Source organism: Acartia tonsa, chromosome 13 (genome assembly GCF_053477335.1).
Source record: "Acartia tonsa isolate MP-2025a chromosome 13, ASM5347733v1, whole genome shotgun sequence".
NCBI classification, from domain to species: domain Eukaryota; kingdom Metazoa; phylum Arthropoda; class Copepoda; order Calanoida; family Acartiidae; genus Acartia; species Acartia tonsa.
Window position 1 is genome coordinate 23,222,865 of NC_137272.1, and position 144,179 is coordinate 23,367,043.

The following is a 144,179-nucleotide window of genomic DNA, read 5'->3' on the forward strand; positions in this document are numbered from 1 at the left end:
CTGGAATAGACAAGATCCAATGATGCACAGGGAAAGCTTCACTGAAGAAAACGCGTATTATAAGCCTTTATCGCGCATTTATGTGAACTGCACTTTACCCGAAAAATAACCCTTTAAACATGTAAACTTGTTGTAAATGAAATATTCCTATATTTTGTATGTGTTTGTCCGTCTGTGTTATGGATGTGTTGGGGTTTTCAAACCTCTACAAAACAAGCAATAATCATTTATTTTTTATTTTTGTCCTCTTAAGAGGGTGGTGGTATTCTCCCCACAAAAAGTTAATAACTATCCCAGGACCTATAAGAAGCTTACTTTATATTATAACCATATCGGTTTAGCGGTTTACGATATCCTTCAATACAAACAGACAGACAGATTCATAGACACCATGTTACTTTTTATAAGGATTTTAAACTTCCTATAATTCTTATAATGGGTCTATTACAACATACGTCTAATATTGTTATGTCGCTTAAGTTTAAACCACGATTCGATCCTTTGGCATCCCATTTTTCAATATCAGAGTCTATATCGCACAGTAAGTCCAACAACAATAAAAATAAAATAATTCAGAAAGAACTAAACCATCTTTGATACTTAAAATTTTAATAACACAGTGGGACAAACACTAAAAAGTATTTTCAGAGAATACTAATAAAATACCAAATTTAAAGTATTGTTATATTTTTTCAATTAAGAATTTTTGAAAACAATTAAATGGCCCTACTGTGATTTGTATGTAGATTAGAATAAACGGGATACTTCCTTGTAATAACTCTTATATCAACATTCAGTGGCGTGCGAACCGAAGGGGGCATTTGGGGCAATCGCCCCCCCCTAGCGACCAAAACGCCCCCCCCTAGCCACCGCCCCCCCTGCCCCCCCCCCTAAATGTTGAAAAATTCCCCATTTTGCCCCCCCCTGGTCAACAAAAATGCCCCTTTTTGCCCCCTACCCTACAAAAAGCAAAACTATCCCAGTTTCCAAAAAAAAGATCAAGAAATACTCAAAAAAAAAATTTTGGCGCTTCGCGCCAAACAGACAGTTACTATTCAGTTAACCTTACCAAATTTTTTAATTAGTGTAGAAATTAGGTTATAATCTTTTTTCACTGAACATAACAAACCAGGTAATAGGAAGTATTTTATTTTGTATAATATAAACTTTTTACCAAAGAAATTTTGTACATACCCAATGATGATAGATTACAATTAGTGGATGAAATGTATGGAAACTCAACTTAATTAACCAACCAATCAAAATTCCATTCCCATATAAACAACCCCTTAAATAGTGGATGTAAATATTCATTTATTTCCCTGGTATCTCATTTATATCCCTGGTATGATTTTAGAAGATTTTAAATTTTTTTTGGAAGATTTTATAATTTTTATTAATTACTAAAAGAAAGAAAATAATCTCCTTTTTTCAGTTAGCCGGGAATTAAATGAAAATTAAAAACCAAAATTAAACCACATTTTAGCATAAAAAATGAGTTTTTTGTTTAAATGAGAATGATATTCCTGTCCAGTTGTTTGTTTAGGAATGAATATTTCTTACCCTCGTGAATAAATGATGACCTATCGGTCCATCATTTATTCCCTTGGGTAAGAAATATTCATTCCTAAACAAAAAACTGGACAGGAATACCCCATTTATTTCCCGGAGGTAGTCATTTATTTCCCGGAGGTAGTCATTTTTAGAAGATTTTTAATTTTAATTTGGAAGATTTTAGAATTTTAATTAATTATTAAAAGAAACTTGATATATCAGGGATATAAATGATCATAGCCGGAAAATAAATGAAAATTAAAAACCAAAACTAAACCACATTTTAGCATAAAAAATGAGTTTTTTGTTCAAATGAGAATGATATTCCTGTCCAGTTTTTTGTTTAGGAATGAATATTTCTTACCCTCGTGAATAAATGATGACCTATCGGTACATCATTTATTCCCTCGGGTAAGAAATATTCATTCCTAAACAAAAAACTGGACAGGAATACCCCATTTAAGTCCCCAAAGTTGTTGAGCCAAGGAATAAGAAAATTTTATATGAAATATTGGGGACTAGTGTAATAAATAGCCAAAAAAAACCTCCCTCCCTTCATATTTGAAGAAAAAAATTTGTGCTTCGCGCCCTTCCAAATGGTTTCTGCTTTTTATCACATTGTATTTTGTTTTTATTTCTATAAAAACATGTGTAAACAACAAATATTTAATCAAAAAGTTATTTTATAGAAAAAAGAAACAGCGTTGATATTTATCTAAGCCTTTTTCTCAACACTGTATGTCTGTCTAAATGAATAACTATATATGATGTCATATTATTTTCAGGATAAGTTTATCATTTTTTTGTTTGCATACCCTTTCAAAAAGACATGTTTTTTTTTTATGGCAATTTTCATTAAAAACCCTTAAAACTAACTACACTCTATATTCCTAACTTGATAAAATACGCCACTCTTGTTGTCTTTAATTGATTTTAGTTCAAAGGGGGAGTAAATATTTTTAGGTGCGCTTCACGCACCACCCTTATAAATCCTTGGAAACACCACTTAATAAAAAATTAACAGAGTTTTAAAGTGTTATTTAAAGAGGGTAGGATATGTTGATATAACTTTTTGGCTTCTCTATAATTCACTATGGCTGTCAGTACATAATGCTAAGGGGGAAATGTGATTTTTTCAACTGCAATTAAAGATAGAAGGCTACAACTTAATGTTAACATTCCCATCATTATAGAGTATAATTAACTATTAAAAATTCATGGAGGTTGGACTGCTTTTCAGGACGTTTTTGGCTATTTAGTATCTTTTAAATTTCGGGTATAGTCCCTTTTGTGACATTGCCTCTTAAGGTGCATTTCGTCGTATTTTCACAGTAGCTTTTCACCTATTTATAGCTCCTGCGGTGCCAATTGCCTAACCCTGCGGGGGAATCACCTGACCTAACTTAACCTAGAATAACCTATTAAAAGCTACTATGAATATACAACGAAATGCCCCTTAAGAGGCGTTGCCACAAAAGAGACTATACCCCAAAGTTTTCCATATGTCTAAGAGATTTTTATATCTGTAGATGAAAGGACAAGTAATTTTTTTTATTTTTTACATAGTTCTTTATATCTTTGGTTTTTATGGTACGATAAATTTTTTTGTGGATTATAAGATTTTTAAAAAATAAAATTTCTCGCTGATTCGAGCATCCAGTATGTAATTTACTTTGACTGTCATCACAGGAAAAAGGATTTGTGACTTTTTCTACCTAAAATATATATTTATTTCAACAGATGCTCTTTAAATCTACTTTTCTGTATTCTTATTAATGATTTTTTGTGCTTTGCTACTTAAAGATGTTTTCATTCTTGTTGTCATACAATAAAGAAATATTTAAAATCAGTTTTACATATTAGGTTAAGTTTTAGTAAATTATTTCCAAAATGAGTGTTATTATCTTCCCCCCCCCCCCAATTTTTTTTTTAATGGGGTTATTCATCTTTCCTGCTGAGATTTTATAACATCCCCTTCCACCCATAAAAAATATTTTGTGGTGGGGGGGGGGGAGGGGGAGGTTAAATTATCTTTTGTACTTTTTTTTCGAAGATGCTTTCTAGCTCCCTTCCCTTCGGTCATTGCAGGGTGGGGAGAAGGGATGGGGGGGGAAGAGATGGGGGATATAAATGGGAAATAGGGATGGGGGAAGGGATGGGGAAGAAGGGATAAGAACTAGAAGGCCCATAATCAAATAATCCCACCCCCTAAAAGCTCTTATTTAAAATTAGTATATATAATCAAAATGCCCCCCCCTAAAGCAAAGTGCCCCCCCGGGGCACTTTGATTTAGGGGGGGGCAAAATTTTACAAAATCTTCAAAATGCCCCCCCCTAGACAAAGTGCTTCGCACGCCACTGTCAACATTGTTAGGAGCAAAGCTTCTTATGATATATATTTTGTCCTTATGTCCTAAGTTCATAAGTAGATTTCTTTTATTTTAGGGTAAACTAATTTGTAACGAAATTATTTTATACTTTATCTCGTATTCTTTCGAATACGGTGGGTAGGAACCGGTTATCATCCATATGAAAAAACTATGTCTAGCATCGTATTATATCCAGCTTTCTACGAATATAAAAATGTACAATTATAAGATGAAAACCAGTTTTTTTAGCCCGTGCCTTCGGCACCTTGGGGCTAAAAATCTGGTTGTATAATATCAGGGACATCTAGGGATAAGACAATGGACGATAAATTGATGTACATCCCAATTATGATAAATAATAATCATCATACTTTACATTAAAACTATTGGCTAAAAAGTTTGTACATTTTTAGTTTGAACCAACCAAACAAGATTTGATAAAAGTACTTCCGTCAAATGAGAGAGATTCTTTTTAAAACTTTGGATACCACAGTTATATAGTCCCCTCCTTCTCTCTATTTGTCTAATATTATTTTAAAGAAATTATCCACGGAATAAAATGTTGAGTATCCATCCATATCCAAGGGAAGTGTGTTAAAAATTGAAACTTATTATTATGTATTAAAAAATACAGACGGAGAGTTGTTTTCGTGATTTAGCAAATAGATATCTTATTCTATTGGATGTTAAATAGGTGGATACTGTGAGAGAATTCCACATGCCCTGATAAAATGTTTCTCCAGCTGACAAATTATAACAATACCCTCCCCTGCTTATAACATTATCCCATCACCTTCCCAGACTATGGAGGAACGTATTGACCAATATCTGAGAACTATATTAGCAATCTAAATTGACAACAAAATTACCACGTATTCTATATCCATTCTTATTATTAATAGTTATCAATTTTATAAGAACTGGCAGTTTTGATTTGATTTTCATGTAGCCAGACAAAGATAGAACAATGGAAGATAAATTATTCTGTATACTACATCTTTTGGACCACCACTACTTCCATATACCTCCCCCAATCTTTAGAATACGTAAAAATAAGAAAAGGGGTAATTTTTGTGTGTTTGTGTTTTTATTTAGGTCAGGTAGGCTAGGTTACATTGGGCAAAGGGTAATCCCGTAGAGTTTGTGCACCTCAGGTAAGGCCCAACCAGGATTATAAAATTAGCTAGAAAAAACTACACTTCTCTCTCTAATCTTATTTTTAAAAATATTAGGTGGGGATTTTATGCTCGATAGACATTTTGAGGGAAAGAATCTTTTTTTAGGCTGTATAAAAAATATTTAGCCAGTAAAGTATCAACACTTTAAAAAAAGGTATCAGCCTTGATTTGATTGATATACTTAAGCATCTGTTTCACACAGGGAGGGAGAGGGCAATGGTAGTTGAATCAATCTACAAAATATTTATTCCCCCAAAGGCAAGATGATACACAAATGAATTGTTGAGAAAATTAAGTTTCTGCCATTGTCCTATCTCTTATTTTTTTTAAAGCAAAGCTTCTCCTCAATTTCCTTCTTCTGTCAGTTTATTTAAACTTTTATTGTGAAAACAATGTTTTCTCGGCTTCTATTTGAGATAAAATACATTTTTTTTAAATCAAAATTTCCTTTGCTAATAAGCACTCAGTAAATAATTTATTTGGTCCGTTGGTTCTTCGGTAATGCTTTGACGGACATTAGTTTTAAATTCAGGTTCGGCTTCTCTAATTTATTACGTATATGTTAAGTTTGATTATAGAAATTTTTATTCATTGAATTGTAAAAATCGACCAAAAAAATATTAACACACAACCATATTGATAAGCTTCTTTTTATTGATGTTGTCAACCTTGATGTTAAAGGGGGTAAGCAATCATTAAACTTGAAAACCTTATAAGAAATTTAAACACATAATATATTATCTTACAAATTAACAAAAACTTTAATTTTAGGTCTTTTAAGATTGATTAACTGACTTCCTTATAAGATAATTTATGTTTGAGAGATAGAATAGATAACTTATCTGTAAAGGAAGATAGTTTCTAATATAGGCCTTACAGACAAAGGTTTTCCAATAAATGGGCTGTTTACTCTATATATTTTTGTGTATGGTAAGGATAAATAGTAATTTTCCTTGAAAATAGCCTAAATACTGAAAAATATGGAACGATCCGTCAATTTTGTGATTGCTAGCATAAGTAATTACAGAGGATAGGAAAGCAATTGGGGACATTGAATAATGCACGTAGTCTATTTTAAAAGGTCAATTTCTTTGAAATTAAAATCATAAAAAGGAACTTTTATTCAGTGATTCTAACTTTTTAAAGTCCTGTATGTTCTTTTTTATACATTTTTGTTTATCTTTAACTGTCTATCTCACTTTCTTTCTCTTTCTCTAATTTTTTTCCTTTATTTATCTACTGATATTTCAATTTTTTCCTTTTTGTTACTTTTTTTAACATGTTAAATGCAATAGAATTATAATTTTAATAAAGTAACCAAATAATCAAAATATAAAATCTAGATTCCCAATTACCTAAAATGAACCAATAGGAAAACATTGTAGGAACAATCCGATTACCTTATAGGATAGAAAGTGAACACAGTTTGGCACGAAAAATCAGTTTTTATTTCCTTTCTTTCTTACAATAAGTCAGCGTTTAATTTTTAATTTTCTTTTTAAAAGTTTTTTTTCGGAAACTTATGTCAAAGGATGTCCAAGCTTTTTAATTTTGATTTTTTTGAAGGGGGGGGGGGGAAGCAGTTTGTAAAATGAGAGGTTTAAATGTACTTTGTGGGTGACTAAGGTAACCTACAATTTGTTTGGGGAGGATGAACACCTCTTTGCCCCTTCGCCTCTTCTTGGACGTCCCTAATTACATCTATTATGCCTGATTAGCCCTCTAGGGTAATAAATCTATTAATCAAATAGTTAAAATGTTAAACCGCAATTTATTTTTTTCTCGTGGTCAAAAAATCCGCAGAAATCCACACTTTATGGTTAAAAATACGTCTTAACAATCCTGATATTTGTTTGATGTAATTAATTAGACATTTTAAAGAGCGAAGCTTTTATACATTTGAGTCAATCCATACGTATATTTAAGCTCTTACGTTGATTTATGCATGTTTTAATTACCCTTTTGTTTTTTAACTTTGCATGATGACTCCTGTAACAGTTAGGTTCAATATAGAAAGCGTAGCAATTTTAAAATCATAACAACATAGAAAGTTCATTTAAAACATGCAGATTTAAACTTTTTGTATGATAAAATTATGCTATTTATCTGATTAATGAAATAATGATTCTTAGGACAATAAGGTACAAATTATATGCGAACAAAGTTTTTTCATTAGATTTTTAGTCCCTGTTTACAAAAGTATCATGCATTATATATTAACTTTTCAGCTATGAAATCAATCAAAAACAGTATAAATTATGGTAGGAAATAGGATTTTATCTGGTTTCAGAGTAAAAAAGGAATCTTTTTTTCTACTGAGCAGAATTAATTTGTTAAAATAAAATAAAATGAAATGATTTGGAAATATAAAATTATAAAGAAAGAAATTAACAAGAAAATATTGGATAAAAAAGATAACAAATGATAAAAATCACAAAAATTGGAAAAAAGCAACAATTTCTTTTTGGAATGTTTCCAAAAATATCATCAAAAAGATAGTAATTAGCTAAGATTAAAAGTAAAAATATCAGCATAGACTAACCATCTAATATAGCTTGGAAATAAAGAAGATAGAACGGCGGTTTCCCTTTAAGTGCCTAGTTGACCACAGAAACCCCCATCCTACTTTTAAAATAAATTGAAGTGAAAATAAGGGATGGGTTTAGTTTTAAACTTAAGGTAAGGTTAGGTTAGGTTATATTAGTTACAGGGTGCCCCTGCAGGGTTAGGGCCACCGTAAAGTTTATGCATAGGATAAAAACTATCTATAAACCAAAAGGGGAGAGGGGATCTTCTTTAATCGCTAGGAAATTATGGGCAAGACAATCTACTCAGCAGAAATTATAGGTAGATGGCTGAATATTTTATGATTATCACCATAACAAATAAGTATCTCTTCTATACCTTACTTTGTCTGTAGATTCAATGGTAATGCCATCTGGAACATCTTAAAGATAGGCGACTGAAATTATTAGTTTAAAAATTGACTTTTACTTTCTTTTTTTATAAATCAATTTATGGATTAATTCTAGATCATCCAATCTATACTTGTGATTAATCAATGTAAATCTAAAATAATTTGAAATAACAATTACGATTATCTATGATATAAAACAAAAGCTAATGAAAGCAGAACCTATTTTAGTAGCAAAGCTTTATTAAAAGGTTTATATGCTGGTCTGTTTGTCTGTAAATCCCTGTTATTGAGAGAAAACGTCATGTTCACTTTCTCTCTCTCTCTCTCTCTCTCTCTCCCTTTTGGATTAAATCTACCCATCCTCCGTACCCCCCTCCCCTTATTCTTATTTTTCTCTTTCTTTCTATAGTTGCTTTTCCAGAAGGGCTTCGAAACCGATGGAATGGATAAGCCGGTTCTCAGCAAAAATAAAAACTTATGTATAGCATCGAATTACAGTCAATTTTCAAACTGGTTATAATCTTATAATTTTTCTTTTTAATACACGCGAAAAGTTGTACATAATACAATGCAATATTTATACAAGTATTATCTTTGTTTCTTTTTCTAAAATTTTCATCTTTACTTTTTATTGTGTGTAATTGTATGTTTTTAATTGAATATTATTGCAATGGGTGCAAAGAAAGTCTCTGTCTTATTTACACTTTACTTCACTATTTTTACTAGGTTTCGCTTCTTACACACAAAATCATCCTTGTTTACATTTAAAAAGAAAAGCAATTATATATTTAATTTTCATTATTTTACTTAAAAAGAAAGGAAATTAAACAATAATTAAAAAGGAATTTATATTGGAGAAATTTTTATTAATTGTCCATAGCTAATCATGTCATAAGTAGCGCAGCGATAAAAGCCTTTTAATAACATTTATTATCTTTTTTATTATAGAAACCCGCCAATAAACAATAATAATATGACGACAAATAAAAGGTATTTTTTTGAACAAATCAGACGAGGCGGTACATCCCTAATTATGATACTCAAAACTACCATTTCTGTAAATTACAATTAACGGTTGAAACGTTAAAACCTATCAAAATTCAATAAAAGGTCCCAAAGTTGTTTAGCCAACGTTATAATAAAATTTGGAGACTAGTGTAATAAATAGCCCAATATCGTCTCTCTCCCTTGGGTGCTTTCCCAAAAAGTGCCTGTCAAGCACTGATATGTACCTCCTTATTTTATAAATAAATTGTAAATAAGTGGTAGGGTAGCTAGTAGACCATTCATGGGGAATCTGACCCCGCAGGGCGTATATCTGCAGGGATACACAGTACTCAGTATAACCTAACCTAATCTAGAGTATTAATCAAACAATCAAAAATCTACCCTTTCGAATATTTTCAATTTATTTAACAAATTAATGTATGATAAGAATAAAATAATCACTCTCTATCTGTATTATTGTATTATGCTACATTTATGAATTGGTGAAAGGATTTACCAACCATTGCCTTCAAATTGATTAATATCCACTGAATTCGAGCCGGTTCTTAATGAAAAATGATGCATACCATCGTATTACAGACAATATTTCTTTACGAAAGTTAATATGAAAAAGCATAATATTAAAAACAGTTTTGTTAGACCGGTCCTTCAACCACTTGGGCCTAACAAAACTGGAATTATTCTTATAAGTTATCGGTTTTCTATCCGCGGAAAGCTGTCTTGTCTATAAACCGATGTGATTAGGTTTAAACTATACCTCATTCTAATCTATATAAACAATTTAGAATTAAAGTTATTGGTGCTTTCCCTCAAGTGACTATAGACCCCCCTCCCCCACCCAAATCTATGTTATTGTATCATACCACTGTGGGCTAGAATTGAATCAAGACAAAAGTAAGTGCCGAGCCCTGAGACCTTTGTATGGTGAAAATAGACATAAAACCATAATGATTCCAGGTAAAACCAAAATATTTCAGCGGGGGCTTTTTGAGAAAATTAGATTTGAAAATTTCAAGTTAAATTTTCACCCCCTAGGAGTTGCCGCATAATCAAGACAAGAAAAGCAAATATTATTTATTTTACATTTTGAACAACTTTTCTTTTATAAAGTTCTTCAAAAAACCACTCCTGAAGGGAGTTAATAAATGGCCATTTTTATCACTTGCTTTGCAAAGGTCACGAAAATTCAGCCTAAAATAAATCATATATAGAGAGGTTTTAAGAAGGACTTTATGAAAGCAAAGTTGTTCAAAATTCAAAATAAATAAAAATTGTTTTTCTTGTCATGATTATGCGGCAACTCCTAGGGGGTGAAAATTGAACTTGAAATTTTCAAATCTAATTTTCTCAAAAAGCCCCCGCTGAAATATTTTGGTTTTACCTGGAATCATCATGGTTTTATGTCTATTTTCCCCATACATAGGTCTCAGGGCTCGGCACTTACTTTTGTCTTGATTCAATTATAGCCCACAGTGATACATGTTTCCCTGTATCACTTATCACCATTAATGTTCAACAATATATCGGGTGTGGCTTAAATTGTACAGGGTATTTAGGGGTAACTCTATAAATGATTAAGTGGTCAAATTTAAGATGAAAATATTTTCTCAGCTATATTTCCGTAAATACAGATGCATTAGTTTTTTATTTGAACGCTCTAAACCCAATACCATGTAATGAAACTTAGGGTATAAGAAAATGGATGATAAAATTATAGACACACCAAATAATGATGACTTAATTACCCAGTGTTTTAGATTAAGACTATTGGTAAAAAAGTTAGTTAGATCTCATTGTTTTTTAGACAGCCAATCAAAGAACTTATTCATAGACGTTGGGGAACAGTATAATTGACAGTTTATTTTAGATCAAATGGTATGTAATTCTATGCTAAAAAAGAGTAAGTCATTATATGTCAGACGTACGGACATACCCTAGTTATAGATTAGCTCCAAAACCCTGTTTTATTTGATTTAGGATAAAATAGCCCTTTACTACCCTATTGATCTAGTATTATGATGTGAGCGTTAGAACCATTTAGTCATATTATTTAGATCTATTTATCACAGATAGAGAGATAGGATAGAGGAAAATAGAATTGTCTTCGTATTATAGAAACAAACAATTTTCCATTTGTATATCCTTCTATATACAGTAGTAGGTTTTTTTGTTAGTTTGTTGAACCATTGAGTATTACATAGGTCATAGCTTTAGGCTGCTTTCTGTCCTAAATCTAAGCCCTTTTTTAGGGGGGTGGGGGAGAATTGGCTAAATTATTTTCCAATGTCCCATCCCTTTATAATTGTAAATATAATAACACAAGGCCTGATCATATCGACTTGCATTTGAAAGCAGGGATAAAGGGACAAGTGAATGAGCTAGAGGTATTGATTCATGATATTTTTCCTTCAACCTTATAATATACTAGTAGATGCGTCCCTATATAGTATCTAAAGGCTCTGTATTCGATTGAAATACTAAAATTAAAAAATAAGAAATTATGGAGTTATGTGAAGTTTTCCAAAAATGGAGAAATTAATTTGTTCACCGTTGCTAAAATAAAAAGTAAATTGATGTCTGTCTGAAGATTTTGATCTAGGTAACCACTGAATCAATTTGGCATTTAGAGTACATAACGACATGTCCTGTGGTGGTTTTAAGTAGGGTTGAGCCGGATATCCGGCCTTTTTCAATATCCGGTCGGATACCGGATATTAAAACTATCCGGTTACATGATATCCGGCTGATTTTTGAAGCCGGATATCCGGTTATCTGGCCGGAAATCCGATAATTTGCCGGATATCGAACGTTGGCCAGGTATCCGGCCGGAGCCTTATATCTGGCATTAGAAATCAAAAAAGTATTAGGCCCAACCCTAGTTTTAAGCTATCTTTTTTTTTGGGGGGGGGGGGGGAAGGGTCTAGGACACCTAACCCCCTCTAGAAGCTTGATCCACATGTACATAAAAATATTATAGACTAACAAAGCAGGCAGGTTAATATATGTGCGTCCAGTAAGATCTTTAAACAATAAGTTACCTTGCTTAATCCTTAATTCCTGAATTCAAAGAGAAAGATACATATAATGATAACCATTATATTAATCGTGTAAACATTATTTTCAAAGTCATAATAAATACCTATAACTGTAAGTACAACAATGATATAATAGCTATACTGAAAAATAATGTATAGTTACTCGGAGCTAACAAAACTGATTTTATAGTCTTATATTTTTTATAACCGCGGAAGGCTGTATATTATATAATAAGATAAATAACTAATTTCTTATCTTAATCGATTTTAATCCTGTATTTTTAAACCTATTTCGTTTTATTAAACAAACATCTAAAAAGAAAATAAAAGCAAAGCTTTGAAAAATAGGATGGATATACGTACGTTACTAATATGACTGCATATATGTGATATAATCTTTCTAATTCAAACGGCTGTAATTTTTTTATTTTTGAAGTTAGAATAAAAATTTTTTTGCAGAAACTGTTAATCTTTATGTAAATTTTATATTTAAAATATCAAAATATAAATTTCAGCAGCCGTAGCTGTACTTGGCAGCTGCCAGCCGCCGCAGTCGGCGGTCGGCGGGAAAACGGCGGCGGATCTTTATGAAATTTTAATACGTTATGTAGACATGCCAGAAAAGCTTAAGTTTAAAATTTGAAGTCTCTAAGTCAAAAATTGCGGCCACAGGAGCCATTTAAAGATTTCTGGAGACCTGGAGGATCAGGACCTGCAGGATCATACCTGGAACCTGAAATTGACTTGAACACCTGTATTTAATATGAGGATGTACTACTAGAGGATATTTTAGTACTTTGGTAAGATAAAATGCTTTTTTTAAGTCAAAAAAATATTTTTGCTCTTTACCTGGATGACTCTTGAGATACACACAGAAAATGAGATAGAAAAAACCGGATGGGGGGGGGGGGTGTTCAACGCCCCCCCCGCCCCGCCCCCCGACCGTTTAGGGTTAAGTTTACATTTAAACAAATATTATATGATTTAAATGATTATAATGTATGCACGGCATACGCACATAAACACACTCACACACAAAAAAAAACACATAAACTAAGCAGCCAACTCACACGTTCGCACTCAAATAGACCGATCCCTACTTTGATAGCTTTATTAATCAATCCATTCTTAGTGTTACATTTAACATTAGGCTATATGACTTTATTGTTAAGGTATAACACACTGCGTCATGATTAAGATACCTATAATACAAAATAGAACGATATCCTCCTGTCTTTCCGTCTGTCTGAAGCTTAAGATCTCAGAAACCACTAAACTGATTTGGCTCAACTTTTCAAGGAATATAACTACTGGTCCTGTGATGTTTTTAAGCTCTTTTCTTAGAGTTGAGACACCCCCAACTCCCTCAAAAAAGTAAAAATTTATAATTCAATATGTTTTTGGTTTGTTAAACAGCTTTTTAAGTAAACTGAAGGAATTGGTCACAAGATTTCTTTCTAAACACAAGAATAAAGTTATAAACTGAATGAATTTTGGTAATGTTTGAACCATAACTGTAGCAGGGTTTATATATGTGAAGCGATTGTTTTTATCACCTTTTAGGATAAAGAAAAAGTGACAATAACGTCAGAATAAAAAAACTTTTGTAAATGATTTTCCAACTGATAGGGATAACTTTGATTGAACAAGATTTGATGTTTTTAACTATCAAATAAAAATGGACAATGATGTAATGATAAATTGAAATAAAAATATTGCTGCAGGATGCCCTAGCTAATTAGGTATAGCTTTAGATATCCATTATTTGACATTAAAACTATGGATAGAATTAAATAAAATTTGACAATGACGTCATGATAAAATGAACAGAACATGGCTAGAGGATGTCCCAGCTCTGGATTGTGCAGGGATCTAAAGGGATAAGACAATGTTATGTACATCTCTATTGATGGCAAACAAATAAACAATTCTGTAGATCAAAACTATTGGTTGAAAAGTTTGAATACATTGGTTTGGAACAAACCAATGAAAATTCATTGGCAGTAACCAAAGTTTTTGAGCCACCAAATAAGATAAAGAAGTTATAAAACTTTGTGTATCAATGTAATTTTGAGTCAATTGACCCCTCCCTCCCTCACTGGATTTGTGATAGCTTTGGTTTTATAGTGATCCATCATAGATAGATATATCTTGGGCGATTGTGCTCCCTCAATACTACAAAAGTTCTAAATAGCGCAGCTATAAAAAAAAACTGAAAAAAAACAATAGTATATCATTATTATACAATAGATGGACAATACTAATAAAAAAGTTCTCGACTGGTATTGTCAATAAATCACTGAATATGATAATGAATTAAATTAATATTAGCTTTTATCAAGATTGCTACTTTTGAGCGGAATTATTTCTGTTAAAATGAAAATGATTTCAATTCAAGAAAATTCTTCAAATTCTATATAAACAAGGATGACAACATACATAAAAGCGAAGCTCTGAAACAGTATGACAGATGAACATTAACTCTTGTTAAGTGTCAGAAGTGAATATACAAAATATTGATATATAAGTGTTGACTAAATTATACGTAAATTTGTTGCAAAACTTCTAAATACAGAATTATGTTTAATGACATACTGACATTTTTAGGACTTGATTATAGAGATGCTTAGCTCAAAATATTGTATTTTATTGTAATAGTCAGTAATCCAAAAATCAGATCAAACGGATAATTTTATCACATAAAAAATTGTTGTTAAAAATTTTTAAAAATCAACATGTTTAAAATGGACGTACGGACATTCTGGTAAGGATTATAGAGTTGCTACGCTTTCTAATTCGAACCTAACTACTACGAAATAGATAGGACAATTCTATCCGTTACGGACGGACGGACGGACCGACAGACGGACTGACCGACCCTAATTATAGAAAAGCTTCGGTTTTAAAAAGTAACTGGGTGTATGTATGTCTCGTATAAGGGTGCACTGGTCGTTCTACTGACTGTTTTCAGAGAATTTAGAATTAACCCAGGACAAAAATTTGCCAAGAGATAAGGCCTTAAAAGATAAAAAAAATAACACTGGCCTCTCACCCCTGCCTCCCCACTCCCAAAAAGCAAAAAATAATGGAGTAATAACTTACGATGTTGAGGACTAACACTTTTTTGGTTCTTTCAAAATAAATAATTTCGCAACCGAAAAATGTAGCCATCCTTGTCTACAATTAAATACAAATTATTAGCCATCTAAAAGCCCATTTCTATTCTATAGTTTCAACGGTGATTTTTAAAATGTCAAAAATTGCCTTTTGTTTCAACTATTCTTAGATCATTTGAATGCAGTTATTTTAAACATTTTATATCTACATTATATAGCTTGGTAATGTACTTATAACAAGCATAAAAATACAAAAAGTGGAGCTTAATACTAGCACCCCTACAAAATATTGAAACACAAATCAGATGTATAACGAAATACTAGCGAAAGATTTTTCTTAGGAGGGTAGTAATACCTTTTCTCGTATTCATTCGAATCCGGTGGATAAGAACCTGTTCTCATCTATGTATACGAAAAAACTATGTCTAGCATCGTATTATATCCAGCTTTCTACGAATATAAAAATGTACAATCAAAAGATAAAAACAGTTTTTTTAGCCCGTGCCTTCGGCACCTCGGGGCTAAAAACTGGTTTTAATCTTATAATTGTACATTCTATATCCGCGGAAAGCTGTTTATAATACGATGCGAGAAATAACTATTCCCAAAATAGTAATAAACCTTCCCAGGACCTATGAGAAGCTACACCATAAATGAGAACCATATCGGTTCAGTGGTTAGCGAGATCCTATGGTACACACAGACAGACAACAGACAGAGATCCTGTTACTTTTGTAAAGAAAGTCTAGATAATCAATACCATAATTGGACCATTAAAAAAACAGTGAAGGAACAATGCTTTAAGTATTGAAGCCTAAACAAAAATTTGATACTCCTAGGTTGTAAAGTTGTAAACTTGAAAGATATAAAATATGGACATACTAACATATCTATACGTTATCTAAGTTATGCTACGCAAAGAACATAATACTTAATCATCCTAGAAATCACTATTGCACAACTAATAATAGAGAAATACATAGGCGTCCAAGGGGGGGGGGGGGTAATGGGGCGATTACCCCCCCCAAACGATTTTGGGGGTGCCGTAGGCACCCCCAAAATTTTTTTCATTTTACCCCCCCCATTCAAAATTTACCCCTACCCTGGGGGTGCCGTAGGCACCCCCAACCATTTAGGAGAGGGTATTTACCCCCCCAAACAATTTTGGGGGGGGTAAATACCCCCCCAAAATAAAAAATCTCTAATAAAAAAAATTTTTGCGCGCTTCGCGCGCATTTTTAATACTATATATTTAATAAAATTTAAATTACCCCCCCCAAAAATTTTACCCCGGGGGTAAATTTTGGGGGGGGTAAACTAAATTTACCCCTGCCAACAGATTTCAGGGGGGGTAATTACCCCCCCCCCCAAGCAAATTTTACCCCCGGGGTAAAAATTTTGGGGGGGGTAAAAAAAAATTTGCGGCGCGCTTCGCGCGCCATTTTACCCCCCCACCCCTAAAAAAATTTTACCCCCCCCCAAAATAAAAAGCTTGGACGCCCCTGGAGAAATAACTGAGAAAGAAAAGAAAAATTGGTTTTATAGCGTTATAAAATATTTCAATGTTTTATATGGATGTACGGACTTTCTGGTTATCATTACAGAGTTCTTACGCTCTTTTCATAATATATTTAATCCTTTATGCAAAGTTTAAAATCGATAGGATAATTCAAACATGTTAAATCAACTATCAAAACGAACAAATGTTTCTTGGGTGTAGAAACGCTTTGCTCTTGAAAATATGTAGATTTATCTGAAGTGAATCTAAATGTGCGTCCCCTTGCAAGAATATTAATGAACATATTTTATTTTTAAATCTATGCAATCTCGATTAATCATTTATAGATATATTTAAATAGGCGCGTGCGGTATAGGGGAGGGGGTGTTAGGGATGTCAACACCTCTCTTTAACCCTTAACAGTCGGGCCCTATGCCGCACCTTAATCGGTCGGGGGGGGGGGGGGGGGGGATTCAACGCCCCCCCCCCCTATTATCTCAGTTCCTAATAGAGCTAGAGGGCTAATTTTTTTTGTGCAAGTCCCCTGCTTGATAATGAATTTCCGACCTTAAGTAAGTCAAAGTCAATCTTTGCTTCCTTCACCCTTTTATTTAACAACCTTTGTTTTTAGGTCCTTTTTTACTTAAAAATTTCAAACAGCTGTAATTTTTTTTTATTTTTGAAGCTAGAAGAATTGTTTTTTTGCAGAAAATGTTTATCTTTATGTAAATTTTATAATTGAAATATCAAAATATAAATTTCAGCGACCACAGTTGTACTTGGCAGCTGCCAGCCGCTGCAGTCGGCGGTTGGCGGGAAAACGGCGGTGGATCTTTATGAAATTTTAATACGTTATGTAGACATATAAGAAAAGTTTAAGTTGGGGGTTGGAGGTGATCATATCTAATAAAAAAACAACATGTCTCCAACTTTTTCACCGAAAGAAAACCTTTATAAGTTAGTATAATATTTTTGAGTACCTCTGTGGTATTCGGCAACCGTGAGCCATGCCTATGGCAACCCTGACCTGGGTTCGGGGAAGGGCTGAGGGCCCTCCCCCGAGTCCTGGGGAAGGGGTCTGCCGACCCCCTCCCTATGCCTAAAATTAATGATAGATTCTGACAGCCTTATTATGGTTAAGCTGTATTGTTAATTCCCCCCACCCTTTCCAGGGATGGGGGATCATTATTGCCCAAACTGACTATTGTATATGTATTATATTGATTCTGTTTATGATTACTTATTCCTATCTGTGTATTTATTGTTTGTTGTATATAACTTTAGTAAACCTTAGACCCTGAATAAAGGAACAACTGAATAGACTCTGTTTATTATTTAGTGATTGCCAGAGAAGCGTAGCTTCTCTATAGTATAGGTGTCCACGTCTGTTCGCACTGCCGTAGTCATTTGAACTCTGGTGTCTGCCATTTAACCTAGGCGGATACCACAACTTTTGGTGACAGCTGTGTGAGATTACGGCAAACCACAAGTGTAGAGCAGACGCGCAGCTGAGGCTAAGGTACTCCCAGCAGTGAAACTGGCAAAACTGACACAAGCAACCTGAATTACCCACCCTGGATAGCAAGGTCTAACTCTGTATCCGGCAGTTGTGGAAGCGAAACCTAGCGAAAGACCACTAAGTGTGGCGGAACCCGAGCTGCAGAGAGTAGCGAAATCGGACGAGAGACTGCGGAGAGCAGCGAAACTTGACGGAGAACCGCGAGAAGCGCCAACATCTAACGGAGAATTGAGCGCTCAAGGGCTGAAACAGGCCTGCGGACGGGCTGAAACAGGCCAAATAAGTGCAAACGGCTGAAAATAGGCCAACATTTACTGCAAGAGATAGCAGGATCCGAACCAGCGGCGCTGCAGGAAGGGACATTCCCTGCCGCCACCAGCCGGATTCGGATACACGGCGCTGCAGGACGGGACATTCCCTGCCGCCGACAGGCTGAAACAAGCCAAATAGCTGCGAGCTGCGAGCGAAAATACGAGTGTAGTGTACCAAGCAGAAGAAAAACTACGTTAACTCCAAGTATCCTGAGAGGCTACAGCGCAGCCACCCATCTAGAAAACAGATATTATATCACATTTTAGGGATTACCACCCTAGTGTGAAAGCTGAACAATAGATTTATGAGCAAGGCTTGGTAAACAAATTTGTTGTGTATTGTGATAAAGCCAAAAAATAGAACAGGCTTGGTAAGCAAATTTGTTGTGTATTGTGATAAAGCCAAAAATAGAACCTAGATGTAATATAACAATGCATTGATAAACAATCTAACCCCCCAAGCCTTCAGCACAACAAATACACCCCTTATCCCAACGGAAGGGGAGGGGCCCACCATCAATTGAAGCAAATACAATTGAGGTGACATAACAATAAGCTCAGGATTAAGGAAAAGGCACAATTACCTCACCACCCAGTTACTTCAAACCTACAGCACCCCCCTCCCCATAGGGGGGAACGGACGGTTTTACCCTATCCCCTCACGCGCTCCCCCTCCTATCCACACTTGAATAAGTCCGCCCACGGTGTGGAGATAGCGACCGGGAGAACAGAGCGCCATTTACGGGTCGCGCAGCAGAGCTTGGGACGCACAAAAAAATTCAACGGACGAATAAGACAAAGCGGACCAATGAGAGAGCGGATTGAGGGATAGGTGCGCGTTTTACCTGTGTGCGCAAATCTGATGGCGCGTAGGCGCATTGCAAGGAAAGGATATTTCACGCACACACACACACACCGGAGCGGAGCTACTCCATAGCATCCAACAGAGATATTTTTAGAAAAAAAAGACTTGCAAGCTCCTCCCTCCTATCTATAGTGTGATAAGGAAAACCAAATCAGTTCCTGACAGCAGTTCAGACCCTCAACAACTATCTACACCTACCAGCCTACTCTACAACTCAGAAACTAGTGACAAGTACTCTAGGTACACCTAATTTAAATCTTTGTAGTTAAACTACCAACCTAGTGATAAACAGTGTTGGCTGCTAGGCTAGAAAGCCTCAAGTGTAAACCACTTATAGTATTGACTTAAAACTTCGTGTCCCGCCGCTGAACCTTTGACCCGATGGAGCAGCCAAAAGCGCAAGGAGGCGACCAGCTCCAAGGATGGCTCCAGGATGATCCCCAGCCGGCTCCAGCCGAGTACCGCAAGCTGATGCTGAGTAACCTGCCGGAGTATCGAGGACCGCCCAAGCAATCCTGGAATTCCCACATCCGGAGATTAGAAATGTCATGGGCGGCTTACGGTGTGCCCCCCCATGTCACACTAAATCGCCGCAACGCCCTTTTACTATCCCTGGCGGGGCAAGCGGCGGAGATGGCCTCTCATCTGTTTGGCGAGGCAGGCCAAGCCTTGACATACGAACAAGTCAAGGCCGAGTGTGAAATGTTATTTCGTCCAGCCTATGAATCTCAGACCCTGAAGCAAGCCTTCAGAGATTATAGGCAGCACTCGACAGAACCTATACAAGCATACATATCCACAAAGTGTGCATTGTATAGGGAGGCCTATAGCCACGAGGACCTTGAATTATTGATAGACGAATTAAATCGTGGCATTCGTAACGCTAATGTGAAACGTGAAATGATGGGTCATGAGATCGCCTCGGTACCTGAGTACACGAGGCGAGCCATGTTTACCGTCACCATGATCACCAAGCAGCTGAAGGAGGGTGTGTGCCTAGTGGACGCCACCGACGGGCTCACGGGATCAGCCAGCGTCCAGTTGCCCCAATATGATGAGTCGGAGCCAATGGAGATTGGCGCCTTGGCTCCGGGTCTCCACCAGATGGGGAAGGTTGCCCCAGATGACAAGATTCCAGGCCGCTGCTATCGCTGCCATGGGAAAGGCCACCGAGTCCGAGACTGTCCTACGCCTATGGAGGTCAGCCTAGAAGAGAGACGCACCCAACCACGCCGTGACCATCCTGCCAAATGTGACCGTTGCCATTACGCAGGCCATACGGCGGCCGAGTGCAAGGCTGACTGGGACCAGGTAGCCGGCCGGAGACGCGTCGCTGACAAGGGCGCTCCCTCGGGAAAGCCCAGCAGAGTAGCCAACATGGAAGGGAGCGCGCCCCCAGCAACACTCCAGCAAGCATCTGCTCCCAATGCAGCGGGCCGAGCCGAAGGAATGCCGCAGTTTGGAACCATCCCAGCTAGGATCAACATGCTGGGAGGAGCGGCTGAACCCAACCGGGTTGGCCGGGGCTTCAGCCTCAACCACTTGGGACCGGAGTTCATGCAGCCCACCAACATTGCAGACCCAGAAGTCCTGAGGCCTCAACCCTTCAGCCTCAACATGATGGGGCCTGCCAGACCGAGTCTACCCAGCAAGAGTGGAGGGGCGCTACCCAGCGCCACTGAGACGGTGTACGGGGAGGCCCTGGCGGCCGCTGAGCGAGAGAGGCAAGAGGCGCTAGCCAGCGCATCAGAGTCGATGTATGGGGCGCCACCCGGCGCCGCCACCTGGGAAGGACGAGAGGTGCGCCCCCGCACCCCCAAGCTGATGTCTGGGGCGGCAACCGCCGCCGCCACCTGTGATGACTGGGGGGTGCTATCCAGCGCCCCCACCCTGGTGCCTGGGGTGACAACCGTCGCCGCCACCAAGATACCTGGATCCTGGAACGAGCCAGCAGCCCCAGAGGGAGGGGTGACATCCGTCACCCCCAGTCAGCCCGCGCCACCAGCCAGCAGGGAGGGTCCAGCTATCCATCAGCCAGCGCCACCAGCCCGCAGGGAGAGCCCAGCCATACACCATCCAGCGCCCCCTGCCAGCAGAGGAAACCCAGCTGCCCACCATTCCCAACTGAGCCAGGATAAGTTAAATTTGACAAATGTATTGTATCCGAAGTATTGTAACCCTCCAGCCTTGCCTGTGCCTCCCGCACCAGAGGCTGGGGAGATTGAAATTTGGGATTATAAGGACTTGCCTGTGCCACATGCACCTGAGTTCCTAGGGCAGGGGAGGGATGTAATACAGGGCGAGCCTGTGCCACACGCACTCCAGCCCCATGCCACTGGGCATGCCATGGACAAGGGAAGGGACCCCTTGGGGCTAGGGGAGCCGACACCGAGGCAGGCGCCAGTCGCCTGTCAGTCTGTCATTGGGTAGGGTATCGGGATGCCCCAGGCACCCAAAGATAACGCTCAATGGAAATTTATATCTAGCCAGGAGCAGCCTAGCAGTGTCCAGCCCCAAGAAGCAGCTGTGGCCCAAGCCGAGGATCCCCAGACGCGTGCGCGAGGTCGATGGCTGTCTGGTAGATTTTCACACTGGTGGATGGTCCTGTGGGGCCTACTGCTCGCAGCTGTGTGGCCTACAACTAGCTATGTCCTGGTAGGGTGGGACTGTGCCAACCCCACCCATGTCACAGCCTACAACAAGGAGAAGATGTGTAGCAAGGAGCCGCTACACCAGGAGGTGCCCTTGGGCCATGAGATACATGTCCTGCAGCAAGTCAAGATGAGGGAAACAACGGGATATAGCTGTCAACTCACCGTGTCCCAGTGGACATTTAGGTGTGGAGTATGGGGCCACCTCAAGGTGACCTCGGTCCCCACCCTCATGCGGCCAACCAAGATTGATCCAGAAACGTGCCGAGACCTGGCCAGGAACCGAGTCTACACTCTGCCAGGCAAGACCCAGCCATTGACAGTTCAGCTGAACCATCCCCTGTTCTTCACCCTCGATATAGTGGGCGCCTTGGTCAACAGCCCCGAGGGGGTGGGTTGTGAAGGGGAGGACGTCCATTTCGAGGGCCAGCTGTACCGCAATGAATTAGTGCTCCAGGAGCGACGGCTGCTGGTCAAGGAAGAGACCTATGTAGTTGAGAATGGACGGGTGGAGTCCCAGTCTGACCACCTGACCCTAGAGTGTCCCCATTCCGAGCTGTCCTGCATCACTGGAGAGGCCACCTACGTGTGGGACCACCTGGGGAGAGATTGCCCCTTGAGGCTGATCCGCAGCCTCCAGCCTAGCCTGGTAATGGATGCGTTTCTGGTTGACCATCAAGCCCAATTCTTCATCAACATGACTACCCCCACCTCAATAGTGAACTGCGACTTTGAGTCCCATGCCACCAACCACCCAGCATTGTTCGTGGCAGCCGACCCGGCCGCGGCAGCGCTGCCCAGAGTATCGGCCAGGGACGTGGATGTCCCCCTGCAGGCCCAGATACATGCAGGTTACATCGGATTCACCCTGGAAACTCGAATGAGAAGCACTGCAGCAGAAGAAGTAGCGGCCAATTGCTGGAAGCTCCAGCAACTAGACCCGGCCCATCCGGTGCGTGTCCAGGGGAGCACGTTCTCTGTGTTGAGGGGAGATGTATTGCTCCAGCTTACCTGCCAACGCAATAAATATGTTGTCAGGGAGAGCAATGAATGTTGGGACAAGGTGCCGGTGGAGCCCACAGGATTTGTAGATGCCGTGACAAAGGTGTATAGCGGCCACGCCACCAAAATTCCCTGCTCCTCCACCTACCCCCTAACTGTACACGCTGAGGAAGGATGGATAGAGCTAACCCCCGCACCTAAGAAGAGGCCACCCCCGCTGGATACACCCAAGCAGCTGCTGACAGAGCCCTTGGATGACTTCAGTTCGGGAGGCTTGTATTCGCAGGCTGAGCTGAGCGACTGGCAGCAGCTGCTAGCGTTCCCAGCGTATAAGGCCGCCATGCTGACCGGCCTGTCGTATGGCTCATGCGTTCAGCAAGGTAGCTGTTCAGCCACCGGAGACCATGGGATCGTGTCCTACGATATTGACCGACTGGCGGAGGAAGGAGAAGCAACCCTGGATGTCTGGGCTGGGTTCAGACAGGCTATTCACGAGTGGGGAGATGGCGCAGCCATACTGTGTCTGCTGTTGTTAATCCTCAAGCTGCTGGGAGACTTAACCATCATTTCCCTGGCAGCCGCACAAGGAGGTGTACGGGCCGCCATGAACGCGATGTCACAAGTATTCCTGTACCACCCAACCTTGTATCGCAAGGCCTTGGCCAGAGCCAGGCTCACCCATGCCAAGTCCCGGGACTTTTCAGTAGACTGGGATGCCATTCCTATCGGCCGGGAAGCAGCCGAGGAAATGGTATCCATGCAATCAGCCGATAGTGGGAATGACCGCCCAGGCAGGCCTGGGCCACACTCTGGAAAGCCCCGCGGTCCCTCGGGAGGCCAGGCTGTCGCCCAGACGGTCAACCTGGTAGCCAGTGCCCCAGCCACTGCCAACAACAACCAGAATGCCCCGTTACCGACCAGCCCCGCAGCGGCTGTGCCCCACGCCAACCTGACACCTGCTGGCGCCGAGCTACGTGTCCAACAAAAGCCAGCCTCTACCTTCTATCCCACGTTGGGGGCCCATCAGCCCTGAAAATCACCACTAGGATTCCATTGAATCATTATCGCTTGTATATAAATAAGCCCTAAGGAGCGGGCCGAAGGCCTCAACCACTGTCGGAAGTCTGGCAGAGAAACCCCCTCCCAGCCTTCCAAAGGGAGAGTTGTGGTATTCGGCAATCGTGAGCCATGCCTATGGCAACCCTGACCTGGGTTCGGGGAAGGGCCGAGGGCCCTCCCCCGAGTCCTGGGGAAGGGGTCTGCCGACCCCCTCCCTATGCCTAAAATTAATGATAGATTCTGACAGCCTTATTATGGTTAAGCTGTATTGTTAATTCCCCCCACCCTTTCCCATCATATATTGTATAAAATTTCGCACAAAATATCTTTTAATGTTGTTTACTATTGTGTACGATTCGTACATGATAAACAGCGGTTTCAAAACAAAAAAAAATAAATTTTGTTTTATACGAATCCAAAGTTTTTAGTTTTGATAGCAAGCAACAGTTTGGCCTTCAGAATTTGTTTCCTTATTGTTATTGCCCAAACTGACTATTGTATATGTATTATATTGATTCTGTTTATGATTACTTATTCCTATCTGTGTATTTACTGTTTGTTGTATATAACTTTAGTAAACCTTAGACCCTGAATAAAGGAACAACTGAATAGACTCTGTTTATTATTTAGTGATTGCTAGAGAAGCGTAGCTTCTCTATAGTATAGGTGTCCACGTCTGTTCGCACTGCCGTAGTCATTTGAACTCTGGTGTCTGCCATTTAACCTAGGCGGATACCACACCTCAACCTACTCCATAACAATGTTTGATCGGTTCTTCCGTTCGTAATAGAGGGTGATTCTTTAGTATGTAATCCCCTATAGGGTATTTGTTAATACTAAAAACATATTTGATAAAAGCTTTCTACATTAAATAACAGCAAAGAAAATCAGGTTTACCTCTTACCATTTCCTACATCGACAGACGGATAGATATTTGCAATAAGAGAAGCTTCGCAACAAACAAAAGTAGGAAATAATCAAAAATTCTTAAAACATGGAGTAGAACTAATTTTCTTTATAGAAATGTGCATATACGGTTTTATTATGTAAAGTTAAGGGTGTCCAATCACGTTTGGATAAAACACAATTTTAAAGAATCGCCTAATTATAATAAAGAAGAGATTAAAAATATAATCAAAACGACAAATAATTACTTAGATTAGACGACAAAAACTTAATATTCAGGAAGGGAGGAACATTGGAATATGAATTTTACTAGTACCCAAATAGTTTAATCAACTTTTAATTCAGAATGTTTGGCTTTAACTATCAGTGTCTAAACTTTCATTTCGATCTGAAGAAGAAGTATTGAATATTTTCTATAGAGTTATGCATTAATTTATCATCAATGGTATTATCCCTGATAAAACCTGATTATAATAAATGCACAATTGACTTTAACAATAAATGTAAATTTTGTTATTCAAAGTGAAAGTCATTGCACACTAAAGTAAAAAATTCAAAAATAAAAAACAAGAATGATAACATTAAAAATTAGTGTACAAACAGATCTATAGTAAAGATGTATATACAGACAACTACCTCCCTTAATTTTTAATGGCCTTTTTAGTCTGCTTCTAAATTATTTTCTGCTACTTGGCTGTGTTAATATAATCGACACAATTGGTTGATTTTCAATGACCCAATAGAAAGGTTGCACAAGTGTAATAAACAGCCCATTGCCCCCTCTCTCTCTGGTATACAAATTTCAATTTTGTATTATAGTTGCAAAGTTTTCTAATTCAATTGGTCAAAGGATACTTAAATTAATATACACAAGGATGACAATAAAGCAAAGCTCTAAAAAGTCAAACAAAGGACGACCAACATCAACACTTGTGAAGTGTCAGAACTTAATCATCAGATTATTGTCTAAAAAGTTAAAAATCAGCATGATTTAAATGGAAGTACGGACTTTTTTACTCGTTTCCAACTGTTATAGGAATAAAATATTAAAGTTTGAAATCGATGGGATAATTTTAACATGCTTAAATGAACAATAAGAGCTAAATGTTTTTTTTTCAATTAAATATTTTCCGCGCTAAGCATTCGGACATTACAACTCTTGTTTTAATACAAAAGGCACAAAAACTCCAACTTTAATTGATTACTGGATAATCAACTACTCTCAACACATAGAAATCTTTTGTCCAGTGGTTTCCCAATAAAATTATACAATTATTTGGTCCTCCAGATATCATTGCAACCTTTGTACACGTTGTTCTTTATTTGTCCAGAGGTTTCCCAATAAAATTATACAATTATTTGGTCCTCCAGATACCATTACAACTTTTTACACTTGGTACTTTGTTTGTCCAGTGTTTTCCAAATAAAATTATACAATTATTTGGTCCTCTAGATATCATTGCAACTTTTGTACACTTTGTACTTTGTTTGTTCAGAGGTTTCCCAATTAAATTATACAATTATTTGGTCCACCAGATACCATTGTATTTTTTGTATACTTTGTACTTTGTTTGTCCAGTGGTTTTCCGATAAAATTATACAATTATTTGGTCCTCCAGATATCATTGCAATCTTTGTACACGTTGTACTTTGTTTGTCCTGTGGTTTTCCAATAAAATTATACAATTATTTGGTCCTCCAGATATCATTGCAACCTTTGTACACGTTGTACTTAATTTGTCCAGTGGTTTCTCGATATAATTATATAATTATTTGGTCTTCTAGATATCATTGCAACTTTAGTATACTTTGTACTTTGTATGTCCAGTGGTTTCCAAATAAAATTATACAATTATTTGGTCTACTAGATATCATTAAAACCTTTGTATGTAATTTAGTATGTCTTATTTTCTAGTTTAGCCGAAGTATTAGCCTGCGTATTTGTCTGTATGTTGACAGTATTTTCTACTGTCATTTGACTGTTTGTTTGGTTGTATTTTTAACTTCTTTTGACTTTTTGGACACCGTAATTACTGCCTTCTTTGATGTTTTTTTGCCTATCATCTTCCAGTTTAAATTAATACTAGTCGTTGCGTCCCTCGCATCTATGGTCTCATTAATAGATTGTGAAAAGATGAGCAAAAAAATAGCTGAAAACCATACCAAGACAAACTTCAAGAAGCAGTATTAATCTTTGAAATGAATAATGACAACCAAATAATTTGTACAATTATACAACTTTGCATGTCATGTTTCTCTTAGAAACAACACACACTCTTAAATATAAAATTAACATATTTTGCCCTATTTTTACCGAAAAAAAGCGTTATTTAAAAAAAATTATATTCCTTATACTTAGATAATTATAAATAATGCTCCTCTTTATCTATGATTACTGTATAATGTTATTGTTTTTTGACAGATTTTGTTGCTTCGCCAATTAAAGATAAAAATTGTAATATTTTCATAAAATTATTTGTTTCTTTTTTACAGTTCTTAAAATATTTCTCATACCATTAAGAAACCATGTAGCTATGTAACACTTTTTACATATTTTATGTTTTAAAGGCTTACCAAGTGAATACTGTTGTCGTTTTTGTAGCTGTCTATATAGTGGCCTAGCAAAATGGGGATAGATGTAACTGCTTTTCGCATATCTAGCTGTCTATAGTGCCCTATCAAAATGGAGATAGATGTCACTGCTTTTTACCTACCTAGCTGTCTATAGTGCCCTATCAAAATGGAGATAGATGTAACTGCTTTTTACCTACCTAGCTGTCTATAGTACCCTATCAAAATGGGGATAGATGTCACTGCTTTTTACCTACCTAGCTGTCTATAGTGCCCTAGCAAAATGGGGATAGATGTCACTGCTTTTTACCTACCTAGCTGTCTATAGTGCCCTAGCAAAATGGGGATAAATGTAACTGCTTTTTACCTACCCCTAGCTATCTATAGTCAACTAGCAAAATGGGGATAGATGTAACTGCTTTTGGCCTACCTATTCTATTGACGCCAGGAAATACCCTATACCCCCATCTCTTTTCTAGGGGGTTTCTTTCCCCCTTTACTTTTTTCCCCCTCAATATGACGTCAATAGAATATTTAGGTCAAAAGCTGTGACATCTATCCCCATTTTCCTAGGGCACTAAACACAGCTACAACGGTTTTTTTTATTAGAGTAGCTATTCTATATTTACAGATGTACGTCCAATGAGCATCTTTACACTTGGCAAATCGGTCTGCATAGGTATAGATGATATTTCCAAGGTGTTTTTCTCTTCTGCTATTTAAGATATTCAAGATTGAGCACTTACTCTACAACTTACTATGTCCGTATTTCTGTCTGTTTTGCTATGTTTTACATGAAATTCTGTTTGGGAGCCATTGAAGATATTTGTTTCAAATTAAAGTTAAAGATTATAAGATGTAGGCTAACAAAATAGGTATTAATTTTGTGATTTTTATTTCCATATTCGAGTAAAATTGTCTATGTTACGATGCTATACATGATTTTTCAGTATTGACAAGAACCGGTTATAATCCAGCATATATTGATCGGTTTTAAATTCATACTTCTAAAAGATTTTCTAGTGAAGAAAATCTACTCTTTAACTTTACTCTTTAACATCTTCACCGTTTGGCTATTCTTCATAATAATCCGACGCCACAGCTAGCTCTGCAAGACAAAGACAGCTGCCACTCTGAAAATAGAACATGCAACATACTTGAATCAAAGATATTATGATGACAACAAAAGTATTGTATTCGAGTCTCATGGAGGCAGGGATAGTACCATGTAATATTAATAAATCTCTCAATAATTAGTATGAAATTCTACCTTTAATACCTTGTAAATGTTACTTGTAAGATAGGGGTGTAAATCCATGTCATTGTCCCCTCCCTCCCTGTTTTTATAATCTCTGTGTAAATTTAATACTATGCATCAATAAACAACAACAATTTTATAGTTTCCCATTAAGATTTGCCATATGGATTTATATTTATGATTAGTAAAATAGTTCTGCCTGTTTGTATCAAAAGATCTTAGTAACCGCAAAACTTTTAGATTCAAATTTTCTGGTAATCAGAATTAAGGTTCTGGGATGGTTTTAACCTTTTTTTGAGAGAGAATGTGTTATCTCTACCATAATTGTCTTAAAGTGTTACTTTTAACAGGACGAAAATTGGTTGGCCTAAAAAATTTTTTCAGGTACAACTTACCTTTGAATATTTTTTGGCGGGTAGCTTCAAATGTTTTATTTGAAGTTTTAAGGATAATGACAGCAATTCATTTAAATATGTACTAAATCAAATTTCAAAGAGTTAAAGCTCTTCTCTAAGAAAATGATCAAATTTAGGGAAACTTTATTGCCATGTGGCATGAAATAAAAGTTGTTATGACTGAAATATCACGAACATACCATTTTTACATTTGTTCTTGTCGTCTAAAAGGCACTACATAATAGTTATTTCTCGCATCGTATTATAAACTGCTTTCTGTGGACATAAAATGTACAACTAAAAGATTAAAACCAGTTTTTTATCCCCGAGATGCCGAAGAAAACTGGATATATCCTTATAATAAAGTAACAGGATGTTTGTGTGTTTGCGTGTTTGTGTGTTTGTGTGTTTGTCTGTACCGAAGGATCTCGCTAACCGCTGAACCGATCGGGTTCTCCTTAACAGGGTATCTTCTCATAGGTCCCGGGAAGGTTTATAACTATTTTCTTGGGGGGTGGGAAACCCCCAACCCCCCAAAAAAATGAAAAATCCCCCCCAAAAATTTTTTTTAACAAAAATGAAAATTGTGGGGGGGGGGGTGGGGGGCACCCCCTCCTCCCAACAAAAAAAAATTGTCGTCCCCCCCCCCAATTTTTTTTTACTTTTTCTTTTAAAATCTAAAATAAGAAATTGAATTATTATATTTGACTCTCTCCTCCTCAAGTGCCCCTAGAGGCCTCTAGGGGCGTAGCCGCTAGTTGAATATAAAACGATGATAGACATATTTTTTTCGTATGGCTTAGAATTTATTCGTGTGGTTCTAATCCACTGGATATTAATCGGTTTCGAATGAATTACAAACGACATAACAGTAAAGAATTTTTCGGAGAAATAGCAAATAAATAAATCGTTCCCCAACCCCAAAAATATTCTATTTACATTAATTATGAAAAAATTATTCACTTTTACTGCATAATATATGTACATAAAAACATTATTTTGTAATTGTGTGAAAAATATAAATATGATATAAAGTAGCAGGTGGACCCCAAAATAGGTCAACAATTTTCAGGGAAGATTGTTGATAGTCCAACGAAGATTCTAAGCTACATGATTCTCTGTCATAATTTTAAAGGAAAGCTTCGCTTCTGTAATTAAATTGTTCCTTGTTGAAATTGAAAATTTGAATTCAAGTGTGAGAAAATCTCAGGGAATAAAAGATTACCACTCTAAAAACTAATTATACTTGAGACAATTTTGTATCGTTTAGAAAATTAACTTCAGCCTTAAAAAAAAACAGAAGAAAAAGAGTTATAGGCATATTAGAATAGTCAATCATATAAGCAATATATCTTGTGTGGTTTTATTAAGAATTGGTCTCAGAAAGGTTATATAAAACCCGCATGGATATCATAGGTATAGCATTGTTAGAGCTACACAGGGGGACTAGAAATATTTTTTGACCAAAAATATGTATTAATGAAAGAACCAAATTAAGGGCTTTAAGACAAAAGAGCAAGCTTACCTATTATCATTACTAATTTTTCTGTAGGCGATTGTTATTGAACCAGTGAAGAAATAATCTTCCTTTTTGGTAAGGTTTTTTTGTAATTAAATGATTTACCTACAATAACCTCACGTGGGTTGAGTTAATGCTACAGGCACTGGTCCTCTACTCGTTATCTTCAACATACTTAACGTCCTAGGTTTGCAGACCGGTGTAACGCGTTTATGCACCCATTAACACACATCAGACAACCAACTGTATGATTGCACGATCCTTGTCTTTTAGTACCGACTGTACAATGTACATGATAGATAGATGTGCTCGTTTATGGGTCAAGACATCCCCCCTACTCTTACTAATGATGCCTATTTTGATGTCTCTAGTACGTTGTGGTTCAGACTCATCCCAATAGCAAGTTGACACGTTACCAATTAGGCTTATGCCGTGGGATAGTTGAATGACTATATTCCTGTGTAAAATGTTCTAAAGCAACAAAGTTACAATCCTTTGTTTTCAATCAAGTCACGAATTCAGGGATAGGTCAATGTTAGGGAAAATAAAGGAGATTACATAAAGATATACCTATTCATAATAGCGTATATACCCCAAGCATTTAGGGGCTCCATATTCTAATGAGATAAGAATGAGACAGAAAAATAGTCTAAAACCATCTCAAGACTCCAATCTAAAACTAAAATAGCCTAAAACTTTCTAGGACCTATGAAGCCTTCCCGTGATAGAGAACCCTTTTGGTTCAGTTGTTATTGAAGTCATAAACTTTAGACAAAAAATCTTACTAAGTTTGACAGAATACAATAGTTTGTACACTCAAAATGCCAACCTAGAGTAGCAGCCTAATTAGAAGCATGTCTGCTTTCTGTCGGTGCGGTTTCGGGTTCGAATCTTGTTCACACTACTAAATACAGAGGATATTAAAAATAGTACTTCTAGTTGGTAAGTAAGGCGAATAACAATAATAGTGAGATAATGGAAAATGCTTGAGCAGTAAGCAGGCGCAACTCATTATCATGCACTTTGCACAATTCAAAGGTGGGACTTCCAGAAAGAGCAACACATTCAGTTTAAATAGAAGATGACCTGTACTACTACTCAAATTTATTGCCAGCGGCAACGCCCCTAGAGGCCACTAATTTTATTAATTTATTATTCTTTAGATTCCCATTCCCTATATTTTATGGGGAAATAAAATAAGTTTACACTTTGTAAAGTAATAAAATGCAAGTAAAACTAAAGTGTTTGTAATGCTTTTTAGATATTTTATTTGTCTCTTATCACTATAATTCTCTGCATCTCTCACTGTCTGAAGTCGAAACCCCCATTTTAAGTTTATTTTTAAAGATAAAACATAAAAAAGAGGGGTGATTTCTCTTGTGGGCTAGTGGTACACTCCTCTAAAATAATGGTTAGCAAGATCCTTCGGCACAAACAGACAGACAAATATATATCCTGTTACTTTTATATAAGGATTAATTATAAATTAATGGAATATATTAAAGTTGTTATTTTTAAAATCTTCCTTTAAGTACATTATTATTCTAAAATTAGTATTAGAAATTTGTATCTTGTACACGATTTGCACAAACTTTACTAAAAAGATAATAATATAAATAATGACAAAAAGACTTTAAAGATCTTTGGAAGCACAGCAAAAAGCTAACAACTTTAAAAAAAAGGATAAGTCCATTTTTTTGTAGGGATTTTAAATAGATCATTGAGAAGAGAGACGTACATTTGACAATATCTATAAAAAAAATTGAGTTGCGCATTGCAAGACATACAGACTAATTATACTTGTAAAGTAGCTTCGATTAAAACATTTTGATTTTTATATGAGTTTTAAATAAGTTAAGTAACGTTTATAAATTATTCATTATTGCATATTTTGATATGATTGATTATTTTATGTTATAGAAGAGCTACTGTATAATTAGGACTTGTCAGTGTGTCCATTCTACCAAAATTTAATCAAGTCCATCCATAGTTTTATAGTGATGCACTTTTTATAGACATAATTAATAACTCTCTTTGTTTGAAGCACAGCTACTTTTAATTCAATCTTAACATCTCATTTCTTGTTAATTTTTCTCAAATATGCCTGTAGGCATAATTGTCCTTGTTAAACGTTAAATGCAAGATTTGTTGATGATATTAAAAATATGCACATGATAAAATGATAATTTTTAATTAGTTTCCAAATTGATCAATTCAATCAAAATATTTCAAAATATGTCTCATAGTTGATTTATTATCTGACTTAGGCAAATTTTTAATTGCATACAAATATTTACAAATGTGGGCAAAAACTAAATGTAGACATTTTTCAGTAAACTCGGGATAAAGAGAGACAACTGACCAATTTGATTGCACGACCTTTTTCAGAAAGTATATAACATTCCCCAGTCTCTTTTTATTGATTTCATAATGGACAATTTGAAATATTTGTAATGTCTCTTATATGACTAATTGCGGTCAAGACTCGAACTTATAACCTCTACCCATGCGGGCTCCTCATCTTTTACAATAATACTCATGGAGGGAGCGGTCATTGTACTATAACTACACTAGTTACAAAAGATTGATAACATGTTCATTCGTTCGATTAAATTTTGATTATTTGTTGGTCCGAACTATTAGTGTCTAAACTTATCAATAAATTATTTTTGTCTACAAAAATGGTTATTTTGTTTATCATCATTGGGACAAAGAATATTTTATCACCTATTTTCTCATCCCTATACTGCTCCTTTTACTTTATTTTTACTTTACGTTATGACCACCAGACAAACGAATTGGTACACAGGTCTTGAAGAGTAGCTACGCTAAAATACAAATATATCTTACTAAATTTGATATTAAAGAATGTTTATAATCTGCATAATCATGCCTATAGATGGCAGTTAGCATGCGTCCATTTAATGTAAGTCAAAGAGGATTATTTTTGGGTATTTGTGGATTTATAGGATCATTTCAGTCTTAAGTAAGGCTAAATAAAAAATACAAACTCAACTAAAGACGTTAAAGTTGTGGATACTGCCTTGGTCCAAAACAGTTGCAACGCATTGCCTTGCACAGTTATGACTTCTAGACAAAAAAGTCATGCAATTAGAGGCTTGCTTGCATTAGTTTGATTTGCCTTAAAAGACGTTCTATTAAGAACTGGCCCTAAGGTAGAGAAATTAATTTGAAATTTTCATGATTGATTTCTATTTCATTTTCTAATCTTGTTTTTAGAAGGAAAGAACTTTATATAAAATCTAAAATCGACTCTTCCTAGATATGCAAAAAGAATTCGTTACATTGTGTTACACTATGGGTTAAAATACAAGAGCATTAAATCTTTTTATTTCTTTTTAAGTATCCCTAAAGACGGTGTCATAAAGAAAGAACGGGGGGGGGGGAGGAGGGTAGCATAAATTTATGAATAAATTTGATTAGACTCATGTGTCTTTTGTAATTACATTTTTGCTGTAAATATTATGTCCTTAAAAATGCGTAGTGAAATATGTGTATTGATTACAAATAGTTTTATTTTAGCATGCAAAGTATTTTTTGCATGTATTGGTTCATGTTAAATAAACAGGGCGACCAAATACTGGACAATTTTTATGTGATTCATAAATATAAATGAACTTATTTTTAATGGTGCTGTATCTCAAAGTATCTAGAAAGTATAAAAGACCCCTCACCCCATATTTCTAACCCCTGCGGAGAGCCTATATAACCTGAAATAACCTAGCCTAAGGCAAAATTCAAACATAAAAAACTCTCAATTTAATTTTTTCAATTTATTTCAATATAAAGAATACGTGGTTTCCATTCTCGACAAGGTACTTTGAGGAATAAGTAAAAGAATGAATTATACATTTACGATTACATATATAAAAAAAACAGAATATTAAAATATCTAATTTTAGGATATGCTATAACTACCAGGTGCACGTCATAAAAATCCATCTTTTAAGGGTTTCGTTTTCCACTTCTCCTCTCATCCTTCCTCTCTATACGTATTTGAATGACGTAACACATGTCACTTTCCGCATATCCGTGATTTTATACGTGAAAACAAACACAAAAACTCAAGAGGTAAAAAAAGATGAAAAACATAAGGGACACCCTGTAAATAATTAATATGCACAACAGAACTTGTTAACATAAGTTACACAGATAGAGGGATAACAATAACATCATTTATAAATCTACATACCTTTTATCCCACTAGCATACACCTTTCATCTACCAAAAGTGACAAATTCAAAGATTTTTGAGGAAAATATTTTGACCATTGTATTTTGCCAGTTTCCCTGATAAGTACAGTAAATATTTAGGTCAGTACAAGACTAAAACAATTAAAAGGCAAGATTTGAATGCTTATGTACATGTACAAGACCTATTTTTAAAAAATACAAATAAAATCATTAATAGTTCTATTCCAATAACAAACACAAATAGTGATATAGGCTTCTAAAATAATTTTTTTTTTTCTCGAGAGTTGGTGGCAAGGGAAATATCTTAAAACCAACAAAGGACTAGTAGGTTTATTCCCTAATAGACAATGCTAGTGGTTCAGCGGTTTACAAGATCTTAAGCTTATATGGATCGACGGACAGACATCGTTCTAATTTTCATGATATTTTTGGACTTTAGATTTTCATAATAAGGAACTTAACATTTTTTAAAGTTTTGAATATGTAAAAGAACAAATTGATAAAAAAAATGTCGTACTTATAAAGCCTCCCTGAAAAGTATATAATAGTTAGAACAAACATTTTTACTGTCTGGAGGCAAACAGACAGACGTAAATGAGGACATCCTTTTACTTACATAATATAACAGAACAAAATTTAGGACTCTTAAAATTATTTAAAATAGTAACTAATAAATCTAGCTGTTTTAGAGATCTTAACAAACATCATGGAAAGATAGACACGCTGTTACTTATATAACATTGCATAACAAAATTAGGTAGCCTAAAAACTGTTGAAAAACGCCACCTCATGACATATGAAAGTATTTTTAGCAAAAAGTGTTCAAATAAACCGGCATTTCAATATTTGCAAATCTAATTTTCCAACACAGTCTGATTATTTTTTTAAAATTCTACGCACCTAGAGGTTTCAAGGGGTACTTGATGTAGGGTTGGGGGAGGGGGGGGGAAGAAGTGCCCCCCAACCCCATTTTTAGATTTAGTTTTAAAAGAAAAGTAAAAAAATGAAGGTTTGATTTTTCTCAGGCGGATTGTGGTACCCTATCCCCAAAAATAGTTATAAGCACATAAACATAGTTACTTTTATATAAGGATAACTGTCAAATAAATAAGAGTAAAACATATTGCTAAACTGACTTTTTCTTTATTATGTTGTCGATGGACACTTTTGAAGTACATGTTTTTTATTGTTATATTGTATGTGTATATGTAAATAGTTTTTTTTAGCAATAACAATTTAAATATTCGCTAATTTACGAGCGAGATACTCCACCCCTCACCTTAAATGAGAGCATAAGAATCGAAGCAGTGTTTAGTTATGCCAAGTCCATTCAATCTCTAATGGTAGCCTAGAGTTTCTTGAGTCTGGTAAGTATTAAAGCTAATCACAAACGGTTTATTAGGGACCCCTTAAAAATAAGGGTATCTTGAGCCTTACTTTAGTTTAGGGGAGATAGTCTACCCTTAAATTTAGTAATGTCAAGCTTAGGTAAAGATTTTGATAGGAATACTTTAGCCTTACATAAACCTATCATATCAATATAAGGTACTCTAAGTTGTCTTCCTTTGCCGGTTGTAGATAAAGTATATCTGACATGAAAAATATATCTTCTAACCGGTTTATGATAATAACAATAATAAAAGGAAAATCTCATTATTCGCTATTTTTTTAAGTGCAACTACAAATCCTAGCGATTTTAAAAGACTAAAAATGATAAAAAGATTTTAGAATAAAATAAGCATAATATTTGAATTGTAAACCTATATATTTAATTACATCCAAGAAAAGCCACAAGGCAAATAAATTAAAGAGTAACTGCACTGTTGATCAACAATTTTTTGGCTGGAAATCCATAGTTTGAAAATTATAGGACAATTCTAACATGCTTAAATAAATCAATTTATTGCATCATATTATAGACAGCTTTCCACGGTTATTTAGAATGAAAACATATACAAATAAAACCAGTTTTGTGGGCCCTGAGGTGCCTAAGGCCCATGGTAAAAAAATTAGCATTAATTTTATGATTTTTTTTTTAATAATTGTGGAAATTTGATTGTTATACCAAGCTAAACATTATTTTTCAGTATTGCATAGAGCTGGTTCTAATCCAGCGGATATAAATTGGTTTGGAAGCCATACTGGAATAGGTATATATCGCATTGTATTATAGACAGCTTTCCGCGGTAATTTAGAATGAAAAAATATACAAATAAAACCAGTTTTGTGGGCCCTGAGGTGCCTAAGGCCCATGCTAAAAAATTTAACATTAATTTTATGATTTTTATTTTAATAATTGTGGAAATTTGACTGTAATACCAAGCTAAACATTATTTTTCAGTATTGCATAGAGCCAGTTCTAATCCAGCGGATATAAATCGATTTGGAAGCCATACTGGAATAGGTATTTATAGGTATTATAGACAGCTTTCCGCAGTTATTTAGAATAAAAAAATATTCAAATAAAACCAATTTTGTTTGCCCTGAGGTGCCTAAGACCCATGCTAAAAAATTAAACATTATTTTATGATTTCTATTTTAATAATTGGAAATTTGACTGTAAAACGAAGCTAAACATGATTTTTCAGTATTGCTTAGAGCCAGTTCTAATCCATCTGATATAAATCAGTTTGAAGCTATACTGGAATATATATTTATCGCATTGTATTATAGACAGCTTTCCACAGTTATTTATAATGAAAAAATATACAAATAAAACCAGTTTTGTGGGCCCTGATGTGCCTAAGGCCCGTGGTAAAAAAATTAACATTAATTTTATGATTTTTATTTTAATAATCATGGAAATTTGACTGTAATATGAAGCTAAACATGATTTTTCAGTATTGCTTAGAGCCAGTTCTAATCCATTGGATATAAATCAGTTTGAAGCCATACTGGAATAGTTATTTATTGCATTGTATTATAGACAGCTGTCTGCGGACATTAAAATGGAAAATCATAAGATTAAAACCAGTTTTGTAATAAAGGCCTGTGATAAAAAAAAACTGACATTATTATTTATGATTTTTATTTTAGTAATCGTGGGAAAGTGTGGAAATTTGACTGTAATACGAAGCTAAACATGATTTTTCAGTAAGGCTTAGAACCGGTTCTTATCCAGCGGAAATAAATTGGTTTGGAAGTCATACTGGAATAGTTATTTATTGCATTGTATTATAGACAGCTTTCCACGGATATTAAAATGAAAAATTATACAATTAAAACCAGTTTTGTGGGCTCCAAATGGCCGAAGGCCTGTGCTAAAAAAACTGACATTATTCTTTAGGATTTTTATTTTAGTAATTGTGGGAAAATGTCTGTAATACAATGCTATACATGACTTTTTCAATATGGCTTAGAACAGGTTCTTATCCAGCGGATATAAATCGGTTTGGAAGCCTTACTGGAATAGTTATTTATCACATCGTATTATAGACAGCTGTCCGCAGATATTAAAATAGAAATACAAGAGTTAAAAACTTAAAAACGAAGTGAAAAACGTTATTCTATAGCCATTAAATTACTAACAATATTTGTTAAAAAGTATCATTAAATTGGATGGTTTGTAACGTAAAAACAACGTAAAAAATTCATTAAAATAACGGTTATTCTATAGCCATTATATTGCTAACAATATTTGTTAAAAAGTATTGTTAAATTGGACGGGTTTAACGTAAACATGATGTAAAAAACTATTTTAAAAAACCGTTATACTATAGTTATTAAATTACTAAAAATATTTTTATAAAAAGTATCGTTAAATTGGACGGTTTTAACGTAAAGACAATGTAAAAAAGGATTAAAAAGACGTTATTCTATAGCCATTAAATTACTAATAAGATTTGTTGAAAAGTATTGTTAAATTGGACGATTTTTAACATAAAAACAACGTGTAAAACGATTCTAAAGCCATTAAATTACTTACAATATTTGTGCCAAATTGTCTGTAATATGATGCATTTCAGTATGGCAGAGAACCAATTATAATCTAGCGGATATAGCCATATAGGTTTATAAAACTTTGGGTACCAAATGTAATTTACAGTCCAATGTTTACCATGGTTATGAAACTTTGGGTACTGAGTGTAATTTACAGTCCAATGTTTACAAATGGTTATAAAATGGGTACCAAATGTAATTTACAAACCAATTTTTACTAATGGTTATAAAAGTTTGGGTACCAATTAGTCCTGATTTAATTTTGTTTGCCTTATTTATTATAGGTTTATTAATAGAGAGAAAATTGCCTGTAATATGATGCTTTTCAGTATGACTGAGAACTGATTGTAATCTAGCGGATATTTATCCGTTGCAAAGCTGTACTGAAAAAATAAAAGATCCCTCATTCATGGAAATATTTACAAGGTAGAACATGTTGTATAGTTAGGTTGCTAATATGGACCTCATTTATTGGTAAGGGGTAAGGGGTTGGGGGCAGACCCACATGGCAGGATTTATGCTAGTTTTCATTTACTAGGTTTAAATTTCGGATCAATTACTTTTTTCCTGTAACAAAATTTACATTAACTTTTCGTGCAAAAAAAAACCACTAAAATTAAAGAAAGGAGTCTGATTTTTTTTGTGTAGATTCCTTAGGCAAATAAGAATCGCAGTTCTATTATGCTTTGTGCCCGATTTTTACGTTTAAACCCCTATAGTTATGTAATCTTTGTCCGTAGGTTTTTTGTTTAAATTTCGGATCAATTATTTTTTTCCTTTCACAAAATTAACGTTAACTTTTCGTGCAAAAAAAAAACACTTAAAATAAAGATAGGAGTCTGAAATTTTTTGTGTAGATTCTTTAGACAAATGACAATCGCAGTTTTTTCATGCTTCATGATTGATTTTTACGTTTAAATCCCTTTAATTTTGCAATCTTTGTCCGTAGGCACTACATTTAAAAAAGTCTTTTTTTATACTATTAAATAAAAAATGTTGATTGTCTTTGAGTGTCGTTAACTCGTTGGCCTTTCAATGTAGATCGATGAAATTTTAAACATAGCTAGTTAAAGTAGTTGGTAGTCTCTGTATGAAATTTCATTAATATCACATGAATACAAAAAAACTTATTACAATCGTATAAAACGACACTAAAAACCATAAACCCCAAATGAAAATAAAAAAAACATTTTTAAATAAATTATTTAAGACTGTTCACGTTATCGTCAGCTAAGGGGTTAATATGAGCCCACTTATTGAAACCATTTTTAAGATTTTTCATGAAAGCGAAAGTGTTCCCCATTTTCAGGCCATAAAGGGGGAGAGGGAAATGGCCACAAACCGGTTTCAACATATCCAACACAATATAGAATTAATCTATACTCAATCCCTTTGCCAGCCCCACCTCCACATCTACCCTTTTCAAACAATTCCCCCCCAATGACTAGCCGCCATAACACTCACCATTCCCCTCCCCCCCCCCGTCCCTTAGTATTCTTTCAATTGGGGTTATATAAGAAAAGTTTCATTAGACTTAGAGGCGTTAAAAATTATCATGAGGCTGTATATTCTATTTTAAGTTTTCTACATTTTTTCCCTTAATCTTAATCTTGTTTTTACTAATTAAGAGATTTTTTAGCTGATTAGTAAAAACTCTTCCTATCTTTTAAGTAAAAGATTTAGGAATCCCTATCATAAACCCCTTTCCCTTTATGATGCCCCAGCCTTATAAATCCTCCCTTTTCATATAATTCTCCACCTAGGTTTACCTAAGGATGTCGTTAATTTATTAAAAAAAAATAATGAATAAAATTGTTTCTTAGCTTAACAATTTGATATATTTTTTTAACAAAAAATTTTGTGAATGAAATTAAACTTTAATACAATAGAAAAAAATCTTATAGATTCACATAGAGCTAAAAGCATACTCTTTGTAATAAGTTTTAAATATAACTCTTTGTAGAATTTAATTTTCACGTCGCCATAGTTGTTCATTCAATTTAACAAAAAAGGATCAAAGATTCAGCACTTTTTCCATTTCAAATATTTGATTATGAGTCATGTGATTTATCTATATTTCATGTAGTGCCTGTATACCAAGCAAAGAAATCACTCTGTACAAAAAAAAATTTTAAATCTTTCTTTATAAATCTTACATCTTTAAAGTTTAGAAAAGTATCCGCAATTATGTATAACAAATATAGGATGTATGTCTGTGTGTTTCATGGGAATTAAATAGAAACTTTGAAGCTATTTAAGGCCATAATATTTTTTTTTAATTCAAGCTAAAAGAACGATTTGCTGTTTTTAAAAATAACCAAAAAAATAATAAGGAAGTACAGCAGTACTACAGTATAATTAACCAATAGATATAATAGAACTAGATGGTCAATCGGGATCCATAATTTGTGAGACTTAACCCTTAACAGTTGGGCCCCTTGCCGCACCTTTATCAATAGTTCAATGCCCACCCCCCATTATCTCAGCTACTATTAAAGCTAGAGGGCTAAAAAAATTGTGCATGTCCCCTGTTTGATAATGAATTTTCGCTTCCTCCACACTTTTATTCAACAACCTTTGTTTTTACATCCTTTTTTACTTAGGGGGGGGGAGGGGATCACCAAAAAAAACATAAAAAAAAACTTTGGACAAAATACAGCTTTTTGGGAGATATATTTTTCATCCCCTCCATTTTATTTTATTGGGGGGAGGGTTTCCTGAACCCCATAAAACATCCCCCCAAACCTGTAGTAGTACATCCTCATCCTTATACTAAAGTAACAGGAAGTTTGTGTGTCTGTCTGTGTATCTGTACCGAAGGATCTCGCTAACCGCTGAACCGATTGGGTTCTCCTTAACAAGGTAGCTTCTCATAAGTCCCGGGAAGGTTTATAACTATTTTCTTGGGGGGTGGGATAACCCCAACGCCCCCAAAAATGAAAAATACCCCCCCCCACAATTTTTTTTTTTAATTTTTTAACTAAAATTAAAAATGATGATGGGGGGGCACCCCTAGATATACCACACTTTTCTGGGATCTTGCTGTGTCAAGTATCAACTGTTGGGAATATCAAAGGATAACTTCATGCAAAATTTGAGCCGGATCCGGCCAAAACCGGCCGTGAATTTTATGAAAAACCGGTTTTTTCCGGTTTCTAGTGGGTATCTGTAAATCGATTCAGCTGGAGCAAAACCGGTTGGAGGTACAAAAAATTTTACATCACATGAAATTTAGCCAATGCAATTGCCTACAAAAATGTACTTCATCATCAACTTGATTGAACAACTCTTTCCCCTCCTAAATGTCCATTAAAACCTCGGAAACGGCAAAAATCGCCAAAAATCACGCCTTCGGCGGCAAATAACGGCTAAACGGTCAGCCGGAGGCGAATGAAACATAAATAAAGAAATGTCCGCCTCAAAAAGTTGTTCAACATCATAGAGATGCTTGAAGTCTCTAAAACGACTCCTTCCCCTCCTTTAAGGGGAAAAACTGAAAAAACGTGATTTTCAAAAGTATGCCCACTTCGGGGGTGTGGGGGGCACTGAACCCGTCACCCCAGGGTCACCAAATATAAAGTCTAGGCGGCCCACAATGCTGAATTTTCACCAAGTGAAAGTCTTGTGTCATTATCTCTTATGAGAAAAAAGTTATTAATTAATTAAAATTTCAAATTGTGATTTTTTGATGGATTTCTTTGATGAAATGATTGGCCGGCCAATTTTTAGGCCATTTTTTGCGGTTTTTGGGCCGTCACGCCCAAACGGTTTGAGATAATCTCACAGGACCTTTTGCCCAACCTAAGTCTGGTTATTTGTGAGGTCTAGGAAAAAAAATCAGACTTACGCAAAAGATTATAATTATAATCTTTACACAGAAAAATGGCACGAGGTGAGGGTTTGAGGGGCCAAAATGAGCCGACCAGCGATTTTAGACGGCGTGCAGCGACGTCGTGCTTCATCCAATCCGGGATTTTTTTTTCTTAGACCTTACAAATAACCAGGCTTAGTTTTGTAGGCAATTGCATTGGCTAAATTTCACGTGAAGTAAAATTTGTTGTACCTCCAACCGGTTTTGCTCCAGCTGAATCGATTTACAGATACCCACTAAAAACCAGGAAAAAACCGGTTTTCATAAAATTCACGGCCGGTTTTGGCCGGATCCGGCTCAAATTTTGCATGGAGTCATCCTTTGATATTCCCAACAGTTGATACTTGACACAGCAAGATCCCAGAAAAGTGTGGTATATCTAGGCAAACCCCCCCAAAAAAAAATTTTTCTACCCAACAAAATTTTTTTTTACTTTTTCTTATAATATCTAAAATAAGATATTGGGTAATCAAATTTGACTCCCCCTCCTCAAGTGCCCCTAGAGGCCTCTAGGGGCATAGCCGCTAGTAAGAAATATAGGTATACAAGTCAATTTCAGGTTCCATGTATAATTCTGAAGGTCCTGATCCTCCAGGCATAGATGTCCAAAGAGGGGGTGAAGTGGGGATTAACCCCCTCAAACAATTTGAGGAGGGATAAATACCCCCCCCCCTAAAATAAAAAATCTCTAACAAAAAAATTTTTGTCGCGCTTCCAGTGCATTTTTAGTACTAAATATTTAATAAAATTTAAATTACCCCCCAAAAAATTTTACCCCAGGAGTAAATTTTGGGGGGGGGGTAAACAAAATTTACCCCTGCAAACAGATTTCAGTTGGGGTAATTACCCCCCCCAAGCAAATTTTACCCCCAGGGTAAAAATTTTAAGGAAGTTAAAAAAAAATTTGCGGCACGCTTCGCACGCCATTTTTTCCCCCTTTGACAAGAAAACTCTTTTTAGTGAGTGTGGAAGGTCACCCCTTTCCAAAAAAAAAATTAATTTGAAATTGAAGACAAAACATTTTTTAAGAGGGTCACCCCATCCCCAGAAAAATTAAAAGTGGAAGAAAAAAATATTTGTACCGGGGGGTGTGGGAAGTCACCCCATTTCATGGAAGAAAAATTTCAAAATGGAAGATAAAAAAATTTTAGATAAAATTTTTTTACGGGGGTGTGAGAGGTCACCTCACCCCAAAAAAAATTCAAAAATAAAAGAAAAATTGAAAAAATTGAAAATGGGAACCCAGTATTAGTGTCGGACTGATTATGACGTAACAAAAAAAATTAGCCAATGAGGCCACTATGAATTTTACCATTGGTCAATAATATCCTCTCATTGGCTAATTTTTTTTGTTACGTCATAATCAGTCCGACACTATTACTGGGTTCGAAAATGGAAGTTAATTTTTTTTTAATTTAAGGGGGTTTGGGAGGGTACTCAACCCCCAAAAAATATAAAATAAAAGAAAAGTATTTTTTTAAAAATTTAAGGTGGTTGAAGTTGAAAAATTAACAAAGGGGTTTGTCTTATAGGAACCGCTTTATATGTATAACAGAATTTGATGCCAGATAGACCATCTAGATCTTAAATATCTATTCATTGGTTGTCAAAGGTGTTTTAAAACAAGTTAGAGAAGAAAGAAAAATTACCTGCTTTCTCATACCTTTAAGAATACCTTAATTTATTTAGGTGTCCCTAACTTTTAATGTAAGCCTACCTTAAAGTTTTACTAAAAACCTTACATAAGTTTCCTAAGTAACCTTCATCAACCCCCCCCCCCCCCTTCCCCTCTCTTCTCTCCTCTACCTGCTTTCTTTCCAATTAAGTACCCTTTAGCTATACCTAACTCTTTATGTAAAGCTAGTCTAATCCCCTCCCCCTTTTCAATGCCCCTAACTCATATATCAACCCTTTTGATCCACTTCTCCAAGCCTTACTTATGAAAAATAAAGGTTACCTTAATTAATTTTAAAATAATAAGAATTAAAATTCTTTCATATGCAGACAATTTGATGTCGACTTTGTGTGGATTATTTTTAATTTTACTACAATAGAAAAAAATTATAAGGCAAGATCTTATAGAAATAAAAGCTACTCTTTGTAACAAACATATCAAATTTGATAATATGTGACTCTTTGTAGATTTTAATTTCAACATCTATATTAAGAGATATAAGTTTTCCGGAATTGTAATGTAGGGAGTAGATTTGAAATCTGCATCAAATTTTAAGGATTTTTTATAAAATTCGTTTTTTGTATAATTCTTTATCTAAAAGCGGAAATACAAATTAAGTTAATTAATTTTGGCATCTGTGATTGGTGGATTTAAAAAATCTGCGCTTTGATTGGATGTCGTACATCATTCAACCAATTAGAGCGCAGGTAGTTTAAAATCCACCTATCCTATTGGTCAAAATTAATTAACTTAAAATGTATTTTCGCTTTTAGATAAAGAATTTTACAAAAAACGAATTTTATAAAAAATCCTTAAAATTTGATGCAGATTTCAAATCTACTCCCTACATTAAAATTCCGGAAAACTTATATCTCTTAATCTATATAGATGTTCATTCATTTTAACAAAAAAATACATAGATTCAACACTTGCTTATTTCTAATATTCGATTATGTGTCATGTGTTTTACCTATATTTCACATGGTGCCTATACCAAGGTAAGAAATCACTATATAACAAGGATGACAACATCCATAAAAGCGAAGCTCTGAAATGGAAGGACAAACAAACTTTAACACTTGTAGATTGTCAGAACTTAATTAGCAGAATATTAATGCATCAGTACAAAGAATATTGTAAGTAAATTTGTTGCAAACTGCCTAAATGGATGATACTGTTTAAGGACATACTAACATTTTTGGGACTTGTTTATAGAGATGCTTTACTTATAACATTTTACCTTGTTGCATAAGAAATCAGTTTTCAAAAAAATCTGAAGAATCGGATAATTTTAATATACAAAAATTTGTTGTCAAAAAAGTTAAAAATCGACATGTTTCAAATGGACGTACGGACATTCTGGTATTGATTATAGAGTTTCTAAATTGTACCTAACTACTACAGGAATCATCATGCAAAGTTTGGAATCAATAGGACAATTCTAACCTGTTTAAACTAACGAAAAGAGCTAACTCTCTGTGACGAACGTACGGACGGACCGACCCTAATTATAGAAAAGCTTCGATTTTAAAAAACGTTTTTTAACCTAACTTAAAAATCTAACATCTTTAAATATTAGAGGGGTTGTAGCTATCATGTATAACAAAAACAGGATGTGTGTCTGTGTGTGTGGGACTTCTTAAAAACTAATGAAGGCTATAATATTTTTTTTTTAATTTTTAAGCTAAAAGAACAATTAGCTGTTTTAGATAATAACTTTTGAAAAAATATTCTACAGAGAAAGTACAAAAGTATAGTATAATGAACCAATAGATATAGTAGATCTAGATGGTAAATCGGGCCCAACTTAATAAGGAATTTCCAAAGAGTTATCTTTATCCCAAAAAAAGTTAACTATTTAAAGATGATTTCTTATATATGTTATGTTGTATGCTTTACATCATGTGAGGGAAGAAATTTTTTAACCATATGATTAACCTAAGCAAAGGCTTATCCTAAGAAAGACTATTTATAGCTGATTCATTTTGCGAAAGATATGAAAGGATAATTGCTCTTTCTAACCAAATTCTGTTTACTTTCTAACCAATATATGGCAGTTTGATCCTCCCCTGTATTCCTATTGGCTGAATTTGGGAGTATGTATCTATATTATACCTTTTAATAATTCTTACTTGATAATTTCTTTATTGGTGTTCCTTTATTTCTTCAAAACTTGAATGACAGCTTTAAATGACTTATTTGCTTCGCCTATCTATTATTAAGTGTTGATTTAGGGAAAAGAACACTGAAAACTTTTTTTACTATGCTAAGAAAATTGCTATTAAAACATCACATGTTTTATTTTAATAGAGAAAGAGGGGACAATGGGCTATTTATTACTAGCTTATACCAATAACGAAATTAATTTTTTTTAAATCACAAACATGGTTTTCAGCTTTATTACATTTGTCCCCAACATTTCAAAATAACAATTTCTTATTTGTTGGAATAACAACATTTTGAAAATTTGATTGGTTGTTTCATTAAGTTGAGTGTTCAAACGTTTCAACACTCAATTTTAATTTACAGTAGGTGTATTTTTGTGTATCATCATTGGGGCTGTACATTAGTCTACTGGCTTTTGTCTTATCCCTGCTAACTTTATACCTGAGCTTGATCTTTAAATCATTTCAATGGTGCACGGGGTGGTTTAGCGCACCATTAAAATGATTTAAAGATCCAGCTCTGATTTATTTCATTTGTCACCAACATTTTAAAATAATGTTTTCTTATTCGTTGGCTTAATAACTTTTGGGACTAGTAAAATTTGATTGGTTGTTTCATTAAGTTGATTGTTAAAACGTTTCAACCATAAATTTTAATTTACAGTAGGGGTATTTTTGTGTATCATCATTGGGGTTGCACATCAATTTATTGGCTTTTGTCTTATCCCTTTGGATGCCTGTTTTTTTAACCTTTCTTTGTGAATCTAATAACTTTTAAGTTTGAGGGGTAGCTGCTATTTTAAATAACAAAAAAAGGATGTTTGTCTGTGAGCTGGGACATCCAAATGGGGGGGAGGGGATGTAAACCCCCCCTCCCCACCTTCCCCCCAATAAATTTAGGTGTTTTTAAATATGGCTACGGCATATAACTAGGAGTTGAAAAAAACCTTTTGAACTGTACTCTAAGGTTTTTTGAAAAGATTTTTTAATTCCGACCATAAACAAAAAAGTTAGCATTTTGGGAGTTTGTGACCCACCTCCCATTTTCTGTGGGGGGGGGGGGGGGTGGAAAATATTCCTCCCAAAAAGTTGTATTTTGTCCTAAAATTTTTTTTAAAAAATTTTTTAAGCTAAAAGAACAATTAATTTGCTGTTTTTAAAAATAACCAATTAAATTCTATTTGTTTGGCTTTAAGATTGCTTTTTTTTATGTAAAGTTGTACTTGTCATGAAAACCGTACATTAATTTGTAAGTACTTCTTGTCAACCCCCCTTCCCCTCTCCTAACATTTCTTCTTTTTGAATTTTTACCTGCTTTCTCTCCATTTAAGAACACTTTAAGTATACCTATTTCTTTATGTAAGCCTTCCTTAAAGTTATACTTACATTAATTTCTAAGTAACCCTTGTCTACCCCCCTTCCTTTCTTTATTGTCTACCTGCTTTCTCTCCAATTAAGAACCCTTTTAGTATACCCTATCTTTTTATGTAAGCCTCTCCTAGCGTTTCTTCATTTTGATTTTTTTTGGTTAAATAATGAAGTTAATTTAGAAAGTTTATGCTGAAGTTTTTTATGCATGGAAACTTTAGGCAGCTTTGAGAACCTGTTTTCCTTGAATTTTTGAAATTTTGAAAATTGTGTATTGCAGTTAAGAAATTTTGTTTTGGCTTATTTATAAAAACGTTTCCTAGTTTTATATGTATGGCTAAGCTTAACTAAAGTGTTTGTAGCCTTTCTCAATGTAAAATTTAGGTAAGCCTTATAAAGTAAATTAAAATTAAAATAAAAATCATAAAATTAATGTTTTATGGACCAAAGATTTTTCAAGTTTACCAAAGTAAAAAAAAATGATTTAAGAAAGATCATGAAATAATAGTATTATACTCATTGTAATAAATTTTTTTATATGTCTCTTTGTAAAATTTAATCTTAATAATCTTTTTTGTTGTTTATACATTTTAACCAAAAAGGTTTTTTAAATGTTTAGCATCTGCCCATTTGATTATAATTCATGATTCGGACAATGCTAAGCAAATTGCGAATAAAAAAAATTATCCTTTACAAAATATTTTGAAGCAATTCTTATAAATCTACTATCTTTAGAGGGGTTTATGTATCTTTAGAGCCGAAAGATAGAATGTATGTCTGTGTGTGTCTGGACTAAGAACTGCGCATGAAAACAGTTTGTTTTATTTTAAAAAGTTTTTTTAAAGCAAGAATAACAGTTTCCTTTTTTTACAAATATAACAAATATAAGAAGCTTCCATGAAAAGAAACCGATTTATTCCAGAAGCTAGCGAGATATTTTAGACACCCTTTATTATATCTCTTTTTAATGGCCATTAAATTTTTTACACTTTACTTTATTTTTAAATTTTGGCGTATATTAATGAACATCTATGAACATATCTTTCATTTGTAAGTAGAGGAAATCAGGGATCTAAAGGGATAAGACAATAGTAGATAGATTGATATTCCGTCCAAATTGAATTTGGGGATGCCTAGGCAAAATTTTTGCATTTTAATTTTTACACCCCTCCCCCCCCCCCCCAACATAAAAAAGCTTGGACGTCATTGTCCTGTACAATTAGTTATTGAAACGGTTGGATATTAAGATTAATAAACATACCACTTAAAATTTTGAAAAAAGTCCCAACAGTTATTAAGCTATTGAATAAGAAAACGTTATAATAAAACTTTGGGGACTAATGTAATATTTTAGAAAGCCCAATGACCCCTCCCTTCCTGGATTGAATGAGAATGTGTACTTGCTTTCTACCTGACTTAACTAGATAAGATACCTTTTATATTTTAAGTATACCTAAGTAATTTTATGTAACCCTAATTAAATAATTAAGAAATAAAATTAAAAAAAATATGAAAGACAAGTCTTAATTAGAGCAAAGTTTTTTTTGTCTACATAAATAGAAAAAAAGAAATATTATAGATAACTAAAAGTGTACTCATTGTAATAAATTTTGAATTATGCCTCTTTAAATGTAGAATGAAATGATCACATATATTTTGTTGTTCATTCGTTTTAACGAAAAAAATAATTTGCAAATGTTTAGGACACCTGCCCATTTCCAATATTTGAATATGATTTGTGTTTTTTATATATATTGGGGGAGGTTAATTTACCATATTTTCTATTAAAAAAATCACCCTATACAAATATTTTTAAGTAACCATTCTTTATAATTAGAAAAATCAAAAATATCTTTAAAGAGGCCTTAGATGGTTACTTGCTATTATTTATAACACAGATAGGATGTATGTGGCGGAATTTACAAGGAACCGTGCTCAAAAACTTAAAAAAGATAGGAATATTTTTCCAAAATTTTAGTTAGAAAAACAATTGGCTGTTTTAAGACATAACCCAAAAGGTACTCGTATATCATCAAACCTGCTTTTTCTTGACATAGCTTAATGTAACTAAGAACAAAATAGGAACCCCTAGTAAACTTTATAAGGTACCTTAAACCTTTCCTAAGTCTTACTTGACATTACTACATTTAGGAATACTTAACAATAACTAAGAAACTCCAAAGGTATACTTAACTAAAAGCTTACATAAGCCTGACATAAGAAAATACCATTAGGGACACTTATCTTCGTTTGTGATTCTCACTATTGTCGATATATCACCAAAGCATTTGTTAAGTAGTAAATTCTATTTCATTCGATTAGATGTTTAATATTTCAAAACGCACTGAAAATTAAGTTAGGTTTAGTTTAGCCTAGCTATGTTAGAGCTAAGTGGATACTACCTAAACTTATGCCAGTACCAGGGGTCTTAGAGGACACGACAATGAAATATAAATTGATAAATTGTACGTATACACTCAATTATAAACACTACTGGTTAAAGATACAATATAAGTCTCCAACTGAATAGGAGATATGTATATAATTTACACCCCAATTTCCCCATTTCTTCCTGGTCAGTACTTATGTATACAAGCTACTATTTATTGAAATATATTTGTTGACTATTATTTCCACAAAGTTTATCACAATATCAATATTAACCACAAGTTTTTATTACCAAAGAATTAATCTATTATAAATCTTAAATTACTTTGCTCTCATTTACTAAGTATATTTGCGATAACTTTTATTTAATGAAATCTTCCAATTTTTAACATGTATAAAACGGCCTGCTTAATTGCTTCAAGATCCATGTCAGATAAAATAAAATAAAATAAATGTCTATAAACGAGCTCAAGTTTTCCAAGGAATATTTGTTGAAAACTCATAGTGCTCCAATAATCCATAATAAACTCTCATTGTCCAGAACGATAAGACCCATTATTTTACTTTATTAAAAATAAATTCCTTTTTTTAATTTCATGTTGCTATTTACCTTATATCAATGTATTTAATTTCTAATCATAAAAAAGAAAATTTAGATTTATAATATAATAAATTTAAGAAAACTCTGTTTTAAAAGAATTCGATTGTGGCGACACTTTGTGTGTTCAAATATTAAACTAAAATTGTAATCATCATCATTAACCCTTGGGTGATGGTAATGTAAAGAAAAAAATATAATTTAAAAAATCTTTTTAAAATCATTTAGATAATTAAATATTTACTTTTTTTTAGATAGTAATGCCGGGTGAGGAAAATAGATTTATTGAGAAATAGATATGCATATAGAAAACTAGCCAATAGGGAGATAATTATATCGAGCCAACTCTAGTATGTTTATAATGACGCAGTTTTAACAACAACTACTTTACTTGATATCTCATAAGATACCATTTTTAATTGAATCAACAAGGATTGAAACTACGAGAACAAGTAGCGAAACACATAAAAAATTATAAATATACGAACAAAGTGATTTAAAACAAAAAAAACTCAGCAGTCTTTCTTGAATGGCAGCTAAGAAAATAACATTTCCTCCATAGCGTTATGGACTGACTGACAGACAGACATAAAAAGTGAACCAAAGAAAACTTTGCTACTAAAAGGTTACATTTCCCTATATAATAGTGACAAACGTTCTAAACACACTGCATGCTCATTGGTATAGGGTGTCTTCATGTGAAGAAACTCAACAGTCTATCTTAAATAGAAGCTGAGAAAATCCCATTTCTCCATAGCGTTATGAAATGAATTATAGAGTAGCTTGAATATTAAAAATAGGGATATCAAATAAGATTTGAAACTCATCACCGATGATTTTACATTTTTTTGACAGTTTTGATGTAAAAAGTATCAGATTAAATTTAGTAGCGCAACTACTCTATTAAAATTGTAAGTTTTACAAATCTACTTAAACCGACCAACGAACTGTCCGGTAGTAAAACAATTGCTTTAAGTAATTTCTTTGTAAACTGACGGATTAAGAAATATTTCATTTTATCAATTTCAGGTAATACCTGCCAAAACACTATATAAAATTTTCCTTTTATTTCCTTATTTGATATTGATGCTCTACTTAAAAACATAATTGTCCTTGTTAAAAGAAAATTATTGTTTTTTATATTTTTATCTTATTGAAATTATTTTCAATCCTATAATAAAAAGTATAACGATTGTTTGTCTGTCCGTCCGCCCTTTAATATCTAATATTAAATAATCGCTTATCATATTAAAATGTCCTTCTTAGAGTTGGACAATGTACTGCAATGGTTTTAGGCTATTATTCTAGAAGGTGGAAAACCCTCATTTAAAAATTGCCCTCTTCCTTTTTTCTTAAAAGTTTTTGTCTTTTTCATTGTTCATGATATTTTTTTTCTGGGAGGGAGGGGACAGTTTATTACACTAGTCCCCAAAGTTTTATAATAACGTTCTCTTATACGTGGGCTCATTAACTTTGGAAACTATGACAAAATTTTGATTGGTTTGTTCAATAAGTTGAGTGTCCAAACATTTAAACCACTAATCATAATCTACATAAGGGGTAATTCAGTGTACCATAATTTTATTATCAATTTATCGGCCATTGTCTTATCCCTTTAGATCCCTGTATTTTTCTCTCCTCTCTTCTATTTATATTTGTAATTTTCTTATTTGAAAATATTTTCAATTTTGTAGAAATAATATATCAAGGTTTGAGACATAAAACATTAGAACACATTAACTTTCCCAGACAAACTTAATGATTTTTCTAACATTTTTCCTTTTCCTTTTTTTATATTTAAAAGTTTATTAATTTGTTATGTATGTTAATTGTTATTGGGTTTAAAAATAAGCTTCGTGAAAAGCATAATATAATAAACAGACACATAGAAGAATCAGTGACGGACAGACAGACAGACGTACAGACAAACAGACAGACAGACAAACAGACAGATAGCTTTGTTGAAAAGCATAATCTACAAAACAGAGTCACAGAAGAATTAGTGACAGATTGACAGACGGACAGACATACATAAGGCAAACAGACAGGAAAACAGAAAGACAAAGAGACGGACAAACAGACAGACAAACAGACAGACAGACAAACAAACAGACAAACAAACAGACAGACAAACAGACAGACAAACAGACAGACAAACAGACAGACAAACAGACAGACAAACAGACAGACAAACAGACAGACAAACAGACAGACAAACAGACAGACAAACAGACAGACAAACAGACAGACAAACAGACAGACAAACAGACAGACAAACAGACAGACAAACAGACAGACAAACAGACAGACAAACAGACAGACAAACAGACAGACAGACAAACAGACAAACAGACAGACAGACAAACAGACAGACAAACAGACAGACAAACAGACAGACAAACAGACAGACAAACAGACAGACAAACAGACAGACAAACAGACAGACAAACAGACAGACAAACAGACAGACAAACAGACAGACAAACAGACAGACAAACAGACAAACAGACAGACAAACAGACAGACAAACAGACAGACAAACAGACAGACAAACAGACAGACAAACAGACAGACAAACAGACAGACAAACAGACAGACAAACAGACAGACAAACAGACAGACAAACAGACAGACAAACAGACAGACAAACAGACAGACAAACAGACAGACAAACAGACAGACAAACAGATAGACAAACAGACAGACAAACAGACAGACAAACAGACAGACAAACAGACGGACAAACAGACAAACAGATGGATAAACAGACATACATTCTGAATTCAACGAACATAAAGTCCAAAGTGGGTGATTTATAGAGTAGATACGACCTTAATAAAGTCCGTTGAAATTAATATTGACAAGGGTTGGTTGAGGGGAGAAGATAAATTGTAATGATGCTCGCTGATTAGATTTTAAATACAGGTATATCATGTTGTATTGTTTTTGCAGATATGTTCTTATATTCCCGCAATTTTTAAATCATAAGGACAAGCACAAATTTGTTCAAGTGGCGTGTCTTATAAATGTTTTAGTGATACTCTATTTTTATTTTGAGATATATATACATAAAGAGGGCTCGAAAAATCGATAAAATAGCCTTAAAACGGTATAAAGTATCCCTTAAATAAAGAAATAAATCGGTTCTTTAGGTATTTCATCTAAATTACAATTTTCAGACAGTAAAAACCTTACTACTTCATATATATAAGGATGAATAAAGATAAATAAAAAAGGTAACTTTATTTTTTGTCTGTCTTTCTTGTTGTATCCTAATAAGGTTGCATAAATTTTTTAGATTTTTGCTGTTTTATAAAATATCTTGAGCATCACTAATTATGTTATAACCTACAGTGTTCATACAAACATGACAAAACAACAATCTATCCTCTAATGCCTTGACCCATAAACGGGTGTACCTTAATAACATGCATAATTTTTTGCCTGTTCATAGACTGATATTTTAATTTTTTTTTAATGTTACACTTCAGACACAGTAACTGTATTTGCTATTTTTCAACGTCTCTATAGAGATCCATGAACTGAAGTTTATTTAAATTAGCATGTCCATAGAAACGTCAAAACAGATGGTTAGCGAATATATTCATAAAGAAATCAGGAATTATGGGATAAGAAAATTAAATATATTTTTATATAGGTTTAAAGGCAGCTTCATGTATTCTTGAATGACTAACAGGGTAAAAAAATAATATTAAAAGACATGGATCTTAGTCTTAGTTTTAAAAACTAAGATTGAAATAGTTTTGTGTTTGCACATCCCTGTATCCCTTGTAAAAGATAGATTATCAAATCAGGAAGGAGGGGACATTATGCTGTTTATTACATAAGCAAAGTTTTATAATAACGTTTTCTTATTCGTTGACATAAGACCTTTGAGGATTTTATTGAATTTTGATTGGTTGTTTTATATATTTCATTGTACAAACGTTTCAACAACTAATTATAATCCACAGTAAGTATAATTTTGCGTATCATCATTGGGGATATGTACATCAATTTATCTACCATTGCAGGTTTATCCCTTCAGATCCCTGCTGTCAAATAATAAATTAAGGAAACAAGCAAATTATTTTCATGGACAAGCGAGATAGTGCAGGACAATTATGCACATAAGTAGCGCAGCCACAACATGACAACAAAACTTTACATAATTAAATACAGTTTTATAGATAAATAAAAAAAATAGGTCCTTTAGTGCTCAGCCATCACAGAGATTCCCCTAACCTAGGGGGGGGGGGGGGGTGTTACCTGACCCTGTCAGTTTATGGGCCCTTATCCTACGAGGCTTTTATCTCCGTTGCTTTAATCCTGCGGGACAACCCTGTACCTAATATAACCTAACCTAACCTAAATTAAAGTAAAATACAAACACACGAAAAACATACAACGGACAACGCACGTCTGAAGCTACAAGTTTACAACTTTTAACGTCTTTAGATATGACACTATTTGACACAAAATTCGACCCAAGCACCTCCACGACGTCGAGCGAATCCACTACGTTTTAGTTTTAAGCTGCAGTCGCGGGTTGATGTCGGTAGGGTTTTTTTTTTAATCAGATGAATATCAACAATGATGACAACATCCATAAGTAGCGCAGCACAAAATATCATAGATTAAAATATGAATAAAGTGATTTCAAAAACATTATTCACTAGGCATGAATAAAGTAAAAATTTATACAAATGAAATCACGAAATTTTTCACAAGTTTTTCTAGTATGACTTTCAGACCAACAAACCAAGTAAATTATTTAATGGACGTTCAATAACACGAACAAAATTCAGTCGCCTATCTTGAAAAGCAGCCGTAAAACACACATTTTTACGGACAGGCATGTGAATATTATAGAGTAGCTTCGCTACTAAAAAAGAATATGTATAAGCCCTACTATGTTAACATAACTCAAAAGGTGTGATTTAAATTATTTCATAAAAAAAAATCTAGAGAAACAAATATCTTTTTTTTAAATCAACGAATTTTAAATTAGAAAATTTTAACAACAATTCGAAGAATAAATCTTCGAATCATTTATTGAAAAAATCAATGAATTCTTTAAATTCAGTATCAGTAAAAAACAAAATGGTTTGTCAAAAGCGTTCGATCTTAATTCATATAATTGTTTTACAGGTAAAACTTATATTTCATTCTAATATAAACGAATTAACAAAATTTTTGTTACTTGATCTGGAAAATTTAAAATTTATACTTGTGCCCAAAGTTTTAAAAACACCTTATCTCATTTGTTGGATTTTGTTGCTATTTTTGAATATTAATTGACTAATTAAATCTATCAATAATGTTACCTAGGACAACAAGGTACAACATTATAAGCAAAGCGTCTCTATAATTAAATCTTCATTTAGTATCTTGGTTTACGCAATATGCAACAAATATTTTTACAATTTTGTTCATTTTTACAAATTAATGTTCTGCTTATTAAGTTCTGACACTCTACAAGAGTTATTGTTCGTGTTTCCTTCCTTCTGATTTTAGAACTTAGCTTTTATGGAAGCTGTCATCCTTGTTACAACTGTAACTAAACACTTTTTTCTTTAGGCTTTGGGAAAAGCAGCCTTAAATTGCTGTATTTCCAACTTGGTGACTACATTAATGGTAATTAAAATATTGGTCTTAATGAACGTTGCTACTCTATACTCAGGAAGGCAGATTTGACTTTTTTTACGAACCTAGTAAAAGTGTCTGACTTTGATTATGCCAATGAGAGGCCAGTATACACTGTAATTGACCAATGATAAAATTTATAGTGGCCTCTCATTGGCTATTTTTTTACGACATAATTAGAGTCAGACACTTTTACTAGGTTCTTTTAAGAATAAGAATAAGAATTAAGTCCAATAAGAAATGACGTCATACAATACAAATAACCAATAATAGGCCAGTATACATTGTAATTAACCATTGGTAAACTGTATACTGGCATATCATTGGTTATATGTATCGCATGACGTCATCTTTTATTGGACACTTTATTGTAAATTCTCAAGGCATAAATTAGACATAACACATTGAATAGCGAAGTTTATCTATAGTTTCCTCTGTCTAAATTACGGCTTTTTCACACTGAATTAACAAAAATATTGTTGAAATGTTTGTAGGTATACCTATTATTTTTGATTAAATATTTTTTTGATTATGTGATTTTATTGTTCAATATTCTAATATTTATAATTGTAATTGTTTTTAAGTTTAATAATTTTCCTTGTAATAAATATTTATATTTCAGAACCAGAGCCAGAGCCATATATAATTGATTTGATTCCAGATAATATCTCCATTCCAACCCCTGAATGGAAGAATATTGACCAAAATAAAGTAATCCAAATAGTGGGCGGTTATTTACGTAACTTAAGCATTACAAAAATAAATGTTTTTTCATCTTAAGTTTCATATTCTTCAGTCTTTAAATCCTAAGTTTATGATACTTTCATTTTCTACTTTTAGTGTGGCTTAAATTTTAAAAATCACAAGAATAGGAGGATATTAATTTGAGAATTTCAAAGCACAATTTATATCTATCTAAAATAAATATAATGGAGGTTATAGGGGAGGTGTATAAAAAATTATAATTTTTATATTACCAAAGATAACAATATCCACAAGTAGCGAAGCACAAAAAAATCTTGGAACGGACAAAGTAAATTATAGAGGAAATGTTAAGTTGTCATAACAAAGAAAAGAAAGAAAGTGAATATGCAAAAAATCATAGAAAAAAATCAAAACTTTAATAAAATTAGGTCTTGTGAAGCATGACCGACAGACACACGTACAATTAATTTCTATACTAGATGCGAATATTTCAAAGGAATCTTTACTGATAATTTCAGTTGCCTATAGCAACCAATAAAATCACATTTCTCCCATAGTGTTACGCACTTACTGACGGACAGAAAAATATAATTATTGAGTAGCCTCACTACTGAACATAAACCATGCTATTTTACCATTAGTCATTTTCTTGAGAGATTTTCAAAGCTTTTGTAATTGATATTTACTGTTAACATTAATTTTAAATGCCATAATTTAAATGGTAGCGCTGCTAATATAAAAACAAGGAATATACTAGTCTGTCTGACATTCACTAGTATTTTCTTGTTTTTGATGTATTTTTAAAAATTTGTACATAAGAAAATAAACATTTTACAACTTCAATAAAAATTCTTATCTTTATTGTCAATAAAACTATATCAACGTTTGTAAAGATATAAAATTAGTGTTTCACCTTCTTCACTGATATGATGTTGAAACTAGAAGTGGTAACAATTCTCATTCTTTTCACTACTTCTTGTCTTGGAGACGTCAATGAAAACTGCAACGAGGATATCCAACACTTAAAAACTGAAGTGAACCAGCTGAAGAGTGATATAAAACATCTTAAAAGTGTTATTCAACTCCTTGCCCCTAATATTGATATTGGTGATTTAGAGGAAAAGTCTATTGAAGATGATGTTCAGCAGAACGCAGAGGATATTACCGAGTTGCAAATGGATGTGATTCAACTGGATTACAGAATTACTGAATCATTACCTCCAGTTGGCACAATACTAGCATGGCATGCCCAACTTTCTACCATCAAAGCTATACCCCAGGGTTGGCAACGCTGTGATGGCAGCCTGATTGAAACAGGTCCTCTTGCTGGTAAACACACTCCAGATTTAAATTTCGATGGGCGTTTCCTGCGTGGTGGTTTAGATTTCCAGTCAGGTGATTTCGAGGAAGATGCCATCCAAGACCATCTACACACTGACAAGGGCCACACCCACCATGATAATGGACATGTACACAAGTTTAACAAAGAGTTGCCGCCAAACATTGATTATGGAGATTTTATTCTAAGGCATGATGGAAATCTTGATACACTTGTTTGCAATGATCACTGTGTTGGGGGGGCTCAATGGGGCCTCTCATTCTGTAGAGAAACTCCGACTGGATTCTCCAACATTGCTCCGAGCACATCCAACATGGGAGGAGTTGAAGAGGGAAGAATGGCGGATGAAACCAGAGTCAAGAACATGAAGATTGTTTGGATTATAAGAATTAATTAACTTGTAATATCTTCTTTTTAAAATAGATTTCAAAAAAAAAGAATAGACTTTGTTAATTAACTATATTGTTCAAAAGTAGCTGGATGTCTGTGTGTTCTTCTGTGCGTCATTTTAATACTACATAGTAGTGGCTAAAATTAGGGCCAGTCCACGCACCAAATATAAATATCCTTATAAAGAAAAATGTCCTTAAAATCCTTGATTTTTGACTAGTAATAAATCTAAAATATTTGAACATTTTAAATGATAAATAAATCTGGATAGATTTCAGTTCTTAAACCAGTATCAATGGCAAAACTAATTAATCTCTATCTTCTTTTTGCACTTTTGATATTATATAAAACTGTTATATCAATTCATCGCATATTCCATTTAATCGCTTGTAAAGAACCCACATACCCTACCCTTCTTTTTTTATTTTATTCGCCTTTTAAGCGATAAAAAGGACAAAAAAATGAGCTGTAGAGGGTTTCTTGATGGATTAAAACCAAAGGGTAGTGGGTATGTGGATAAATTTTTGAACCACTTAAAAAGGTTAACCCGTTAAAACCAATTATAAAATCATTTTAGGCTTTATTGTACATGAAACATCAGGCAGAGTTTTAAAGTGAGAGAACAATTTTAACATGCATTTATGGATGGAAAGAGCAATTTGGTATGGACGGACGGACAGACCATAATCAAAAGCTCCGCTTTTAAAGTACATATATAATCAAATATAAGCACATAGTTGTAAGACTGAAGACGGGTGTAGAAGATTGTCCAGTGCTTATTGGAGGAATGGTCCCAATTCTTTTTCTCACATTAATCAATTTACAAATTAAGCTTCGTAATTCTTTAATGCAACCTATATCTAATTGAAATAATATAAAATGTTTTTGGATATTTTTGTATAACCACGTTATCTTACTTTTAATAAATTTTTATTGGCTGACCACAAACTAGCGGTGTTCAAACGTTCAAATAAATAGTTATCTACAGATTGGATAATCTTGTTTATTATCATTGATGATGAATTTTAATTTATCTGATTTATTGAGAACAAAAATTTATGATCAAAAAAGGCGATTCTCCTGGCATAAATTTCTTTCAATAATTCTTTAAATAGTTTTGAATGTTATTCTATTGATATTTGTCTATTATCTGTGAGAGATTATAAAAAGTTAATTAATGGAATTACTTTATAATTGTAATTAATTACCTCGTATCTATATAACTGTCTCACCCCCCACTACTGCTTATTTTTTTCTTATGATAACATAATCAATCTGTTAAGAAATTTTTTTGAAAATTAGCTTTTAACATTTTAATAAGCACTGCCCTAGCCTATATGACAAAAATGCTATAGTTTTACTTTGCTTAACGTATAAAAAGTTCTGTAATATTTTTTTACCATAAATAAAATTTGAAATGAACTACAATCTTTGTAACAACAAATTTAATCTTTTTTACCTTACATATTTTTTGTTTGTTTAAAGATTCGTAGATTTTTTCTTTAAAATTCAATGACTTATCAAAATAGTGATAATTCGAAGTTTAAATTTTTTGTTTTATAGAATTATTATAGAGTTATATAAAGCTTTTTTAAAACCTGCGTACAATACATTCTCGAACTACTAGGTATCTCTCACCAGAAAGCCATTAGCCTAGGGATACAATCAAATTTGTACCAGCAGTTTCCTAGATTTTCTATACCTTGTAATTATATGATGTCTTGTTGTTTTATTCATTTTAAACTTTCTCTGTCTTTTAATTTTTTAGTAGCGAAGCCACTCTATGCTTTACTCTGTTTGACCGTCCGTCAGTTAGTAAATCTGAAGAGGAATTGCGATTTTCTCGGCTGCTTTCAAAGATAGACTGCTGTGAAAATTAAAGTATAGAACTAGCTTAGTCCGTCAGTCTTTCGGCTATGCTACAAAATACATTCTTATATCAATATGTAAAGGTTTCGTGATTTTGTATTTATCACACTTCATTTCCTTTTCTCTCCCATATTTATGATCACTAAACATCTGCTCTATAACTCACTTTGTCTGTTAATGTACCCTCCTTTGTTTCCACCCCTCTATTTGACACATAGGGGGCCCGGGGGAGGGGGGTATCTATCCTCATGGTATCTAATCTCATGAAATACATAAATAACCAGAGAGAGGGGGAACAATGAGCTGTTTATTACACTAGTCCCAAAAGTTTTCTTATCTACAGAAGGGGTAATCATTGAAGATGTACAACATTTTATCGGCCCTTAAGATTTCTGAAAAATAACACCCCTCTTGTTACCTGTTTTTAGGAAGGTTTTTAAAAAAAATTACTTGATGTATTAAACAGCTTTATTATTATTTGATGTTGTCATCCTTGTTGTATTGCAAATGACACTGTTTAAGTCAATTTAGTGATAATAATAGCTCAATTAATTATAAAAATTCTCGTGCCATTGCAAACAGGGACCAATGATTAATATTCTGTAAAACAATTAACAGTTTGAGTATGTCTCTACTATCCCTTCTCCCCATTCATTTTCAATTTAGACAAACCAAATTGATAGACAGACAAACATCCTGTTACTTTATTATAAGGAATGTAAAAGAAACAAGGATGACAACATCCATAAAAGCGAAGATCTAAAAAGGTACGACAGACGAACATTAACTCTTGTAGAGTGTCAGAGCTGAATATACAAAATATGAATATTTAAGTTTTCACAAAATTATACGCAAATTTGTTGCAAAACTTCTTAAATACAGAATTCTGTTTAAGGACATACTGACCGACCCTAATTATAGAAGAGCTTGGCTTTTAAAAATGATGAAATTGGTAAAGGCTGTAAATATATGTAAATCGGGGAGCAGAATACGGTTATTGGGTGTTTAATAAATAAACACACGGCAGTTATTCGGTGGTTAGTAAAACTAACGAAACATCCTAAAATTCCCTAATTTGTAAAAGATAGTTACAATAGACTATGCAATAAATATATTTTTTCAATTATCGCTTCGAAACCAATTAATATCCAATAGATTAGAACCAGTTATCAGCCATTCTGAAAATTTATGTATAGCATTGTATTATATCCAGTTATCTACGAATATAGAAAAGTACAATCATAAGATAAAAAACATTTTTTTGGCCCGTGCCTTCGGCATCTCTGGGCCAAAAAAACTAATTTTAATATTTTAGTTTCACATTTTTATATCCGCGGAAAGCTGTTTATAATACGATGAGATAAATAACTATTACAACCTCTATCCCTGTTCAATACAATAAACGAAACAAAAGAAAATGATTAATACTTCAAATACTTTATTCACTTATCTGTCTGCATCTAATAGCAATATTTAACATTTTTTTAGGCCATTTATCTATAGCTAAAAGTGTACCATAAATAAACTTTTGATTGTTAGTTCAAAAATAGAAATTTCCAAACGTTTCAATGAATGATTTGTATTCCAAAAGGTGGTAATCTTGGCCATTGTCTTATATCTTGAGATCCAGGGAGTAAGGGAGGAGACAATGGATCAAATATTCAATGTTTATGAGTCTTAGACTTTGGGTACTAGTTTAAAGGGAATGTGCACTAATACAGCAGATTCTGTCTGACTTTGGGTACTAGAGCACCAATGCCCCGCCAACTAGCTGAGTTAGTTTTGAATATGCAGACAGAAAAATTTGTTATTGATGGCTGGTTTTAACAAATATTTTTTCCCAAGAAAATGTCATTTCATTTATAGATACTCTACTGTGATATTTATGTATTAAACAATCTAATTTAGTTATCAGTTAAAAATAAATGAGAAGGGTTGACGTAGATCTAAACAAGATTTTTCTAGTGATTAATAACAGAATATTTACTAAATTGTGATGTAATGGTAATATAATTATTAAGTAAATGATTTTTTTCTTAGAACTAATTTTGTTCTAAATTAGATTACCATGATCCCTTTACAATTTTGGTCAAATTTTCTTAATAAATCTGGTTTTCATTGCTTTTCAGCGAACCCTCTTAAATTGAATTAATTACCCATTGTCCCCTCACTTACTCACTGCTTGAGATCACTGATGAAAATTATGAGCGAGGTATCACATAGCCCGGGCCTGAGAAACCCAGTAATAGGGGATTTTAATTTTCCGCCTAATTTTAAAGATCTCAATGTTAATTATTGGGGTTGAACACCTCTGAACAGCGCTAATAAGCATTATAGATAGAATTTAAAAACTGCTTTGTTATTTTGTGCCAAAATATTCAAATAATTTTGAAAAAATAAGTTGAGTTTTTAAAAACTGATTGAAATGCTCAAAAATGGTAATTTATAAAAAAAACTTACTAAAATAGACATTTTATTTTATAGGTATTACTAAAGCATACATGTTGGAGGGCATTGGGTTTGAGAAAAATTTATTTTGATATCATAGTGAATCAAATAATCTTGCAGGCCTAAAATAGTAAATCAAATAGCCAAAACTAAGATCTTAAATTTGCATCACCCTTCCAACATTTTGTATGACCGCTAGAAATGAAATGTTATTAAACTCATTATTATTATCCCCTTTACCCTACCTTAAAATCAAATTTGAGGGCAATTTTAAACTGGTATAATTTACCTTGAAATTGGTGGGAATCCCAAAGTATGAACTTTTAATCCTATTACTGGCTTTTTGAAGCGGGGTATTTGAATGCTACCCCAAAATTATAACCACTTGATTCAATTGAAATTGCATAATTCATTGATTGGTGATTTTATTAAATCTAAAACCCATTTTCAAAAAAGGATCGGGAGTAATAATAATATTTTCTTTATTGTCCTACCCCTGTGTCACTGGTCAGGGATATAAAGGGATAAGACAATGGTTGATAAACTGGTATACCCAAATGATGATACACAGAATTACCGCATCTGTAGGTCATACTTAGTGGTTGAAACGTTTGGACACTCAACTAAATGGATTAACCAATGAAAATTCACTAAAAGGACCCAAAGTTGTTAAGTCAACGAATAAGAAAACGTTATAATAAAAAAACTCAGGGGACTATTGTTATAAGCAGCCAAATGTACCCTCCCTCCCTCCCTGGTCACTGGAAGTTTTAAAGAGCATCAAGCCCAAATATTATTTTTGATTGATTTGATAAATTGGCAAATTATTTAAGGAGAGTAGCTACTCTAGCATTTGATAAGCTGTTGCGTCTGTATATTGGTTAGTCGGTTATGCACATTTCTTATATTTTTTCTAACGACTAACATATCTAAAGTTGGAGTTATATTGCATAAGAAGAAAACTATTTCACCTCTAGTTAAAAATTATGATATTTGTAGCAAAATATAACGTAATTAGGTTCTCTGTCTGAAGCTTAACATTTCAATAACTGCTAAACTAATTGAGTTCTTCGTTTTAGGGTAGCTTTGCATAAGTCCTGTGATGGTCTTATGCTACTTTATTTTTAGATTTAAGTCTTAGGATTATTTAGTATCATAACAGACCAAAATATTTTTAGACAAGGCTACAATCATCATTGATGGAAAGGTTGTGAAAGCTGCGTTTCTTTTGGGTGTAGTGGTCCTTGTTTTATTGGTTATTGATTTGAATCTGGTATTTTAAAACAAGGTGAAGGTTTTTTGCCATGCTTCATTTTTAAAAGCGTAGCTGCTACAAAATTTAGTCAATTTTTTGACATCCTATTCTATAGAGTAGTAAGTTTTTTTTGTCTGTACTGAAAGATCTCGCGAACCACTAAACCGATATGGTTCTTCTTTACAGTGAAGCTTTTTATATATCAAGTAAAGGTTCTAGGCTCTTTTAATTTTAGATTTAACCCGCCAGAGGTTTTAGGCTATTTTTCTGCCCAATGTATAATCTTTAAATAAAGAGCCCCTTAGATGCTAGGGGGAAAAACAACTAGTGTTTAATAAAGTACTATAGCGACATGCCAACATTAAAGTTAATTATTTATGTCGACAATAAGATGCATAGATTAAAATTGGTTTAAAACTCCATTTTTTTCAACTTTAACCAACAATTTGTTTGCATTCTTTTCTTAACATCAAACCTAACATTAAATTTTCCATTTTCTTTATACATCTACTTCGCCCCTAGCCTCTAGGGGCTTTGCCTTATGAGGTAAAACCATCACAGGACCAATAGGTATATACTCTGAAGAGAAGAATCCGATCGGTTCAGTGGTTACCGAGATCTTAAGGGACAAACGGACGGACGGACGGAAAGACAGACAGACATCGTTCTACTTTGTATTATAGATCGTAATCCTATAAAATAATGTAGAAAGATTTTTTTGTCTAAAGCTTAAGATTTCGGAAAATACAGGTATGAATTGGTTGTAGTTTCCAGAGAATCATAACAAATGAAATGCTGTGGTCTTAGGCTATTTTCCAGACCTCCACTGGCTACCACTAGGTGCTAGGGGTGAAACTAATAGTATATTATTTAGAGATACATATGAAAGGAAATATGTAAATAAAATCACGGAACCTATTAAAAACAAAGTAATTTTTTAGATTGCAGGTATTCTACATTAATAGCCTTTATTTCCTTACGTTTATCAGTATAAGAATGCATGCTAAAATTATCCTGTCTATATCAAACTTTGTATGATATTTTCCGAAACTCTTAGAAATTTAGAAAGAAAACTCTAAAATATTTCACAGTCCTCATGACCATTTCATTTTTTAGCTTTTATGTTTACATTATAATATATGATACATTTTTCAAATTAGGTTAAATTTTACAATAATGATTCCCAGGACGATTAACCATAAAGCAAAGGTTTATAGCATTCTAATTTAAGCATTCAGCATTTAAGTTATTTAATGGAAAAGAATATTAGTGCAATTTCGTTGTTACTCTTCATTCGTCAATGTTCATATTTTGTCCGTCTGAATTGTTGAGGTTCGCTTATAAATAAATATAGTTGTTATCCTTGTTTTTCAGAAATGTACATTACATGCAAAGGCTGAAACCATAAAAATCAAAGGCATACCTATCTTACACATAGGTATACCATTTTTATGATTTCTTATATCAACATTTTATTGTTTTTTTTTGTTTTTTTCTCTAATATTAATATAATAGACAAATAGAATAACCAAACATAATTTAAACTTAAAATTAACCTAACCTAAAATAATTAGTGTTAAAAAATCATTAAATAAAATAGCATACTTTGATTTAATTAATTGATAGTTACTAGGTATAAGCAAACATAAAGTAGAAAGCCTGGCGTGAGATTACTCTTTAATAACTCTATATATTGAGTAACTTGAAGGAAACAGGTAGTTTCTAGTTGCAAGAGTTGTTGCTTAATTTCTACCACTTCCCCCCCTCCTGATTTTTGTTAAGCAACCTGCTTTCTCCCACCCGCCCCTTTCCCCTTTCCACTGCCTTATAAATGCATACCTTAGTTGGTTTTCTCACCTGTCCGGGATAGGCTTGTAGTAAATTTATGCTTTTTATGGTTTTTAAATATTGATTTTAAATAATAATTTACTACAATCATAAATGTTATAAAATAAATTACATTTAAATATTTTTGCTTAACAAAAATTTTACTCTATTTGAATAAATTATTTGAAATTATATATTTAAAAGTTTTGAAATTCGTACTTTACTAAATTCCATCAAAACAAGGTAAAAATAGGCACTAGAATTCAAGCAGTAAGGCATTGGTTTGAATTCAAAACAAGCCTGAATGGTAACAGTTTTGTTAAATACATTTTAAGTGTTATTTTTACGAGAAAAAATGATTAAATAATTATAAAAAGTGATTCTATTTCTCAGTGATAGATAATTAAAATAAATCAAAATGAATTTAATAATTCGGACATATTTTATATTTTTGACAATAATAGCATATCTTTGCTATGGACAAGATAATTTCTTCTCAAAGGAACGTTTAGACTTAATTTTAGATTTAACAAGGTTCAATAGTATCCAAAAGGAGCGCAGCATAATTAGCAAAAAGGACAATTTTAAAATATTTTTTTTTCTCTATAAATAATTAAAAGAGTTTTTGTCAAGAAATAGTACAAAAAATATCAAATATTTTTAAAACCCGCAACTAAGCTAAATATTCTTAGGCCGTTCAGGCGTACATACCCTAGGTTTATAGAGCTGCTTCGATAATGAAAAGGTTGACTATATCTGGGATCTAAAGGGATAAGACAATGGCCGAAAAATCGATGTACATCCCCAATAATGGGACACAAATTACCACTTACTTGTAGATTACAACTATTACAATTATTGGTTGATACGTTGGACATTTAACTTAATCTACCAATCAATCAAAATTCAACAAAAGTCCCCAAAGTTGTTCAGTCAACGGAAAAAAATGTTGTTATAAAACTTTGGGGACTAGTGTAAAAAACAAGCTCAATGTCCCCTCCCTCCCTGCGACAATATCCATATAGGAAAGCACTCAATAATGAATGTTAATTTGAGTTTATCGTTATACTTTAAATTAAAACAGGAAAAGGCACAAACTCACAGCCAAAAATCCCTAGACCCGGACGTTTGTCAATCCCTGAATATTGTAAAAGTCTAAACGTGAAAATGAAAGGAGTACACGGATAATTTTGATGAAATTTTCATGAAAATGGAATCTGTAAATGAAGAAAACTGTGGGATAAAGGTATAATTTTATGTGTATCTATATAAGTTTAAACTGTTAAAATTATTTTCTTTTGCTAGACTAGGAGTTAGGTTGTTATTAGCCTTACATAAGCATTATATATAAGGAATATATAAGACTTAGGTAACTTTAATTTCTAAGATACGCTAGCCTAAGATTTCTTATAGGATTTGGCCAAATGTCTGAAGAGAAAATTATTCGTTATACATTTGACTATATAAGCAGCATAAAAGTAGTACATTTTAAATGTGTTTATATATCTATCTTGTATCTAACTATTTATTTGATATCTTACTATTTATCTATGTATTCAGCAATAGCATGTATCAGACTTAGCCATATACCATTCATATAAGCAATACTAAATATGTCTATCTATCTATCTTGTATCTAACTTTATGTATCTCTACATTTAGCATGTATCTATTTCTATCTAACTATATATCTATCTATTTAGCACGTACCAGTCCTATATGTGAACAGGAATAGAATTAACCATACACCCGACACAAAAGTAGAACATACTATATATGTATGTCTATCTATTTATCTTGTATCTAACTATATGTATCTATCTATTCAGCATGTATCAGACTTGTATCTGAGCGAGGATACAGTAAGCCATATCCCCGAGATAAAAGAGTTGAACCAAAATCCTGTATTTCCCAACAGAACTGCCCTACTCCATCTCCATAACATGGCCCTCAGCAGGTTGTATTTTAATATGTTCCCCCCAAAGATCTTATTGAGCACTTATGTAACTAAGGTCGATTCATCCGTTAATTTAAACAGGTTAGAATTGTCTTTTCGATTTTAATTTTTGCAAGATGATTCCTACAACAGTTAGATACGACTTAGAAAGGGCAGCAACTATATAATCGTTATCAGAAAGTCCGTATGTCCTTTTCAAACATGCTGATTTGTTTTACTTTTTTGACAACAAATTTTTGTTTGTAATTAGAATTTAGGTAGACCATACAGCAAATCTTGTAAATATCTTAATCAATAAAAGGAATATTATTTTATTTTTAGAGCTTTTTTCTTCTCCTTCGCCCTGCAGTCCAGATTTAACAGAGCGACTAATGATACTCAGGATCCAGGTAAAATTATTTTAAGTTTCCTTACACTAAGACGACTTTTGCAGATGCAATTGTTCTATTAATGGAGATAATATATGTGGATATTATGCCAGGGAAATGTTGTCGTCAATTTAGGTTGCTATTTTAGTCCTCATTTATTGGTAATTTCTTTCCTAATGGTAATCTCGAAAATGTATATTTCATTGATATCATAACTAGGTTTAAATCATTTTGTCCACCACTACACCAATTTCTAAATTTGAAAAAAAGTTCTGTTGGCGGGGGTGGGACCCTGCTGAGTCCTATTACAAATAAGAACTATCACTGTTGACCTTTTTATAACCCTAACTTGAAATTATCCTCTTGTATAGGTCTTTTTCTCAAAAAGTTAGTTTATAGTCCTGTAGAAATAAGAAGGAATTTTAACTTGTTTCCCAATAACTATAAAAATAAAACGAGCAAAAGAATCAAATAGATTCTCGGCCGATCGATAGAAATATAATATTTGTTTTATTTTTAGGTCTAATGTATTACTATCTATCAACCATTGCTGATGTAGCTGCCAATCCAAAGGAATATATGTAGTTATTTTTATCAGACAGACGGACAGAACGAGTATGGGGTTTAATAGTAGAATTGCTATTAGGGTGGGTCGATTTTGGACATTTTTTTTCTGGGGCCAAAGCGGGGATCTGCAAATGATTTGTATGAGTATAATACACCTCTGGATGATTTAAAATTTATCCTTAAAACCGCTGACGACCAGACATTCAATTGTATAGCTATTTGTAAATGGGAGTCAAAAATTTATTGAATCAGAACTATGGCTTCATAGTGCTCCCAGGAAAGGCATTGAGGAGTAGAATCAGGAACTTTTGACCGTTTCAAAAAATCTCGTTCCTAGCCTGAGAAAATCTAAAAAACCTCTACAAATTGGACAATTGTCAATAAACCATAAAATTTGTGGTTTTTTAGTGATTTCTAAGGCTAGGAACGAGACATTTTGAAACGGACAAAAGTTCCTGACTCAGCTCCTCAAGGCCTTTCCAGGGAGCACCATGAAGCCGTAGTTCTGATTCAAAAAAAATTTTGAATGTCGTCTTTGCATATTAATAAGTAATGAAATATATTTTTTAGTGGTCGCGTTCTAAAACTCAATTTTTTAAAATTCTTTTTCGGTCAGAAATGTTTTTAATGTCAATTTTATCTGTTGCATATCCCCTCTTTGTCTAATTCCGATATGAACCCGCCCTATTGCTATTTGTGAAATAAAAAACAAGAAGCTATTTTGATAGCAAATCAGTAAATAATTTAAAATTTCTGACGTGTAATTGTTGAATGTTATAAAGTATTTTGTATGCCACTGACTATTTTTACAGAAAAGACTGAAGGACATACTAACATACCATTATTATGATGTAGCTTTGCTTATTAGAAAGTTGTATTTGAATAGTATATACAGTCGACGTAAATATCGGATAAATTATGTCAACCATGAATACTTTTGATAAAACCAGGATGAAACCATAAAAAATAAACTAAATATTCTGATAGATCAATGCAAGTGGAGTTTATTTTTCACCAAATATGGCCTATTCACCCTCTTATAAGGTAAATTTTAATTTTAAAACCTAAAAAGCCGAGGACCCCTTTTAGACCTTTGATGGACTTGATGGGGGGGAGGGGGGGCTTCATATAATCTCATCTTTTGATTAAGCTAGAGTCTCAGAAAGTTTTATAGTGTGGTTCCCTTGTTTTTTATCTTAAAAAAAAAATTGTCATAAAATGTTGAGCTTTTCCAACATAATTTAATATAAAACATTAAAGTTTTAAATTGAAATAATTTTGAAACTTTTGAAACTTTAGTTATGATTTCCAGTGATCTTAAGGAATAAGACATTGGAAAATTTATGAACTATTTACATGTGTACAGCATTGTTGATCATTCAAAAGTCTAAATTGAAGCTTGCTAACAGAAAAAAATGTTTTCAATTCCAGAGAATCAAACGGCTTTATTTTGTTGCATGCAAGTGTTTTTCCTAAGTGATTCGATTCCCTGTTCTAAAGTTTTAGATCCTTGTGTTACACTGCTTCATTCTATGAACCCAGTAAAAGTGTCAGACTGATTATGACGTAAAAAAAATAATTAGCCAATGAGAGGCCACTATAAATTTTACCATTGGTCAATAATAGCCTCTCATTGGCTAATTTCTTTTTTTTACGTCATAATCAGTCCGACACTATTACTGGGTTCTCATTCTATTTCGTTTTTTTCTAATTTTTTTTTTTTCAGGGATTTTTCAATTTGACCTTTCCTCTGTTTGCTCCGAGAACCTTCAGGTAATACCTTAGTTTATTCCCTCATTGTGGGGGGGGGGGCGGAGATTCTCCTTTAATTCCAAGTGATCATCTAGAGAAGCCTTAGCATCATCCGCTTGTAATGGGATGCAATAATCAAACACCCACTACAAGATATGAGGCTTAGCAACACCCAATAGACAACCAATCCTTTTAGGCTAAATTGGTAAAAATTTGAATTTTAAGTTATTGCTAGAACCACCCCCCCCCCCCACTCACACACACAGTCCCTCCTATCGCCTTGGAAAAAAATTATATATTTTTTATTGATTTTGTTTTATTCTTTGTTATAGAGCTGATGATTACAACGATCCAATTCATTTAGAAAGAATTTCAACACTGAACATGTTTATCTCAAAGGTAAATAACACAGTCGCTTTAATTAAATTTTAAAACAATCTACATTACCATAAAACACCCCCTAAATTTTCCAGTGTTCTTAATCTATTGGTATCGGTCCATCATTTAATCTCTTTGGCAATAGATATGCATTTCTTATCATGGTTGAAAATAATTAGATATAATTAACTCATATCTTTCCCTAAGTACGCTAAACTTTTTAACAGATCAACCACTTCAAACTTTGAAATGGGATGGGGGGGGGGGGGGTAAATTTACCACCCAACATTCCATTTAATTATGCTAAGAAAAATTAACAGGAGCGTGGACGTACTCTCCCTCAAAAAAGTTTAGAAGAAGGTTTACATTAGGGGAGAGTCAGAAAGGCTTAGCTCTTAGCGAGATCTTTATTTGTAGACAAACAAATAGAATTCCTAAGATGGGTTTTTGAAAAAGAATGCTGCGTTTTTTCGACATTTTTTAGACCTATCGTCTTCGTTCAATTAATCATTATTATGAAAAGGCCCTGTAGGATTTAAAAATGGTATACAACTATTTATTTAAGGGGGGGGGGGGGAGTTTTGCCACTTTCGCTTACTCCGTGATTATTGGGCTAGGTATTAAAGTTAGACTATAGGTTATTTGGGATAAAAGTTTACTTTTGGGTAGTAGCTCACGTATTTTTAATCATTTTTTGGATAACCTCACCCCCTAGCCCCCCGAAGCTCAAAAACCCCCTAAAAATGAACCTAACCTTAATTTTCTCAGGAACAATTTGACCAATAGAGATGATTTTTTAAACTTAAGCTTTTATGCGTGTAAACTAACTTCTAGTTTAGAAGTCACCCCCCTGCCGCCAACCCCTAGCCCTCCGGGGCTCCAAAAAACCCTAAAAATAACCCTAACCTTAATTTTCTCAGGAACCATTTGACCAATAGACATGATTTTTTAAACTTAAGAATTTATGGTTATAAACTAACTTCTAGTTTAGAAGTCACCCCCCTGCCGCCAACCCCTAGCCCTCCGGGGCTCCAAAAAACCCTCAAAATGAACCTAACCTTAATTTTCTCAGGAACCATTTGACCAATAGACATGTTTTTTTAAACTTAAGCTTTTATGCATGTAAACTAACTTCTAGTTTAGAAGTCACCCCCCTGCCGTCAACCCCTAGCCCTCCAGGGCTCCAAAAAACCCTAAAAATGAACCTAACCTTAATTTTCTCAGGAACCATTTGACCAATAGACATGATTTTTTAAACTTAAGCTTTTATGGTTATAAACTAACTTCTAGTTTAGAAGTCACCCCCCTGCCGCAAACCCCTAGCCCTCCGGAGCTCCAAAAAACCCTAAATTAAAATATGAACCTAACCTTAATTTTCTCAGGAACCATTTGACCAATAGAGATGAGTTCTTAAACTAAAGTTTAGAAGTCAACCACCCTTGTGCTAACCCCTAGCCCGCCAGGGTTAAAAAACCCCTAAAAATGAACCTAACCTTAATTAAAATTTCTTATTTGAAGAGTTAGATTTACATTTATTAAACCAAATATGCTTATTTTTGGATGTTATTGACATTTTTGCTGAAAAAATTAGAATCTGCCTCCAGGTTCAGGTGCTGCAGGCCTCCAGGTCCACTCTGGAGACAGGTAAAATTAAAATTTCTTATTTGAAGAGTTAGAGGTACACTTATAAAAACCAAATATGCATCCTTTTGGATGTTATTGACATATCTGCTGAAAAAATTAGAATTGGCCTCTAGGTTCAGGTGCAGCAGGCCTCCAGGTCCACTCTGGAGACAGGTAAAAATTAAAATTTCTTATTTGAAGAGTTAGATGTACACTTATTAAACCAAATATGCTTCTTTTTGAATATTATTGACATATTTGCAGAAAAAATTAGAACCAGCCTCCAGATTCAGGTGCTGCAGGCCTCCAGGTCCACTCTGGAGACAGGTAAAAATTAAAATTTCTTATTTGAAGATTTAGAGGTACACTTATAAAAACCAAATATGCATCCTTTTGGATGTTATTGACATATCTGCTGAAAAAATGAGAATTGGCCTCCAGGTTCAGGTACTGCAGGCCTCCAGGTCCACTCTGGAGACAGGTAAAAATTAAAATTTCTTATTTGAAGAGTTAGAGGTACACTTATTAAACCAAATATGCTTCTTTTTGGATGTTATTGACATATCTGCTGAAAAAATTAGAATTGGCCTCCAGGTTCAGGTGCAGCAGGCTTCCAGGTCCACTCTGGAGACAGGTAAAAACTAAAATTTCTTATTTGAAGAGTTAGAGGTACACTTATTAAACCAAATATGCATCCTTTTGGATGTTATTGACAAAACTGCTGAAAAATTTAAAATCGGCTCCCAGTTTCAGGTGCTGCAGGCCTCCAGGTCTATTCTGGACAGGTAAAAATTTAAATTTCTTATTTGAAGTCAGAGGTCAACTTATGAAACAAAATATGCCTCTTTTAGGTTACTATCAACAAACCTAAAGAAGATAATGAATTCGGCCTCCAGGTCCACTCTGGACAGGTAAAAATTGAAATTTCTTTTTTGAAGAGTTAGAGGTCAACTTATAAAACAGAATATGGATCTTTTGGCTGTTATTACTATTTCTGGAGAAAAATATTAAATTGGCTCCAAGTTCAGTTATTTACCTGGCCAGCTGCAACCAGCGGTCACAAAGACTAGGTAAAAGTGTCCATATTAAAAAGTATCAATGAATATGATACCTAACATGTCTAAAAAAAAAACAGCGAAAATATCTGAAAATACCCCCAAAAAGCCATCTGGAAGCCTTCAGTACCTTGAGGCCGATTTTATTTTTTTCTTTAAATATGGTAATATTATGCCACAAGATGCTTATTTTCTTGTGAATTTTTTCATGTCTAGAGTTGAACTGGAGGCCTGCAGCACCTTAACTTGGAGGCCGATTTAAATTTTATCTTCAATTATGTTATTAACATCAAAAACAATACATAGATTGTTTTATAAGTTAACCTCTAACTCTCCAAATAAGAAATTTTATTTTTACCTATCCAGTGTCCACCTGGAGGCCTGTAGGACCCAAACCTGGAGGCCGATTTCAATTTTTTCAGCAGATATGTCAATAACATCCAAAAAGAAGCATATTTGGTAAAATAAGTGTACCTCTAACGCTTCAAATAAGAAATTTTAATTTTCACCTGTCGAGAGTGGACCTGGAGGGCTGCAGCACCTGAACCTGGAGGCCGGTTCTAATTTTTTCATCAGATATGTCAATAAAATCCAAAAAGTAGCATATTTGTTTTAATAAGTGTACCTCTAACTCTTCAAATAAGAAATTTTAATTTTTACCTGTCTCCAGAGTGGACTTGGAGGCCTGCAGCATCTGAACCTGGAGGCTGATTCTAATTTTTCAGCAGATATGTCTATAACATCCAAAAAGATGCATATTTGGTTTAATAAGTGTACCTCTAACTCTTCAAATAAGAAGTTTTAATTTTTACCTGTCTCCAGAGTGGACCTGGAGGCCTGCAGCACCTGAACCTAGAGGCCAATTTTCATTTTTTCAGCAGATATGTCAATAACATCCAAAAAGATGCATATTTTGTTTAATAAGTGTACCTCTAACTCTTCAAATAAGAAATTTTAATTTTACCTGTCTCCAGAGTGGACCTGGAGGCCTGCAGCACCTGAACCTGGAGGCAGATTCTAATTTTTTCAGCAAATATGTCAATAACATCCAAAAATAAGCATATTTGGTTTAATAAGTGTACATCTAACTCTTCAAATAAGAAATTTTAATTAAGGTTAGGTTCATTTTTAGGGTTTTTTTGAGCCCCGGGGGGCTAGAGGTTGGCGGCAGGGGGGACTTCTAAACTTAAAGTTAGTTTATAACCATAAAAGCCTAAGTTTAAGAAATCATCTCTATTAGTCAAGTGGTTCCTGAGAAAATTAAGGTTAGGTTCATTTTTAGGGATTTTTGGAGCACCGGAGGGCTAGGGGTTGGTGGCAGGGGGATGACTTCTAAACTAGAAGTTAGTTTATAACCATAAAAGCTTAAGTTTAAAAAATCTTGTCTATTGGTCAAATGTTTCCTGAGAAAATTAAGGTTAGGTTCTTTTTTAGGATTTTTTTGAGCCCCGGAGGGCTAGGGGTTGGCGGCAGGGGGGTGACTTCTAAACTAAAAGTTAGTTTATAAGCATAAAAGCTTAAGTTTAAAAAATCATCTTTATTGGTCAAATGTTTCCTGAGAAAATTAAGGTTAGGTTCATTTTTAGGGTTTTTTTGGAGCCCCGGAGGGCTAGGGGTTGGCGGCAGGGGGGTGACTTCTAAACTAAAAGTTAGTTTATAAGCATAAAAGCTTAAGTTTAAAAAATCATCTCTATTGGTCAAATTGTTCCTGAGAAAATTAAGGTTAGGTTCATTTTTAGGGGGTTTTTGAGCCCCGGGGGGCTAGGGGGTGGGGTTATCCAAAAAATGATTAAAAATACGTGAGCTACTACCCAAAAGTAAACTTTTATCCCAAATAACCTATAGTCTAACTTAAATACCTAGCCGAATAATCATGGAGTAAGCGAAAGTCGCAAAACTTCCCCCCCCCTTATTTCGCTTTTGTTGGTACGGCTTTTATAGAAGAAAAATAAATAATCTTAAATCCATTTTTGCTGTATATTAATTTATGCATCTTTTTAAGCTTTATTAGACATGACACAAATGGCTGAAATAATAATTTAAAATTTTGAATTTCTAAGTTGTATACTCTGTTTTTAACCTATTTTTGAAAGGTATATCAAAAATATACTCTGACACCTGTAGAATCAAAGCCAAAAATGAGAACAATTGCCCACATCGATTTTTATTAGGATTTTAAAGTTTATTGTTTTACTATGGATTAAATAAATTTTACTGAATCGTGATATTTCTTTCCTTTGTGGGTAAAATACTCAGCTTTTAGAGTGTCTTTCTTCATAAATATTGTATTCTAGTATAGAGTAAAATTAGACCTTTTGATTTCATCTAAATTAATTCTTTACAATATAAAAATGAATTAACATTAACATGTTTGTGTTCTATCACTTATTTAAAACACATAAAAATTGGCTGTAAAGGGTTAAAATTGTGTAAGATGCTGTAAGATGACAACAAATGTTAATGTAATACAACAAATTTATTTTTGTCACATATACAAATATAATATAAAATAAGAGTATTCAAACTTATTTTTAAAAAGTATGTATTTTTTATGTGTATGGTTTTCATTCTTTTCATTTAAATTAAATAAAAATTATTTAACCACATTAGAAATAAGTCACTTTGTGAAAACACTCTTTCGGAAATTATAAAGAATTGAAATGAAAGAAGATTTCTTATTGGTTTAAATTCAGCATTATGTTTTTTATTGTATTATGTCAGATAAAATTATTCACTAAGTTACAATATTACATAGTAAAATCAGACCTTTTGCTCTAGTAAAAATGACCAGAGCAACAGTAATAATTAATTTTTAAATCCCCCCAAAAAAGTTTATTGGGGACTTAATTCAAATTTGGGCTCTGCAGTTTGATTCTATAGGTGTCCTAGTATATTTTTGACCCCCTATTTAAAGTGATCAAAAATTTATTTTTTCAAAATGCATTTTCGTTTATCTTTTCTTAGTTTTTAAGTAATTTCCATAGAATAATGCCTTAAAAGTTCAATTAAGTTAGAAAAAAATCAGTTTAAAATGCCGAGCTTATTTCCACATAAAGTTCACATTAAAATCTTTGCAACAATTAAACTATAAGAAACTAAGCCATTTCTTAGCTCACAGACAAAAACAAAAAAATCAATACTTAGGAAATATTTTTGTAGTACATGTCTATTAATATTTGTCTTTGAACTTTCTTTAAAATGTAATGAAAAAGTTTGGTTTATTTTATAAAATCATTAACTAAATTTCGGTATATTTGAGCCGGTATAAAGACAATAGAAAAATTGTTTAAATCTATAGAAAGAATGATATTTAAGAATTAAATTGTTTAAAAAGTAAAAATTTATTATATTTGCTATACAGTATGACCCTCGAAAAAGTATCTTTAAGGGTATACAGCCCTTATTTCTTAATGTATCATAAAAAATAGCATATGTCCTTGTTCTCTGTACATTTCCACACAAATATGTATAAAAATTTTAGTTTTACCTCCATTAACACCGGAGATTTTTAGAGCTAAAGTTTTGAAAAAGTGACTGAGAAAAAGAATTTATTTTTGTTTCCCACTATTTTTGGATGGTTACATTATGTCTTTCTGGTAACTGAAGAATGATAAACAAAGAAAAATGAGTTAACTAATTATTTCTTTTTTATTTCACCAAAGAATTTAAATTTTTAATGGCAAAAAATACTACTGAACGAATTGATTATTTGCAAATTTCAGGATATTTACTTACCCTTTTTTATGAAAAGATTAATTATGACAGTTGCTCCGCCCCCTTTTTTGACATCTCAATCACTTAATAGGGGGTTAATTAAGATTTTTAGACTAAAAAATCATTATAATGTAATTTTATTTTCCTTATAACTTTTTTGTTATTAAAGTTAGGATTATGAAACAAAAACAATTTTCCTGCTATATGCATAAAGATTTATTTGGTTTTTTAATCTAAAACAATTTTGCCTCATAAGTAAGTTTTTTAAAATATCATTACACTAAAAAGACTCAAAAAATATGTGCAAAAAAATGCTTTTAACTCAAAACCTAATTTTTTTATTTCATTTTTGTATAAAGTTTCTGATAGTAACAAAAATAATAGAATTTCTATCTTAATTTTGCCAAAAAAGTAGTTTTATGTTAAAAGTTACTTTTTGCTCAGTCACTTTTTCAAAACTTTAGCTCTAAAAATCTCCAGTGTTAATGGAGGTAAAATTAATTTTTTTATATATGCTTGTGTGGAAATGTACAGAGAACACGGATATATGCTATTTTTGATGATACATTAAGAAATAAGGGCTGTATACCCTTAAAGATACTTTTTCGAGGGTCATACTGTATACTTCAGCAAAAAATTCAATCATTTTATTAAAGTTTTACCATAGAAATAAACATTATTTTTTTTTATTCCAAAATGAATAGTTATTGTAATTCGTCACACACACACACACACACGCACACACACACTATCGTAGTATAACACTAACACACACACACACTTAACGCACCCACCCGCACACCCATTGCTACCTAATTAACCAGGGAACTAGAGGCATAAGACAATGGCCGATAAATTAATGGATATTCACAATGAAAATATACACAAAATTACCCATTTTGTAAACAATATTTAGTAGTTTAAACATTTGGACACTCAAAGTAATAAACCAACCAATTAAAATTCTATGAAAGTCCCCAAAGTTAATTAGCTAACTAACAAAATGTCATTAACTTTGGGAACTAATGTAATAAAAATCCAAATATCCATTTCCTCCCTGCATACAATTACTTACTGAAGGGTGTGTTTTAAATGAAAAGATTTTATAAAGTTGTAAGCTTTTTTTATCTGTAGAGAAGGATCTCGCTAACCGCTGAAACGATATGGTTCACTTTTACAATGAAGCTTCTTATAGTTTTTGGGAAAGGTTTTAGGCTATTTTATTTTTATTAAAAAAGTCGTTGGTTGGTTTTAAGCTATTTTTCTGCACTTTTATATCCCTTTGAATATCCTTAGATACTAGAGACGCAGTTGCTTGTGGATTAAATAGAAATTAGAAAATATAAATTTAGATTAGAATGACTTTTTATAGATTTGAATGGTTTAATCTTTTTACACTTTAAATAATATTTAATTAACAACTAACCTAGAGGTAGAAATAGCAAAGTGAAAGAAGAGAAACAGAGAGAGAGAGAGGGAGGGAGAGAGGGAGAGAGAGAAAGAAATAGAGAGAGAGAGAGAGAGAGAGAGAGAGAGAGAGAGAGAGAGAGAGAGAGAGAGAGAGAAAGAGAAAGAGAAAGAGAGAGAGAGAGAGAGAGAGAGAGAGAGAGAGAGAGAGAGAGAGAGAGAGAGAGAGAGAGAGAGAGAGAGAGAGAGAGAGAGAGAGAGAGAGAGAGAGAGAGAGAGAGAGAGAGAGAGAGAGAGAGAGAGAGAGGAGAGAGAGAAAGAGAGAGAGAGAGAGGTTTTAAAATGATAATCATGTTGTGTTACTTTTAAATGACATTTTAAAAAATACACAATGCTTTATCTATTTTGAATACAATTCCCTATAAATCACTGGGATTGTTCGTATTTAATGCATTTATTATTCAGTTTTCATAATAATGATAGTCGTGGTATCGTTCTGTTTAGAAAATTTGAAAATTCTTTTTCATCTAATTAAATATTTATCATTTTTTTAGGCAATATTTTTAAAGATTTATCTTCAATTGTCAGTTATCTACCTATATATATAACGTTATTTGCAAATTCACAGCCACTTTAATATAGTAAAAACAGTTTAAATCATACGAGGCAATTTCATAATAATGATTGATTGAACGAAGACGACAGGTCTAAAAAATGTCGAAAAAACGCGGCATTCTCCTTTCAAAAACCCATCTCTGACTTTTATCATATAATATTTTATTCAATTTTAGGATTTAGGAGCAATTCCTAAGGGAAGTATGGGAGATAACTACACAACAGATTTCTACAGGTCAGAACAATTTTTATGCCTTCTTTGGGAACCCAGTAAAAGTGTCGGACTGATTATGACGTAAAAAAAATTATTAGCCAATGAGAGGCCACTATAAATTTTACCATTGGACAATAATGGCCTCTCATTGGCTAATTTTTTTTTCTACGTCATAATCAGTCCGACACTATTACTGGGTTCCTTCTTTGGTTGCTTAGGCTGAGTAAGGCTTAGGTTGGCTGTGATCTGGTAGTTTACTGGGGGGTTTAGTAATCCGCGCAGATTACAGTGAGGCTTTTTTGGGTGGCTCGGCCCATAGACGTCTAAGCTTTTTATTTTGGGGGGGTAAACAAATTTTTAAGGGGGGGGGGTAATTCGCTTTTGGGGGGGGGTAAAATTTTTTTGTTAGAGATTTTTTATTTTGGGGAGGGTATTTACCCCCCCAAAATGGTTTGGGGGGGGGGTAAATACCCCCTCCTAAATGGTTGGGGGTGCCTACGGCACCCCCAGGGTAGGGGTAAATTTTAAATGGGTGGGGGAGGGAGGTAAAATGAAAAAAAATTTGGGGGTGGGGTAATCGCCCCATTACCCCCCCCCCCCCCCCCTTGGACGTCCATGAAGCCGCGCACCATACGATTGGGCTATTCAAAGCCGCGCTGCTTGCATTGAGCCCTATCGGATTGCTTATGAATTCGCAGCTGACAGTGAGGCTTATTGTATGGCTCAGAAATCCGACACTTGGGCTATTTTAATCCGCGCGGCTGATAGTGGCTGTGGATAAGGCTGCCGTTCCCTGGTATGAAGTCTTTATGCATTATCAATTTGTTTGTAGAATCAACGAATGGTATACTCGGTGGTTGCCTGACGATGCCCACAGACAAGCTCTACAGGATACCAAGACTGTGTACAATATCAACATCAGGTACTTTATCTATTTTTTTGTTAAACTTAGTGATATGTTGTTATATCGACGTACGTAAGGATTACTATACCAAAAGAGCATCCATTATATAATTCATTTGGTCCGTCGGTCTGTTGGTAAAGCTCAAAAATACTTTTATAAAGGTTTTAAGATTTTTAAAAGGATTTATTCTCTGATAACTGAACTTCTATATGTATATCTTACTTTGTCCGTTTACACATCCATGGTTTTTGGATTCCTCGCTACTTAGGGATGTTGTCACCCATGTTAAGATTATAACCGATGATTGTTCTAAATTTCGTTTGATTTTTGGCATAATGAACTGACTGGTTCAGTACTGAAGTTTAATTAAATAGAAAAGCTAACTACGACACAGCTTTGACTGCAGCTGCCGAGCCCTGTGGAAAATATGAAGACAAATTTATAAGCTTGATAATATTTAGGTACGCCAACAATACAAACACAACCTTTGCTTTCCACGGACCACGTGGAGCTGAGGAGGAACCAGGTCCTGTTAAATGGACCAGGCCGTACTTTGACTGTGGCCGCTCAAACATGTGGAAGGTGGCAGCAGTCGTACCTGTTGTAGATATCTACCCGCGTCATACACAATTTAGGTAAGATGTTCAATAATAATTGGATCATGGAAAGAAAACGAAGTAGCAGGTTTCGTCGTATTTTCACAGTAGCTTTCTTTTATATCTAGCCCTAACGTAGCAATCATTAACATCTACCTAACTTAACCTAACCTAAAATAACTTATCAAAAGCTACTGTGAAAATATTATGAAACCCGCTACTTCGTTTTCTTTCCATGATGTAGATAAACAGGCAGAAAAAATGAAAGATAGGTAGATCAACATCAATTACACCAACATCAAATGTTTATTTCATTCAACATATTAAAAAAATGCAGTGATAATGACAGATTATGATTATTTACATATAGCAGAGTTTTAACTGAAACATTAATCATTAATGACAATAAATAAAGATGTATTAGTAGACAGATAAGTTAAAAAAGAAGGTAGATAGATAAAAAATTGGTAGACAAATACCTAACTAATATCATTTATCAGGCATGTTGAGTATCCCACCTATACAGCCGCTTCTGTTCTAGAGATGAATTTTGAAAGGTAAAATATTTTTATTTATAGGAAAGTTTCTGAAACCTTTCAATTAATTGAACTTTTAACGTCAAGCTAGAAACCATTTCTATTGAGTGAATTTGTAGCTGACTGTATGTGCAAGATAATAAGATTTTAAACCGTTCAAAATAGTATTTACAAATATAGTTTACTGACAAACAAACATAAAGACAGAGTTAAAAGTTATATGATACTTTTTGCGGATTTAATGATTTGATATTCCAATTATCTAATAGTCATAAAGTTAAAGTTAAAGTTATGTTTCATCGTATTAGAAAATCATATTCAAAAATTCAATTGAATCGGATGATTATATCAAATAATAAAATCTACTCAAAAAAAGAAAATCATCATGTTTAAAATGGGCTTACTGACTTTTTGGTAGTAATTCCATAGTTGCTGCGCTTTCTAAATTGTACCTAACTGTCACATGAATCATCATGCCAAGTTTAAAATCAAAAGGACAATTCTAACTAGGCATATGGACTGATTATAAATTTAGAAATGCTTAGCTTTTAAAAGCAAGATTATCGTAAGTACAGATAAAAATAAAAATTGGATCATAGATAGAAAACGAAGTAGCGGATTTCGTCGTATTTTCACAAGCTTTTGATAGGTGATTGTAATTTTTATGTCAGGTTAGGTTAGGTAAATGTTAATGATTGTCCCGCAGGGTTATTTTATGTGAAAATACGACGAAACCTTTACTTCGTTTTCTTTCTATGATCCTAAAAATTTTCTGTTTTTAGAATTGATATAAACCAGTGCCCAAAGGGAGAGGGTAACAAAGGACCCAACAGATTTGCTGATACAGCCAAGTGTAAAAAAGGTAAGAATTCTTTTAAATTTATTAAATACTAGTGGCTACGCCTCTAGAGGCCTCTAGGGGCTTAAAGTTAGGAGGGGTTGTTGACCCCCCCCCCCCACTTTCAATTGTAGTTTGAAAAGAAAAAGTTATAGAAAGTTTGTTTAGGGGGGGGAGGGTAATTTTTTATAGAAGCGATTTCTCTTGGGGGTAGTAGTACCCTCCCCCAAAATAGTCATAAACTTTGGTATTCACACAGAGATCTTGTTACTTTATTATAAGGATTGCTATGCATAACTGTTATCTTTTTGTACCTTTTTATCAAGGCATTTAAAAATCTTAGGCTGACCATAAGTAAGAATTCAATTATCTCTAACAAACGTTAAACCGGAAAGAATTTCTAGAAAGTAACTAAATTTGGATAAAGGTTCACTTTGGTTGTTAACCTTTCCACCATGTTGACGATAATTTTATACCTTTGATTACTTTTATTACAAAGAAACTATTTACCTATTTAAAACAATTAAAAAAAACAATTCATTTCATGATCAAAAATGTCTTATTTCCTTCAGAATCAACAGAGTGTGAGCCTCTGGAAGGATGGGGTTTCCGGCGCGGAGGCTACCAATGTCGGTGTCGGCCAGGATTTCGGCTTCCGAACGTTGTGCGACGGCCGTTCCTCGGCGAGATTGTGGAGCGAGCCAGCCCCATGCAGGTTTGTGACTCTTAGTTTAGATTAAGTGGAAATATACCATCTTTTACTCAACATAATGTTTGTTTGATTTTTTGCTAACAATTACAGCATATATTATATAGGAAAATTAATGTTATAAAAGGAACTATCTTTTTAAATTATAAAAATTGATTTTTGGATGTTTAGAATCTCTATAATTGCCTGTTTCTATTATTCCCGAATTGAAAACTAATTAATCAAAAGACTTCTTTCTTTTTAAAAGCGAAGCTTTTCTATAATTAGGGTCGGTCCGTCCGTAACGGATAGCTTTTTTCGTTAATTTAGGCATGTTAGAATTGTCCTATCGATTTCAAATTTTGCATGGTGATTCCTATAGCAGTTAGGTACGATTTAGAAAGCGTAGCAACTCTATAATCATTACCAAAATGTCCGTACGTCTATTTTAAACATGATGATTTTTTTACTTTTTTAACATCAAATTTTTATGTGATCTAATCATCGGATTGATCTGATTTTTGGTATATTGATTCCTGGGACAACAAAGTATAATGTAATAAACGAAGCAACTCTATAATCAAGTCCTAAAAATGTAAGTATGTCCATAAACATTATCCTGTATCAAGCAGTTTTTTAACAAATTTACTTAAAATTTTGCTTTGACTCTTATACATTTAAATTAGGATTAATCAATTCTGAAACTATACAAGTGTTAATGTCCGTTTGTCCTACCGTTTCAGTGCTTCGCTTTTATGGATGTTGTCATCCTTGTTTGTTAATTCCTTATTTTCCCTTTTTCACACTTTTTGATTGTGTTTTCTTTCCATCCTTTTAAAGTTCTTTAAGAGTGTCCGAATTTATTTTGGAAGTAAAAACATATAATTTTATTTAGTATAACAAACCAGGAAACTTTGACTGCACCAAGATTGGATTTATTCAAAAACTTCCAACCAAAAAGGTAACCATTTTAATCTAAGAATTTTATAATAGAAATATGTAAAACAACAGATCTATATTATTGATGTAAATACAGATATCTACTTCCGGTCCCTCCCTTTTTCAATGACCTTTTTCGTCGGCTACCATATTGTTTTCTTATACATAGCTGTGTTAAAATAACCAACACCATTGGTTGATTTTTCAATGACCCAATTGAGAGTCGGCACAAGGACACTGCGATTGGGAGATACAGCTATTCAACCCCTTCCTCATCTAGTGTTTTATTCTCATTGTAAAACCTTTAATAAAGAGAGGGGTAGGTTTCTGGTAAAATCCGTAAAGGTTATGTGTTATAAGTAAAAAACAGTAGTAGAACGATAAAAATTTATGTTAACTTAAAAAAAATTGTCTATAGCTCTTTTCAATAAGAAATACACATATTTAGTGAATATTATCGTTCTACTACTCTCTGTAAGCCTTAAAACACACACCTTTACGGATTCTACCAGAAACTTACCCCTCTCTTTAATTGGTTCAGCGGTCTGTTTCTTTCTGAATATGAAGACATACAAAGGTTTGGCTACTCAAGTATCGAAGTACTTTATGGAGATTTAGTTTTTAGGAGGTTTTGAGATTTTAAGCATGATTAATATGAAAATCCATTCTTATAAATTAAATAAATACATTTTGGGGGATTGCATTGTATTTTACAGAGGTTTCGCGATTTTTTACTTGATTTTTCTATTCCTATATTTTATTGATTACTGTAAGTAAATACTCATAACTATATAATTTATAGGAAATACTCATAATTCTATGATTTAAAGGAAATATCTCCTGATTGGATGAGAGATAAATATATGGAGCAGCACCCTGAATACGCCAACTACAGCAGTCAACAAAAATGGGACCTCAGCTCAATTCATCATAGGTCAGATTTTTTTTATCCAGTATGGCTTAGAAACTGATTTATATCAGGGCTCGGCCCCCGCGCATAAGCATATATTGATATTATAGCATATGAATTAGTTTATTGGAGAATCATATTTTTTTGCTGATTTTTAAATCCTAGAAAGTTGCAGAAAAAATGCAATCCTTTATTGATAAATATTAAACTAAATAAAAATATTTTCACTTTTTCTTATGACCTCTGTCTGCCTGTCTGTAAGTCTGTCTCTCTCTATCTGTCTCTGTCTCTGTCTCTCTGTCTCTCTGTCTCTCTGTCTCTGTCTCTCTGTCTCTCTGTCTCTGTCTCTCTGTCTTTGTCTCTCTGTCTCTCTGTCTCTCTGTCTCTGTCTCTGTCTCTCTGTCTCTGTCTCTCTGTCTCTCTGTCTCTCTGTCTCTCTGTCTCTGTCTCTCTGTCTCTGTCTCTCTGTCTCTGTCTCTCTGTCTCTCTGTATCTCTGTCTCTCTGTCTCTCTGTCTCTGTCTCTCTGTCTCTCTCTTCTGCATTTTGTGTCTTTCTATAACAAATTCTTTTGGAATTATAAGTTTCCTGTTTCTTTTTTCTTTCCTATTGCTTTCGATTATTTCTCTCCTTTTATCATTTTCGAATATCTTTATATTTTTTCAGAGAATCTTTGGGTTTGAAGAAAATCAATGTTGACGAAGTATTGAACTACATCCACAGTATTAATGATGAGAATTGTAAAGCCAAGACTCCTGATGAGTTGAAACTAAAGGTGAGCTTCACCGAAAAGAGATTTTGATTTTTATAGTTAGACTCAGATAGACTATGAAGGCAGGAAGGAAGTGGACAATGGGCTATTTATTTCACTAGTCCCTATATAATAACGTTTTTTTATTTGTTGGCTTAACAACATTGGGGATTAATTTCAATCTACAGAGGGGGGTAATTTTGTTTATTATCATTGGGGATCTACATTGTACATCAATTTATCGGCCATTGTCTTATCCCTATAAATCCTTGTAAGTTTTCACGAAAAATTATTTTTGATCTTTATAGATAGCCTATTGAGGACTGGATACACCACAAGATCTTATTTTGGTGTATCTCTGAATATAATCTTGCTTAATGATATGCATGATCAATATCATATGGTCAAACACCCTTCAGACAATCATCACTTTGGTTGCACGACTTTTGTCAGAAAGTCCTAAATGTGAATGTTAATTAGTTGACCTTTTTGGGGCCAAAGCATTCCCCCTACTCTAATTACTTATATCGCACATCTGACATTGAAACAGCATGCACCATTTTTTCAGTAGATATAGCTGGATTAGAACAAGTTCTTAGCCACAATGAAAAATTTTTTATAGCATCGTAATACAGAAATTTTTCCATATATATTAGAATATGAATCCACAGTTCACTTCTATAAAAATTTAGTTTGAAATTCCCAATCTTAACCAGACCACTGCCATCTAGTCAAACAAGATGCCTATATTTCATATCTGGCATCTAGAAAATCCAACGAAATCTAATTTTTGAAAAATTTAAGTTTGAAAATTTTAAGTTCAAATTCCATCCCCTAGGAGCCTAAACTCCAAGATAAGAAAAACAAATATTCATTTTTTTTAATTTTTACAACTTTGCTTTAATGAAGTCTTTCATAAAACAACTCTATAGGTATATGATTTATATAAGTCTTAATTTCTGTGACCTTAGCAAAGCAACTTTTAAAAATGGCTATTGATTAAATCCTTTCAGAAGTGTTTTTATGAAGAATTTACAAAAGCAAACTTGTTCATAATCTTAAATTAATGATCTTTGCTTTTCTTGTCAAGATTGTGCGATAACTCATAGGGAATTAAAATTAAACTTGAAATTTTCAAATCTAATTGAAATCTAGGCATCTTGTATGGCTAGATGGCATTGGTCTGGTTAAGATTGGGAATTTCAAACTAAATTTTTATAGTAACGAACTGTGAATCATAACATTTATACCAGTTTCTGCCCCTCAGGACTCACAATTCTCTGACTTGGACATTTTTTATTTTTTGTTCACTGAGCTTTGCTTTCCCTGACAACTGTTCTTACCAATATTATAGAGGTACGATTATTGTAAATGTTTGATATTTCAGGGAGATATTGCATATGGTGCAGAAAAACAATTTGAGAACGAAGCCCTGATGGCCGTCAGAACTGCAAACTTCATTTCTGGCTTCTTGCAAGTTGTAGATCCTAAAGAGATTTTCCCAGGTAGGAGTTTTGGCAGTGCGGCTTCTCTATAAATAGGGCATGTCATTAGTACGTCTAGATTCTGCAGAAAATACGTAGTATTACCATTAACCAACAGATCCATTCTTTACAGTATCCACAGAGAGTCTAGACTTACAGTACCTATATCTTTCAGTCAAGACTATTCAGTAGAGGTATACAGCCTAGACTTACAGTTTTTTAGCTTCTTATCAGTCTCAATTAGCGTACATTTAATTTTGTCAAAATTTTATATTTATATTGGATGCTGTGAGTATTGGTGCAAAAAATATGACGCAACAAAAAAAATTAGCCAATGAGAGGCCGTTATTGACCAATGGTAAAATTTATAGTGGCCTCTCATTGGCTAATTTTTTTTGTTACGTCATATTTTTTGCACCAATACTCACAGCATCTATATATTGCATATTCAGTACTGACACTTGACAAGTGTTAATGTTCGTCTGTTCTACAGTTTCAGAACTTCGCTTTTATGGATGTTGTAACCCTTGTTTTATTTGTAATTACATACATTTTGATAGATTTAAAGCATTTTAAGATCCTAATTCCAATATTATTTTAAGGAACAAGAGTCGTTGATGAATCATTAACTGAAGATCAAATGATTGGAGAAGCATTGGCCATGGTTATGGGTAACAGCAGGTAACGATTGTATTTTTTGGGAGGGGGGGGGGGGGTGGATGAGTTTTCGAACACCAACCCTCCCTTATTTAAGAATTAGTACAGGTTCAATAGGAAGAACCCCTAGAAGTACTGTCGGACTAGCAGTTGATTCTTTAATTCTTTAGAAAAAAACGATGGATTAGCTGACTGACGGACAGACAGACGGATAGATAATTAGGCTGTTTGAAATAACATTTATTTTTAATATTTAAAAGGAATACCTAGGGCTTTTAAGTTTTCCTGTCAATTAGCAAATTTTAAAGTCTAACATTATCATTTTCGTATGTCTTTATGTCAAAATGATTTAGAGTAAAATTGGCAAGGTATTTTAACCAATTTAGAAAATTGTTCTTTAGACTACTAGATAGTAAAATATTATTCTAATATAATTCTATAAGATATTTGCTAATACATATAACCTTTTTTACAATTCTGAAGGTTTAAGTTTACAAAGAAACTATTTTTTTTCCAGAGTTTGGTCCGCCGGTATTTATTGGGATACAAGCCAGTTTGTTGAAAGAGTAAGTATCTTTATTTATGTCAGGGAAGGGCGAGGGGGTCAATGTTCTGTAAATTACACTGGTACCCTCAGTTTTATGATCACGAGATCCTATTCGTTGGCTAAAAAACTTTGGGTAAGGGATAATTTTGATAATCATCGTTGGGGAATGGAGATGCACATCAATTTATCGTGCACTGTCTTATCCTTTAAAGATACCTGAGTTATATTATATCAAGTGGTAGGGAAGGATTTTCTTAGAATTATAAAAGTAAAGAAACCAATAAAAAGTCTATAATTTCTAGAATATTTATACCAATTAAATATATAATTTTATCATAATTGGAAAAATTGGGGGATTTATTCAGAAGAAGAACTAAATATGCCAATTTGATTAATAAAAATATACGGACAGGCAAAGAAGACTTAAAGGACGCCTGCAAGAAATACCACGCTTTAACTGCTGAAAGACCGCCACAAGTAGACCCAATACCCAAAATTTAAAGCCTTCAGCTTCAATAACAAAAAAGTTCTAGGCATTTCAAAATAGCATTTTATGTACAATGAAATTTTTGAAAGATTTCCAATGCCCATAAAAGAAAAAAAAATATTAAATTATGTCGCCTAGACACAAAATTATAACCTTATCTTTGTCAGAAACTTGGATTTCCGGTAACTGATTAAATTTTCACAATAAAAACACAACATTTCATAGTCAAAATCTATGAAAAAAATTCGATTTAAATTGCATTTTTAAACGAAAAATACAGTGGAAACAAAGGGGTAAGCTCAGCTATGATTGGTTGTTAAGCTGATTCAGCCTTCAGTACACTCGGTGCAACGCAAGTTAAACTTAATTTTTTTAATGATTTTGACTTTAAAAATGGGTATTTTTATCGTAAAAATATAATTAGTTACTGGAAACCTAAATTTATGACAAAAATAAGCTTATAATTTTGTTTCTAGGCCACGTAGTTCAATTTTAAAGTTTTCAACATGAGCATTGCAATTCTTTCAAAATTTTCATTGTACATAAAATGTCATTTTAAAATGCCTAGAACTTTTTTGTTATAGAAGCTGAAGTCTTCAAATTTGGGGTATTTGGTCTACTTGTGGCAGTCTTTCAGCAGTTAAAGCGTGGTATTTCTTGCAGGCTTCCTTTAAAATCATTTACTAAGTATATTTGCGATTACTTTTATTTAATGAAATCTTCCAATTTTTAACATGTACAAAACGGCCTGCTTAATTGCTTCAAGATCCATATCAGATCTATATAGGAAATAAATGTCTATAAACGAGCTCAAGTTTTCCAAGGAATATATGATTAAAACTCATAGTGCTCCAATAATCCATAATAAACTCTCATTGCCCAGAACGATAAGACCCATTATTTTACTTTATTAAAAATAAATTCATTTTTTTCATTTCATGTTGCTATTTACCTTATATTGATGTATTTAATTTCTAATCATAAAAAAGAAAATTTAAATTTATAATATGATAAATTTAAGAAAACTATGTTTTAAAAGAATTCGATTGTGGCGACATTTTGTGTGTTCAAATATTAAACTAAAATTGTAATCATCATCATTAACCCTTTGGTGATGGTAATGTAAAGAAAAAAATATAATTTAAAAAAATCTTTTAAAAATCATTTAAATTATTAAATATTTACTTTCTTTTAGATAGTAATGCCGGGTGAGGAAAATAGATTTATTGAGAAATAGATATGCATATAGAAAACTAGCCAATAGGGAGATAATTATATCGAGCCAACTCTAGTTTATTGATAGAGTTAAGAAATAAAGGAGTACATTAGATTTTTCTAATTGTTGGCTACATATTTAATTTTGTATATATATTATTTAGAAAAACAAGACCGAGGATGGTAGTGAAGGCCCCGCGAAGGACCCCCGCCACAACACCAGGACATATTTTGCCCCCTACGCCTACAGGAAGAAACTGGACAATGGAAGGACGTTTTTTGTTGAAGATTTAGCCAGGTTTGGTGGATTTTTAGTATATAAAGCTTCTCTATAATTGCATTTTTGTTTGTACATCATAAATGTCTTAAAAGTTTAATTACAAATAACAAATATGAGGCTTACATGAGGAGAAAAACACCCAGACAGCAAAAAGCATCTATCATATAGCCATAACTCTTTTTTTACCTTCCGTCTACCCGTAATGCTTTTGTGTAGATTTTATTTCTTATGTTACAATATTGGTTACAGAAATTAAGTGATAATTTTTAAACTACTCTATAAGTTACTTTGTCTCTCTGTAAATTATTTAGCTATTTATTATTCAGTGATTATTATTATGTTAAAACTTATAGAGGGATAAATAAAGAAAATTAATATCCGCTGTATTAGAACCGGGTTCCCAGTCATACTGAAAAATCATATATTCTATCGTGTTGTAGATATTTTCCAAAAATATTAAAATAAAAATCCAACAAAACTGGTTTTAATCTTTATTTAAATATCTGCCGAAAAATAACTATTCTATAACTGATTTTATATTTAGATTGAACACCACCGAAGACATTTACATCAATGAGCCCTGGTTTAAGGATCTCAAGTCCAGATGGTCTAACTACTTTGAAAGCTTGGAAAAATACTGGCTTAAGATTTATTTCAGGTAAATTTTAAAAAATCATTATATCAATTTTTAACCTTACTGGAGATTTCTATAACAATTAGATGCAATACAGAAAGTGTTTCAACTTAATAATAATTACCAAAGAGTCAGAAGGGGTAATTTTGTGTATCATTATTGGGAATGTACATCAAATTATCGGCCCTTACCAGATTATATTCAAAAATGTTATTATTTGTAGATCCTGGGAAGGTGTACCGCGTGCTAAACGGTCAGGTCTGGAGAATGCTACTGCTGACGAGGAGGAAGGTTCTGATACTCCCATGTATCTCAGGAGATATGAACATTTCCCTGAATATTACAGGTAGGAAGGTTCTGATACTCCCATGTATCTCAGGAGATATGAACATTTCCCTGAATATTACAGGTAGGAAGGTTCTGATACCCCCATATATCTCAGGAGATATGAACATTTCCCTGAATATTACAGGTAGGAAGGTTCTGATACCCCTATGTATCTCAGGATATATGAACATTTCCCTGAATATTACAGGTAGGAAGGTTCTGATACCCCCATGTAACTCAGGAGATATTAACATTTCCCGGAATATTACAGGTAGGAAGGTTCTGATACCCCCATGTATCTCAGGAGATATGAACATTTCCCTGAATATTACAGGTAGGAATGTTCTGATATCCCCATGTATCTCAGGAGATATGAACATTTCCCTGAATATTACAGGTAGGAATGTTCTGATATCCCCATGTATCTCAGGAGATATGAACATTTCCCTGAATATTACAAGTAGGAAGGTTCTGATACCCCCATGTATCTCAGGAGATATGAACATTTCCCAGAATATTACAGGTATTAGAGTAAAACACTAGAGGAAGAAAGAGTTAATAACTGTATTTTCCCTTCGCAATGACCTTGTGCGGACTCTCAATTGGGTCTTTGGAAATCATCCAATAGTAACAGTAATATTAACACAGCCAAGTAACAGAAAACAATTTGCTAGCAGACGAAATAGGTCACTGAAAAATATAAGATCTGTACATATATATACATCTATAGTATATGGTTTAATATATATGGAATATTTGTCTAAAAAAACAAAAATTACAACATCCATAACCAGCTCAGCACAAGAATATTGTTGACAAACGGACAAATTAACTAACGAGCAGTTAGGACTTCCCAGAGATTGGTCGTGTAATCAAAGGGGTGGTTGTCTGTTGAATGAACATACTTTGTTTAAGTCAGATGTGATTGATTGAATTATGATTATACTTTTCAGGGCTGCCAATGTGAAGCAAGGTTTATGGTCAGCGCCGTATTATGACTGCAAAGGCTTAGTTAAACAGTGGAAAATAACTTATGCAGCGCCGTTCTTTGGTTTTAACAGTCTTAGAAATAGGATTGAATTCAAGTAAGATTATTTTTATGTCTTTTTTAAAAGCGAAGCTTTTCTATAATTAGGGTCGGTCCGTCCGTCCGTCCGTCACGGATAGCTTTTTTCGTTAATTTAGACATGTTAGAATTGTCTTATCGATTTCAAATTTTGCATGGTGATTCCTTTAGTAGTTAGGTACAATTTAGAAAGCGTAGCAACTCTATAATCATTACCAAAATGTCCGTACGTTCATTTCAAACATGTTGATTTTTTTACTTTTTTAAATAGCTTTTTTCGTTAATTTAGGCATGTTAGAATTGTCCTATCGATTTCAAATTTTGCATGGTGATTCCTGTGATAGTTAGGTACGAGTTAGAAAGCGTAGCAACTCTATAATCATTACCAGAATGTCCCTACGTCCATTTTAAACATGTTGATTTTTTTTACATTTTTAACAACAAATTTGTATGTGACCTAATTATCCGATTGGTCTGATTTTTGGTATACTGATTCCTGGGACAACAAAGTACAATATTATAAGCGAAGCAACTCTATAATCAAGTCCTAAAAATGTAAGTATGTCCATAATCATTATCCTGTATCAAGCAGTTTTTCAACAAATGTACTTACAATTTTGCTTATACATTCGCATTCTGAGTATTCAGTTCTGACATTATACAAGTGTTTGTGTCCGTTTGTCCTACCGTTTCAGAGCTTCGCTTTTATGGATGTTGTCATCCTTGTTATCTAACAATCTAATTCATACATTTATCTAACACAATATACTAATATTTAAATTATCATCTCTTTTCTCTTTTTTTTTACAAATATCAAATTTATGTATCTTACTCTCAACTAATATCTATGTAGCAAGTCCAATCTTTTTTATTCAAGGTAAGGTGGGGGGGGGGGGGATCAAGGGGGATAATCACCTATATACCCCCCCCTTGGACGCCCTCTTATCTAGTTTTCTCTATTCTATCAAAATATCTCTGTCCATATTTCTATTAAGTTATCAATTTTTCTCAATCTAAAATCTATCAAATATTTACACTGTCATATTTTTACACTGATTTTTCTTTCTATTTCTGTAATTGTCTATCTATATAGGGGTGCTGTAGCTATATCTATGCCATTGAAAAGTTTGGATGCCAACCAATGTAACGCTGACTACCATGTCCCCAATGCCTTCAAGAGAACTCACAAATGCGACGAACAGACTTCATATGTAAGTTTAATCTTTATTTGTAGCGCAGATACTTTATTATTAGTTTATTATTAGTCAATCTTCCAAAGTAGTAAGATGTATGTGTGTCTATCATTATAAAGTTGTGCGTTTCTTGGCCATTATTCATCGGGTTTTGAATTTGTTAAAGTATGAAAATGAAAATTATCTTTTTTCCTTAAAAAATGCAATGCTCGGCAGTCACACATTAGTCGCCCGTAAGCCTCAAGGAAATAAACATTTTACAATTTTAAAAATCGACTGAAAGTCTTAACATGACCAAGAATGAAAATCCTTTTTATCAAACTAAATTTTCAAAGCATCCAAATAGGTTTAGTTGTAGCTGACACCCGGCAGCCAAGCCCTGAAAAAAGGCATAATTTGTAACTGTGTTTGTTTAGTGCCCTAAGAAAATGTGGATAGATGTCACAGCTTTTGGCATACCTATTCTATTGTCGTCAATGTAGAGGGAAAGAGAAAGGGAGGGGGGAAAGAAACCCCCTAGAAAAGAGATGGGGTATAGGGTATTTCCTGATATCAATAGAAAAAATAGACCAAAAGCAGTAACATCTATCCCCATTTTGCTAGAGCAGCTACCATAATCTAAATTGATCTTGTGGGTGAATAATTTATTTTAATTGTCTAGTGTGTCCCAATATTGGGTCGTGGCTTCTTCACTGGAGGTTACAAGTGTGAATGTAAACAGGGATATGAATATCCATTTGAGGATCCTATCATCTACTATGATGGTCAAAGGTTAGTCACTTCTATATTTTTGTTATTTATCCTTGTAATGAAGTAACAGGATGTCTCTCTAGCTGTCTAGCGAAGGATCTCGCTAATCGCTGAACCAATAATGTTCTCTTTTACAACTTTTGGGAAGGTTTATAAATATTTTGTGGGAGGGCACCAACTCCCTCCTTAAAGAAATATTCCCTAATAAAAAAGATTACTCACCACCCAAATAAAAAAAATTTAATTAAAAATGAGTTGATGCGTAGATGTCAAATATCTCGTACGGGCGAGCCTGCTGTCCCTGACACCGTTTCGTCAGGTCCAACAACCAAGAATAAGTTATGGAAGAAATCCCCTCTCCCCCCCCCCCCCAACAATTTAACTAAAGAAATAAATGAAAATTTTACCTAATTTTTGTATTCAGACTGGACAGCGAGTTCGTGAACATGGTGGAGGGAAAACCAAACTGGTTTGATATGTACAGATGTCGTCTTGCGACAGCATCACAAATGTCGTCATCCTTCACTGCCACTCTGTTCCTTGCTCTATTCATTTTCTTTATCAGTAAGGTTGTACATAGATAATTTTTAAAAAATATTTGTTTTCATTTAAGAACAGAAGGCAGTCCTTTTCTCTCTTTAAGTTAGGTTAATTAAAATACAATTATGCCTCAAATATTTCTACTACTCCAATTACAGTACAAAATTATGCATTCATTTTAATTTTGTCACAGAAAACGATTATATTTAACCTTTTGACTAACAAGTTGTAAAAAAAATATGTTTTTGGTCAGGTGCAATATCCCTTTCCTTTTTAATTCTCTAAAGTCATTCTATATACCTAGGTTTGGTTAGGTTGTTTAAGATAATTAGGTATTCCCACAAGGTTTAAGACACGAGAAGGGCTGCTTTTAAATCATTTATAGCACAACTAAAAATTACGACTGATTTTTTTATCTCTTTACAAAAAAAAACAATTATATAGGTAAATACTGAGAAAGTATTAGCAAAATATAGTCTAATATTTTTAACCTTCCAAACCAATGTTATAATTTCATTGATGTGAAATTGGGGGATGATAAGTTAATTGTCCTAATTATAGATGAGTTTATATTTTTTTTCAAATTATGTATTATACGCTTTTAGATTTGTCATAACTTTTTATATGAACAAAAATATTTTCAGCTAGTTTTATAAAAGTACTATTGAAATTATACTTAATAATTTATTGATGTATTATTGTAGCGAAGCTTCTCTATAAATATGACTTGTTCGTATTCTAAGGTAATCAAGTTGAGTTTAAATAACGCATCCTAACTTTTGTGATTTAAAAAAAATAGCCCGTCGGTGCTTTTAGTAAAAAAGTAGATGTAAATTGGTCCAAAGAATTTAGATGTGCAATCGTTTTTTTTTTCTATATCTCTTATTTTTAAAGTATTTTTTTAAAATTAAGTTGTTTTTGAGGTTCTAAAACGCAACAAAAAAGAAGAAAATCGACATTATGAACAAAAATAGTAAGATCTTTCCTTTGACACCTTACTTTTTAAATTCTGTTGAGTTAGTATTGAAAAAATCTATTTTAATGAACCCCGTTGAATCAAAACTTTGAACTTTATGGGTTAAAATAAAATCACAAAAGTTAGGCCACGTTCTTTAAATTCCTTAAATTTTGAAATTTTCACAAATTACAACTATATGTAACTTTTTAAATTGTTATTGCTGCACTAATTATGGACATGATACTCCTCGTTTGATAACACATTTAAACTTTAAAATTAATAAAAAGGCATTACGTATTTGATATTTTGTAAATTTTAAATCTTCTTTTATTTATTTTTGAAGGAGTAAATTCAAAACTTCATTAAAAATTTATCATTTTATGGCAAATGCGCGTAATTTTTGAATAAAAAGATAATTTTCTGATGGCATCATCCTGTGATTTTGTTTGTAAGATAAAAAAATATTTTAAAAATCAAACACACTGTGACAGGTAATGTCATTAAATGTTGTAAGACCATATCTTTTATCAAAAATCTACTAAATGTCAATGTTAAGTATAAAAACAACAAAACAAATTATTCATAATGCTAAAAATAATTTAGTAAAATAATTTTTTCCTCAAGTTTTGAAAATTGAATTTTAAAAATCTCATATTTTTATACTTTGTGATAACTTTTATACAGTTTTTTTTATATCTGTTTATGTATATAGTATGTAATGTAATGTTGTATGACTTTTAATGTATTTTATGAGAAAAAAATATATTTTTGATAAAGTATCTATGTCTACCTATGATACCTAACTTATGTGTAATTATACATCCCCTTACTCTTACATGGTTAATGAAGTGTATCATCCGCTTGTAATGGAATGCGATACTTTAACACAATCTAGAAACATAGGTTATGTAACATTTAACAGACATCAACCCTTAGATTGCACGACTCTTATCTGGAAGTCGTAACTGTGTATGGATATGAGTTTTGCACGCTTAAAGACAAATACATCCGGTTTGCTCTTTCGTGATGCGTCTGACAGCAGTTTGAAAATTAAAGTATATGTGTGCCTGTGGTCTGGATGTCGTAAACTAGAAGATCGATTACGTAACAAAATTGATTGAAGCCTGGTGTTTGGTTTTAAAAAAAATACATGTAAGGTATCCCAACATAGGCCCTAGCGTTTTTAGGAATGTAGACCTTTGTCAATTGATTGGGGTGTAGTAGAGGGTGGACAACCACCCTACACTTCCTTATGCACGCCTTTGTTTTACAAACCTTTCTTATGGACATACTTATCCATATTTTGAATTAGAGAATAGCTACGCAAACAAAAAAAAATTGTAAAATATAAAAGAAATGAAGATGGTGATAATTGACGTCCAAACATTCCTTTGTGTCGAGTCTTATTCTAAAGGAGTGAAGCCTTCATATTTAGGAAGCAAAGCTTCTCTAATAAATCGGTGTGTCTAACAATACAAAATTATCCGGTACATTCTATCGGATGGTCAAGTGTACCATGTTTTATTTAACATTAGGGACCAGGATTCTAGAAGAAAAAATCCTGTAAGTCTTTGTTGCTTATGGAAATTATAATCCTTGTTTTTATTTGAATTTGATAAAATATTCATTATCTATACCTGGTATTGTAAATGTAATACGTGTCGATTGCGTCTTGGGATGGTAAAACTTTGCTTCATTTACTGATTTACTAATATTAATCTTGTACAATTACCTTTTATTTGTTAACTTTGTGTTGCTGCACTACCTAAGACTATTATCAGCCTTGGTTTTCTTTTTAAATTTCATAAAATATTCATCTGCAATAAAAAATTCATTAGGGTCTAGTGCGCTTTATAAGTTTATATATCCATTTGGTGCGATTATTCCAAAGAATAACTTATATTAAAGAAACTTTACATTACACAGTATTATTGTTATAAGGTGTACAATTAACTGATTGCTTGAGTATCTGCGCTACCTATAACCTTAACCATCCTTGTTTTCTTTGGAATTTGATAAAATATTCATCTCCATCCCTGGTAATGACATTCCTATCTAACTCTAGTGGAGTTATACAGGGATATAGGGATAAGTCAATGGGTTCAAATATAATTCTGACAATGTTGTAGCTAAAACCTTGTTCAAACCTTTTTGAGAAGTTGACTTTTGGGACTTTTATCGAATTTTGATTGGTTGGTTCATTAAGTTGAGTGTCCTAACATTTCAACTGCTGATTTTAATCTACAGAAGGTATAACCGTATAATCTTGTGTATCATCATTGGGGATGTAGATCAATTTATCAGCAATTGTCCTATCACTCTAGATCCCTGGTAAGTAATAAGCATGTGTATCTGTGTGTGTGTGTGTGTGTTTGTGTGTGTAAGTATGGGTGCGTGTGTGTATGTCAATGTGTAGGTGTGTGACAAATGCAATTTCCAAAGTGAAATAATTTCAAATAATCACATTAGCATATTTGTCTTATCAAGGCACTGTAACATTAAGTCATTTCATACTCATCCTAAGTGAGTGAAGCATATGAAAGTTGAATAGCCAAATGTCTCAAGACATAACCACCAAAAACCCAGGGACCTTACTGGAAAAGACAATTGACGATAAATTGATGTTTATTTCAAATGATGATAAACAAAATTATCCTTATGTAGGTTACAATTATTGTTTAATAAAAGGAAACAACCAATCAAGATTTAACAAAAGCAGTAAGCCAACGAATTAGATATCATGTTCATAACACTTTGGGTACTAGTATAATTTACACTTACAGTCCAAAGTCACAAAGTAGTTTTTTAGGATTTGTTCGTCCGTTTCTGCCTTCAAAATTATTATCCTTCAAAAATCTTATTTGTCTTTCTATTGTATTGCTAAAATTTTCACAGGCTTCACTGTAAAATAATGAAAGGCCTGTAATAAAAGTATTTTAATAAAAATTCCTCTAGCCCCACGTTCATGAAGACGCTTTTATTCCTCATACGACTTTATTATTACATTCATGAAAGGGCAGGGAGTGAAAGGATACTGATGATTAAATCAATCTACATATTCTCCAACCAACCCCATTATGTGTAGCTACTAAAGGCAGAATTTCAAAAAATATAGAAAGGAAAATAATTTTATAGTTGGGAGGGAGATGATAATGAAATTTAAATTATTTTACATTTCTTTCTTCCCTCTAAATGATATGAAAATTAGAGAATGACTTGGAAAGGTTGGTAGAGAGATGATAATGTTTTTAAATCTATCCACAGCTACCAAATACAGTATTGAACACTTTATTATGGAGGGGGTGATGCTTAAACTAATCTACAATTCTTTTTTCCATCAATATTTACATAAATTGTCTTCTCCACACAAGTAACCAGTTACAAAAGACAGAATATTATATTAGATACATATTTTAAGAACATTCAAACAAAAATTAGAGGGGTTAGGAAAATGCCCAAATAATATTATGTATGTTTTTATTTGAAAATGAGTAAAAAATATTTTTAGGGAGGTTATTTCATTTATTTCTTTTAGGTAGGTTAATTTGTTTTTAAATAATAAATATATCTCAAGATGACGATATATGTGAAACAGCGTATAGGGTTCAATAAACAATGACGTCATACAATACAAATGACCTATGATAGGCCAGTATATGATTTACCATTGGTCAATCACAATGTATACTGGCCTATCATTGGTAATTTGTATTGTATGACTTCATTTTTATTGGACTCTATACGCTGTTTCGACATATGTACGTCAGTGGAAAGAAAAAAATTATCGACTTGTAGATTGGACACGCTTCTAAATAAAATACAAATTTTAAATGGTCATAAGATACAGAACTATCTCAAGACAAGGATGACAACATCCATAAAAAGCATAGCTCAACTAATCAGGCAAGAGACAGAATAGGATGCCTCTGTTGCTTTGTTCTGAAATATTACCTATCACAACCAGAAGGAATATGAAAAAAAGGATAATAGGTCCATATTCTATGTAAAAATGTACATCAGATTTACTTAAGGTGTTTTTTGATATCTCTAAAAATGCGGCTGTACTGATTGGTACATGTAGGGGAAAAATGCTTGATGTTGAATATGAGATATCAATTAGATTGAAATAACTTGTATATTTTGCAACATATTGTTTCAAAAGTACAATATCAAAGTAGTAAAAGCTTAAATCAATGTCCCCATATGAATTTTTTTTACTTATTTTCTTTTTTGGCTCCATGCAAAGACCTTTTTAGGTTCTTCAGAATTTAGTTTTTTCTATTTCTCTATGACAAAGTCATTTTTAGAAAAAAAATCTCTATTAATACTGTGTGCATTGACAAATAAAACAAGTCACTTTTTATTTCATTTCAAAATCTTTAAAAATAAGCAAGTTATCATGGTTTGAAATTGTTCGTAAAAAGTGCGTTTTCATTAATTACTCATGTTTTATAAGATGATCTCTTATAATCTGTCAATCAAATTAAGAGATTAAGAGATTAAGGGGGGAGGGGCGAGGAACGAATATGAACAATTTTAATACTAAGAATTAAAATCTGGAAGCAAAAAGAATATTGATTTTTTATTTAAAAAAAGGCATTTTAAATTAAGTTTAAATGTAATTGTTAGATTATTTTGAAGTTTATGTTATAATGTTGTTTTCAAGTAAAAAAAAAGGATTAAATTCAACGTTATAGCATAAAATTATTAAGAATACAATAACACACACACATTTCGAATTCTTTGGGCTCTAAAATGCGCTGTTGTTTTAAGAGATATTAAAAAACGCCTGTAACACACTGTGGGCTACAATTGAATCAAGACAAAAGTAAGTGCCGAGCCCTGGGACCTATGTAGGGTGAAAATATACATAAATCCTTGATGATTCCAGGTGGAGACAAAATATTTTAGCGGGGTCTTTTGGTTTTTTTTCAATTTAAAGTTCTGAAAAAAAAATTGAAAAAAATATGAAAATCTTTAATAAAAAACAAACAAAAAATAATTTTTAATATTTTTTTTTATTTAAAGATACAAACAACTTATATGAATACTATAAGCTTTAAAAAAATCACAATTATCAAATTTGGACTTTCAATATAAAGATTTGTAGAAAAAACCTAACAACAAATTCTAACATATTTCTGATCAACATAGCAATAAAACGTCTTTTGCAAAATCTTTATCATCAAAAATAAATAGCACTTACTAAAGACTTTTTTTCATTTAAACTTATACTTTTCACATTAATTAACTTTAAAGATTGATTTTTTCTAAAAGAAAGGTTGCGTGATTTTTTTATTCAAAATTAATTGCCTAATTTTGAGATTCAGATAAAAAACCTTACTGCTTTATGTCATTGGATACTCTACTAGCAGCGGCTACGCCTCTAGAGGCATATAGGGACCCTTAGGTTGGGGGGGAAGACGAACCCCCCTCACAATTACAGTTTTTTTTTAATGAAAAAGTTAAAAACATTTATTTTGGAGAGTTAATTCTCTTGGGATAGTGATGGTACCCTTCCCCAAAATAGTTATAAACCTTATCAGGACATATAAGAAGCTACCATGTAAAGGAAAACCATATTGGTTCAGTGGTTAGTGAGATCCCTTGGTGCACAAAGACTAACATACAACGTGTTACTTTATTAAAAAGATACATATATACACAGAAACTCTACAATCAGAGTATGTCTGTTTGTTCATCTGTCTGTATAAAAACATTACAGAATATATTTATTTGGTACTAGCGGCTACGCCCCTAGAGGCCTTTAGGGGCACTTGAGAGGGGAAGAAGTGGTTGAATTCTACAACTAGATTTTTATTTTAGACTTAAAAAGAAAAAGGTTTTTTTTGTGTGTGAAATGGGGTCCTTTTTTAGGGGTTGATTTCTCCTAGGATGGTGGAGGTACCCTCCCAAAATAAGTTATAAACCTTCCAAGAACCAATGAGAAGCTACATAGAAAAAAAAGAACCATTGATCATTTTTTATTACTATTCAGGGATCTAAAGGGATAAGACAATGACCGCTAAATTGATTTACATTCCCAAATATGATACATGGATAACCCTTCTGTATGTTTCAGTTAATGGTTGAAATGTTGGGCACTTAATTTAATAATCCAACCAAACAAAAATCGCAACAGGTCCCCTAAGTAGTTAAGCCAACGAATAACAAATTCCTATATTAAACTATGGGGACTAGTCTAATAAACAGCCCATTGTCCCATCTCGCTATGATTAATATATTTTTGTATCTGTATGTTACACTTGCTATTTTCTTTATTTGTATTCTTTTAAACTTAAGAGCTTCACTAATTATGGATGTTGTCTTTTTCCCTTGTTAAATCCAATTACCTAATTCTGGATATTCTTTGTGGTTGATAATTACAATTATATTTTATTAAATGGAAAAAGAACAATTTAATCATAATTTAAGATTAAAATTATTTTATCACTAGCCCCTTGGGCATCTAGGGGCCCTTGACAAGTGGGGGGAAGTTAACCCCTCCCCTACTTTCAGTTTTAGTATGTAAAAGAAAAAGTTTTTTTTAAATGTTGGGTAGGAACTAATTTTTTTCTAAACTCAAAACTTCTCAGGACCATGAAAAACTTGAACCAAGAAGAACTATATCAGTTAAGCGGTTACAAAGAATCTTTGGTACCGACAGACACCCTCACACACACACACACACACACACAAACAGACAGACACAGAAACTGTTACTTTTATATAAGGATTAATAGACACTAAACTACTCCTTAATATGTTGATCCTATTATCAGTCTAAAAGATAGGTCAATAAAGAAGAACCAAATTGGTCCAGCGGTTAGCAAGAACTTTAGGCACAGACAGAAAAAACACACGGACATCCTATCTTTTTTATACAGGGATATAACTTTTAAACGATAGGAAAAATTTTTTTTTTCAGATGATATTTCTCTCCCTGCTTTAAAGCACTATTTATGATACAAAATAGATTGATGTCTGTTTGTCCATCTTTCTGATGCTTAAGAACTGATATGGTTCTTTTTTTACTTTACTATGTAGCTTCTCATTGGTCCTTGGAAGGTTTATAACTTCTTTTGAGAAAGAGAAGAGAAATCGCCCCTTAAAAAAGGACCACAACACACAAAAAAAACTTTTTCTTTTTAAGCCTAAAATAAAAATATAGTTGTTGAATTCAACCCCTTCTTCACCTCTTAAGTGCCCCTAAAGGCCTCTAAGGGCGTAGCCGCTATAGCAAAATAAATATGTTCTGTATTGTTTTTATACAGACGGATGAACAAACAAACAGACATACTCTGATTGTAGAGTTTCTGTGTATATATGTATCTTTATAATAAAGTAACAAGTTCTATGTGAGTCTTTGTGAACTATGGTTCTCCTTTACATGGTAGCTTTTCATATGTCCTGGTAAGGTTTATAACTATTTTAGGAAAGGGTACCACCACTATCCCAAGAGAATTAACTCTCCAAAATAAATGTTTTGACTTATTCATTAAAAAAAACTGTAATTGTAAGGGGGGTTCGACTTCCCCCCCAACCCAAGGGCCTTATATGCCTCTAGAGGCGTAGCCGCTGCTAGAAGATTATCCAGTAATATAAAGTAGTAAAGTTTTTTATATGAATCTCAAAATTAGACAATTAATTATGAATAAAAAAATCACGCAACCTTTCTTTTAGAAAAAATCAATCTTTAAAGTTAAATAATGTGAAAAGTATAAGTTTAAATGAAAAAAAGTCTTTAGTAAGTGCTATTTATTTTTGATTATAAAGATTTTGCAAAAGACGTTTTATTGCTATGTTGATCAGAAATATGTTAGAATTTGTTGTTAGGTTTTTTCTACAAATCTTTATATTGAAAGTCTTAATTTGAAAATTGTGATTTTTTTAAAGCTTATAGTATTTATATAAGTTGTTTGTATCTTTTAGTAAAAAAAAATATTGAAAATTATTTTTTGTTTGTTTTTTATTAAAGATTTTCATATTTTTTTCAATTTTTTTTCAGAACTTTAAATTGAAAAAAAATTAAAAGACCCCGCTAAAATATTTTATCTTCACCTGGAATCATCAAGGATTTATGTCTATTTTCACCCTACATAGGTCCCAGGGCTCGGCACTTACTTTTGTCTTGATTCAATTGTAGCCCACAGTGAACAAATTCGATGCATATTTTTATAGAGATTATGGACATATAATTATTTTTTTTGTACTCCTAATGGTTGTTTCCCAAATCTGGAAAACGCATTTTTTTTTGAAACGCCCTGTATAATGTTTGGCAGTCCATTAACCAAACTCTTGAAATATACTTTAATCTTATGACATAGCAGCGGGAGGAACCATGTTAACGACTTTAGTTATGTTGCGCCTTTTATTTATTATTCAACGCGCCCAAAAAATATATACTAAAATTGAATCAAAGAATAGCTTTGAAATAAGACAACGTACTATGTAACTGTAGAACTTCAGGGGAAAAGGGAAGGACAGTTTTGTTTAATTTTGATTCTTAATTCTTAATCCCACAAGTATTTTCAAGTCAAAATTTCACACTTAAGAAATGGATTGAGATTAATTTATCAACATTTGTCCTATCCCTGTATGATAATCCTCGCCAAGCACAAGAGGCATACACAGGAATGGCGCGGCGTGAGGGTGCACGAATCGTCCAAAAATTCCATGATATTTTCATCCTCCCAATTGATAGCGATTGGCCAATAAAATAGAGAAATGTACTAGCGTTTTTGTTCATTTTAAATTAAAGTTTGGAGGAATTTTTATTTCTCAACATTTTCATACTAAAAATTTTATCTTACTTTAGCACTTTCTTAAAGTCTACTACTGCACGCCTCTGTTTGAAGCCAAATTCATTTTAAAATTTTGGCACTTGTACTTTTTGAATAAGTTGTTTAACATTTGAGCTTTTATATGCACAAACGTTTTATTAGACAATTAATTCTATACTGTCTATTCGTAAGTCACGATAAAGGAGAAACAATATTTTCTCCGTGACTATTGGAGCTGACGGTAACTTTTTGTGAAGATTCCCATTACCTTTGAGCTTCGATAGACATGGTATTTAGGTATTCTATATTTAATTATTATGTATCTAGTCTACCCGGCCAAAGTATTTTTCAAGCGAAGATTATCTATAATTCAAAATGCCCAATCGTCCTCCGTCTGTCTATAATCTACGCTAAGCTGAAATATACATATTTACTCTGCTACTATCAAAGATAGATGCCTGAAATCTACCAGGAGATCCCTCTAATCTTTAACTTTGATTGTTGGTCAGTGTATCGGCTCTACAACATAATGTGATACATGATTAGGTTTATGGACATACTTACATTTTAGTACTTGAATATAGAGTTGCTTTGTTTATACTATTGTATTTTGTTGTCCTAAGAATCAGTATCCGAAAAATCAGAACAATCGGATAATTAGATCACATAAAAAAAATTGTTAAAAAAGTAAAAAATCAACATGTTTAAAATGGACGTACGGATATTCTAGTAATGATTATAGTTCCTACACTAAATCGTTCTAAATCGTACCTAATTACTACAGGAATCACCATGCAGAGTTTGAAATTGATAGGACAATTTTAAAATGCCTAAATTAACGAAAAAACCTATCCGTCTCGGACGTAAGAACGGACGAACAGACGGAAAGACGGACCGACTCTAATTATAGTAAAACTTCGCTTTTAATAATTCTTTTATACTCGGCTGTAATTAAAGACAATAAAGTGGATTAATTTAAACAAAAACACATTATTTAAATTTACTGGAGAAAGAAAAACAACAAAATAAGGTAAAACTAAAGGTAGTGGGACAAAGTGTCTCAAAAATCAGCCATGTTACGTCATAAAAATGAGGGAGATGAGAGGAGAAGAGGGAAAGAAAACCTCTAAAAAAGAGATGGATAATCCCTCATTTCTATGACGTCACATGGCTGATTTTTGAGACACTTTGTCCCTCTGCAACTAAAGTTATTTATTTTCAGATTACCTTTCCCTTGTTATTTAGGATATTTAATGCAAAATATAATTCTTGGACAGTGACACCCGTTCGGAGGTGCAACAAAAAAGACAATGGAAAAAAAGTTTTTTATACTTAAATTTTTTCTTGTGTTGTTTCCCAGCTTATACAAACAATAAAATAAATTCAGGATAAAATCACGAAACTGATTTGCAGCTGTTGTTGGGGGGCAACACTTAAGAATTAAAACCTTTTTATCTGCCCTCCAAATATTATTTTAGATCATTTTCGGTTCCACGACAAACATAGGAGTGGAAAAACGTCAGAGTGGACAAACGCAGGAGTCTCAAACGTCAGAGTGGGACAAACGCAGGAGTGGGACAAACGTCGGAGTGGACAAACACAGGAGTCCCAAATGTCGGAGATTTTTTTTCAATTTTGATTTTTTGTATACAACCCCCCCCCCCCCCCCCACACACACCTCGGTCTTGTTATTTTTCTTAGTTAGGTTAGGTTATAGGCTAGGGGGCCGAGCGCCCGCGGCTAGGCAGGCTAAGGGGCCGAGCACTGCAGCTAGGCAGGCTTGGGGCCGAGCGATGTGGCAATGGTCATTATTTTGTAGACAGGGGTATAAAAAATATTAATTTAATAAATATAAAAAAATTGAAAATATGAGATATCCCCCTAGCTACCTTAGAGGTTTCTAGGAGCGTAGCCGCTATTAGTATTCGATAACACTAAAATTTGTATATAATATAGACTGCCTTTTTTATTGTGACTCCGTTGAAACCAACTGTTGTTTCAAGTGTTCTAACCTTTCCGCAAAATGTATTTATGTATGTCATCATACTACCGCAAAATTTTAACAATATTACAAATATCCCTTATTCCCTTTAGTAATAAAGCAATAGGATGTCTATATGTTTGTTTGTTTTTACTGATATGGCTCTCCATTACAAGAAAGCTTCTCATAAGTCCTGGGAAGGTTTATAACTTCTTTAATTAGAGGGGGGAGGAGGGATACCACCATCCTCCAAAGAGAAATCGCCCCTTGGAAAAAATACCCCTCGGCCTCCCCCCTCCAAGTAAAAAAGAAAATAAATTATTTTTAAAACTCAAATTAAAATGGGGGAGGGTTGATCGACCCCCCTAACCAATTCTTTTTTACTTTTTCTTTTAAAATCTAAAATAAAAAAATTGGATTATCAAATCTAACTAAAGGCCTCTAGGGTCGTAACCGCTAGTTATATATAAAAACTACTACACCCCTCAAGTTTTTTTGCTCCTGAATTTTTATGCGGAACATTTTGCGATTAAAATAGTTTTGTGCATATTATGGCGCACAGTTGTTTCAGAGATCAACACAAATATGGATATTGTGTTTTTACAATGTTGCTATAGAATCAAAAAGTTTCAAGCATTCATTGTTCAGGTTGGAAGTGAAGTAGACTGTAAATTACCAAAGTTTTTTGTCAACTTGTTACTTTTATATAATCCAAACTTTTCAACCAATAATTTAATAGCTATATTTGCGCCATCTTTTATTTTATAAATTCTTTCAATTCTTAACATTTACAAAAAGGCCTGCTTAATATTAATGTATAGAAGGGGTACTTTTTGGGGTTTTTTATCATTGGGAAAGTCCTGTAATTTATCGTCCATTGTCCAATCCCTTGATACCCCCCCCCCCCCCCTGGGTAATGACTGTATAGCTTTAATTATGAGCTTTTAAACTTTGAAACTTAATTATTGCAAGGAAGATCCTATTTTTAGCTAAGATCGGGCCAAGGACAGTTGACTATGTCAGGCGCATGAAGTTAAGACTAAATGTAATCTAGTATTTCAGTGGACCATCTTAAATAGACAAAAGGTTCAAATATAAAAATTGAAGATTTACAGTAGAAAGTTTATTGTTTGTTAATTTTGAATAATTATGAATATATTTTTATAAAAACATATTTCATTTGCAGTTAAAATCTTCAGCAAATCCAACCCGCAGAAACGTTTTCAATTAAGAAAAAGTGTAGCCAAAGTATGATTTTAAAGAAATTTCAAGAAAATTGTCTTATTTTGGCAGATTTGTGGGGACACCGTAAAACAAGAGCCAATCCCCCACGACATACTGTCACATACACATACACACACACACTCACACATACAAAAGCACAAAGAGAGTAAAACCTTCGACTAAATATCATTAGGATCAAAACTACTGTGTAGCTTACTTGCTAAAGAGGTTTCAGGCGACGAACATTCTAATTAAATTTAAATTTTTTTTTGAATTTAAAGTTAGGTTTCAGGTAAAATTTAGTTAAAGTGAAAAAGACAGGGATATTGCAGCAGGAGGAAAAATATTTGGCCTTGAACTTTTCGATCAATATTTCTTTTATTTTGTATGAATTTCTAAGATTTTAATAATTATAGAATGTATACAAGAAAGCTACAAAAATCCATTATGTATTGTCTTAACTGATATAACTTTAATTTGACAAAATATTAAGGAAATATATTTTTTTGTGTTTAATTTTCTTTCTTGGAGTCTTAAAATGGTTTCCATTATTTTAGTCTTAGTAAAACAAAACTGCAATTTAAACAATGTCAATATCTTTTTGGAAAACCATTACAAATCAACCTTTTAACTCATAAAGTTTATATTCGAAGCAGTATTCTACGAGATTTTAGCTTCAGTTAAAAACTTAAAACTTTAAATGATAGGATATGTGTATTCAAATTATAAATTATGATGGTTTAAAAGATTAATTCAACAAAATAATTAATTCGTTGACTGAATGTTCTTTTTCTCAAAGAAATAGCAACTATAATCGTTCATCCCTTCTGAATTTGTAAGCAGCGTATTATACGCTACACAGTGTTTTTATATTCCAACAGAAAAAAATACAATGTACTTACATTCAAGGGACAGGTTCACCATTATCAAATTTTCTGTGACATTTGATCTTGTCAAGAAATACTTGCAAAGCTATATACAGTGTATGTAACTAAGTCTTGACTTAAGTCTGTATTTAAAATTACGATAAATACTGAACCGATTAAATTCTCAATATTGATGAAGTCCTTGGATGGTTTAGGCTATTTTTCTGCTCTTCCTTGCCTTTTAGAATATAGAGCCTCTATATGCTATAGGAAAAATTGCGAATATGACATTATCAAAGCCTTTGGTAAAACTTACAACTAAACCAATATAAGTAAATATATAGCAAACACAATTATCCCATCCCTCCCCACTCTAATTCTCTCTTATAAAAAGCATTCCAAAGTACGCGTGGCTATTTTGCAATTAAGAAAATTAGTTAGATTTAAAAAACACCAAGTAGCACTAAAATTACGCCATCGTGAGCCAAAAAGTTCAATATACAATAGTACGAGATTGACCATCGTCTAGTAAACATGGAACTAAGCATATTTTTTCTAGTTGTTATTACAGATAGTTTTATAGTGGATACTAGTGTTTTTTTTAATTAATTTTTGTGGCTTGTAAATCTTTCTGTGATAAGCGTAGGTACTCGATAAGGTAGGGGTTGTCTGTCTGTACTTCAAAGTGAGTTATTGTTCTTCATCGTTAATAAATTAATATTAAAGAAAATAATTATTTAAAGAAAGAGAGGGGTAGATTTCTGGTAAAATCCGTAAAGGTTATGTGTTATAAGTAAAAAACAGTTGTAGAACGATAAAAATTTATGTTAACTTTTTTAAAAACTTGTCTATAGTTCTTTTCAATAAGAAATACACATATTTAGTGAAAATTATCGTTCTACTACTCTTTTTAAGCCTTAAAACACACACCTTTACGGATTCTACCAGAAACCTACCCCTCTCTTTGTATGATTTGAATTTAAGTTAGTTATCATAAACCAATTTGTTTTTCTGCGCTATTTGTGAACATAATTGTTAATTTTTATCAATTATTTAAACTAACCATCTTGTGTAATATATACTTGTAATATGTTTTCTATAATTTTATCTTTAGACAACGATTTTTATATGATATAATTATCCTATTCAACAGATTTTTTTGATACTGATTCCTATTACTACAATATACGATGTTATAAGCGAGGCATCTCTTTAATCAGGTTTTTAAAACTTTGGGTACCAGTTAAATTTATAGTCCAATGTCCCCTCCCTCCCTCCCTCCCCTACGGACATACAGATGGACAGACAACCGACAACACCAAGCTATACATATGTCTGTGATACTGAAAATGTCCTATTCTTGTTGGGCAAGTATTGTGTTTATTTTGACTTCTGACCTTTAAACCATTTTAGCTTTTAAAGCCAGGCTTTTATACAATTTGTGTCTCAAAGTCGTTCAGGTGCTGTGTAAGGTCTGATTTTTTGTGTAGTTTCCTCAAACCATTAATTATATTCTAAAAAATTAAACAACCCATTCTTGATTTATCTGTTCATTTTTGTGTTTTTTCTATGATCTTTATTTAAATAATATACATTGGTGTATAAGTAAATAAATGCTCTTAGGGTTGATTCCTTTATTAATTTTTTTCTTCTGCAATCTCAACTTATATATATATATATATATCAGTAAATAATATTGAGGTATGTTTCTAAATACGTTTAAGTATTAAGTGTTGCGTTAAAATTTATGTATTGGATGTTGTCATCCTTGTTAGAGCATATTTTTTTTTTAGTTAAATAATCCAAAAATCACGTAAGTCTTGGGATTTAAACGATAGTACAATGCATAGGCGTCCAAGGGGGGGGGGTAATGGGGTGATTACCCCCCCCAAACGAATTTTTTTTCATTTTACCCCCCCCCCCCCATTCAAAATTTACCCCTACCCTGGGGGTGCCGTAGGCACCCCCAACCATTTAGGAGGGGGTATTTACCCCCCCCAAACAATTTTGGGGGGGTAAATACCCCCCCAAACAATTTTGGGGTGGTAAATACCCCCCCAAAAATAAAAAATCTCTAATAAAAAAATTTTAATACTATATATTTAATAAAGTTTAAATTACCCCCCCCAAAAATTTTACCCCGGGGGTAAATTTGGGGGGGGTAAACTAAATTTACCCCTGCCAACAGATTTCAGGGGGGGTAATTACCCCCCCAAGCAAATTTTACCCCCGGGGTAAAAATTTTGGGGGGGGTAAAAAAAATTTGCGGCGCGCTTCGCGCGCCATTTTACCCCCCCCCCCACACACGAATTACCCCCCCCCTACAAAATTTTTACCCCCCCCTAAATAAAAAGCTTGGACGCCCCTGGTACAATGGAAATAGAATTTGTGGATGTTGTGAGAGATTCTGGTTACCCTAATAAAATGTTTATCCCAGCTGGCTAATATGATATCTTTGTGATGTATAGTCCCTTTCTTCCTGACTTAAGAGCAATGCATGTATTATATAGTTTAGCTTTTAGTTCTTGTGTCAACGGTTTCGGAGCAAGACATTGCTCTGCAACACGACACGAACATAAAAGTGAACAGTTGTCTTAATATTAATGTTATTATTGTATGTTAACCTTGTATTGAATTAATACACTTTATAAGAATATTTAGCTGTTTGTTCTTGCTATTACTATACGTCATTTTGGCGCAGTAGTGTAGTACGAATCTATAGCTCAGATTTTCTTTTAATTGTATTATTTCTTTTCTTTTTAGTTTGTTCAGGTATTTTTTGTGTTGGAACGATGGGATTGACCATTGAAGAGTGGAGGAAGTTGTCTCAGGATGAGAAGGATTTGCATTTGATTAATGAGATCCATGCTCTTGGGACTAGAATTGATAATGTGGCGGCGGAGCTGGGTGGGCGTATAGCGCCACTGGAGACGAAAATTCAAGAGTTGACGGATAATGTTGATACTAATGTTGCTGCGGTTACTGGACTGGCTACTCGGATGGACGATTTGGAAGATCGTCTTAATAAGGTGGTGGAGCCTAGTGTTGATAATGATATCAAGACTGAGAATGTGACCGTTGTGAATGAGTTTATGACTGGTCAGCAGCGAATTCTTGAAAAGATTGCCCAGCAGAATAGTTTGAATGACCAGCAGAATGGTTCGAATACCCAGCAGAATGGGTCGAATAACCAGCAGAATACCCAGCAGAATGGGTCGAATAACCAGCAGAATGGTTTAAATAACTCTATGCCGTGGCAGAGGACGGCTGGTGGATCTGGAGGATTTGGAGGATCGGAAGAGAAGCCTAAGTTGTTTGCTGGTGGTTCTCGGCCTATTTTTGGTGGTATGCAGGGAAATGAAGATAAGATCATAAAACTTTGGGAATTGTCTAGAGTTGATGCTGTGGATAATATCTATAATGGAGTTCTCATGTGGTGGCCAGCCCTTTCTGAGGTTGATGCGGAGGATTTTAATACGCTCAATTTTTTTGAAGCTGGACTGAGTGATTCGCAGGTTAGTTGGTGTAAATCTCTTGTTTATGTGCCAGATAGATCTCTGTATGTTTCGCAGGGGGAGGAGAATGTGCATAGGTACAATGAAACGTGTGCTAAACTTGATGATCAGTTCAGAAAAAATGCGCCTGAATTTGCAGTTGACGATGATGTGATTTTCTTTGATGATTATTTGGAGAGATTTTGGATGACTACTAGACGTTATCATATGACTAATCATCAAGTGTGTAAGGAAATTTTGTTTGATAAATGTGTGGGTGTAAGAACCGCTTGTGGTTATACACTAAAACCTGCTGATATGGAGAATAGACAATTAACATTAAAGGGGTACTTGTGTAAGATGCGGGAGACATTTTTACCACCCGACATGAAAAATGTGTGTAAAGATGCGTATTTGAGTGTTAAGCAACATGAGAATGATAAGATTGATGCATTTTTTGATAAGATACTATCTTTCTGGAAACGTGCGTATCCAAAACCAACTGATGATATGTTTATGGATTTCTATTCTCAAGTGTGTAATGTGGTTTTATCTCCACTTTTGGCTAATCAGATGCGTCAATTTGCATTGGATTTGGAGCGTGACGGACAAGTGCGAATGATAACGAAGTTTCGGACAGAGTTAATAGTTAAAGCACAATTGATTGTTAAAGGGCTACAATTTAATCAAATTTCAGGGTCAATGGCTAGAGGATGTACAACAAACCAGATGGCTTTGGCTAAGACGATGGTTGGTGGCGTTGGTTCCAAGTCAAATCCTGTAACTATTGATCAGGTTAGTGATGAAGATAATTTGTCATATGAAATAAATCAATGTGAAATTGATTTAGCTGATGAATTTGGTGGACCAGCTGAACTTATTCCTTTAATTGGCGCAATTCAAGGTGGTTTTATTTGTTATTATTGCAACAGAAAGGGTCACATGATGAGGGATTGTTTTGATATTAGAGATAAAAAGTTGCCTAATCCTAAAGGAAAATACTTTTTGCGGTGGGGAAACAAGCCTTTTGTTCCTTATAAGACGGGGCAAAAGAGTTTTAAAAAGAATGAAAATAGTTTGGATAAAAAGAAATTGGTTGGTGAAATTGAAGGAGAGGTGAAAGAAGGGGAGGATACGAAGGAAGTGGCGCATGTCGATGGTTTAGGGGCAAGCGATTATGAAGTCGACCTTGTAGCGGAAGTCGAGGCATGGAATAATGCTATTATAGATGACATTTTATGGTTTTAATGTTTTGAATGTATTATAATCATAAAACCTTATTCCATTTTCTACTTGTTACGCGGCATTGTTTTGATTTATGCGCATTGTAAATAAACAACAACAAAACAAAATTAATGATAAAGAGTGAACGAAGCAACTCTAATTTTGTGATAATTTATTTTGATGGTTTATTTTGAATTATGAAAAGATAACATATTGTTTATAAGCCTATATGAAATTACGAGATTATGTTATAATGGAAATCAAAATAATTAATTTAGTTTTTGATTATGTTTTGTTGAAATTATGAAAATTCATTTTTGTTTCAGACTGTTGTGGAGTCTAACAGGGATAAGAATAATAAAAAGTGAAAATGAAAAATGAATTAGGAATACAATTTTGTAAAATTGCTATTGAAAAATATTAAATTGAATTTTAAATTGAATTAAATTTGATAAAAATGTGAAATTAGATATTTGAAAAGTATTAAATTTTGATGAAATGTGGAAAATTGTTTTAAAAGATGAGTCAGTTATTGTGATTTAAAGTATTCGATTTTAAAACAATTATATTGCGATTTAGTGATGTTGATTCAGCAAAATTTTTAATGAAGTTTAGAATTTCATGAAGCAAAATTGTTATAATGCATTAAATATAATCGTGGAGAAGTCTCTTTCTATGAAGGAAGGGAGGGGCTGTCTCTCGGAGCTGGTATGCACAAATATGGTGGAGCTGTCTCTTTTGTTGGAGGAGAAAGGGGGAGTGAACATATTTGCAACGAATATTGCACTACCTCTCAGAGTTGGTATACGCAGATATGGGGGAGCTGTCTCTTTTGTTTGAAAGAAAGGGGGAGTGACCATATTTGCAAAGAAATTTGCACTGTCTCTCAGAGCTGGTATGCGCAATATGGGGCGGTGTATAGAGGTAGCTGAAATGATTATCGGGCGTGGAGCGCGCCATGCGCAGAAAGTTGAGCTGTGCAGAGAAGCAAAGCTGCGCAAGAAAGTGCTCTCAGGTATTGAGATATATAGTTAGTTGAATTTCGACTTTTAAACCTTTTATACATCTCAGTTTAATCTGACAATAATAGTTTTGTTAGGTAATATTTTATTGAATTTCAAAGAATTGAACTTATGGTATTTGGAAAGATTAATTTGCTTGGTGATTGATAATGTTTGATCATGTCATATTTCTTAATACAACTTCTTTTATTGTGTTACAAGTTATTGGTTCAGTGAAACATTTATTTATGGCATCTAAAATCATTGTATTTATTTTAGATTGGCTGAGAAGAGTGTTTTTGGTGATTGGGAGATACTGTCATCATTATTTATTTGATGGTGAGTTGTTATGATTTCATGTTGTTACCATTTGATTACCATTATATATATATATTGCTGTTTGAAAAATAGTCTTGTAAATTTGTTATATATATATTAATATCAATATTAATTCTTATGTACAGTGATTTTCCATCAATTGGCATCTAAAATTTTGTAATATTTTAGATTGGTCGAAGAGAAGTTTACTGATTGTGGATTAACAAATAGTTTGGGGAGTTTCTGTTGGCCGGAGAATTTCTGTTGTTGATTGTGGATTAAGAGATATTTTTGGACGTTTCTGTTGGTGGATGAAATATTGTCGGTGAGTGAATTGTTTTATTCAGTTCTTTTGTTATTTGTTGTAGACAGATAGATAGTTATTTGATAGACAATTGGATAGTTACAACCTCATAACTGTTGGTGTGAGTTAGATAGCTGTTTTATAAGTTTCATGAAGATTCTGAGATGGCGGCTGGAGCGGCTGAAGTCTATGTTCCAACAAAGATTGGTGGCATGGAAATTCTGACCTTAATTGATAGCGGCAATGCAAGAGGCTGCCTGATATCTCAAGTGTTGGCTAGAAAGCTTGATTGTGTGATTGAAGAAACGGATTCGAAAGCAACAGGCGTGCAGGGTTCCAGCATCAAGATTGATGGTGTTGTTCGAAATGTTGAATTTCAGATTGGAGGTCACAGTTTTCAAGAAGATTGTTTTGTTATTTCCGGCATGACTGTACCTATGAACCTAGGCAGTTATTGGTTGAACAAAAATAACGTGAAGACGATATTTGCCAAAGACGGCAACAGAATTGAGATGCATGGAATCAGTGTGAATTTAGTAGCTAAACGGAAAATTGTAGTGAAGAATTTGGTTCATACAGTTTTGGAGAAAATGGAGAAAGCAAGAACTAAGAAACCTGAGATTAATGTAGCTGAGTTACAAGACCAAAAATGGATTTGTTCATTGAAAAATCGAATAGAAATTCCTGCATTGAGTACAGTGGTGGTAGAAGTTTCAACTAAAGGAAATATGCCTGAAGGACAGTTGTGTTATATAGCTCCTAGACAAGGTTACTGTAGCCGCAACAACTTGTTGATAAACGAAGGAATTACTGAGGTGGGAAAGAACGGTAAAATTATGACTAAAATCACGAATTTTGAAACTGTTACGAAATCTGTTCCTGCTGGTACTTTGGTTGGAAATTTGTTTGTGGCGGAGAAGATAGCAATGCTGCAAGAGAACAGGGTTAAAGAAGATGTGTCAACAACATTAAAGAAGATTCGTTTTATTAAAGATAAATTGAAGTTGGATAAAGTTCCGTTTTTAAAGGATAATGTTTCTTTGAAAGGAAGGATAGTTGGTTTGTTTTTAAAGAATTTCAAGGCATTATCGATTGATCCTACGGATATTGGATCTTGTACTTTGGAGGAGTATGATATTCAGTTGGTTCCTGGAGCTCAACCTTTCAAGAATAGGATGATTAGACTCAATCCTCATCATGCAGAGAAACTAAAAGAACAGATTGATTTATGGTTGGAAACAGATGTGATAGAAGAATGTAATTCACCGTTTAATTCTGGAATTTTTGCTGTTAAGAAGAAGGTTGGAAATACTAACGAGGTGAAAGTCCGTTTTGTCCTGGACTACCGCTCATTAAATGAGATAACTGAGAAGATCTGTTACCCTTTGCCTAACATTGGTGAGCTATTTGACAAACTTGGAGGAAAGAAGATTTTTACGTCTATTGACCTAACTTCAGCATATAATTCAATGCATTTGAAGGAATCTGTCAGGAAATATACAGCATTTTGTTCTAATGGACGGCAATATTGCTTCAAGAGGCTTCCGTTTGGATTGACTAATGCTCCAAGTGCATTTGTAAAGTTGATGGATAGAGTAATGGATTTGAGTCCTGAATTAAGGGCATTTTGCCTAGTTTACCTGGACGATGTTCTTGTATATAGTATGAATGTGGAGGAACATCTGGAACATTTGAATATTCTACTACGAACATTCTGTGAAGCAGGCCTCAAGATTAATCTTGGAAAATGTACATTGTTTGCAGAGGAAGTGAAATTTCTGGGCCATATTATAAATGCAGAAGGCATATTTATGGACCAAGCATATATTGAAAAGATTAAGAATTGGCCAGTACCTGAAACAGGTAAAGATATTCAAAGATTTACTGGTTTCATAAATTATTATGGTTCATATTTCAAGAATTTTTCTGATATTACAGCACCATTGAACAAATTTAGAAACAGTAGTAAAATAGAATGGGATGAAAAAAGTATGGAAGCTTTTACAAAGACTAGAGAATTGTTCTGTGTAGAAATAAGTAAATCGTTCCCGGATTGGAGAATGGAGGCTGAACCATTTGTGTTGGATACAGATTGGTCATCTACAGCTATGTCTGCGGTGTTAAGTCAAAAACAAAATGGACAAGAGAAGATGATATCATGTTGGTCACGTGTTTGTTCAACTCATGAAGCCAATTATGCAGCACATAAAGGAGAATTATGTGCATTAGTAAATGCTGTTGAAAGATTTGAATGTTATTTGAGACACAAGAAGTTTATCGTGAGAACTGATTCAGCTGCACTGAAACATCTATCTACTTGGAGGCAGAACGGATATTTTGTTGGTCTCACCATAAGGTGGATAAATTTTTTATCCACCTTCAGTTATGAGGTTGTACATAGGCAGGGCAAGATGCATACTAATGTTGATATATTGTCACGTACTGCATTAAAGGATAGTAAAGATAGGATATCTAAATTATCGACAGACGAACAAGGAGAGTTAATATTGGATACTGTATATCAATTGGAAGATCCTAAATTATGTCTTATTGCAGGAATTGGAGCAGAGACGGCCAGTCAAATATCATCCAGATTGAAGGCGAGAGAATTTAGTCGTAGCCTGGAGAAGGATCCTGTTTTAGTTGAGGTGAGGAAATTTATTGTAAATAATGTCAAACCTACGTCCAGAGAATTGTCTCAAATGCCTTATCGTGGTAAACAAATATTAAGATTTTTTGAACATCTGAGTTATAAGGATGGTTTAATTATCCTGACTTCACCTATGCGGCTTCAGAAAGAATTTCAATTTATTGAACGGGTAGTGGTACCTATTGGAATGTACAATAAAGTTTTCTTGTTAGCTCATGCAGATGTTACAGCGGGGCATAGGGGTTATTTGGAAACTTTGAGCAGGATTAATCGTCACTTCATTTTTCCCTATGTATCTAAATATGTAGCGGCGGCAGTTGCAAATTGTGTCATTTGTTTGAATAGACGTAAAAAACCTAAACATAATCATAATATAGAATTTTCTCCTTTGGCTGGGGAAGCTATGGCAGAGTTGGCCATAGATGCTTTAGGTCCTTTGAATGAGTGTGAATATAATGGAGTCATTTGTAAGCACATTTTAATAGTAGTTGACAGTTGTACTAGATATGTGTGGTTGTTTGCTATTGAGGATGTTAAAGCTGAAACAATTATTGAATGTCTGAAGTTTAATTTATTTTCTGTTTGGGGACTATGTGAGCGAATTAGGACTGACAATGCACAAAGCTTCAAATCAAAAGTTTTTAGGGAAGTTTGTTTAAGGTTGGGAATTGAACAAATTTTTATCCCTCCAAGATCAGCAAATTCGAATTACAGTGAAAGATACAACCAATCGGTGTATTCGTTTCTTAAGACTGATTTACGTTTTCAAGATGGAGATTGGGCTCATAAACTTAAAGCTACACAATTTTGTATGAACACTTCTTTCAATCGGAGGTTAGGATGTTCCCCGTATTTTAAGATGTTCCTAAGAAACCCTAAGCTTCCACTTGACTCATTTGACCCGTTAACACGCTCGAAAATTAAACATATGAATTTTTCAGAGTTATTGGAGTGCCTTGACAAGAATTGGAGGACTGGACAAGAAAGAACTGAGAAGTATTTGCAGGTAGAAAATACAGAAAGGATAGGTCGGCCGGTAGCTATAAATTCCTATTGTTATATTTTTTATGACGTCACAACGATTGGTGTAGCTCGTAAACTCTGCTCGTTATGGGTGGGTCCGTGTTTAGTGACAAAAGCAATTTCTGATAGTTTATTCGAGGTTCAACCCCTAGAAAAGTGTAGATTGAAAGATAAAGGGGTGAGAATTGTACCAAGAGATAAAATATATGTTATTGAGAGTACTTTAGACTTGACTCCAGATGAAAAGATTGACTTAGTGATTACAGATGAATGTTTCTCTGTGGATAATACCTTGAAAGTAAACTATGACTTTCCCAATACTTTGAGAAATTTAACTTGTTCAGGCGTTTCTGAAGAGGAGAATAGTTGTGGCGCTAGTCCAGAGGTGGTTGGAAGGCGGAAGGATGGACAGGTAACACCAGATTTTTTGGAGAAATCTTTTTTGGGTGTTGGGTTGTCACAGCAAAGGTCAAATGTATCTCAGGATAATGAAAATTTAGATGATTTAGTTGAGGATCTTAGTGATACTTTGGAAAGTACTCATATTTCTGATAGTGTAGATTCAAATGATATGACTGACAAAACTAAGTTAGACTCTACATATTCTACTATTAGTAAGGATAGTGTTTTTCATGGAGATTATGCCTCTGATAATAGCTTAGTAGACAACAGTTTGGGTGTAGAGGATGTTAACATGGAATCTGCTAGAGAGTTAGAGTCTCGGATGAGTATTTTAGAGGACACTTTTCCAAAATTGCAAAGTAAAATTGTAAACTTGGAACAACGAAGGGGAAGTGTTAAACGAGGTAGAGATGTTGAGGAGGATGAATTAGATAGATCGTTAGATAATGCAAAATTGCAAAAAATGTCTGAGACTATTCCTGTTAAAGGTCGTCCTAAAGGTTCTACAAATGAAGTGCAATTACAAAAATTAGAAGAGGATAGACAAAACAGAGAAAAAGACAGATTAGAACGTTATTCAGTAGCCGATGTAGTAACTAGGAACCTCGCAAAATTGATTAAAAAATAATATTTGTAATAATTTGTATAATATTTGCAGGAGAAGAGATTACCACGAGAACCGTAGGGAGCGTGATGACAAGAGAGGAAGCGGCGGTGATAGACATGACCGCAATGACCGGAATGACCGGAATAGACGAGATGGAGATCGTGGTATGCGCAAGAGGTCACCGGACGCTTGTAGCTCAAAGAGTGGACGTGCTGGACCAGTACCTGTGAAGAAATCCAAGGATGATAGAGGAGTCAGGTACTTGGATATTTTGTTATTTGTTGTTGTGATGCAGGTTTATTGTTTGATTGTTGTTGGTGGTATGTATACGTCACAGGATCCACGGTTAGCAGCTTATGATTGTTCTCAAATAAGTAATGTTGAACTTAGATCAGCTGCCTGTTTGCATGATAGGATGGAACCGGTTAGATCTGTGGAATTATTGGGGTTAGCAGAAACCGATTTTATATTGTCAGAAGCCATTAGTTGTGAGGTTAGACTAAAATTGGAGCGCTGGTTTTGCGGTACCGCGAGTCATGTGCACGTACTAGACGTGCCACATGAAAAACAGGTAGAGTTGAGTATGGACGAATGTAGAAGGGTTTTTCATTCTGGCAAGTATCAGCATGATGGTATTAGTTTTAAAGTAAATATAGACTTGCCAACTGTTCACAGTTTTACAGTTAATGGAACATTGTCACCTTTCTGGGATGTTGGTGGTGAAAATATTCAATGCAAGACACTGGGAATATACGCGCACAATATGTGGTTCAATTTAGGTTTTGCTGTTGGGACTTTGCATATTTTAGTGAAAAATACACCCGTTTTGATCAAGGGAAATGTTGTTATGGATTATGATAAAAAGACGATTGTGGCGAATTTTGAAGATAATCATTTGTGGGCAACATCAACTTCTCCATATTTTCCGTATGTAGTACGAAAACCGGCCAGTAATTTTAAGGTAGTTTTTCAAGATACATTCAATTTAACTACTTGGAATGAACAACTTTTTGTTTCTAACTTGGAAAGGAATATTTTAGTTAAAATTATGGGAACAGAGAAACTTACTTTGCAGCATCTGGATTTCAACATTTTTGTAACAGAATTGGAGGGTATCAAGTTTTTAGAGGAACCGAAGGCGGCTGTTAGAAGTTATTTTGGGGATTTGTTAAAACAGGAAGCTAGATTTGATTTGAATGCTATGTTTTTGGCTAGTAGAGAAAGGAATGAGAGGATGATGGAACTTTTTAGTATTTCTAGATGTGCTCAAACAGAAGTTAGGTCAAATGTACAGATGCATCATGGGTTCAGAATTATATACCTGGGAGAAATTGCTAAGTATGAAAAGTGTACAGCGGTTGAAATTCCAGTAAAGTTAGGTGTGGATTATGGATGTGCAGTAGGACACTTGATGGTGGATTATAAAGGTGAAACAGTTGGAATACAAGAATATAGTAGAATGATTGTAGCAGTAGAGGATATAAAATTGTTAAATTGTTCGCAAAGTCCGGTATTTTTGAAGTTGACAGCTAATTTGTTCCTTGGGAATCAGGGGCAGGGACTCGAACTTCTGCATATTGCCAATGAAAAATCAGAACACGTGGGACAAAAGATTTTTCTGAACGACGAAAAGGTGTTTATTGCTGATTTTAATAAGACTATTAAATATCAGGGATTAGAGGATTTTGAGGATTTTAATGGACAAGCTTCTAAATTGGATTTTGTTGATCATAAGTTGTCATTTTTCGAACAGGTTACAGGTCCTTGGTTTGGTTTAGAACATTTGTTCAAAGATATATTACCATTGTTTGCCAAGTTTGTTTTGATTGTGTTAATGTTGTTGTTAGGTATAATTCCTATGTTGGCATTGTTGTATTGTTGTTGTTCATGGTGTCATAAAAAAAGATTTACTGAGGAAGAATTTAATGCTAGATCTTAAATTTTTTATGCTGAAATTTAATTATATTGTATTTTTGCAGGTTGGTTACGGCGGCAACAATGAATCAAAAGTTATTGAGCAATGAAGAAGATGGCCGCCACAAACAATCTGTCAATGAAGGAAATCAAGTCAAACCTGGTCTACCAGTATCTGCATTGGTCAGCAACTCTGCATCCCGGCTGGTGTTGGTAATGTCGCGCGTTGAGCTGCCCACGTTGAGTGTGGGCAGGGCGACAAGGAACATATTTTTGAGCAGTGAGGACATGCCACTGGCAGATTTAGCTCGTCTTATTGATAATGAACCAAGGTTTAAGTTGAATTTGATAAACATGTTATCGGTGCAGTTGGAGATGGGAAGATGCATCCACTCCATAGACTGGCCTGTGGACAGGATCCCTATCTTTACCAGCCAGAATTCAAGACACCTCAACCTGATGGCGGCTGGTGAGCATTCTAAAGCTATAAATAGAAAGTTGTCATGGAACGAGACAACTAGTTTGAATAAGTTGAGTGCGACCATATTTCTCTCTAAGCTTGTTTGCGAAAATTTACCAAGTTTGGTGTTGCTTGCTAAGATTGAATACCTGGATGGAGATGAGAGAAAAAGCTGTCAAACGTTGGGCGAATTGTTACCCATAATCAAACATATGGGGGAACTTGAGGATTGGCATCAACTTTCAAAAATTGACGTCATACCTGCAGATGGTAAAATGAGTCTTCAGACGGTGTTGAGAACGGTGGGTAAGAGCGTTGATCCGAGGTTGAAGACGCAGGTTGTGTCAGCTATCCGGCTCCTGGCACATTGGAAAGATGTCGTGAATAAAGTAAGCTTTATTCTGAAGCAAATGCCATCCACAACTTTGTTAGAGTTACAGAAAGATTGGCTTGATGGAAAGTCTGAACAGGATTTGAGTGCTAAAGTGTTTATTGACTCCATTCAGGTGAATGAATACATGAACTTAACAGTCTACATTCCACGCATTGTAAACATGAATTCGGTGAGTTTAATCACCAGTGGAGAGATGCCTGCTGAGATACGTTATGTTAGATTGGATGGTCAAAGAGAAATAATTGATAACCTGGTGAGTGCCACATATGCAGGTAGTCTGTTGAATGATAAAGTAGACGCAAGAGTTCTGACCTGGGAAATGCAGATGCGCTGCAAGCGTCTCCGTCCGACTCTAGCCAAGCAGATATTGTTATGTGATCCAAGTACCACTTTAGAGAATGTAGTGAAGGAAATCAGATTGGAGTTGGATGGAAATGTTTATACAAATTTGTTGACAACCAATATTGAGTGGAAGTTTAATCCTGAACACAAAGTAAATGAGTGGTTCGAAGGTGATTTCAAATTGGTTACTCGGTTTGGGGATCCTGTTTGTGTTCAGATGGATCAGCCCTTAAATCCGAACATTCCTGTTTGTCTGGACCTTGAATTGTCAAATCAGCAATGGCGTGTTGATGAGCAAGTGAGGGAGGAAATGAGGATGGAACACACGCCTGGAATATTGATGATGCTGGATAAATTTGGAGAGGAGGTTAGTCGTAAGCATCAAAAGATTTTGGATAATCAGGAGGAGGTTGATAACGTTGCAACCTCGATTTCGGTTGCGGTTACTAGTGGATTTGAAAGATGTCTTCATATGCTTGGTGATACTGAGGCAAGGATGTCTCAAGACGGCTTGTGTGATGAGACCGCAAAACTTGGAGTGAATGATGATGAAGCTATCATGCCCATGGATATTGAAGAATCTGGCAAGAAGAGCAGAACATCTGGAAAAAGAAAGTAATAATTATAGTTATGTGTATTAATTCATATTTATTTTATTTTATGTATTTAATATTTGTTGAGGCAGTAGTAGTCTCAAAAAAAGTTTAAAATTCATGTTTCATATTAATGCTCTATAATACCATGCTTAAATCTGATGGTTATATGTTAACCAATGTTATTTTTATATCATGTATTTATGATAACTATGTAATTAATGCATTAGGTGTTAATCAATGCATTTTTCAATGATTATATGTTAATCAATGTTTTTTTTCTTAAAAAAATATTAAAAAGAAAAAAAAAACACATAAAGAAAAAAGGAAAATAAAAAAAAACACAAAAAGAGTTCTAAGGAACCAAAATAAATAAAAAAATGTGTATATGAAGTGTTTAAAGATCTGGAATAAAAATATATAAAAAACAAAAAAACATATGGCAGGTGTCATACCAGATCAACTATTATCTATTTAATAAGCGTTCAACGCTACTTATAATATCTATGATAATTAACATGTAAAACCTATTGTATATTTAATCTGAAATATTACAGTTTGAAATCCAGGTTCATGTTAAAGCCAGGGAGAAATGTGATGTATAGTCCCTTTCTTCCTGACTTAAGAGCAATGCATGTATTATATAGTTTAGCTTTTAGTTCTTGTGTCAACGGTTTCGGAGCAAGACATTGCTCTGCAACACGACACGAACATAAAAGTGAACAGTTGTCTTAATATTAATGTTATTATTGTATGTTAACCTTGTATTGAATTAATACACTTTATAAGAATATTTAGCTGTTTGTTCTTGCTATTACTATACGTCATCTTCATCATAAGGGGGTATGACTTTACCCCATAGCAATGGAGGAACGTAATGACCAATATCTGACGACTATATTAGTAACCTATATTGATGACAAAAATTCCTTTGCCACAATATCCTTTATTCTACATTAATTACATATACAAAAAAAATAAATAATTATTCATGAAAAACAGGCACTGTTAAATATATCTATCAATAGCACATTAAAAATAAAAATTAATGCAGAATACGATAGACAATAATGATTTATGCACAATTATGCTCAATAGTTACAAGAATGTACCTTTAAAAAGTACTTTCAAATATATTGAGTAGCAGCTGAGTAAATACAATTTTTGTCACGTATCTTGTAAAGAGTGAACGGACGGACAAACCTTCTTATAGAGTAACTGCTTGACTATAAATGTTTAGTTACTTTGTTAACATGGATGACAACATCCATAAGTAGCGAAGCACAAAAAATCGTCGATGGGAATACGTGCAGGTAGATTTAAAAGGTTTTTACTAAAATCAATAATAGATTTATTGGATAAAATAAACATGAAACCTTGTTTTATTTTGCATGATGACGATGGTCAAAGTAAATTATATTAAAGATGCTCATAACAATGGGAAAAATTATTTTTAAACTGATATCCCATAAAAGTTTGAAAATTGCATCAAAATAAACAAAGATATGGGGAAATATGTAAAACATATAAAAATAGCCAAAAACCTGATAAAAGGCAGTCTGTCCGTCATGGTTGTTTTATTAAAACGACAAAAAATTTAATTTTTAAATCCTTAACTTAAAAAATTTGGAAAATCGGACCATATACACTGAAGATATGGAAAAAAGTGTTAAATATATAAAAATAGCCTAAAACCTGCCAAAAAGGCAGTCTGGCTGTCATGGTTACTTTGTTTAAAAGACGGGAAATTTAATTTTGATATCTAAAACTGAAAAATTTTGAAAATCGGACTATAAACACTGAAGATATGGAGAAAAATGTTAAATATATAAAAAACAGCCTAAAACCTGCTAAAAAGGCAGTCTGGCCGTCATGATTGTTTTCTTTAAAAGACGGGAAATTTAATTTTGATATCTGTAACTGAAAAAAATTTGAAAATCGGACCATAAACACTGAAGATAAGGAGAAAAATATAAAAATAGCCTAAAACCTGCTAAAAAGGCAGTCTGGCCTTCATGGTTGTTCCTTTAAACGACGGGAAATTTAATTTTGATATCTGTAACTGAAAAAAATTTGAAAATCGGACCATAAACACTGAAGATATGGAGAAAAATGTGAAAAATATAAAAATAGCTTAAAACCTGCTAAAAATCGGTCCGAACGCCAATGATGTTTTATAGTCAATTGTGCTCCTTAATGATGGGAATGTTGTCAAAAAATTTCAGCATTCTATCTTTTATAGGAGCTGAGTAAATCCCATTTCCCCCATAGCGTTACGGACTGACTGACGGACGGACGGACTGACTGACGGACGGACGGACAAAGTGAATTATAGAGTAGCTTCGCTACTAAAAAGTTCAGTTACTATATCAATTGGTTTTATCAGTAGTCCTTGTAAATACAGGGCTAATTTCTATATAAAAAAAACCTAGGGTAGCCTAAAAAATTACTATTTGGCCCATAAATTGCAGGCATATAGTTTTAGACACAAAATACACGTTCAAATAGCACGTTTGCACTTCTACAGACTAGTACAAACATACACGTTTCTCTTTTTTTTCTTTAAACGGTTTTCTAGCTTATTTTTACAATTTTGTCCAATAAAAGTTTCCTTTTTATGTATAAATTTTTCCATAATAAAAGTCCTCTAAATGTGTAAGATCTATCTTTGATTTATGTACTTAAATTGCCAATTTGCAAAAATATGTTATTCTGAACCTATGCGCAATTGGAAGCACACTGCACATTTTTTGCATATTAGAAAGTCAATTGCAATTTTTTGTAATAATAACTAGGATGACAACATCCATAGAAGCAAAACGCAAAAACATAGGACTAGCAAAAACAGATAATCAAAAACGAATGTATTGTCATAGGAATCTCCATTAAAATTCTAACCAATAAAAGCATATAATAGTTTTTTCTCGCATCGTATTATAAGCTGCTTTCCGCAGATATAAAAATGTACAATTATAAGATTGAAACGATGCTAGACATTATATTTCAGTATGGCTGAGAAACAGTTCTAATTCACCGGATATTTATCGGTTTTGAAGCAATACGGGAAATTTTACTACTATTAAAACAAAATGTATTGGACGTATTTAGTTTAAGTTGCTAAACTAAATTCATTTTACCTTTTAGCATTAACTAAATAAAGATTATAAACGATACAATGATTCTATTTTGCGATTAAAGCTTTTCGTTACGGATATACAGACGATGGGTGGGTGGAGTAAACCAAAAAGTAGAAAAGCTTCGCTTATCATAAACACCCCCATACTTTTATCGTATTTCCCGCATAATATAAAATAATTATAGGTTATTACATTTGCAGTAGAGAAGCTACTTTCTATCATTCTTTGTAGCTGTCTGTCCGTCCCTCAGTCCGAAAAGCTAAGGCTTGGTCGGTCTTGTGATTTTTTTTCATTTTCCTTCATATAAGATTATTTCTCTTTTTAAATTTTTCCTCTCTCTATTTTTAAACCGTAGTTTTCTCTTTCTTGTTTCTCTAACACTCTCAATGGTTAGCAGTATATTTTGCTTTGGTAGGGAGGGGACATTGGCCTGTAATTTACACTCTTACCCACGTTTTGGATGAAAAACTTTTTATACTTTTATCGTATTTATATTGACTATAGTAGTTTCCAAAATTTTCAACCGATAATTTAAACAACGGAAGGAATTATTTTATTTATCATCATTGTGTATATATATATTAATTATTGTTTGTTTTTTCGTCCAAGAGCCTTGAATTTGCTTATATTTCCATGTTAATTAACCCCCAATAAAAAGTTTTAAAAAAGCAAGTACTAGACATTTCCTTGACCCCTCTCACAATCAAAAACACTTTTTCTAGACCCTATAAGGAGTTCTTAACTTGCAGTGCTCTCCAGAATCTTAGTTGGCCTAGCTGAAATAACTAAGATGTTTTAAATTGGGTAGAGCAATGTGGATCCACTTGCGATTTAGGGTATTTTCTCAACTTTTATTTTAAATGAATATAGTTAAAAATAGACCAAATTATTCATTAAAGATATATGTATATTAATAAAAAAAATAGGGAAAGATATAGATATTTAAAATTTTTAATTCATTTGAATCAAGCACTTTTGTTGTGAAATAAAAGGACAAAACTCTCTTTTTAAAACTGCTATGATAGTTCTAGAATAAAGGGGCGATATATCGGAACTTGCCTTGTCGAGCTAATAAATCCACTCCCTTATATAATGAAATAAATTTGAATATGGTTAGGGCACGGAAGGCATGTATAAGTAATAACTAACAGATGAAATAAATCTTAAATAACATTTTGGGGGCAAATGGAGAGGTCCTCAATTTTAATATATGTTGCCCCCCAAGGACAGCTGAAAACCACGTATAGGTTTCGTTATTTAAAAAAAAAAATAATATCGTTATTGGTATAAGCTGCGCCGAAGTTAATTCACTGATTGCCTATCCGAATTCATGTATATAAAAAACTATCAATTTAAATTGGGTCTAAGCACTAACAATTAAAACAATTATAAAAAGATTGATTTAGTTCTATTTTTAGTTAAACTCTTTAATTAATGTGCCTATAAGGCAAGAACCTTTAAACAACCAGTGGACCGAGTATCTCACACCCCAAAGATTTAAGAATTTGGTAGGATTTATATTTCTCCACACACCTCCCCTTCAGTTGCCTTTCCTTTGTAATTTGATTTTTTCGAGAAACTGCCTTTTGGGGTTGTATCAGTGGCGTGCGAACCGAAGGGGGCATTTGGGGCAATCGCCCCCCCCTAGCGACCAAAATGCCCCCCCCTGCCCCCCCCCCTAGCCACCGCCCCCCCCTAAATGTTGAAAAATGCCCCATTTTGCCCCCCCCCCTGGTCAACAAAAATGCCCCTTTTTGCCCCCTACCCTACAAAAAGCAAAACTATCCCAGTTTCCCAAAAAAAGATCAAGAAATACTCAAAAAAAAAATTTGGCGCTTCGCGCCATACAGACAGTTAATATTCATTTAACCTTACCAAATTTTTTAATCAGGGTAGAAATTAGGTTATAATCTTTTTTCACTGAACATAAACCAGGTAATAGGAAGTATTTTATTTTGTATAATATAAATTTTTTACCAAAGAAATTTTGTACATCCCCAATGATGATACACAAAATTACCCCTTATATAGATTACAAATAGTGGATGAAATGTATGGAAACTCGACTTAATTAACCAACCAATCAAAATTCCATTAAAGTCCCCAAAGTTGTTGAGCCAACGAATAAGAAAATTTTATATAAAATATTGGGGACTAGTGTAATAAATAGCCCCAAAACCCCTCCCTCCTGCATATTTAAAGAAAAAAAATTTGCGCTTCGCGCCCTTCCAAATGGTTTCTGCTTTTTATCACATTGTATAATTTTGTTTTTTTTTCTATAAAACATGTGTAAACAACAAATATTTAATCAAAAAGTTATTTTATATAAAAAAGAAACAGCGTTGATATTTATCTGAGCCTTTTTCTCAACACACTATGTCTGTCTAAATGAATAACAAGGTTTTTTTTATGGCAATTTTCATTAAAAACCCTTAAAACTAACTACACTCTATATTCCAAACTTGATAAAATACGCCACTCTTGTTGTCTTTAATTGATTTTAGTTCAAAGAGGGAGTAAATATTTTTAGGTGCGCTTCCTTGGAAACACCACTTAATCAAAAATTAACAGAGTTTTAAAGTGCCATTTACCCGCGACCGTGGCTCAACACGTAGCGCATCCGCTCGTCGTCGGGAAGGTGTTAGGTTCGAATCTCGGTCCGACACCGCGTCATAACTAAAGACGTTAAAAATGGTTCCCACTGCTACTATGTCAGATGCGCGACGTAAATAGTTAGAGTGGGGGGAATGCCTTGGCCCAAAACAGGCGCAACTCGTTACCATGCACAGTTAGGACTTCTCAGACAAAGGTCGTGCATCACAGAGAGTTGGTTGTCTGTAATGTACTGTACCACGGGTATGAGGTGAAGGACCAAGAGTCTGGCCTTGAGTTGACAAGTTGACTGTTCAGTCCAGGTGCAACTCACCCATACGACATTAGCAAAGTGCCATTTAAAGAGGGTAGGATATGTTGATATAACTTTTTAGCTTCTCTATAATTCACTATGGCTGTCAGTACGTAATGCTAAGGGGGAAATGTGATTTTTCAACTGCAATTAAAGATAGAAGGCTAAAACTTAATGTTAATATTCCCATCATTATGGAGTATAATAAACTATTAAAATTCATTGAGGTTGGACTGCTTTTCAGGACGTTTTTGGCTATTTTTGTATCTTTTAAATTTCTGGTATAGTCCCTTTTAAGACATTGCCTCTTAAGGTGCATTTCTTTGTATTTTCACAGTAGCTTTTCACCTATTTATAGCTCCTGCGGGGCCAATTGCCTAACCCTGCGGGGAAATCACCTGACCTAACTTAACCTAGTATAACCTATTAAAAGCTACTATGAAAATACGACGAAATGCCCCTTAAGAGGCGTTGCCACAAAAGAGACTCTACCCCAAAGTTGTCCATATTTCTAAGAGATTTTTATATCTGTAAATGAAAGGACAAGTATTTTTTTTATTTTTTACATAGTTCTTTATATCTTTGGTTTTTATGGTACGATAAATTTTTTTGTGGATTATAATATTTAAAAAAATAATATATGTAATTTACTTTGACTGTCATCACACAACATACAGGAAAAAGGATTTGTGACTTTTTCTACCTAAAATAAATATTTATTTCAACAGATGCTCTTTAAATCTACTTGGCTGTATTCTTATTAATGATTTTTTGTGCTTTGCTACTTAAAGATGTTCTCATCCTTGTTGTCATACAATAAAGAAATATTTAAAATCAGTTTTACATATTGGGTTAATTTTTGGTAAATTATTTCCAAAATGAGTGTTTTTATCTCTCCCCCCCCCCCCAAATTTTTTTTTAATGGGGTTATTCATCCTTCCTGCTGAGATTTTATAACATCCCCTTCAACCCATAAAAAAATATTTTGTGGTGGGTGGGGGGGGGAAGGTTAAATTATCTTCTGTACTTTTTTTCGAAGATGCTTTCTAGCTTTCTTCCCTTCGGTCATTGCAGGGTGGGGAAAAGGGATGGGGGAGAAGAGATATGGGGGGGGGGAAGAGATGGTGGGTATAAATGGGAAATAGGGATGGGGAAGAAGGGATAAGGACTAGGAGGCCCATAATCAAATAATCCCACCCCTTAAAACGCCCTTATTTAAAATTAGTATATATAATCAAAATGCCCCCCCCTAAAGCAAAGTGCCCCCCCGGGGCACTTTGATTTAGGGGGGGGCAAAATTTTACAAAACCTTCAAAATGCCCCCCCCTAGACAAAGTGCTTCGCACGCCACTGGGTTGTATGATATCCTCTTAGCCAGGGAAGGGTTGTAACGTCTATTTATATGATAATTATCCATTTAACTACCATTAACTTAAAAAATTGACGCGATCCTTCATTAAAATATCGGGAAAATATAATTGATTAGAAATATTAACATATAATCGTGTATAATAAAGTATTAAGGTTTTTTTCGGGTCTGAAGCTAAATATTGCGAAAAATGCAAATCCTAATTAGTTATACTTTTCTGGAAAGCTTTATAAATGTCATGGTCTGGTTTTACGCTATTTTCTGCCCCTCCCTTCCTCTTCCCCTAGAGACTAAGCAACTTGTATTTACTAAAGTAATCGAATTTGTATTATTTTTCTGTATTTAAAGTTTGTATCTTTGTTCTGTATTGGTCTAATGCAGATTTTAGGCTATTTGGCAGGGGGTAAACCACATTCCCTGGAAAGCTTCGCAATGATTTAGGATAAAGTACATTTAATACTTGAACATCAATATTTTTTTTTAGTTTAATATAAGATATTCAAACTTATACTATTCATATAATGAAACAAAAGCGAAAAATCTCACGCAAACCAGCTTTGTAAAATTATAATATAGTATTCAAATAAAATTCTAGATATAACTGGGCGTTTGACATTTAGCATCATAAGCTGCGTTACCCTTGAATGCGCCTGTTCTTGGTTATTTTATCAACACAATGCCATTATGAGGATAGTGTTATTTTATATATCTTGTGAATATTAGTATTAATGTTCCCTATTGGCTATAGAGTCGACGTAAATAACAGACAATTTATAGAATTTTATAGAATTTTTTAATAATAAAATACCTAACTTAATTAAGTTTAATTCTTAGTTTTCTTTCCTTATAAGAATCCCAAAAAATTGTATTTTAACGTAGTAATAGAAATTTTGATAGAGTTCTTTTGAGTATCTAATTAAGTAGATTAGTTTATTTACAATATTATTTTATTGCTACGCATCTATGGATGTTGGAATGTCCTTGCTATTCAAGAATTTTCATGCTTTCACTAAAAGTGCCCAGAGAACACTAAAACCCCTTCCCTTATTTTTTAAATAAATTGAATTTATCTTTCATGCTTAACCAACGTTGGGAACCCGAATCCAGAGAGGCTACTTTGTACCTTATATAACCCTAGGTAACCTAGCCTAAGTAAGGTAACAATTCACGCCAGAAAAAAAAACTACCCGCCTTTCTTATCTTATATTTTCAAAATTTTAGGGGAGGGGGTGTTTCTGTGCTCGACTAGGCACTTTCAAGACAAACCCCCTACGATTATTTCTAGCATAGGATTGAAAATGTGCTTTAATCTTTACATGCAATTTTGAAATTGTAAATTTTCGTGCTATGCTAATCATATTTTTATCGTTCTTGTTAATATCTAAAAGCAATTTGAGTATATCTAGATAAAGTCAGACAAAAGTACTTTTTTCTCCACCCAAGATGTAAAATATCTATTACAAATGCCATATATGGGGGGCTTGGCATTTTAGTTGTATTATTCTTTTATGGTTGTTGTCATCCTTGTTCTGTATTCAAAAAGCTATTTGATAACTAGAAAAAGCGAGAAAAGGTTACTTTGAACCTACTTTTGCATTTATCAAGGCAGGAAAGGCATTCTCGAAAATTAAATCGTGCTTTTTTATGCTACGCTAATAGGATGTTGTTATTCTTGTACGTAGTAGCAAATCTGATCTATAATTTGCTTTGTCTGTCCGTCCGTCTGCCTTGGAGGGATTTTTAATTTCCTTTATTATTCTTCGAATAATTCATTAGTGGCTGTGCCCTTGACATCCAAAAGCTAAAAATTTGAAGGGAGAAGAAAGAAACAGAAAATAGCCTTAAACCTAGGTGGATTCCTTAAAATGGAAAACCCAAACTGTTAATTAACTAATGTAACTAACAAAATACCTAACTAATTCATATAACACGAATATAATATTTTATTGTAAAAACTTTTTAATTTTGATTTTCAGGGATGAATTTCAACTGTCCATTGACCTATCCTATATGTAAAGTAATTTATGTATAATAGGTACGCTATGAATTTTGTAAAACAATACTTACATATAATAGTTACATACATATATACAATCATAATACTTGGACGTGCACAAAGTTTTATTTGTGAGATGTTTGGGGAGGGGGGGGGGGGGGGGGGTTAAAATGGTGATTTGCTCATAAATATTTGTCACAATTTTAAATTTTTTTGGTGACTGAATTCACACTATTTATGGTGTTTATGTTCATTGACCAATCCCTCCACTCTTGTTAAACTTTTCTTGGGGCATACCTGTATTCCCCCAATTCCCCCCTCTCGTGTGCACGCCAACAATAAATAAATTCATATTACAGCATATATTAATACAGTGACGTATATTCTGAAAGATAATATATTTTTTTTATGAAGGCATATACAAAACTTATAATTCTGCATAGCTGTATATCATTCTTATATAAAAGTAACAGGATGTCTGTCTGCAGCAATGGATCTTACAAACCGCTCAACCGATATGGTTCTCCTTTTCAGTGAGGCTTCTTTTTTTGAGTCGGTACCTCCACCCTCCAAAAAGAAATAGTCTCTAGAAAAAAACAGCCTACCTCAAATTTTTTTTCTTATTTTCTACATAAGGCAGAACTCTACAAAGAAGAAAGATATTTTATCAAACATTGTCCTATCCCAGTCAGATATGAACAATTTTTCTGTGAATACATCGTCGTGGCTTAAAATATGATATTTTGTATTAAAATAGAGGTATGACATTTAAATCATATATATTTGCTATTTTTATATCCTAACAATTGCTATATTTGTTGGAGCTTTGCTACTATAAAATTAGGGAATCTGTTCGTCCATCCGTCTCAAATCCCGTATAGATTCCAGCTCATAACTAAAGACGTTCATCTAGTTGCTATACCAAATGAACCATTAATAGTAAAGGAAAGGGGAATGCATTGGTCAAAAAAAGCGCAACTCATTACTATTCACAGTTAGACAAAGGCCGTGCAATCGTAGAGTTGGTTGTCTGATAGGTGTTACTTAACCTAATACCCCGGATGTTAGACATTAGAGTAAAGATCGGTTCCCTTTAGTTATCTATGGTTGTTTGATCTGACGTTAAAGTGTCATGGATTGCAGCCTTACCCGTACGAAAAGAATAGATTAATTTTAATTTATCTTATTATTGCTGCTCTACTTATGGACATTTTAGTGCTTGTAAAATTGATATTTATCAATGAAAGTTGTTTAAAAATCTACAACAAAACTTATTCAAGCGTCAAAATAAGAATTACATTGGATTTATAATTAAGTACATTTCTACTTTTTCATATCTTATCAATGTTTCCATCCAAATGTAAGTATTAATTTGTTTCTAGGGGATAGATCTTGGGAGAGGGGGGGGTACCATCTCTCAAAATAATCTTCCCAGGATCTACGAGAAGCTACATCGTAACGGAGAAACATGTCGGTTCAGCGGTTAGCAAAATTCTTCGGTAAAGACACACATATAGACAACTTGATACTTTTATGTAAGGATTTGAATTTATCAGAAAATATTGTTGATACCTGTATTTTTAGAGTATTTCATGAAATATGATTATCTATTCTATAACTTACAGGGCTCGGCAGCTGCGCGTCAGCCTCGTGTAAGACTTAGTGAAATCGTCATATTACAACCTTAAAATTCAGCTGGATGTCTAAACCAATGTTCCAAAACAGACAATCCATCTTTTTTGAATTGTTTATGAACACAAACGAGTTTCAATTTGAGGCTTATGCGCGGGTGCCGAGCCCTGATAACGATATATATTCGTATTCTGTCCCTTACATTATATTTATAGTTTAAGAATTTCTATATTTTTGAATATTCTTATTTAAAACAAATATAAAGTGTGAGTTGACTGCAGTAGTTTATTTCCTTTCAGAGAAGATATTTAAAAGAAAAAAGAATGACAATTTCCCTAAAAGTAAACTCTAGTTTTTTTGTATGGCTTCATAACCGGTTCTGAGCCATACTGATGAATCATGTATCGTATTATAAACAATTTTCCACGAATAATAAAATAAGATCATTAAATTAATACCAATTTTGTTGGCCGACAGGGCAACAAAACTGAAATCTGAAAAAAAAATGTATTCTACAACCCGCGGAAAGCTGTCTGAAAGGCTTTGCTTCAGAAATTCTGCATAATATTTATTTAATCATCCTAACTTTATCTAAATACACAAACAGACAATAATAATAGAAAAGCTTTACTCTTAATAGTAAGAACTTTTCAGAGGGTATTTAATAAAATAAAATAAAATGGACGGAGAGGAATTTAAAGTTAGAGGCAGAGAGATGGTCGACTATATTGTACAGGTAACATAGATAGATAGATAGATAGATAGATAGATAGATAGATAGATAGATAGATAGATAGATAGATAGATAGATAGATAGATAGATAGATAGATAGATAGATAGATAGATAGATAGATAGATAGATAGATAGATAGATAGATAGATAGATAGATAGATAGATAGATAGATAGATAGATAGATAGATAGATAGATAGATAGATAGATAGATAGATAGATAAACAAACAAGTAAATAATCCAACGTACAAACACATACCTTAAATAAGAGGTCTACATAAAAACCGATTGCATATCTAAATTCTCTGGACAATTTTACATCTACTACTTACTAAAAGAACCGGCTAGCTATCTTAAATAAAAAGCAAAAAAGTTAAGACACCTTCTTTTTGAAATTAATAAAGAAAATATTTTTAGTATCTGGACCAAATAGATTCGAGACGTGTAACTCCAGGTAATTGATAATTTTAGAAGCGAAGCTATCAATAAGCGGGTTTTTCTATCTGTCTGACATAAATAGCAAAATTTAAATTACTAAGCTGCTATAAAAGATACAGGTTCCATTTTTAGCAAATTTTCATAAAACATGTTTAAGTCTATTTACACATAAGATATGAGCTAGTGTAATTATGCAACTAACTGTTCTGCCTTCCGTCTGTCTATTCATCAATATGGAGATTTTGGATACTTGTAGTTTTTTTTATACTTTTTGATGCCTAATGAAATCTGATACCAGCAGAACATCCACAGGTGTAATATTAAAAAGTTAAAAACCCTATACAGGTATAGAACCTGGATACCTGCGGAACCTAATACCAGCAGAACCGCCACAGGAACCTGAACCTTGGGAAAACGTCATGAAGGTTAATAGCTACAAAAATTAGATTTGGCCATTCCTGTCAAAGATTGACATGATTTAAAAGCATTGAAATTTAATGAAGAAGAAGATTATAATCATAGTAAGGGTTTCTTCCCTAGTGCATTCAAATAGTTGTGACTTATATATAGCATAAAACCATATCATAGCAGCAGATTTTTATGTTATCAAGAAAGACAGCCTTATTAATTAAAACGTTTTTAAGATCATTAGCTTTAGATAATAAATCTTACAACTTTCTGTGATAAATATCTGTAAGAGACGCAGAAATACAGACTGACACAATTGACTTGTAGAGTAGCTTGGCATTTAGAATTGTTTGTATCCATTATTTCAACCATCAGGACGTGGAAGACAAAATTATGGTCGGAATGACACATTGGCAACATCCAAGGAATTATATACAAATATATCATGAAATAACATTTAACTTTTCCTAAAATCTTTTTATTTTTATATGAACTATGCTGATGTAGTTTTGGCCAAGGTATGGTTTATACATCATTAATAGAAAAACTATTTTGCCTGTAAAGGTCTTGCAATGAAAGGTCTGACTCTTAGTTGTTATCACCCATCAGGGTATGTACAGTTGTTTAAAATTGTTTATTGCAAAACAAGTGAGATACAAAAAAAAAATCTTAAAATTTTTTTTTTTATAAATAACACAAAAATTTTAATTTACCTATATTATTTAATTCGGCCATAATGTATGACTTATGTATATAAAAATATAAAATTAGATTCCACGCGTATTTCCCTGCTGGAAACTCGTACCCCAGTATTTTAGCTGACATGCTGTCTGATGCCATCGGCTGTGTTGGATTCAGGAATATTGCAGTCAAATCAACATTCAGATCATTCGGGGTTTTCCCTTATAGTGCCATGTTGAGCACAGAAAGAAACCTTTTACCACCATATTTTTCAAATAAATTGGCAATAAGTAGGGTAGAGGGGTCCTTATTTCGTATGTATCTTTATTACTTTATGCCAGTTTAGGTTTGATTGGTTACACAAGCACAAATATGGGGGGGGGGGGGGTCATTGTTCGACAGACACTTTGAGGGAAATCACCGGGAAACTGTTGTTTAAATTTAAAAACAATTAAATGCTATGTTTAAATCAATATCATAAAGTTTTTAATTCCACTTATTTTCTCATATGAAACCACGTCATAATTGAAGACGATAAATATGGTTGCTTCAGCTGATACTTATAGCGCGTTACGTTATCAAGAAAAGTAGTGGCTTTTTCCAGACAAATGCCGTTCTATTATTGGGTTGGTTGTTAGTAGGATGTACTTTTCTAGTCTACTCTGGAGCTTATTTAAGATACCTTATTATTATCAGCTCTATCTGATTGCAAATAATTTTTTTTTATTGTTTGTCGCTTTTATTTCAAAATAATTTTGCTTACAAAAATAACTATAGAATTTGACTAAAATATTTGTTAAAGTTGGGCGGCTGCACCAGCCTGCACTGAATTAGAAACAATTGTCCTGGATTGGTTAGGAAAGGATTAATCCAATTATACATTGACGATTTGTTAATAAAATATTCCCCCAAAATGCCTACTAAGCACCCACCTCCCACTTATATTTTTTTAATGAATTTAAAATCAGGGGTTATAGTTATTTTTTCTATGCCTAAACCTTTTTCGGGGGGCCCTAACCCTTAATCAATACAACCTAAAGTAATAAACAAACAAACGAAAATATCGTCCTTTATTTTCAATTTATTTTAAAATAGTGGGGAGAGTATGTGTGGTAGGGGTGAAGCGTTTCAACCCTACAACGCGAGTTCGATTCAAAAGAGCCCCTAGCCTTAAGGATTCTATCAATAAAGTACTACAAGTAGTTACTGTTTAAAAGATATATTTGAACTGAATGCACATACAACAAAGTTAATAGCTTATATACAAAACAGATTATAAATGGGTTAGGTAGAGAAGGGTGTGGGGGAGATGGGGGGAAGCCCCATCCAGGTGAGCAGTAGAGTGGTAGGCTCCCGTAGGGGGTAAGGTAGACGTCTCCCGGAAAAGGGTAGGTTGCTGGGGGGCAGCGCCCCTCCCATTATCAGCGGTGTATAAGTTGACCGCCGTCTCTGATGTGCAGACAATGGCCAACATGGGCTGGGTAGAATTGTGATAAGCTGGGGATTAGCGTCTGGGTGTTATTTGGTAACCACGGAGCATCGCATACTCTGGAAAAGGCTTGTCCGTATGCCGCCTACCACATATGAATGTGTATTCTAAAAGAATGGTTGGGTATAGTCTTTTACGTGACAAAGCCTCTTAAGGGGCGTTTCGTAGTATTTTCACGGTAGCTTTTGATAGATTAATTAGGCTAGGTAAGGTTATGTAAGGTTAGGTGATTGTAACGCAGGGTTAGAACTACCCGCTAAAAATATGAGAAAATAGACTGTAAAATACGATGAAACGCCCCTTAAAAGGCGTTGTCACGAAAGGGACTATACCCGAATAGTTTAATTGTCGGAAGAAAAAAAAGCAATAAAAAAAACAATAACAATTAATTGATCCTTATTGGTAGGCATCATGGTGGGGCTACCCAGTTCTTTTCTGTCTATGTCTCCAACTAGCAAGGAATAGAGTTTTGGATATTTTAACAGCCGAGGTGGTATCATGTTTGAGTCTGCACCACACTGTGTCACACTATAGACATTAACAAGGATGACAACATCCATAACAGTTCAGCACTGAAACAGTAGGACAAACGGACATTAACACTTATAAAATGTCAGAACTGAATAATCAGAATATAAATGTATAAGAGTCGAAGCAAAGTTGTAAATAAATATGTTGAAAAACTGCTTTATACAGGATTATGTTTATGGACATACTTACATTTTTAGGACTTGATTATAGAGTTGCATCGCTTATAACATTATACTTTGTTGTCCCAGGAATCAATAAACCAACAATCAGATTAATCGGATGATTAGATCACATAAAAATTTGTTGTTAAAAAAGTAAAAAATCAACGTGTTTAAAATAGACGGACGGACATTTTAATAATGATTAAAGAGTTGCTACGCTTTCTAAATCGTACCTAATTACTAAAGGAATCACCATGCAAAATTTGAAATAGATAGGACAATTCTAACATGCCTAAATTAACGAAAAAAGCTATCCGTTACGGACGGACCCTAATTATAGAAAAGCTTCGCTTTTAAACATGCTACATTCTGTTTCTATGTCCGGCACATGACAATTATAGTTAGAGGTAGGGGAAATGCCTTTCCCGTAAACAGACACAACTCTTTACAATGTATAGTTAGGACTTCCAGACAAAGGGTCTTAGAGTAAAAGGGTTGTTTGTCTGTTGGGTATTACTAAACCTAATATCATAGGTTGACAGAGCTACATGTTTAGCTCAATTGAATGATCCATTGACCAATAAGAGTCAAATAGGAACTTGTACTAACAAGGCAAAAGTAACAGGATGTCTATGTATTTTTCTTTCCGTAGCTTAGGATCTTGCTAACCCTTCTGACACTGTCCTCCTTTTCAGTGAAGCTTCTTATTGAGAAGGTTTATAACTATTTTGAGGGATAGTACCTCAGCCTTAAAAAGTACCTACCCCCCCCCCCATAAAAAAAGATGTTTTAATTTTCTTTTGAAAATTAAAAGTCAAGGAAGGCCTTTAAGGGCGTAGCAGGTAGTATATATCAAATATCCAAACTCTGCTATGTTAGGGAGGTGGTGTGATTCAATCTTGTGCAAGTGAATGTGTGCTGGATTGTCTGCTAGCCGCCAGAGCTCAGGCCATTAAAGATTTAAAGGTATTTTGTAAATTATCAATAAAAACTAAACACATAAGGCTTATAAATAACAATGATAATTATGCATTCAACTAAACTGAACCTCTTTCCAAGTTTCTCAAAACACTTAGTTGTATAAAATTGTCTATTGGTGTTATTTTGCATAAAAAATAGGATTATTTTGTCTTCCTATGATTTTATTATAAACCCAAAGCATTTGATTTGGTAAAATGATTTTTTCATCCAAGAAAATTTGCATTATGATAACTTTTGCATCTATGATTTAGCTACTTAATAATTCATGTTGTATATCTGTCCGTCTGTCAATCCATACATCCTTAACGCTATGGGGGAAATGTGGTTTGCTCATCTGCTAGAAAAATAATGTAGAAATATTTCATCCTTGTTTTATATTCATAAAATATGTAAATCAAATGTAAAATCAAATTTCTCTAAATTTAAAATCAACTACCTACCTTTCAAAATAATATTTTAATCTTATCAGAAAATTAAGATAGTAAGATTTTAATTATCTTAAGACTTAATAATGAAAAATATTATGATTGATATTTTGTAGAGCACAGTAAAAATTTAATTTTACTGAAAATTTTTTTTTCAGGCAAAATATGGAGAACATGTTGAAGAAACATCTTTACTGTCAAAACTTATGGCATATTGCAGGTATTGTCGTTAAATCTTACTACGTTAGTATTGACTTCCCAGCTGAAATTATTCTGTAGCAACTCACTTACACTTTAATTAGCCAATAAGATAGTAAGACATAGATTTACATTTTTAGACGGAGCATTAAATAGATTATCGTTACAATTATTGGATGTTTCCATTGCATTGGAGGATATTTTTCTTATTTTTTTTTCAGTTCGTAGATTTTCTTTCTTTTAATGTTTAGGTAAACATTGAAAAAACATTTCAAAAAAATGAAAAACATTGGAAATCATTGAATTACATTGAAACACATTGAAAAACAATGAAAAACATCAAAAAAATAACAGGAAATCGCTAAAACTTTTTAGTGCTTGTAAAAATTAATTAAATATAAAATATTTTTCTATACATAATTTAGATTCTGTGTTATTTTGCTTTGAATAATAACCTTTAGTTATAGTTTTCTCATCATTTTTACTAAAATAACTGTTATTACTATATAGCTATGTTTAGTGCCCTAAGAAAATGGGGATATATGTCACAGCTTTTGGCCTACCTATTCTATTGACGTCATAGTAGATAGAAAGAGAAAGGGAAGGGGGAAAAAACCCTAGAAAAGAGATGGGGTATAGGGTATTTTCTGATGTCAATAAAATAGGTAGGCCAAAAGCTGTGACATCTATCCCCATTCTGCTAGGGCACTATAGGCAGCTATTTTATTATAGCCGTGAAGCTCACTCTTGCGTGGAGAAGGCAGCCATGATAAGTTTTGTCAAGCTTCGAATTCTGGAGCCTGATCATAATAATGAACTGAGAGGAGATATTCTTAAACAGGCAGGATATTATCCATGAAAAAAAAGCACTGTGCAAAATCCTAAAAAATGATAAGGCTAGCTTATAAGTTAGAGTTTCCTAAGTTTTACATATCTTTTTATTTCTATCTATGTATGTATAGTTAATTAGCCTTATAAGGAAACCCTAACTCCTAGTCTAGCCTAGAAAAGTTTATGAGATTTGGCTAAAACAGTTAAGTACAAATTATTAACAAAATAAAAGATGTGCTGAATTTTAATTTCCAAATGTGTACGCAGTTTCCACAGTGTTTCCTCATCCTATCTCAATATTTACTACTAGCTAAAAAAGCTTCAAACTTCCAAACTTTCAAAATGTTGAACGTATAAACTTTAATTTTCAAAATTTTTATTTTTTTTGAAGTTAGAAGCTTTTTTAGCTAGTAGTAAATATTGAGATAGGATGAGGAAACACGGCGGAAACTGCGATCACATTTGGAAATTAAAATTCAGCACATCAAATAAAAAGCTTGAATATATTGGGAGTAAGCCCTTTATGGATCTAGAAAACTGTATATAAAAGGTAGTCCTAATATTTAATAATGGATAATGTTTAAAAAAAAGGCTATGGATGAAGATATGAAAAATGGATTGCATCCATTTTTTGTGTCCACTACTCTGGGAACTACAGGTTAGTCACAATTACAGAATAGCTGTTCCTCTAGAATTCCTTTGTCCGATGGTCCATCTTTATCTATGTTTGTATACAAATTCAACGTTAGGAAAATAAACAAAATTTGATGAAATTCAGGAAAATGAAAAGAAGAATAACATGGTAGACAGTGTTTTGAAAATTTGTGTTATAGATAAAAAAATAAGTCCATTAAAATTAAATCGACAAAGATAGTAAAAATTCTATGATTCACAATTAGTCAAAAACTGTCAAGTCAAAAAATTTTCCAATTAACAATTTTAAAGTCTTATCTATTTTAGGATGCTGTGCATTTGATCGTCTGGATGAAATAGGCCCCATCTGCAAAGCAAATAACGTATGGCTGCATGTGGATGGGTCATATGCTGGGAATGCCTTCATTTGTCCAGAATTCAGGTACAGTTTCATCCATCTTTATGTATATATAAGAATAAAAATATATTTCCCGCGAAAAATCAGCTGATTATTCTGATTCAAATGTCGTCTTATCTCTTTTATATACACCTGACTCATTTTGCGAAAATAATTAATGTAACAAAACTCATTTTTTAAAGTTTACTTGCCTAGACAGTTAATCTACAAAAAAAACATAAATATAAAACATATAAGATTTGTACTTTGCTATTTATTGTAGGTATTTGATGAAGGGAATAGAGTTTGCTGATTCTTTCAACTTCAACCCAAACAAATGGATGTTGGTCAACTTTGACTGCAGCACCATGTGGGTCAAGGACAGGTTCAAACTAACACAGGTAGATGAATATCTATTTATGCAGGTCAACTTTGTCTGTAGCACCCTATGGCTCAAGGACAGAATTAGATTTACACAGATAGATTTATATATATTCATGCTGTTCAACTATAACTGTAGCACAATGTGGGTCAAGGATAGGTTTAAACTTACACGGGTATTCATCTATTTTTTTCAATCTTTAATTTATTTGTTTATAAATCTTTAATATTAATCAATTCAATTTATTTCTCGATCTTTCGATTGATCTATTAATCTATGTACATACCAATCTTCGTATAAAACAATTTTTTATTTTCCTACCAATAAAACTTTTAATTGAATTAACTTTCACTAATCTCTCTATTGAACTATAAATCAATCTAATCTATCCATCTATTTAAATATATCTATTTATCTCTCTATCTATCCATATATCCATCAATCTATCTTTACATTTATCTATCTATTAATCAATCTGTCTATTGATTTATCTATCAATCAATTACCTCACGAAAGATTATCAATCTATCCATTATTGATCTATTAACCTGTCAATCTATCTATTCAGGCTCTTGTAGTAGATCCTCTGTATCTACAACACTCCTACAGCGAATCTGCAATTGATTACAGGAACATTTATCTTTCAAAATTATCTTTTAATAAGTTGTTGTGGAGGCCAGGGGGGAGGGGGAAGGTAATGCCTACACTTGCGGTGTCCTTTTCTGCAAGGCTTCCCTATACCAAAAATGATCTAGCCTAAAATAAAACAAAAACACACGAAAATCCATTCCAATTTAGTTCCAAATTGGGGTTGGGGGGGTTAATGTACTCGACTAGGAAATTTGAGGGAAACCGCCTTGAAAATTTATTACATTTATTAATTTTTTCTCGACTT

At 33.5% G+C, this 144,179-nt stretch overlaps 4 protein-coding genes and 1 long non-coding RNA gene across 7 annotated transcripts in view; all 5 read left to right on the top strand.

The window, feature by feature from the left end:
- The first annotated feature begins 55,997 nt into the window (after positions 1-55,997).
- On the top strand, positions 55,998-57,358 carry LOC145335041 (uncharacterized). Its single transcript, XR_013885129.1, has 3 exons — positions 55,998-56,099; positions 56,529-56,585; positions 57,217-57,358. It is a non-coding gene; the product is annotated as an uncharacterized LOC145335041 (long non-coding RNA).
- A 9,343-nt stretch (positions 57,359-66,701) lies between these two features.
- LOC145304504 (uncharacterized) lies at positions 66,702-97,155 on the top strand. 3 transcript variants are annotated; one of them, XM_080146389.1, is made up of 28 exons: positions 66,702-66,925; positions 67,598-67,673; positions 68,257-68,384; positions 68,706-68,773; positions 69,273-69,323; positions 70,305-70,363; positions 71,046-71,092; positions 71,404-71,470; positions 80,040-80,098; positions 80,910-80,999; positions 81,443-81,616; positions 82,078-82,134; positions 82,896-82,975; positions 83,524-83,666; positions 84,535-84,600; positions 85,409-85,512; positions 86,154-86,262; positions 87,626-87,743; positions 88,325-88,403; positions 88,897-88,945; positions 90,793-90,926; positions 91,453-91,566; positions 91,766-91,833; positions 92,149-92,203; positions 92,823-92,954; positions 94,029-94,146; positions 94,790-94,899; positions 95,303-97,155. In XM_080146389.1, exons 1-28 carry the CDS (start codon positions 66,846-66,848, stop codon positions 95,460-95,462), a joined length of 2,595 nt encoding a protein of 864 aa, XP_080002515.1. In that variant the 5' UTR covers positions 66,702-66,845; the 3' UTR covers positions 95,463-97,155. The 3 variants fall into 3 exon arrangements, with proteins under 3 accessions (XP_080002515.1, XP_080002516.1, XP_080002514.1); XM_080146390.1 differs by lacking the exon at positions 92,149-92,203 and adding an exon at positions 92,338-92,392; XM_080146388.1 differs by lacking the exon at positions 92,149-92,203 and having other exon boundaries at positions 66,703-66,925; positions 91,766-91,888.
- Positions 97,156-111,697: 14,542 nt separating this feature from the next.
- LOC145304458 (uncharacterized) lies at positions 111,698-113,519 on the top strand. The gene is made up of 2 exons (XM_080146338.1): positions 111,698-112,745; positions 113,422-113,519. Exons 1-2 carry the CDS (start codon positions 112,023-112,025, stop codon positions 113,506-113,508), a joined length of 810 nt encoding a protein of 269 aa, XP_080002464.1. The 5' UTR covers positions 111,698-112,022; the 3' UTR covers positions 113,509-113,519.
- A 4,220-nt stretch (positions 113,520-117,739) lies between these two features.
- On the top strand, positions 117,740-120,333 carry LOC145304459 (uncharacterized). The gene is made up of 3 exons (XM_080146339.1): positions 117,740-118,219; positions 119,163-119,227; positions 119,589-120,333. Exons 1-3 carry the CDS (start codon positions 117,983-117,985, stop codon positions 119,596-119,598), a joined length of 312 nt encoding a protein of 103 aa, XP_080002465.1. The 5' UTR covers positions 117,740-117,982; the 3' UTR covers positions 119,599-120,333.
- A 15,186-nt stretch (positions 120,334-135,519) lies between these two features.
- Tdc2 (Tyrosine decarboxylase 2) overlaps positions 135,520-144,179 on the top strand; it is a 16,236-nt gene continuing 7,576 nt past the window's right edge. The window contains exons 1-14 of the mRNA XM_080145525.1: positions 135,520-135,731; positions 136,147-136,183; positions 136,513-136,592; positions 136,951-136,997; positions 137,344-137,431; positions 138,057-138,120; positions 139,158-139,202; positions 140,315-140,403; positions 141,002-141,063; positions 141,774-141,882; positions 142,464-142,530; positions 142,833-142,947; positions 143,186-143,303; positions 143,853-143,911. Of these exons, the coding sequence (XP_080001651.1) occupies positions 135,675-135,731; positions 136,147-136,183; positions 136,513-136,592; positions 136,951-136,997; positions 137,344-137,431; positions 138,057-138,120; positions 139,158-139,202; positions 140,315-140,403; positions 141,002-141,063; positions 141,774-141,882; positions 142,464-142,530; positions 142,833-142,947; positions 143,186-143,303; positions 143,853-143,911 (1,037 nt within the window). The 5' untranslated portion in view covers positions 135,520-135,674. The remainder of the gene's footprint in view (positions 135,732-136,146; positions 136,184-136,512; positions 136,593-136,950; positions 136,998-137,343; positions 137,432-138,056; positions 138,121-139,157; positions 139,203-140,314; positions 140,404-141,001; positions 141,064-141,773; positions 141,883-142,463; positions 142,531-142,832; positions 142,948-143,185; positions 143,304-143,852; positions 143,912-144,179) is intronic.

Bases quoted from the DNA above. Each gene is read 5' to 3' on its own strand.
- LOC145304504 (XM_080146389.1), top strand. From the start codon at position 66,846: ATGAATTTAATAATTCGGACATATTTTATATTTTTGACAATAATAGCA. The intron at 67,674-68,256 runs GTATAATTTTAT...CTATCTATTCAG, and splicing joins AAGAAAACTGTGGGATAAAG to CATGTATCAGACTTGTATCT. The intron at 92,204-92,822 runs GTAGGAATGTTC...TATACTTTTCAG, and splicing joins CATTTCCCTGAATATTACAG to GGCTGCCAATGTGAAGCAAG.
- LOC145304459 (XM_080146339.1), top strand. From the start codon at position 117,983: ATGCATACTAATGTTGATATATTGTCACGTACTGCATTAAAGGATAGT. The intron at 118,220-119,162 runs GTGAGGAAATTT...TGAATTTTTCAG, and splicing joins AGGATCCTGTTTTAGTTGAG to AGTTATTGGAGTGCCTTGAC.
- LOC145304458 (XM_080146338.1), top strand. From the start codon at position 112,023: ATGGGATTGACCATTGAAGAGTGGAGGAAGTTGTCTCAGGATGAGAAG. The intron at 112,746-113,421 runs GTTAGTTGGTGT...ATCAAATTTCAG, and splicing joins CTGGACTGAGTGATTCGCAG to GGTCAATGGCTAGAGGATGT.